The following is a 123,600-nucleotide window of genomic DNA, read 5'->3' as shown; positions in this document are numbered from 1 at the left end:
AAATTCTGATACTTACACCAGAAGAACAATAGGGTGGAATGGGATGGTGGTACACAAAGTTTTAGGAAGAACTTCCTGGCACTGCTATTGTACTATTGTACAGTCTTTTTTTTTTTTTTTTTTTTTTTGCATTTTTCTGAAGTTGGAAACGGGGAGGCAGTCAGACAGACTCCTGCATGCGCCAGACCGGGATCCACCCGGCATGCCCACCAGGGGGCAATGCTCTGCCCCTCTGGGGCGTTGCTCTGTTGCAACCAGAGCCATTCTAGTGCCTGAGGCGGAGGCCACAGAGCCATCCTCAGCACCCGGGCCAACTTTGTTCCAGTGGAGCCTTGGCTGCAGGAGGGGAAGAGAGAGACAGAGAGGAAGGAGGGGGGTGGAGAAGCAAGTGGGCACTTCTCCTGTGTGCCCCGGCCAGGAATCGAACCCGGGACTCCTGCACGCCAGGCCGACGCTCTACCACTAAACCAACCGGCCAGGGCCACAGTATTTTTGGAATGAGAAAAGCATTGGGGTAGAGGAAGCAAACTTCTATAAAAAAAGTAAATAGTAGCCTGACCAGACGGTGGCGCAGTGGATAGAGCATCAGACTGGGATGCTGAGGACCCAGGTTCGAGACCCTGAGGTCACCAGCTTGAGCGCGGGCTCATCTGGTTTGAGCAAAGCTCACTAGCTTGGACCCAAGGTCGTTGACTCCAGCAAGGGGTCACTCGGTCTGCTGAAGGCCCCTGGTCAAGGCACATGAGAAACCAATCAATGAACAACTAAGGTGCCACAACAAAAAAACTGATGATTGATGCTTCTCATCTCTCTCCGTTCCTGTCTGTCTGTCCCTATCTCTCTCTCTCTCTGTCCCTGTAAAAAAAAAAAAAAAGAAAGAAAAAGAAAGAAAAAAATGTAATAAAACGGTGATGGGGCTTAAGGGGCAGCAGCTATGGAAATGGGAAAGGACAGAGAGATATAAGCATTGCTTTGAAGGAACTGGTACAGGTTTGATGATTCTATGCTGGGGAGAGTTAGCCAATGTGTGGACTGAATGTTTATGTCTTCTCAAAACTCACACTGGAACCCCAGTGTGAGGGAGGTGGGGTCTTTGGGAGGTATTTAGGATTTATGCAGTTAGAGCTCACATGAATGGGTTTAGTGCCTTTGTTAGAGTCTCAGAAGGGCTTGCTATTTTGTTTTCCACCATGTGGAGGATTCAGAGAAGAGAGCCATCCATCTTCAAAAAGGAAGCAAACCCTCACCAGACATGATCTTGGACTTCTGAGCCTCCAAAACTGTGAGAACTAGAATATTGTTTCATCTAGGGTAATTTGTTATATAGCACCCTGAATTGTTTAAGGTCAAGAATCCCTCAACGTTTAGGACTAAGCAGGGGCGAACCCCAGGGGAGTCGGTAGCTGATTCTAGGGAGAGAAAGAAGCTGGTTCCAAACATGTTTCCTTTTATGAGAACAGTGAGTAATTCTGGCAGGAATTGGGACTAGGGGCGGACACTCAGGAGAGAGGACAGGTAGAGAGGCAGATCTGAGGTTATCCTGCCTGTGATGGCAGCTTGTCATGAATGAGAGTAGATACCAGGTCTCTGGGGATTGGAGCACGGGAAAGGGTTGTACTTGTAGATGGAGGACAAAGGACACAAGAAGGTGATTTGTTTGCTGAGCCCGTCTTTGTGAGGGACCAGGCTGCTGTGGAGGCCCTAGCCCCAGGGCAGAGGAGTGAGCACCTGGCTGTTCTCATTAGGGCTCTTTGGTCATGGCCATGATAATGAAAAAACAGGTAAGAAGACAGGGATATGCCCTGTGTGACTGACCAACTACCTGGAGGAGGTGGGTGGGAAAAGGTGCTTCCTTCCACTCAGCCTTGTCTAATAAGCAGGCTCAGTTTAACCCTTTCATAAATACCCTCCCTCATGACTTCACTTTCGCCTTCTTCCTCACAAATCCTTCCCCTAACACCCTGCCAGACTCTTCTCTAAGGAGTTACACAGGCCATGTGCAGTGTACTGCTTCTCTGTCCCCTACATCAGAAGTTTCTGCACTGTGACACTCACCCTAGGTGACCAGGAGGGGCTCAAGGGCAAGGCATGCTCACTCAGACACGCTCTACAGGCCAGACTGCACTGCGGTCTCATCACCTGTGCTCCGAGGATGCATGCGGCACCACTGCTCTCTTTGTCTCCTCCACAAAGTCTAGCTCGTTTCTTTTTCCTTGAATTTACTAACAACTCATTTAATTCTAATGAAACTTGATGCCTCTTTTCCTCCTGTGGAATAGACTTCCTGATTGATACTGCTCTTTTGCTTACAACAATCCTAAAAAACAGGTGTAGGTGGGAAAGAAAACCTGTCCTGTTCATTCTATTTAGGTGGCTATGAAGTTTTCAGCAAACCCAGAGAGGAAAGTGGACCTGCTACGGTTTACCCTGGTGGGGAGGAAATCGGGTAACAGTGCTAGGAACCCCCTTGACCACGCTGGACAGGCACTGAGAAAAAACACATGCGCTTTTTATTAAAGACTTCTATAGAAACTGAGGAAAGGCTATAAATGGTTCAGATGCTAAAACAAACTTAGTCCAGTAACTTAAAAGGACTAGAAAACATTCAAATCTCACTCCTCTCCCTTAAAGAGTTCTCTGAAGCAGGGCGGCTGTTGTAACTTACAAAGTATCTTATTTTATTCTGAGTAGGAATACCTCTTATTTAATGTGCCTGCATATCTTGGATTTACCTAATTAGATTAGTAGGGATGGGTGGGAAAGAGGAGTGTTTTTATCTTCTAGACATGTCATAAAGATTTTTGCAACATGGTATGGGGCCCTCATACGGAAGCCTGGACTACCCAGGGTTATGGGTAGATATTAGTTATAGAATACTACGGGCTCACAGTGTGGATCTGATTAGAAATCTCTGCACAAAAGCGGTGTGTCAGGAGCAAGTCATATATTCTGGTAAGTTTCCTGAAGGGAAGGCCTGTGGATGTAGGTGCCTTATTACATTGTGAGGAGCTCAAATCTTCAGAAAAGCCCTCTTACTCCAGAGTCTAACTGTGTCTATGTTCCTTGTTACCATCCTGGGCCCTCAGTGCAGTGACTAAGGAATGGAGTATGGTTTTTGCTGTTTTTAGTTGTAACTAAAAGTTCTGGCAGTACTCTTGGATCTTTAATCTGTAAACAGAATCAAAGACCTGCCATGTGCATAGCTTATCCCAAAACAGAATATAAAATCCTCATCAAAATAGGATGCACTTTTGCTGTAAGTAATCATCTATGCAATGCCTGCAACTTTCTTGTGTTTCAGAATTAGTGATGTCTGTGCCTGGAACAAAGTCCACATGAATAGCTGGTCAGAAACAGGGAGGAATGGCTGTAGCTATAAATTAATAGGTTTGCAGATAAAACACACACAAAGCAAATAATAACCAAAATAGTCTATATTAATATATAACTTAAAATAAGATTCTTTCCCATAAAAATGTAGCAAATAATTAATGCTTTTTCTACCCTCTTAGGACAAGGACATTAAAAAATACGGGACATTAAGCAGTCACTGTATTTCTTTTTTTTTTTTTGTATTTTTCCGAAGCTGGAAACGGGGAGAGACAGTCAGACTCCCGCATGCGCCCGACCGGGATCCCCCCGGCACGCCCACCAGAGGGCGATACTCTGCCCCTCTGGGGCGTCGCTCTGTTGTGACCAGAGCCACTCTAGCGCCTGGGGCAGAGGCCAAGGAGCCATCCCTAGTGCCCAGGCCATCTTTGCTCCAATGGAGCCTCACTGCGGGAGGGGAAGAGAGAGACAGAGAGGAAGGAGAGGGGAGGGGTGGAGAAGCAGATGGGCACTTCTCCTGTGTGCCCTGGCCGGGAATCGAACCCGGGGCCCCTTGCACGCCAGGCCGACGCTCTACCACTGAGCCAACTGGCCAGGGCCGTCACTGTATTTCTTATATTTAATTTCTGCATTTCATGTTTGCTATTCACAATTTCACCAAGATCTATTTTACCTGTCCTTTATACAGTATTTCACATTGTAATTATTCTAGGATTACATTTATTAGCCTATGGTTATTGAGCAAGTGGAAAGTGGCCAAAGTTGAGATGTGTTTATAAATATTTACTATACCAGAATTTAGATAGTATGAAAAAAAGAATGTAAAAACTCAACTTTTATATTCACATTTTGAATATATTAGATGATATAAACTTCTCAAATTAACTTCATTTTAAAATATTCTGAAATGTAGCTATAATGAGATGAAGAATTTATGTGGCTATCATTAATTATGCTTCTGTTAGACAGTGCTCAGCTATAACATTTGAAAACAAAGGGGCTATAGCTTTAACTCACCAGTATCTTTTAATCTTACAATACTATCTGCTTTTGGAAATGGGAATTGTAAAATAATAATCTGGCTACTTTTGTACATGTTTTGAGTTTTTTCTAAAGAACATATATTACTTTTTAAATAGAGAAAGTAAAAATGTTGCATTTTGTCTATAATCTTAAGAGATAAAAAATGGACTGGTATTTAAGACATGTAGATAAAACAATAAATCAAATCCCCCTACTACTTGTGAAATATATTTTGTATCTCCATCAGGTGAAAAAAGAGGCATTTAGAGGTAGCAGTGGAAATCTGGGAGAGCTCAAGATAGTTCATTGTCTACTTGTACAGACGTTAACAATTCTCGCCCAAATTACTGCAAAGTTCAGCTAGTCAGGTGCCTGTCAATGTGGTTGTGCAAGCCGCTGTGCTCACATTCCTCTGTTTCCATGAGAAAGAGGAGCTTTTTTTCTAGCACTGAAAACTAAGAATACACATTTAGTCAACAATGACAGAGTATGTGCAACTTTCTTTTCCTATTTAGAATATAAGTGAGAACTTTTACTATAAAATTCACCAATTCTAATCATCTGACATAAAGAGACTTGTCCATAAATTATTTAAAATATAACTGGTTAATGACTTTCAGTAAAATATACCATAATGCTTTTTCCTTACTGGTTAAGGGCAATTTATTCTGAAGGGTAGTTTTGTGCTGTTCTCTGGCAATATACTGGACCACTTGTTTTCAAAAGCCTTCCTCTGACAGTGGCACAACCCCAGCCACCAGGCATCTTCAGGACTGTCCAGCAGGTCCTGTGGAATCTGAACTCCTAGTAATAATCTGGCGCAGTCACTTTGTCTGCAAAAGCAACTGGCACGACCACGCCCTGCCGATGCAGCTCTCGGAGAACATCTAATATTGCGTCCAACTCCTTGCGGAACTTGTCCAGCTCGCGGTTCTTCAGCTGTGTGAGTCTTTTCCATTTCTCAATTTCTTTGTTTTGTTCAGTTTCTACTACTTGGTGTGTCTGCTGTATTATCTGAAAGTAAAAGAAATTCCATATTACTGTGAGTTCATGGGGGTGGGTGAAGAACATTTAACAATCTCAAAGAGCTGAAGTGGGATGGTGCTGGGGGCAGTAAACCAGTGACCTGGAAGGAGGAGGAGCCCTACCTAATGGAGCTCACTGTGCCAATAAACAGGCTTGCAGGTAAAGATGGAAATTACTATCTAATTCTGATAGGAAGTTTTATTTTATTTTATTTTATTTTATTTTAAGCTGTGAATAAGAGTACCATTTAAAGCATCAGGAATTTCTAGAACCTTGGAAAACATCCCCCAAACACTATTCCTCTTCAGAACACCACTTGTGATACAATCAAGACAGCTTTAATACACAACACATCACCACATTCATTATAGAAAGAGAAATAATGATAAAAGCACACACAGGTAGCATCTGCCGTGCGCCAGGCTTGGTTTTAAACATTTTATGCATGTTAACTCATTTAACCCTGCCATACACCCAGGAGGTAGAATTTATATATTTATCCGCATTTAACGGGTGGGGAAATGGAAGCACGGATAAGATAAAAATGATAATAATTTGGTCAAGGTTCACTCACAGCCCATTGGAGGCAGAATCGGGTTTCACACCCAGGCAGCCTGGGAGAGTCCTGCTATTACCCACCATGCCAGACTGCCTTGCTTATGTGGGTCAGTTTTTTCAATAGTGAAGTGAGGGCACCCTGGCAAATACCGTAAGGGAATCATTAGTCATAAGCAGTACAAGTCACAGAAAGTTAGACATATAAAAACTAGGTTGGGCAACAAAATCAATATTTTTAAACATGCTTGAACATCTCCAGTATAATTTTTATCTATAGTCCTGCCTTGCTCTAGAATCACTTCATAATTCTAAAATAAAAGCACTTTAAAAATATTATGTAAACAGGTATTTATGGGGAACATAAAATGCTGTATAAAATTTCAATTCTAAGGTAACATCACTACAGTTTCAAAATTATTTCCTTCTGATGAAAATTTAAGATCTTCCTAGCAATTTTCGAGTACCCTATACAGTATTGTTAACATAGTCATCATGCTATAAGTTACGTCCCTAGAACTTATACTGGCTGTTTGCACCCTTTGACCATGTTTACCCAGTTTCCCCACCTGGCAACCACTAATTTCCTCTCTTTTTATGAGTTTGGTATTTTTTAGATTCTACACGTGAGAGCACCCAATATTATCTTTCTCTGACTTGCTCCACTTAGCATAATGCCCTCAAGGTCCATCCATGTTGTCACAAATGGCAGAATTTAATTTTTAATGGCTGAGTATTATTGCACTGTATGTATATACACCACATTATTCATTCTTCTGCCAGTGGACATTTACATTTTTCCATATATTGGCTGTCACAATAATGCTGCAGTGAACATCGGGGTGCAGATATCTCTTTGGTATAGTGATTTTGTTTCCTTCAGACATATAAAGTGGGAATGTTGGATCACATGATAGTTCCATTTTTAATGTTTTGAGAAACTACCATACTGTTTTCTTTAGTGACTGCACTAATTTACACTCCCACCAACAGGGCACAAGCGTTCTTTTTTCTCCACATCCTCACCAGTACTTATTTTTGTCTTTTTCATGATAGCTATTCCAATTGGTGTGAGGTGTTATCTCATTGTGGGTCTGTCTTGCATTTCCCTAATAATTAGTGATCTTGAGTACTTTTTCATGTAACAGTTGGCCATTTAAATATATATATTCTTTGGAAAAATATCCAGGCCCTCTGCCCATTTTTAATTATTATTATTTTTGCTATTGAGTTATGAGTTCCTTGTATAATTTGGATATTAAACCTTTACAGATGTGTGGTTTCCAAAGACTTTCTCCCACTTTACAGGTTGCCTTTTCACTTTATTTCTTTAGCTATGCAGACACTTTATGGTTTGATATACTAGTCCCACTTAACTATATTTTGTTGCTGTTCTGTATCATATCCAAAACCTCATTATCAAGACTTGTCAAGGAGCTCTTTCCCTATGTTTTCTTCTAGGAGCTTTATGGTTTCATGTATTATATTTAAGTGTTTAGTTTCATTCTTTTGTGTGCTAATATTCAGTTTACCAGAATCATTTATCGATGGGACTGTCATTTCTCCATGGAGTATTCTTTACTCCCTGGTCAATATTAGTTGACTGTATGTATATGCATGGACTTATTTCTGAGCTCTTGATTCTGTTCCATTGTTTTAATGTGTGTTTTTAATGCCAGTAACATACTATTTCGATTACTGTAGCTGTGTAATGTAGTTTAAAATTAGAATGTGTGATGCCTCTAGCTTTGTTGCCAGGATTGATTGTGCTACTTGGGGGCCTTTATGGTTCTGTAAATTTTAAAGTTGTTCCTTAATGAGTGGAGACACATTCTTTGAAACTTGTTAGGCAGTTTTGTCACTGTATAAACATTATCGAGTGCACTTAAACCTAGATGGTATCTCCTAGTATATACACTTAGGCTATGTATGTAATCTTATGGAACCACCATAAATATATATATATATATGCCATCCATCATTGACTGTATGCAGAACATGATTATACTATTAAAAATGTCAATGAAATATTGATACAGAGTGCACTAACTTTATACATTGACTTTGGACATTTTAACAATAAAATTATTCCCTGCTTTTCAAAAATTACCTTAATGCCACTTCTATGATAAACCTATATACTAGTATCTGGTTTTGCTAAGCAAAAGAAATGCCAAGATTTTTGCATTTGTGAGTAAAGGCAAAAGTGAACATAGCATTCATTGTTTGTTTTGCAAGCAAGCTGTTGATAGAGGCAGCATGCACCCCAATCAGCAAGGGTGGCACTGCTTTTACTCTGTTAATGTTATCTTAGGTTTTATGGGGCATTTGGTATGACTGGGGGTCTGAGAAGGCTAAAAATTTTACACATGAATTCATGGAACTGCTTCTATTTACACCATTTCTGCTTAAGGTTTCATAGGACTGACTACTTTTGGAGAGTGTGGGAAACCTGCATTAATTCTTCCAATCTATGAATATGGAATACCTGTCCATTACTTTTTTGTCTTATTAAATTTCTTCCATCAGCATCTTATAGTTCTCAGTGTACAGATCCTTTACTTTGTTGGCTAGATTACCAAGTATTTTATTGCTGTTGGTGTTGCTGTACACAGGAGTGCTTTCTTTTTCAGATAATTTGCTGTTAATATGTAAAAACACCATTGATTTTTGTAGATAGATATTTGTACTCTGCACCCTGAATTCATTGACTAACCAAGTTTTTAGGTGTAGTCTTCAGGGTTTTCTCTATATAAGATCATGTCATCTGCAAATAGAGACAATTTTATTTCTTCCTTTCCTTTTGATGCTTTTTCTTTCGTTTTCTTGCCTGATTGATCTGGCTAGGAATTCCAGTACTGTGTTGCAGATGAGTGGGGAGAGAGAGTACTCTTGTCCGGTTACAGACATTAGAGAAAAAAAGTTTCAACCTTTGACTGCTGAGTATAATGTTAGCTATGGGCTTGTCATATATGACCTTTATGAGGCACTTTCCTTCTATAGCTAATTTGTTGAGAGTTTTTGTCATGAATGGAAGTTGAATTTTGTCAAATGCTCTCTGTGCATCTATTGAGATATGATTTTTATTTTTCATTCTATTAATGTGATGTACCACATTTATTCATTCATATATATCGATCCATGCTTATATCCCAGGGATTAATCCCATTTGATCCTGGTATGTGACAATTTTAATGTTACAATTTGGTTTGTATTTTTTTTGAGAGTTTCTGCATCTATATTCATCAGGGATAGTGGGATATAGTTTTCTTGTCCTGCAGTATTCTTATCTGGCTTTACTATCAGGATAATGCTGGACTTGTAAAATGAGTTTGGGGGAGTGTTTCCTCATCTACTCTTTGGAGAAGTTTGAGAAGGAATGGCATTTATTTGTCTTCATTGGTAGAATTCACCAGTGAAGCCATCTGGTTCTGGGCTTTTCTTTGTTGGAATATTTTTGATTACTGATTCAATCTCCATACTAGTATTGTATGTGTTAGTGATTTCAATCTTGGTAAATTATATTTCTAGGAATTTATCAATTACTTCTAGGTTATCCAATTTGTTTAGGTATAAAGGCATAGCTCTTTTTATGGTGCTTCATAAGTGTAGCAATTTTTACAAACTTAAGGCCAGACACCTTACCAGCAAAAAGATTATAGTTAGCTTGACTGAAATACCCACTTTCTTGTGGCGCTGTGAAATATCCACGGTAGTTGTTCATTGGTCTCCTAGGATCCTTTGTATAGTGCTCACAAAAATTAGGGGATATTTAATTGCTTCATATTCATTTTGAAATGCTCCTTGATTTTTTGTGAGCAGTATATTTTTGCGGTATCAGTTGTAATATCTCCTCTTCTTTGAATTTTTAATCTTAAATCTTTTTTGCTGGTTAGTCTAAAGTTTTGTCAGGTTTATCATTTCAAAAATCAATGCTTAGTTTTGTTAAACTTTCCTATTGCTTTTCTATTCTATATTTCATTTATTTATGTTCTAATCTTCATTTCCTCTCTTGCTAAATTTTTTTCTAGTTCCTTGGCATGTACAGTCAGGTTGTTTGAGGTCTTTTTTTCTTGATGTATGGACTTTATCCCTATAACCTCCCCTCTTACAATAGCTTTTACTGAATCCCATAATTATAGGTATGTTGCGCTTTCATTTGTCTCAAGAGACATTTTTATTTTCCTTTTGGTTTCATCTTTGATACATTGACTATTTAGGAATGTTGTTGAATTTCCATGTAAATTTGAGATTTTTTTTTTTTCAGTTTCCTTCCTATTGATTTCTAGTTTCATATCATTGTGGTCAGAAATGATACTGGCTATGACTTTACTCTTCTTAAATTTGCTAATCGTTTTGTGGTCTAACATGATCTGTCCTAGAAAATACGCCTCATGTGACTGAAAAGGATGTACATTCTGATACTGTCAGAGGAAATGCATTGTATATGTCTGCCAGGTCTATTTTGCCTACAGTTCATTCCAAGCCTGCCATTTCCTCATTGATTTTTCTGCTGGATGATATATCCATTGTTTAGAGAAAGGTATTAAAGTCCCCTACCATTACTATATTGCTATTTTATTTTCCCTTTTAGTTCTGATATAGTGTTTTATATATTTTGGTGTGCTGGTATTGGGTTCATAAATATTTACAATAGTTATATTTTGATGGATTGACCCCTTTATCATATTTTTGTGTCTTCTGGTATTTGTAGCTTAAAATCTATTTTGTTTGATATAAATATAGCTAGCTAGTCCTGCTTTCTTTTGGTTAACATTTGCTTGAAATATTTTTTTCTACCCCTTCGCTCTTAGTTTATCTGTATCTTTAAAGCTAAACTGAATCTCTTATATGTAGTATATTGTTTGGATCTTGTTTTTTCATCCATTCAGCAATCCCATGGTTTTGAATGGAGAATTTAATCCATTTATATTTAAAGTAATTATTGATTGATAAGAACGTATGATTGAGATTTTGTTTTCTGATTTATATATCCTATGTTCCTTATTTCTTACATCTTGTACTCATTTATTATTTGATGACATTTATAGCACTTTTTTTTTTTTAACGAGACAGAGATAGAGAGACAGGAAAGAAGAGAGATGAGAAACATCAACTCATAGTTGCATCACTTTATGCCTTGACCAGGGAGCTCCAGCTGAGCCAGTGACACTTTGCTCAAGCCAGCAACCTTGGGCTTCAAGCCAGTGAACTCTGGACTCAAGCTAGCGACCACGGGATCATGTCTGTAATCCCACACTCAAGCCAGCAACCCTGTCCTCAAGCTGGTGACCTCACGGTTTCGAACCTGGGTCCTCAGCATGTACCACCACCTGGTCAGGCAATATAGCACCATGTTTTGACTCCTTTATCATAATTCTTTGTGTAATTACTACAGAATTTTCCTTTGTGATTACCTTAAGGCTTATATAAACTGTGATGTATTTACAATGTCCTATTTTAAACTGATAAAAACTTAAATTTGATAGCATACCTTACATTTCTACTTCTTCCACCCTCACTTTCAGGTTATTGATACTATAGTTTACATATTTTTATACTGTGCATCCAATAATAAACTAATGCATTTATGGTTTTTAAAATAAGTTTGGTTTTTAATTTTTAATCTAGAGTTCTAAGTAAATTATGCACTATTACATTAGAGAATCTGACTTTGACTATATATCATATTTACCATTATTAGTGAGTTTACACCTACAATCATATGTTCTTATGATGTTAATTATCATTCTCTTATTTCTACTTGAATTCTTTTTAGAACTTTTGTATGGCAGGGCTAGGGATGATGAACTCCATTAGGTTTTTTCTGAAAGTCTTTATTCTAATTTCTAAAGGACAGTTTGCCAGGTATAGTATTATTTTATTTATTTATTTATTTATTTATTTATTTTTATTTGTATTTTTTCTGAAGTTGGAAATAGGAAGGCAGTCAGAGAGACTCCCGCATGTGCCCGACCAGAATCCACCCGGCATGCCCACCAGGGGGCGATGTTCTGCCCATCTAGGGCGTTGCTCTGTTGTGACCAGAGCCATTCTAGCGCCTGAGGCAGAGGCCACAGAGCCATCCTCAGCGCCCGGGCCAACTTTGCTCCAATGGAGCCTTGGCTGTGGGAGGGGAAGGTAGAGCCAGAGAGGAAGGAGAGGGGGAGGGGTGGAGAAGCAGATGGGCTTCTCCTGTGTGCCCTGGCCAGGAATTGAACCCAGGACTCCTGCACGCCAGGCCAATGCTCTACCACTGAGTCAACTGGCCAGGGCCAGGTATAGTATTATTGATTGACAGTTTTTCTTTCAATATTTTTTAATATATTATCTCACTGTCGCATGGCCAGCAAAATTTCTGTTGAGAAATACTGTAGTCTATGGAAATTCCAACATATGTAACATGTTGCTTTTCTCTTGCTGTTTACAAAATTCTATTTGTCTTTGACTTCTTAAAACTTTTTAAAGAGATATGACTGACATATAACACTATATTCACTTGAAGTGTTCAACATAATTTGATATTGATATATACTGCAAAATTATCACCAAATAACTCTTATTAACATCCATAGTCATTTAGTTTACAAAAATTTTCTTTTTACTAGAAATTAAAATGTTTAAGAAACTTTTCAATTACAGTTGACATACATCAGGTGTACAACACAGTGATTAGACACTTATATCACTTACAAATTAATCACCCTAATAAGTCCAATACCCATCTGACACCACACATAGTTAGTACCTGTAGGCCCTAGACTGTACTTTACATCCCTGTGAATGGTTCTTATAACTGGCATTCGGTCTACTTTAATACCTTCAACCCTTTTCACTCATTTCCCCCACCCTCTTTCCATCTAGCAACCAGCAATTTGTTCTCTGTACCCATGAGTTTGTTTCTATTTTGGTGACTCCTTTATTTTTTTAATTCCATGTATAAGTGAAATGATATGGTTATCTGTCTTTCTCTGTTTCACTTATTTGACTTAACATAGTACCCTCTAGGTCTATCCATGTTGTCACAAAGGGCAAGATTTCATTCTTTTTTATGGCTCAGTAATTGATTATTCCATTAAACTCACACACACACACACACACCCTCTTTATCCATTCATCTACTGATGGACACTGGGTCCCTTCCATATCTTGGCTATTATAATCTGCAATGAACACAAGGATGCACACATCTTTTTAAATTAGTGTTTTGGATTTGTTTTCATAAATACCCAGAAGTGAAGTTAGTGGGTCATATAGTGGTTCTGTTTTTAATTTTTTTGAGGAACCTTCATACTGTTTTCCATAGTGGCTGCATCAATATACAATCCTATCAACAGAGCATGAGGGTTCCGTTTTTTTCACATCTTTGATAACTTACTGTTTGTTGATTCATTGCTCATAAAATAGCCATTCTGACAGGTGTGAGTTAATACCTCATTGTGGTTTTAATTTGTATTTCTCTGATGAATAGTGATGTTGAACATCTTTTTATATGTCTATTGAGCCATGTGTATGTCCTCTTTGGTGATATCTCTTCAGGTCCTCTGCCCATTCTTAATCTGATACTTTCTTAGGGGGGTGGTGGTAAGTTGTACGAGTTCCTTACATACTTTGGAGACTAATCCCTTCTTGGATGTCTCATTGGTGAACAACTTCTCCCATTCAGTAGGTTGTGCTTTCATTTTGTTGATGATTTCCTTTGCTATGCAAAGACATTTTAGTTTAATGTAGTCCCATTTGCTTATTTCTTTTCTTTTTTTTTTTTTGTATTTTTCTGAAGCTGGAAATGGGAAGAGACAGTCAAACAGACTCCCGCATGCGCCCGACCGGGATCCACCCAGCACGCCCACCAGGGGCTACGCTCTGCCCACCAGGGGGCGATGCTCTGCCCCTCCGGGGCGTCACTCTGCCGTGACCAGAGCCACTCTAGTGCCTGGGGCAGAGGCCAAGGAGCCATCCCCAGCGCCCGGGCCATCTTTGCTCCAATGGAGCCTTGGCTGCGGGAAGGGAAGAGAGAGACAGAGAGGAAGGAGGGGGGGGTGGAGAAGCAGATGGGCGCTTCTCCTATGTGCCCTGGCCGGGAATCGAACCCGGGTGCCCCGCATGCCAGGTTGACGCTCTACCGCTGAGCCAACCAGCCAGGGCAAGGGTGATGTCTATTTAACATAATCAGCAGTTCTAATGCTATAGAAATGTTTACCTGAAACCTATGTGCTCTTATTGATCAATGTCACCCTGTTAAAATTTAATTTTCTAAATAAAATTTTAAAAAAGAAAAATCATGATAGTTTTATAGGAATTTCTTGGTATATAACTTGTTTTGCTACTTTTAAAATTCTTTGTCTTAATTTTGGCATTTGAATTATGATTTGTCTTAGCGTGGGCTTCTTTGGGTCCATCTTGTTTGGAATTCTCTGTGCTTCCTGAATTTGTATGTCTATTTCCTTTGCCTGATTAGCCTTTTATGAGCTGTTTCTCAGTACACTATAGTCTTGTGGGTTTCATGGACACAAGACCCACTGCCTTTCAAAGCTGTATGTTTTGGGGGCTCATCTCTCTGGTGCAGGTCTTAAAGTACCTGGTTCAAATTCTTTGCTCCTCAGGGAAAAGATCCGTGTTTTGAGTTCCCTCTTGATTGTGAGTCGCTAAGCTGGAGGTGGAGACTTTTGATGAGGTTGTGTCTCAGCTTCCCTTACCTGTTTTGATGTGGGTTTTTATTTGCATGATATATAAGTTGTTCACCTAGTTTCTGGGTTGCTTTCAGAGACTATTCTATATGTAGCTAAAGATTTGGTATGTCCATGGCAGGAGGTGAGTTCTTGAACTTTTCTGTCACAATCTGACCTCCACTGGTTGAGCCCTATAGATTCTGACCCAAAATCCCCATGAGGTGAGACCTAAGTGGGCCTCCTGGGAAGCAAACTGCTGTGGTGCCAAGCTGGATGCTTATTGTGGGCTCTCTTTTCCCCACTGGAGAAAAAGTAGGTCCCAGGGAGCCTTTTGATGCAGCACTATGCTGGCCTGTGGGAGGGCCAGTACTTCAGTCAGAGTTGGCTGTTCCCTACCCTTCTTAATGTAGTCCTTCTTGGTCTCTGTGGGACAAATGGGTAGGTCAGTCCTATCTCTGTGCTCTGAAATTTCCCCAATTGCCTTGTTTATGAATGCATGCTAGCTGTTCTTCCTGTGAGGGAAACTGAAGTCAGAACAGCCAATGTTGCCATCTAGATGACATCCCAATTTAGCATTTTACTATGAAACTGAAATCCATCACCTTCTCTATAAATCAAGGATATCTTTAAAACTCTACTACCTTTATACAATGTGTTTTTAAGAGAAATCCACAAATAAGAGTAAGAATGAGAAATTTTATTAATCTCTTTGCTCTCCATTTCACACTCTGTAGTTCCTATAATAATAATAAATAAAAACTAGGGAAAAGATCCGTGTTTTGAGCTCCCTCTTGATTGTGAGTCGCTAAGCTGGAGGTGGAGACTTTTAATGAGATTGTGCCTAGGGTTTCTCTGTGGAACTTAGGTCAATCATAAAGCTTTGAACGTATGTGAAATTTCTGTTTGCAAAGAATGTATAAATTTACACTGTTTTAGACTAAATGTTTGTGTGCCACCCCTAACCCTTTTATATGTTTAAGCCCTAACTAACTGTGTGGCTGTATTTAGAGTTAGGAACTAATAGAGGTCTCAAGGGCAGGGCCCCTGAGCACAACTGGATTACGATTGGACTAGTGTCCTTATAGGAAGAGGTATCAGAGAGCTCTGTCTCTACATCCCCTCTGCCACACCACAGTGTACACACTGAGGAAAGGCCAGGTACGTGCCAGGATGAGGGCTCTCACCAGAAGATCAATTTAGCTGGAACCTTGATCTTGAAATTCTAGCCTCCAGAACTGTGAAAAAATTAATTTGTTTTTTTAAGTTTCCCAGTTAATAATATTTTGCTGTACCAGACCAAGCTGAATATATACCGTTGAAGCAAAGTCAAATATCAGCACCAAGGCTAATGCTTTAAACACATATGACCTTATTTCTGCCAGTTTTTTTAAAATTTATTTATTCATTTTAGAGAAGAAAGAGAGAGAGAGAGAGAGAGAGAGAGAGAGAGAGAGAGAAAGAGAAAGGAGGGAGGAGCAGGAAGCATCAACTTCCATATGTGCTTTGACCAGGTAAACCCAGGGTTTTGAACCAGTGACCTCAGTGTTCCAGGTTGACACTTTATCCACTGCGCCACCACAGGTCAGGTATGCCAGTTTTACTATTAAGTCATCTGTTTATGATTAAGTATATAGTAATATTACTAGTGTTGGCACATAATTTAAATAATCACATTTTAATGTAGAGCTAGTTCTTACAAATATTTATTGAAATTACTTGAACTTCTTAGATACCTACCAATAATTAAGAACATGATAAAGTTGTTTCTCTATTTCTTCACATAAGGCAAACCAATCTTCAGGTATCTGAGATTTAAAGTCATTTTTCTCTTAAAAGCTATGTACATATTGTTAATAAAATCAATATATAATGGAAACACTTTAAAAAAAGTCAGTTTTGCTAGCGATGACAAAACTATAGCAAACTGGAAGTATTTAAGGAGAACTATACAATTATGTAAATGTGATTTACTACTTTACCTGTTGAAGTTCTTGCTCTCTTTGTTTATGTCTTATTTCCATGTGCTGAATTTTCTTTTCTAAGCCCATGAAATGTTTCATTTCTGGCGTATGGTTTTCTTTGGCCTCTCTCAATTCTTCTAAGAGTTTTGTAATCTAAAATTGAGGTATGAAGTAAATGAAAAACTATGATAAGAAAATAATTTATTTTAAAGGTAGATTTAAAAAGAACATTAATCACATTTTCTTTGTTTAAAGTTTCTCCAGATAAGAGGCTTCTTGTTAAAGGTATCTTCAGTTGTTAGGGTAATTAATACCTTTTGTTCTCTATGTCAGGAAGTAAAAGCTCATCCTAGATCTCATAATTTCAGATAATTAGACCACCTTTACCTCCCACGTATGTCCTGGCTTATGGCATTCACAATTAAGCTGCGCATTTTTCTTTGGTACATTCAGCTTTGCTACAAAGTATTTGTTAATAGAGTGATTCCTTTTAAAATTAATACAGAAAGAGTCTAATAAATATGGATCCTTCTTTTATCAACTCCCTATAACACTATTTTTAATTCTCTTTTGGCTCTTATCATATTAAAATTTATGATTCATCCCACAAATAAATGCATGCATACAGAGATAATGAAATAATAATCTTTCTGTGCTGGCTGCTCTCTTAGGTCTAGAGATTGCAGAGATGAAAGACACAGAGGAAGTTACAATCTGGGGCAGACCCTTCTTTTATACACCATGGCCCACAGAGAAAATGGTATTTTATGTCACCAGAGAGTTAAATGGAGAGGATGTGTGGATCTTTATTCTGGGCTTGATGAAACAATCAGTTGCTTTTTCTTTATGCCATATAATTATAATTTACTAACATCAAAATAATTAACAAGCAAATGAAAATAGATAAAATTAACAAATTCAATCATGTTTTACATGGAAACATCCAGTACCTAATGACACTGATAATACTAACACACACACACACACACACACACACACACACACACACACACAACCTCTCTTCCTAAATTAGCTTTAAAAATGTAAAAATGCAAGCAAATTAAGTCAGAGGCACATCTCAAATTTTTTTTTTTGTTTTGTATTTTTCTGAAGTTGGAAACGGGGAGGCAGTCAGACAGACTCCCACATGCGCCCGACCGGGATCCACCCAGCATGCCCGCAAGGGGGCGATGCTCTGCCCACCTGGGGCATTGCTCTATTGCAACCAGGGCCATTCTAGCGCCTGAGGCAGAGGCCATGGAGCCATCCTCAGTGCCCAGGCCAACTTTGTTCCAATGGAGTCTTGGCTGTGGGAGGGGAAGAGAGAGACAAAGAGGAAGGAGAGGGGGAGGGGTGGAGAAGCAGATGGGCGCCTCTCCTGTGTGCCCTGTCCGGGAATAGAGCCCAGGACTCCTGCATGCCAGTCCGACGCTCTACCACTGAGCCAACCAGCCAGGGCACATCTCAAATTTTAAGTGAACTATTTCTAACAACAACCAAAAAAAAGCAGACTTTAACTGGATTAATTGCAGAAAGGTCAGAGGCTTTCTAGAACATGCTGTGGTGATGGGTGCCAGGCATCACATTACAGTGTGTCCATAAAGTCATGGTGCACTTTTGACCAGTCACAGGAAAGCAACAAAAGATGATAGAAATGTGAAATCTGCACCAAATAAAAGGAAAACTCTCCCAGTTTCATACCTATTCAGTGTAGTTCGATGTGGGCCCACGCACAGATTTTTTAGGGCTCCTTAGGTAGCTATCGCGTAGAGCCTCTACAGACTCGTCACTGACTGATGGCCTACCAGAACGGGGTTTCTCCACCAAACTGCCGGTCTCCTTCAACTGCTTATCCCACCGAGTAATGTTATTCCTATGTGGTGGCGCTTCGTTATAAACGCACCGATATTCACGTTGCACTTTGGTCACGGATTCAAATTTAGCAAGCCACAGAACACACTAAACTTTCCTCTGTACTGTCCACATCTTGACTGGCATGGCTGTGGGCTGCTCCACTGTATACACGGTGTTACGTCATCATCTGTGCATGTGCACATGCTGCCACATCATCCTACAGAAACTGGGAGGGTTTTCCTTTTATTTGGTGCAGATTTCACATTTCTATTGTCTTTTGTTGCTTTCCTGTGACCGGTCTAAAGTGCACCGTGACTTTACAGACACACTGTATGTCAAAACAACGAAAGATTCCAAACTGCAAAGGCTGTCAGAGGCGTTGTCATACACGTAATGGTTAAATGTCACTTTAACTTCTGTACACTCTTTAATGATTGAAAAATAATTGTGAGTCTGTCATTAGACAACATTTCCAGCCATCGCTATTTTATGATCTACAGATAATTCATCTCCTGACATACAGCTGGGGAGTTTTTGGTCAACTGATAACAGAGCTGAGTGAATGAGAGTTCCTGTACGGCGTGCTACGATGGAGAGATGTCCAAGGAACAGTGAGGGACACCTACTTGAAAGGGAGCTGGGCCGCAGGATTCTTGAGACAACTGTGTTTGAATCAATCTTCAATTACAAGTAGTAATGAGCCATGGCATTATGTGCTAAGCACTATTTTAAGTACTTTAAAGATGATGTCTTAGTTTAGTTTATCAAACATATTTATTTATTGTCTGATTCCCCAAATAAAATAAGCTCCATGAAAGCAGGGATTTCTACTTTATTCTAAAGCTGTGCTCAGCAGAGAGAAGGTGTTTAACAATTATTCATCAACTAATTAATGAATTAGTTTCCATGATTAAACATTCATTTGTAAATTACATAAATTCAAAAACTTGCTTCTAGACAAGACTAGAGAAAATATCCTTTCATTTGTATCTAATGAAATGCACCTTTAAGAGAATTATTAAAGTCAAATAACTTATTTTTTAAAAATTCTTGTATTTTAGTGAACTTATCCCATGAAGGTGACTGGACACATATGCAAAGATGCACGATCAAAAATGCTTCCTGTTTCTATAAAAGGGGCATAACAGTACCTACGCTCTGGGGTTATAGTGAGAACCACACAGAGCACATGTCACAGTGCCTAGTACATACTAAACACTTAAAAATCGATAACTATGAATGGTATGAGAGTTTCCAAAAAGGTCTATTTCCTGTAATTATATTATTATTGGTGATCCAGCATCACTGTCATGATTACCAATTTTTCTAACCAAATAGTCTTAGTCCAAAAATGGCTTTAACCATTCAAAAGAACTGAACATCACATATCTCCACTGCACAGAAAATAACTGACTTTCCATGAACAAGTTATTAATATTTTCTTGACATGTGGTATTTTTAGGCTATGTCTAATTGCACATTTAAGTTAAAAAATTTATGCATAAATATGAGTATGATTGAAATGGCTAAGAGAAGCTTAAGTTAGCCCAATATTTTTGTTATTTCTTACCTCTTTCTGTAGGATTTCTTCTCGAACTTGAGAAACTACGAGAGACTCTTGTCTACTCTGCAGCTCATTAACTTGATCTTGGGAATGCTTTATAAGTACCTTGGAAATTGTTAGAAGTACTGAGTTAAGAAAGCTCTTCCTTGAACATTATTTGAAAAATATAAGAAAGCTAACTAATGACTTTTGTTTGTACTAAAAAGTAAAGATCCTAATATTTTAAAATTACCATATTCTAACATAGAAATCAACTGCCATTGGAATTAAGTTCATTGAATTAAATTTACTGAATAAATTCATTGTTTCATTTCTTTCAACATTTAACATAATGTTTATTTGTAACATAAAGCCTTATATATTACAAATTAATGACTATGTAACTACTTGACTTCTTTGTCTCTAGTACTTTTCTTCTGAAGGCCTGAAAAATACATGTTAGAATAAACTTCTATAAAGTCTAAACATTTTGAAGAAAATGGCCAATATAATCTTTATACTTCGTGATTAAGAAGAATAACAGCTTTGCATTAAAGAGCTATTAAGACAACTAAATAAAGATGACACAAGCCTAATAATATCTGTGATATAAATGTTAGTCTCATATTTTGAGACAAAGAAACAATACAAGTACTTCCATCAGGAATTGAAAAAATTTGGAAGAATTCATCTCTTTAATGTTTTTATGATCAGACTATGCTGACTTCGTTTAAATCAGTTTGCAATATTATATATGCAATTCTGGGAAAATAATGTATTTATGGCATTATGGCACAATGATACTACTTTTCCCACCTCTCCTAGACTGCTCTCACTATATAATCACTTAATATATATAATGTCTATACTGCACACTGACACCCGATTCTTATGAGGAAAAAGGCTACAGTTATCTGCAAGGCTATATAATGGTTCCTTTTTTTTTTTTTTTTTTTTTTTTTTTTTACAGAGAGAGGGACAGACAGGAAGGGAGAGAGATGAGAAGCATCAATTCTTTGTTGCAGCATCTTAGTTGTTCACTGATTGTTTTTTTCATATGTGCCTTGACCAGGGGGCTACAGCAGAGCAAGTGACCCCTGGCTCAAGCCAGCAACCTTGGGCTTCAAGTCATTGACCTTTGGGCTCAAGCCAGTGACCATGGGGTCATGTCTATGATCTCACACTCAAGCCAGCGACCTTACACTCAGCTGATGATCCCGTGCTCAAGTGAGATGAGCCCGTGGCTCAAGCTGGCAACCTTGGGGTTTTGAACCTGGGGCCTCCGTGTACCAGTCCAATGCTCTATCTACTGCATCACCATCTGGTCAAACTATAATGGTTACTTTTGAAAAGTACTTTAAGTCTTTTTCATTGAAGTATTAAATACAGCCATAGTCATTTCTTAGCTATCTGAGATTAAATTACAAGCCTCATTACATTTCACTGTTAAGTACCCCAAACACCTCAATATGCATCTCCTTACAGGGTATTTTCTCACAAAACCACAGTAACATTTTTACACCTAAGAAAATCTACAATAATTTCATAGTATCTAATATCTAGTCCATATTTAAATTTCCCCAACTGGCAGATTTATTTTTAATTAAGATGCTCTTAAATAATATAGGTGGGAGAGGTGGTGGTGAGATAATTATTTCTTGAAGTTTTCCCCCTCGGCTTGTTTTTTAATAATAAAACCTACAGAAAAGATGAGCAAAATTAACATTCATATATTTTTCAACTTGAATTACCAACTGCTAACATTTTGCCATATTTTTTTTTCTTGGATACACTATTTGAAAGTAATTTGCATATTCTATTTTAAGGCTGTTTTTTCAACTTACTGCCACCATAGAAGAGGCCACATGGCCTCTGAAAGACGTCTGAAAAGACATCCAAGAAGGATCCAAAGGATCCAAGAAGGAAGATGCTTTTGAGGAAATACAGATGAGCTTTTGGCATGCCTCGTCATCATTTTTAAAAGACTGTGCTTCATAATAGCTAGAGCTGTCTCTCTCTCTCTCTCTCTTCATTATTTTATCTCCAGTGCCTGACTGTCTAGAGACCTAGAATCATTATTTGTTTAATGAACAAAAGGTTACAGGGCAAAAGTGACTACAGCAATTGTCAGTTGGGACTTAGGGTAGAGGAAGATGGTTTAATATTTAAGTTCAAGTACTAAAGTCTCCATCATGTTAGAGCCCTCAACGTTCCAGTAACACCTACTTAGAAAAAGATCTATTTGAGGGATATAGGGACAAAAGTGCAAAACAGAGTTATAACTTTAGAATAAATTTACGGTAATGGTTTCCTCACATAAAAAGAAAATCAAGCCAAAAATACCATTTCTATCACCAACATAACAGTGAATTTAAAGTATTTCCAAATAATGTTCTATTAACAATAGTACTGAAAATAAATCACATTAAAGTCAAAATCTGTTAAGGTTACCTACCTCTTGAGTTGCTATTTTATGATTTAGTTCAGCTACTTTGGAAGAATAATTTTCTATTGCATTTTGGCAAAGGAGTTTTTCTATTTCTCTCTGATGAGACGCTTTGAGAGATGTGATGTATGTAGCAGTATCTTCCTTGACCCTTTAGAGCAAACAAATGAAAACAACACATAAAAGCAACTTTTCAACCTCTAACCTCAAGGTCAGCACAAAAATAGAGTAAGAAGCTTCGAAGTTCAAGAAGCAATGGGAGGGAGGGCAACACTATCTACTGCACAGCGTTAGGTGCTTACATATTGTTTATTGCCTAAGATTTCTTACAGCTGCTCCATGAGCTCACATTATTTACTGCATTTTATAAAGGCAAACTTCAATATAGGAAAAAGTGATATATCTAGGGTCCCAGATCAGTAAACTACAGAGCTGTGGTTTGAGCCCAACAGAGCGGAACCTCAGAGTCCAGGCCAGGCCTCCCACTTTCCCTCCCGCCTGTGGCTGCACTTTCTGAGGGAGTCAAAGGTTCTAAATGTTCTGTTTGGATTTAAAGAATAGGGCCTGTCATTTTATCTTTTAAGAAAAAGTCAGATTTCTTGCCCAGATTCTTATTTGGATTATCACAATTGTTCCTTTTAAAATCTCTAATGCTTTTCTAGGCAACAATCTCCAGTTTTGTCCCATGCATATGGCTCAGCTAGGTGCATGTTATAAGAAGAAAATTTTACAGTAATTCTCAGGACACAGGGTAACTGAACCTAATTAATTTGGACCATTAAGTGTGACTTTTCATTTGTCTCAGACAAAATTTATGCATTCAGAGGCAGTTTTGTAAATGTTAAAGTTATAACTAAAGAGCTGATATATTTCTTATAGATAAGCATGTCTTCTCTTATTAAAAAAATGTTTTTTAGAAGGACAATATTTTAATCAAAGTAGATATTTAGTAAATTACGGTTGGTATCTGTTAATGACAATTCCAAACAAACGTATCTGTTGCTTATTTGATTATATGAATATTTCATCATGAGAACAGTGTGATTAGGGTCCTAAGAAAAACATAAAGATCTAAAGCACCCATGATATAACTGTTCATAATAAAAAACAGCCTATATCTGGGACTAGGAAAGGTTATTTCTCACATCTCAGACCCAGAGCTAACAATACTAAAAAATTATAAATATGTATAGAAAAAATTATAGGAAAAACCTGAATTTTAAATCATTTTTAGGAAAGAATGTGATTCTTTCCAAATAGCTTCACAGCTACTATCACATTCGGTTCTATAGGAAAAGTTTAAACTTGGAAGCAATATGGTTACCATGATGACACAATGAGACGCTGCCAATTAATAATAAGTATTTGTTAGCATTCCTATACTCATTCTTCCTGCATTCTACCAGGACGTATCTATTCCTTCATGCAGGCTCTCATTACTCATCATGATGCCTCCAACTCGGTGTTCCTTCAGTCAGACAGATGTGCTGAAGTCCTAAGCTTTGAAGGGCATATGTTATATATTCTCAATATATAATACAAGTAATGATATTAATTAATGTAGCTCTCAAGGAGCTACAAGGAAGAGTTATGATTAGTGCTTTCTTGGTACACAAATTATATAAGAGTTGGGAGGTAGAAGCAGGAAATTTCTTGGGAAGCTCTAGGAAATACTTTGTTGAAGAGGGAGGACTTGAAACATGAAAGAGCAAAAGGCAGTGAAGAAATTCAGCAAGTGAAGCTTAGAAAGTCAGATTTTTGAGGAGGGAGAATGAAGAAGAGTCACGAGTCAGTTAAAAGGACCAGAAACAGGAAAAAAAAAGTGTCAGAGCTGCCATGTCATGGAGGTTAAAAGGGGAAACCATTCAGAAAAGACAGTGTAGTCAACAACGTCAAGGAGAATGGGGATGGAGAAAACACCGCCGGGCAGAGAAAAGTCACTATTGAGGCCAGGCTTAAAAGAATAATGAGGAGGAGAGCCACATTTAAGAGGAAGTGAGATGGAAATAAAAGAAGAGGCTACTTAAAAACTGGTACAGAAAGATGGAGAAAGATGACCAGAATTTGGTTTGATCAGGTGAAAAAAATCTGAGCATGTGAGAAACTTCCAAGGAAACAGACAGGAGATAGTACTTGGAGATTCTGAGAAGGAAAGGGATGACTACAAGTTCTTTAAGGCATGAATGGAAGTGATCACAAGATTTAATTTGAAAAGATCATTTTGGAAAAGAGGACCCTGACCTCTTAGAACAGCGGTTCTCAACCTGTGGGTCGTGACCCCGGCGGGGGTCGAACGACCAAAACACAGGGGTCGCCTAAAAATATGTATTTCCGATGGCTTTAGGCGACCCCTGTGTTTTGGTCGTTCGACCCCCGCTGGGGTCGCGACCCACAGGTTGAGAACCGCTGTCTTAGAATGTCAATTCGTTTCCATAATAACATTTTGACAGTGCTCTGCCTATGGCAATCATAAATAATGATCTTCCGTCAAAAGAAGGCCCAATGGGTCATGTACAAAGAAGACAAGACTGATCAGCCCAAAGACATGGCTTGGGCTGACATGGAGATTCAGGTTCAGGCTGACAGGAGATTCTGGCTTCCAAAAGCTAGAGGATCCTACTCTGAAACATCTATGCTTAGCGATATAATACAACTTCTTAAAACTTGACTATAAATTCAGTTTAGAGTATACAGTAACTATCCAAAAGAAATGAATCTTATAATTTAAAAAAATTTTATGTTTTTGTGCCCATGTATTTACAAATTCACATTTTACCTTTTTATGGCATTCTCAAACTGGTTCATAGCTACTTCAGATTTCATCTTCAGCTCATTCATCTCTACAATTAATCTCTCCAGTTCACCTTTCAATCTGCTGTTTTCTTGTAAAACCTCTGAAATATGGGAATCAGTAAAGGTGTGTGGTTGGTAAAGTTTGTCATCCAGGGCTCCAGGGAGGGAGTCAGCATTTCCCTTACTTGGGTGCAAAACCTCTTTCTTCACCCTTTTTGTAGTCATTTCCTCCCTGCCCCTGGAGTTCTGATGAGAAAGCATCATTCTTCTTTCCTTCTGAAGCCTCTCCACAGTTTTCGAAAGGTCTTTTATTTCTCTCTCCTTTGAGGCCAGCTCCTCATTGAGTCTTACCAGTTTAGCTTTAGCATGAGCCTGTTCCACCTGGAATTCTATACACTGGAAATCTTTATCATCTTTGCCATTTTTCTTGAGTTCTATTTCAGCATTCTGATGTTTAAGCATGTCTATTTCTGCTTCAAGGTTTCTTACAGTGATCTGATGGGCCTCCTTAATGTCATCAAGCTCCTTCTCTAGTGCTTTAACCCTGGAGGCATGGTCATGTTGGTTCTGGGGTGCTTCCTTCAATTTGTGGGCAAGTAGCTGCTCCTGCTCCTCCAGTCTCTGTTCATACTGAATCTGAAGGAAAGATTCCATGTAATGCCAAACCACTGCTAACCATTTCATTAGTCACTGAAGCCCTGCATCCTACCAGAACCTACCATGTTGTTAGTTTAGAAATCATTACACATTCTGATGCCTCCTACTCTCTGCTCTCTGAGTTAGTCAAATGAACTGAAGTCCTAATCTTTGGAGAGAAGAACATTATATATAGTGGTACCTTGAGATATGAACAGACCAACATACAATTTATTTTTAAGATACAAGCTGAGACTCGGTCTGTATTTTTGTTTAAGATCCGAGTGAAATTCTGAGATATGAGTCGTGATTCGGAAAGCTGCTGCTAGATGGCACTGGCGCATGGGTCCAGTATCGGCAGTTTGATATATGGGCTGACTGACTTACGAGCTCGGTTACAGAACGAATTAAATTTGTATCTCAACGTACCACTGTATTCTCAATATGTTATATAATTTTGGAATTAATGCTGCTTAATAAACATTAACTTACACATGTTCTTGCATACCCCAAAACTTATTTTAAACCCCCTATTTAAAGCTTATTTTAAACAGTCAAACCTATTATTGTATACTCTTTCCTATGCAAATCAACAAACTAGATACTCTTTGAGGATAAACAGGGAAAGCAACTGGGGGTACTCAAGTCTTTAAGATACAGCACATTTTCAGCTTTCCCTGAATATCAATTGAGAAATCTCACAGGGAATAAGTCAACTTGAAATTTATATCCTGGAGATTTTATTATAAATAAAGTAACCTCAATTGTGTAGTCTGTGAACAAGGCACTGACAGTGTTTGCTCATTCATTCAATGACTATTTAGCTATGACTGAGTGCCAGGCACTGGGTCAGATTCTGGGGATAAAGAAACTCAATTTTTACCTTCAAAAAGTTCACAGCCTAGTGAGGAGAGTGACATGGCAACAGTTTCAACATCCCATAACTGTGATAACGGGCCTCTGAACATGTAAATTTCAATAAAAATATTTTCAACCATGATAATTCAAAAAGTTTTACACTGAATATATATCAGCTATGCTTTACTCTGCCTTTCATGACATGACTTAATTTATATTAATTCTAATATCATTGAGAACTTGATTATTTCATGTTTAAAATAAGTTACTGAAGGAGGACTAAAAAATAAAGGTTTCTTATGCATCTGACACTCATGGTGAAGATTTTGAAGGAAAAGATGTTTACAGCTATTTGCTAAAATGAGATCTAAGAAGTCCCAGCCCATGGTCCATCTCCGAGCCCTATCGCTATGGCTACCTGGTACTTACTTTCATTTTCTGGAACTCCTGTTCCATGGTACGAAGGCTTCTCTTGGCTTCTTCATCCTTGCCCTCCAGATCGGCTTCTAGATTTTTTATCCTTTTTTCCATAAATTCCATTGTATTTCTATCCACTGTATTTCTACCCACTGTATCACCAGCTGCTGATGCAGCCAATATTAAAGCAGGCAAAGAATTAGGATATCTTCTCTTTAAAATTCCTTCCATTTCCTTAACCTAATAAAATATTTTTGTATATATGTATGTTCATAAATATATTATAATTAAGCAATTTAATACAGATAACACTTATATTAGTTATGTCTAGATTTCGAAGAGATGCTTATATCACATCTCAGGACTGAAATGAATGCACAAACACAAATTAATTTTAAATTTTATACTTAGAGTAGCTGAAAAAAAACCTTATAGTATGATGTCTAATTAAGTACTGATGAATTTACAGAAATCTTTTTACATTCATTTGAAATAGATATTGGGACTATTCTACTACAATACCTTTAACAAAAGAAAGCATACAAACATATGCATATATAAAACCAAAGACAGACAGAGACATGAACATCAACCTATTCCTGTATGTGCCCTGACCAGGGATCAAATCAGCAATCTCTGTGCTTCAGGATGATGCTCTGACCAACTGGGCTATCCAGCCAGGGCTATAACCAGTTTTTTTGAGGACAAAACTCTTTTCCCTCCTTTTTTTTCTACAGACCCCCTCAAATGATAGTGCTTATGCTATCTACTATTACTTATTTGCACACGAATGTGCAAACTTATTGCAGGTAAACATACAGCTTCCTAAGCACCTGCCTCTTCCTGTAACAATCTCCATCCTACCCTCACCAGCCCCACCTCCTAAATGAAGTTTAATCTATTTTAAAATAACTTCAATTAAGGAGGAAGGAGGACTAGATGACAAAGACTAATGTTCATTCAGTCTACTATAAAACACTAACATATTTAGTCTCTCTATATGAGAGAATGGCACAAGGGTCCACAGAAATTAGTTTGATTTTATATATGCATATGTGTGTATGCCTTCTTTTGTTAAAGGTACTGGGGGTTAAGGTATCTTTGAAAAACATATTTAAACATTAAATTCTTCTTAGTTTTCTAGCCTCTGAATATGCAATCAAATAAAATAGCACCTAAGAGGCAGTCTGTGCAGCGGTTAGAGCACATTTGTTGTTAAACTGTATCACTAGCTTCATGACCTGTGTCAACTCCTCAATCAAAATCTCTTTTGCCTCACTGGTAAAATGGGGATGATAACAATATCAATGTCATGCCATTTTATACAATTAAGTGAGGAACAAATGACATTTATTTCGGTAAAGTGCTTGGCAGACTGCCCAGCATATAGGGAGAACTTGATAATGTTAGGTATAATTATATTTTTTGTTTGTTTGTTTTTTGTTTTATTTATTCATTTTTAGAGAGGAGAGAGAGAGGGAGAGAGAGGAGAGAGAGACTGAGAGAGAGAAGGGGGGAGGAGCTGGAAGCATCAACTCCCATATGTGCCTTGACCAAGCAAGCCCAGGGTTTCGAACCGGCGACCTCAGCATTTCCAGGTCGACGCTTTATCCACTGCACCACCACAAGTCAGGCTGTTAGATATAATTATAATGTGGTCTCAAAAGCTACCTTTCTTAAGACAAGATAGGTTGCTTGTACTCAAAATCCCATTGATAAATTATTCATACAGTATTATTTATTAAAGGGTCACATCATTTGCAAAGTTAACAGCAAACATTTCCATTCATAAAAACCACTTGAACATTCACAGATGTACCATAAACTGGGATATATCCAGATAGAAATATCAATAACATTTCATCTGTAAAATTTTCAAAGCTTTGCTTCCTCTGGTATTTAAAACCAAATAATTTGCATTAGATGTAAGCATATAAAGGTATATATATACACACCGCATGTATAAAAATATCTAAATTTTAAAAATGAATTTAACATAGTCATAATGCATTCATTTAAAATTTTAAGAAATTGCCCTGGCTGGCTAGCTCGGATGGTTAGAGCACTGTCCCCATGTGCAGAGGCTGCCAGTCTGATCCCCCATCAGGGCACATACAGGAACAGATCAGTGTTTCTCTCTCTCTCAAATCAATAAATAAAAAGATAAAATTCTAAGAAATATTTTCAACCTAATTTTGATATCTTGAAATGTATATTATATTTTTTGGGGGAAAATAAGATTTTATTTGTATCTTCTTTAATTCTGCTTTTCCTATTATTATTTAATTACTGACACTAGTGTGGCTGCCATACCAAGTAATTTTCTTCTTTTAAATTTTCACTGGAAATTAAACTATGGGATATTCCATTAAATAAGAGTATGAACAAATGCATACAATCTAAAAATTTAATTATAATATGCATCTATAATTAGCCTCATTTTTACTTGTGTGCTATTTAGAAAAGGAGGTATTTATTCTGTAATTAATCTATTTCATAATATATGGCTCCAAAATGACTCTGAATATACTATGATATAATAATAAAACATATATTAAGGTTTAAAATAATTAGGAAAGAAATGTCCATGGGAATAGAATTAATAAAATCTAAATGTAGCAAACTATACAAACTACTATTTTTTTTAAGCGAGAGAAAGACAGGCAGGGACAGACAGACAGGAAAGGAGAGGAATGAGAAGTCTCAGCTCATAGTTGTGGCACCTTCTTTGTTCACTGATTGCTTTCTCATATGTGCCTTGACCAGGGGGCTCCAGCTGAGCCAGTGACCCCTTGCTCAAGCCAGCAACCACAGGGTCATGTCTGTGATCCCACGCTCAAGCCTGAGACCCGTGCTCAAGCTTGTGAACCTGCTCTCAAGCTGGCTGAGCCCGCGCTCAAGCCAGCGACCTCGGATTTTCGAACCTGGGACCTCAGCATCCCAAGCTGAAGCTCTGTCCACTGTGCCACCGCCTGCTCAGGCCAAACTACTATTAATGATAATATTTTAGAAATATATAATGTAAGATGATAAACCAATACATTTAATGAAAGTGTTAATAAAAGAGGGAAGTTACTTTTATAAGGCATTGTATCTGGTCAGCATTTATCACCATTTCATATCTTAATCTTGCTAATAAGCATGCTTAATTATTTTCCTCACTTATTCAGTTCCACATTACTTCTCTTAAAATATGTTTATCTATTAGAGAAGTATTTCCCTTGCTCTTTTTCTCTCTCACAATTCTGGGTGGTTAATCTAAATCTTATGCACTGAGAAAAAGCCAAACAATCCTGGACTATAGTCACTTGAGAATACTTCTAGCTTTCCAAATCACCTTTGTGGCTCCTTTCCCGTGGACCACTGAGTCACAATGCCAAGTCATACCTTTTACTAGAAGAACAAGTCCTGTTAATTTTTTGCTTCTTCTCATGTAACTAACTGGGATGATATTGAGCTCAGTGCTGACCTCACAGTTTTGGGTTTGTGATGGAAGAACAGCCATACATTTAAAGTGTCAGGTCTTGACTGAAGAATCAGGCTCTCCTGTGTACAAGGCTGGAAAGCCTTATTTTGTTTTACTATTTAGTTAATGGACAGAAATACTGTATTATAGAATTTTTAAAAACAGAAGGAAAAAGTTAACTAATATTCTACCTCACAAAATGAAACTTTATCCTAATAAATGTTGCCGTAACGATTGTTAAAAAAAAATATCTCCCAGCCACACTGACTATAAAATGAGTATTTTTAAGCCTGAATATAAGAGTTCAAAATTATGTCCAGCTCTTTGGGCTCTGACCTTGTTTCCCAGGTGTTTTGCAATACCTCCCAGTATTACTAACATGTTCCCAACTCAAGGACTTCCTTTCATCAGGAGAAAGAGTCCTAAACTCTATACCCAGAGTTTCTAAATCCTGCTTCCTTTTTTTTTTTTTTTAAATTTCAGCAAGAGAGGAAGGGAAAGAGAGGAACAGAGGAACATCAATCTGTTCCTGTATGTGCCCTGATCAGGGACCAAACCAGCAACCTCTGTGCTTCAGGATGGTGCTCTTAACTGACCTATCTGACCATGGCCTGCTTTTTCTTCTTAGGTAGCTAATAGAGTGGTGATGCAAACTCACCTACCATCAATACACCTAGCATGTAATGAGGCACATAAAGTCTAAAATTTTTTTATGCATAGGTTATATAAAATGTTTACTACTTTTATTAATGTTACTTTAAATATAGTATATCAAATATATTTAAAGACGAGGCAGTTTTATATGAAAATATATGAATAAAAACAAGAATTTCTAGGTTGACTACATCTTATAACAGAAACTCCTAAAATAAGAAAAAACACAATAGTATATAGAAATACCTTAATAAAAGTTTACCCTGAACACATACTTGTCTTTCTAGGTCCTGAATTTTTTTGGCATCTGCTGCTTTATCTTTTAAACGCATCTTCTGCTGAATAGATGGATTTCCAGATTCAGCTTTCAGTTTCTCAACCTATCAGTAAGTGAAAACATGTTAAGGCGCATATTTTATTTTATTTAAAGATTTTATTTATTCATTTTAGAGAGAGGAGACAGAGAGAGAGAGACAGACAGAGAAGGGAGGGAGGAGCAGAAAGCATCAACTCCCATATGTGCCTTGACCAGGGAAGCCCAGGGTTTCGAACCAGCATATTTTAAACACACCAGAGAAACAGCTGGAGGGAAGCCCAATGATAGTGCCTTCATCCACTGATTAATTCCCAGCTATGGTGCTGTGCTGGAGGGGTGGAGGGCAACCAGCTGAGCCAGGCCCCTGCTGTCACGGTGTTGATGCTCTAGGGTGGTGGTTTTCAACCATCAGTCCACAGACCGCTCTGCCAGGAATTTTGTGCCGGTCTGTGAAAGAGTCAACCACCCTGATGTTGTATGAAGATTAAAAACCACTGCTCTACTTGAAAGAGACAGTTGATAAGCTAATAAAGTAAATTAATAACAAAACCTTAGAAAGCAATAATGTTGTGAAGAAAATAAAAAATAAAGGAATGGGAAAAAAGGGTCCGAGAGGGTGAGGTTGGCAGCAACATTTAATAAGGAGATCAGGAAAGAACCAAGGCTAGAGAAGGCTGGGCCAAGGCAACAAGCGGTTTGAGCTTGACATGTTTGAGAATCCATGGAGGTGTGGCTGCAAGACAGGGATACGTAGCCTGGCTTGGATGAGGCTGGAGAGGCAGGCAGGGTTCAGACCACGAGGGCACCCGACAGGTTGTAATACGGAGTTTGGATTTATTTGCAGTTTAATCTAAAATAGACTACACATCTAAAAGCAAACCAAAACCCATACCAGCTATTTTAATTCACAGAATTTAGAGTATTGGTTCAATGACACAAGGCTAAGAACTGATTGTTGAATTTCATAGGGTTGACCTACAGAAATATGATACATTCTGAAATGATCTATTACCTCAAGTTTGAGCCTCTCAATTTCTTCATTTGCTTCTTTAAGTCGAATTGCATCTTTATCCAGAAGTTCCTGATTTTCCGCATACCACTGTAATCTTTTTTGCAGACGACTGATTTCTTGTTTATGCGTTTCTTCTAAAATTTTTATTTCATATAATTTTTCACCTATAGGATAAAGTAATTCAACTTTATAATTTTTCAAAATATATAAATTAAAAGATTTTAAATGAAAAACAACACCTATCTAATGAAAGCATTATAAAAAGATGAGGTAAAACAACTGATGTATGCAAGAAAGGGTCCAGTTTAACTTACTAGTAAAGGGAGATGAAGAGAATGTTCATAATTAAATCCTCACACTCACAGCAAAGTGGACTATGTAGAAATTTTTGATACATTAGTTGCTTTCTCACTGACTTCCATTATAAATGTAAACTTGTGTCCATAGAAAAATAAATATTGGATTTAAGATCATAAAAATAAAGTATTTTTTAATTATATTAAAAAGTAACAATAGTAAATAAACATTAGTAGGTGCTTACCACACATGACTTTAAACAACTTATATGATGGTACTATTCTTACTATTCTATTTTTACAGAAAATAAATGTAATTTTCTTACAAACAGGTAAGTGAATTTTATTGTTCATTATCTTACACTGAAGATCATACTATCACAGAGGAAAAATCTTAACTTTCACAAAGAACTTCTGGCCCACCTTTCTGGCCTGGTGCTCTGCTACCCAGTGCACAGGTGCAGTCAATGCCATGCCCATTAAACTCACCAGAACAGGGTCCCCCCATGCCTTCACTTCTGAACCTTCCCATCTGCCAAGTGTCACTCCTCCTGAGACCCTTATTCAGCACACTTTCATGTTTGTAATATTTTTTATATTAAACTTCTGCATTCTTCTCTTACTCCTTTTTGCTTTCTCTGGTGGAGAATGCTATATTCATCCTTGTGTTTTCTACAAACCTAGAGCATAGTATCATTTGTTCACCTGGCAAACACTTGAGAGTTTACGTTTTAGGTCCAGGGATAAAAAGACAGACCACGCCCTCCAGAAGGTCACAGTCTAGCTGGGGTGACAAACATGTAAGCAACTAAACATCAAGGCTACATATTCAAAATCTTGATTATCTTTAATCTGATAATCCTGATAAAACCAATGAAATGCACATACCTATTACTAATTTAAAAATGTTTCCAACATTACAATATATTTCAAGGAACAGCAGTTTGATTATACTGTCCAATTGCTATTACTTAAATTCAAGAGTGAACAGTTATGAACATAAAGATAAACTGTTTTAGCTTGGTGGTTTACCTGTGGCAAAAGCAACCTGATCTTTGGCTTGGTCTCTCTCTTTCTTCATTTTTTCCAAGTCTACTTCAAGAGCCTGTTTGTCTTGCTTCAGTCTTTTGATGTCTTCTAATAAACTATTTTTTTCTTTCTTGATATTCATAGAAATACAAAAGCAAACTATTTTTAACCACATAAATTACAGCAGCTTCTCCTTCACACACTCCATCATAAATACTCTTTTTCCTAAATTAGCTCTGATTTTATTACTGCCCCCCCCCCATTATTAATAGCTCTCCACAGCACACGAGAATCGGTTCTAATCATCTAACTCAGCACAGCTTAAAAGACCTTCTAATCTACTGTTCTAACTTCTGGACATTGTAATAACCTCCTAACTAGTCTGACTCTTCTACCTTCAGCATCTACAATCTGTTCTCCTCACAGTAGCCAGAGGAATTGCTTTAAAGGGTCAGTTTATAGCACTCCTCTGTCTGAAACTCTGGTGGCTCCGATCCTTTAAGGATCCAAAGTCCTTACCATGACCTTCAGTATCACATAAGCCAGCTTGCCCAGGCCTCTGACCACATCTACTACAAACCTTCCCCCTCCACTCCAGCCACAGAGAACTAGTTCTCTGAACACAACCAGCACACTTCTACCCTGACGTGTTTGCCCTTACTACTTTCTTTACCCACAGCACTCTGCCTCAGACAGCAGGTGGCTCGCTCCTTTACTCCATCAGTATTTCTGCTCAAATGAAACTCTTTCTAGAACAGCAACCCACAGCCTGGCCCCTGTGTATGTTGCTTCATTTTCTTCTCACAACACTTACCACCACCTGATATACTATATATCATATTTACTTAAAAGCAGGACTTTATTGTGCTAACCCTTCCATCTATCACAAATGCATAAAAAATGCTTGGCATATAAAAAAAAAGTGAATTCTCAGTATGCTCCACTTTCCACTCTCAATGGTCCTCATTCTGCTTGACAAAATCTTACCTACCCTTCAAAGCTTAGTTCAAATGAGGCTATTCCTGATTTGAACTAAGCTTTCCCAAAAACTTTCTCTCTAGGATAGCATTTATTACCTGTTTCATATGATAGTGATTTGTGTACATGCCTCCTCTTTTATTAGGCTGAAAGCTCTATGGGGATCAAGGCTGAATTATTTGTTTACTTTATGGGACTGTAAGTACATGGCAGACATTCAATAAATGTACACTTAGCTCAACTCTTGCTGCAGTTTATGGTGGCACACTTGGTATAGCTGAGTTCCAAAATAAAATTTCTTACCAATTCTGTATTATATTGCCTTACAGTCTAAAATCCCATCTTACTAAGAAAATAATCCATTCATAAAGTATTAAATAATCTTGGTTTCTAACTGCATCACTGATTTAACTGCATCATTTCACTGTTTCATCTTCTGTCGAAGTCTTTTTTAGGAGAACAGTGAGTTTCTTCAAGTTTTTGAATGCTCAGGTATTTTTCTACAAATAGTTTTTTTAAGTTCAGCCAATTTAGAAATGTTCTCCAGCACTGCCCACTTCATGGCATTACAGAATTTTAGAATTCAAAGGAACTTGAAACATCTTGAGTTCAAACATGCAATCACTGCTTATTGCTTCTGTCCACTTTATTCTTGCATCTGTCCAGGGACTGAGACTTCCCACCGTTAGGAAGGCCAGTATGGCCCATGTCAACCCTGTGGGCTGGCAAGTACCTTCCCTACCTTGTAAGTTACTGCGCAGATATGCAGAGAGAGTCTTTGCTGGCCTCGCTGACCTTACCTTCCACCACTCTTGTCCTTACTCACTCACTTTTGCCTCAGTGGCCTCCGCTTCTGGAAGGTAACCAACCCATTTCTGATTCAGGGCTTGTGCTGTCCCGTAGGCTAGGTGGATTAATCTTTGCACAATTAGCTGCTGCTCTCTTATCTCTCAACTCAGACATCACTATCTCAGACAGTGCCTCCTTGGCCACACTATTAAATGCTGTCTTCCCTACCCTGCCCACCCTTATTCTCTGTATTTATTTTCTTTAAAGAACTTATGACTGTGTTAATTATTCACTGGTTTACTTACTGTCTGTTTTTCCCACTAGAATATATGTCCCTAGTGAGCAAGGTCCATGCCTGTCCTGTTTAGCTACTGTTTTCCAATGCCAAGACAAGTGCCTGGCACCTGGCTGGTGTCTGATCAAGGCTGACTGAAAGAATGCCTGAGGTCAGCCTCGTTCTCCTCCCCATCCTGGGACATGAAAGGAAAAACTCAGGACTTTTGCTTTTCGTATGTATCCATCCCCAAGTTATAAAGACCAACTAACATTTTAAGACTAAACCAATTAGTACTTTTTTTTTTTTTTTTACAGAAACAGAGAGAGTCAGAGAGAGGGGTAGACAGGGACAGACAGGAACGGAGAGAGATGAGAAGCATCAATCATCAGCTTTTCATTGCAACAGCTTAGTTGTTCATTGATTGCTTTTTCATATGTGCCTTGACCATGGGTCAGCAGACCGAGTAACCCCTTGCTCGAACCCCTTGCTCGAACCAGCGACCTTGGGTCCAAGCTGGTGAGCTTTGCTCAAACCAGATGAGCCCGTGCTCAAGCTGGCAACCTTGAGGTCTCGAACCTGGGTCCTCCACATCCCAGTCTACACTTGATCTTAGCCAAAAGGCCGAGAAGCGATACACATCCCAGTCTGATGCTCTATCCACTGCACCACCGCCTGGTCAGGCTTAGTACTACTTTTTAAGGTACAAATTAGACTTAATATATAGTTGATATGAAAATTATATATTACAGATTTACTCTAGGATAAATAATCTTTCTTTTAAAACTAAACACAGAATACCAAGGTAAATACAAATAAAGGTATATTTACATTCCATCTTTCAGTATTTGAATGAAGAAACAAATCCCTAAAGAGAATTTTTACCTTAAATAATACGTTTTCTTTTTTAAATTTATTTTAAGGTTTTCTCTGCCTTTGTCAATTTCACTATAATGAGGCTAGATATAGAATTTTACTTATTTATTCTAAGTGGGACTCACTGCATTCTCTAAATCTGAGAATCCGTCTCTTTTATAATTTCTAGAAAATTTTCAGCCATTCCCATATAAAAAGATTTACACACACACACACACACACACACACACACACACACTATAACATCTCATATTTCTTATAGTCTCCATTTTTCTATTTTTCTGTGTTTTGTTCTAAGGTTCCTAGATATATTATTTACTATTTTTTCTTGTGTTTGATTATCTAACTTTTACTTATTTTTTAGTGTCCAGGAATATATTTTATTTTATTTTATTTCCAGAGTTGTTCTACTCTGAATTTGCCTAGTCTGTTCTCCTTTTCTCATTTATTTTGTATATTTAATCGTTTTAAGATTATTTATTTTATAGTCTATTAATAATTCTACTAGGGTGCTACCCATGCCTGCTCATGGTGGTTTATTCCTCTGGGTTTTGTAGTTTTGTGCTGTGAGAATATTGTCCACAGAATTTTATCTGTCGGAGTATCATGTGAGCTCGGTCGGTTAAGGATTTATACCTCTAAAAGCTGTTTCGCATTTGTTACTTCTAGATGCACTAGAGGTCATCACTGACTCAGGACCAGAGTTTACATTTTATTTTTTTGCTGTTTGAGCATGACCATCCCCTGTACATAATGTCAACTCAAATACTAAATCACAAAGGTAAAAGAAATTATATTTATATTGAACAACCAGTCAAACATGGGCATCAAGCAGTTGAGATTTTTCCCCCTTCCCTATCTAGAGATCAAGTTAAGACAGAAAAGCTTAGCTGACACCTCAGCCCCTTACGAAGGTGGGTGGGTTTTCTCCCAGCACTGTTTTCCTGAAGGATGTGGCCCTCTGAAGTCCTGCCATCTTGTCTCCACTCTGCTGTCAAAGCTCAAGCCCTCTGGTTACTGAACTAGTAGCACAGAAGCAGATGCTTCCTGCTAGGTTTTTATCCCTGTTCATTTCTGATCCCTAGAGATCTTCCCTACTTTCTTGAGAGCTTGGTGTAATGCATTTACAGGACGCTTATTAAATTTATTCAACATTTTCCTGTGATTTCAGTGACAGTTTTAGTGTCTTATTTATCAGAAAAATATGTTCAAAACAGTACTTTTAAAAGATCCCTCATAACAGCCTTCAAATGAAGCTAATAGTATGCTTAAAACCTGACCAGGTGTTTCCAAGCCCTCACAGAATACGGCAATATTAACTCTGTCAACTTGCCAACTCCGAAGCCCACTGATAAAGGTGGGTGGGGGGGGGCGAAATTTAAAAAAAAAAAGTATTACATAAAGTTATTGAACTCAAGTTTTTATTTTTTTGTTTTTTGGGGTTTTTTTCTTTACAGGGACAGAGAAAGAGAGAGTCAGAGAGAGGGATAGATAGGGACAGACAGACAGGAATGGAGAGAGTTGAGAAGCATCAATCATCAGTTTTTTGTTGCGACATCTTAGTTGTTCATTGATTGCTTTCTCATATGTGCCTTGACTGCAGGCCTTCAGCAGACCGAGTAACCCCTTGCTCGAGCCAGCAACCTTGGGTCCAAGCTGGTGAGCTTTTTGCTCAAGCCAGATGAGCCCGCGCTCAAGTTGGCGACCTCGGGGATCTCGAACCTGGGTCCTCAGCATCCCAGTCGGACGCTCTATTCACTGCGCCACCGCCTGGTCAGGCTGAACTCAAGTTTTATTCATCATAAAATTCATACAATTCCTCATCAAAACTCCCATCCATTAGCTTGTCCTTGTCCGTGTCTGATGACGAATCACTGTCTTCATATTATTGCCTTGTCCTCAGTTCCATCTATGGCATTTGGAATGCCACAACCACTGTATAAGATGCATCCAATTTTTAGATCCCAGATTTTTCAAAAAAGGGTGTGTCTTATACATGGGGAACTACAGTATTTATCTATCTAATAATCTGTACATACATTCATCCAAAGAAAGTTCTTTAATGGATTCACATTTTAAGCTGCATTTTATATACTATAAAAACCTGTTAAACATCAATTATGTTTGTGTTTCAATTTCCATGTGACCATAACTTCACTTTAATAAATTTCTAATTAAAAAGTGGTATGTAATTGGAATTTTTCTAGTTTACATAATCATTCAAATAAATTGGAGGGGCTTCTAGTTTAATGCCATGGTTCTTAAGGAGAAGGAGTGGGGAGAACTAACTGCCCTCCCACGAAAATGTGGCAATGGTGAGTGCACTGGGGACAGTGTTTATAAAAATTATGCAATACATGACACTGTTCTGCTTAAAACAGAATTAATCTGTCCAAAATTCCAAAATGTCTCCATTGATAAATACTGTTCTAGAATATTTTTGGCCATATTCTTTTAAATACAGTACATATAAAGAAAAATTAGAAAGCAACTACTGCCTTTTACCTTTCTGTTAAATATGAAAGATACAAATATTTGTAGGTATAGTTTCTGCCCCCTGGAAGTGTGTAGTCCACTTAGGAAGACAGTCAAAAGCCAACTAAGTTTTTAAGGTGAACAATCACTTAAAATTGTTTTTCTATTTTAGCTGTATATTTTCCATGGGGAATTTACTTAAAATAATATAAACAGGCCCTATATAAGGTTGTGCCTCCCTTACAGCTTCATACAGTAACTGCCCGAAGGCAGGGTCTATTCCAAGGCAGATGCCATCTAAACCCAGTAGTACACTGTTTCTTCTACGTTAAGGTCACATGTATGCTAAATGCTAATCTTTGATATTTAATTTTTAAGTGGTATAAAATTGATAAAAGGACCTTATTTTCCATAAATTACAAAAATGTACTTTTCACACGTGGAAATTTTTATATAGTCTTTACTATTGCTAATAGTTAAAACCCATATGCGACTCACCTGTGCCCCCCGCAGTTCCGCTAACAGATCTGTAAAGTTCTGGTTTCCGGTGGGCGCTGAATCTTCAACTACTTGAGACAGGAAACGACTTTTTTGCACTTGTTCTCTGATTTATTTGAAAAATAAATATTTTTTTACAAGGCACTCTTTTTCAATACAAAATATTTAATTTTTAAAAATTAAAAACTCTAATGGATACTGGAACTATGTGAGTCATTGAAGATAAATTTAATCTAAAAAATAAAATATCACTTAAAGGGAAATATGCTTTAAGGGAATTATTTATGTTTAACTAAGGGAAGTGTTTGTTTAATCTAAAGGAATTGAAAACCCTATGATTATTTTATTGATTTAATATATGATTAAATAATGTAACTATAAAATGTTTCCTCCCACTTCTCAAAAGAAAAAAATCAGTGTCCCAGAAAGAAATGCTGCATTTTTCCTGTGGTCTTGAGCACTTCTTGTTTCATCATTCCAGACTCCATTCTGAGAAACACATATTATCAGTCATACATCTGGAAACTAACAAAACCAAACACAGGCTATTATTTTTACCTTAGATTCAATTTTTCTGTTTTTCCAGAGAAATTATATAAGGAGTTTAAGAATTTATATACTGTATGATCATTTAATCCTAATGTACTAAAGAAACCATTTATTTCATTATGAAAGTTAATTTCAAGTTTCAATTTTGGAGGCTGGAATAGCTCTCTTTTAAAAGCCAGGTAGTATGTATATAAGAATATTTTAAAATCCTTTATTGAAACATCTAGGAAGAAAGCAGATGTAAATGCTTCCTTGCGTCAGACCTGTGCACATTACTACTCTTGCACTGGGGCTACATTTACCAGGGGAAATGAACTTTTTTCTTTTCTTTTATAAATTTACAAAAGAAAATGCTTTTGCTTGCCAACCTGTGCACCTTCTAGCTTTGTCTGTTATAAGGTGTACCTTTTTCTATTTTGCATGAAAGATTAGTATGAGCTAAGCAGTCTTGCTTTTTACATCCTAGGTTTTCTAACAACAAAAAGAAGCATGAATTAATACAGCATCATGACATTTACAGCCAAAGAACCTTCTGATAGCAGTCCTGACTAACTAGGTGTCAATGTGGATGATGGACAACTGGCAGTCATTCCTAAAGGCAGATAAGTATTCTAGCATGCCCATGTTTACGGGTTCAGCATTTTCACTTAACGTATTAAAGTTGGGTGTAGTAACATCCTGAAGACCTGAAATATGATGCCTAAGTAGGTGCTGGTGCTCCATCAGTCACCATGGTTGAGTGTTGGTGATAATTCAAGGTCTTCCTTCTCTTGAGAAATGCCTCACACAGGCAGCAACTCCTCTCCTTGGCACAGAGAATATCTCTCAACTACTTCTTGGGAAGCATCCCAGAAAGTGATACACTGGCTTGGGGGTACAAGAGGTTGCTCCCCAGAGGATATTCCCCACCTGCTTCCTGGGACAACTCCTGGCCAGTGACTGACTGGTTTATGGGTACAAAAAGCTACCTTTTCTTTCTCTTTTTTTTTTTTGTAATTTTCTGAAGCTGGAAATGGGGAGAGACAGTCAGACTCCCGCATGCGCCCGACCGGGATCCACCCGGCACGCCCACCAGGGGGCGACGCTCTGCCCACCAGGGGGCAATGCTCTGCCCCTCCGGGGCGTCGCTCTGTTGGGACCAGAGCCACTCTAGCGCCTGGGGCATAGGCCAAGGAGCCATCCCCAGTGCCCGGGCCATCTTTGCTCCAATGGAGCCTTGGCTGCGGGAGGGGAAGAGAGAGACAGAGAGGAAGGAGAGGGGGAGGGGTGGAGAAGCAGATGGGCGCTTCTCCTGTGTGCCCTGGCCGGGAATCGAACCCGGGACTTCTGCACGCCAGGCCGACGCTCTACCACTGAGCCAACCAGCCAGGGCTACCTTTCCTTGCTTCAAGGCGGGACCAACCACATGATGCAACCTGTTCTCGTGAGCTTCCAGGTGAGAGCAGAATAAAGCTGATCTCAGCTGAGAGCACATTTTTATTACCTTCCCTCCCCTTGCCCACCCTCATCTTGCTTCTCTTTCTCCCTTTCTCATCAGTTATCCTCTAGAAAATCACCTCCACAAAGATTTCCATCTGAGACTCTACATGTATGGAACCTGACTTAGGGCAGTATGATTCATTTTTTAAAGTATTATTACTAATATGCCTTACATAAGCATCTCAGGCTTAATGACCAACCAAGAGGAGTGTTGTTATGTTCAGTTTCAGTTGCTGAAAATACTGTAGCATGTATTACTCATCTAATACCAAAAGAAAAATCCATTGACTATGAAATATATTACAAAATTGAAAATCAGTGTACAATTTTTTTCATTTCTAAGTATACCTGAACGTATTATTAATATAGCAGTAAAATAATTAGAAACCGTATAAGTAGAACTGATTTTAAGAATCTGAAAAGGACTTACTTTAATGAAGCTAACTCACTGAATAAACTCTGGTTTTCTTTGAACATTCGCTCCTCGTTTTTCTTGTTTTGTTCTTGAAGATCTTTCACTTGATTATACAATCTTTCATTTTCCTTATTATAAGTAGAAAATCACATTTTAGTTAAAATACCTAAATATATATATATATGCTTATAACAGATACAGACTTTACATATTTTTAAAGTTTTTAAAATTTCTTCAGTTTTTGAGTAAGCAAAATCCTTTTAAAATTCTTTATATCATCACAGAAGAAAACTATGAAAACAATTCTTTCCAAAATGCTTATTAAAAAAAAAAAAAGTTGCAAAAAGTCCCAAAGCCAAGGAGCCTAATGTCAGTGCGAGGTACCTCATTTCACAAGAGTAAATGGGTGAGTGCCTCCAAGAGGAACCACATTCCAACTCTGGGCTCCGAGACAGAGAGGCCAGAGGGACTGTCTGAACCCTTTTTTTCTATTTTTCACCTGTCTTCCCATGGTGGGATAATTCAGTGTAGCCACAATGAGTGTCCATGCTTGTTTCTATAACTTTCTGTGGTTGGGAAGTTAGAGACTTGGGTGTTCCTAAAGATCAGGACAAAGCAGGTCAGACACTAGACCCAGCTTACCCCTAGGCTTGAGCTCAAAAGTGACACAGTGAGATCAGAGAGAGAAAGTACCAAACCATGCTTAGGTGCTCTGGCTTATCAACCTCTTTAAAACAAGGACTCTGATGAATACCAAGGACCTTTGAGGACTAATGAAAACTAGGAATCATCTCACCATGTCTGGCCTAGTGCCTGGCAGACCATCTGTGCTTAAATATCTGCAGAATTAATGAAACCCAGAAAAATATATATATTGATTCATAGTTTGTGTTATCTTTGTGGGAGGAGGTGGCTGGCAAACTTCTAGGGCTATGAAATCCTCCTTAAAACCCATATTTTGTATAGCAACATTAGAATGGCAGGCCAAGGGCTCAGAAAGGGGCTAACTCAGGGGCAATGTGTCCTGTAAAATCAGTACTATTTCATTTACAGTGAACATTGTAATCTCTGATATGGTAGCACTTTCTTTGGGATGTCCCTGGATGACAATGCTTATTATTGGTAGGCTCAGTGTTTAGGCTATGACAGTCAAAAGAGGAAAAGGGTAGAAAGACAGAAGAAGAAAGGGAAGGAAGTAAAAAGAAGGGGGGGGCTTGGGGGATGGGGAAGGGAAGAAATGAAGATGAAATCTCATGCTGGAGATTACTAAACCTATCCTGGTTGATTGATTTGCTCAAGGCTGCAGAGCAGGTGGTAGAACTAAGTCTAAAACCAGAATCCTTGAATCCAGAACACATGCTCTTAACCATTTTAATTCTAACTATGAGAACTACGTAGACCAGCCAAATGATCACTACCTCATACTTGCCAAAATTCCAGTTAAATGAGCACATATTCAAACACAGGAAAGGATAGAGATGAGAAGCATCAATTTGAATTGAATCACTTTAGTTGTTCATTGATTGCTTCTATACGTGCCTTGACCATGGGTGGGGGCTCAAGCCAAGCCAGTGATCCCTTGCTCAAGCCAGAGACCCTGGGCTTGAGCCAGCAACCCTGGGTTTTAAGCCAGCGACCCCGGGATCATGTTGATGACCTGAGCTGGCAATCCTGTGCTCTAGCCGGCGACCTTGGGGTTTGACTCTGGGACCTCAGCATCCCAGGCAGACTCTCTATCCACTGTGCCACCACCGATCAGATAGCACATAAAATATTTTAATATGCCTTTTTTTTAATAATCAGAGAATCTCAAGAATGACCTCACTATGTGTTGAAGAGTCAACATACCTGCTGATATCCCTGAAGAAGTGTCTCTTGTTCCTGTATTTCTTTTTGGATTTGCTTCAATTTTTCTTCAGTGACAGGATCAGCTGGTTCTCCAAAATGTAACCACCTTTGTTTTTTGTTTGTTTCTCCCAAGCTGTTTAACTTGAGAAAAATGCAGAAATTGTTTTATTTGGAGAAAGACTGATGTTAAAAGTGAGGCAGAATGAGTCTTATAACCATACTGGAATTAACATAACACTAACTACAATTAAATCATTATAGTGTTGTTTGGTGGTAATGGTTTTGAAATGGCAGTAACTCAGAAATACTACAGTGTTTTTCTGGTAATCTAGACCTTTTATAGCAGTTCTTTCTATACTTTCTTTTTGAAGGTCACAGTCAACTACATGATTGATCTTAAAAAGGACTGCTGATAGAAGAAAAGTATCAAAATGAGCCTATATAAATTTTGATTTTTCCTCGCATGGGGTTGGATTTAGGCTCTTATGTAAGGAGGCACTCTCAGGAACTATGCTCATGTTTTATAAGCAAATACATCAAGCCAAACAGCTCCAGGAACAAAGGATGACAACTCATTTAGCAGGGAATACAAGTTCTTTTTTAATCAATAAAAAGAAAAATAGAACAATGTGTCTAGTACCTTGGCTTGAAGAATGTAATTGTCCTGACTCAATTTGAAGAGTTCCTTTTCTTGTTGTCTTTTTAGTTCTTCCATCTTATTTTCCAGCTCTCTTTCTTTTTCCGAGAATGTGACTTTAATTTGCTCAATTAGGGCTTGTGCACCTCTCCACTTTTCCTCTGCTTCCTGAACTCTCTTAAACATAATTAATTCTGTGTCCATGTTCTCAGCATAGTATCCTGAAGGATCCTTTTAAGGAAAAGCATCACTTCATTATAGATTTATACATGAGTCAAACACGGGTGGCTTGGGGGAAAAACCCCACAAAAAAGAAAATGACAAGGTTAATAATGTTCTGCTAAATAAGTAAATCAGTATGTATTCAATAAGACTGAACACTTGAAGCAAAAGAAATTTCACATATTTCATTATTTATAATTTGGTTTTAATATAAATTTAAAACATGAAAACATTGTTAATGTTGTTTTGAAATTTAATACCTACATTCTGAAACTGAACACAGGAAACAGTTTCTGTAGTGTTTTCAGACTTCTTAGGAGTAAGCAGGCACCTTTCAGTTTTGGAAGCTGGTTTACCCAATGCTGCAGTCTTGATGAGTTTTGTTTCAGGTAAGATTTCTAAATATTATAGAGAGTAGATAAAAACACCACAAATGCAAATTTGAACATTTACTCAGCAATTATGTAACAATAAGATAAGTGAAGATCTCAAAAAGCCTGAGGTATAACACTGAACTCTAAACTGTTGCCCGTAACCAACATTCCACTCAATTTGACATAGAAGGCCGAAGATTCTTGTCAAATCATCACAAATGGAATTAAATAAATGTGAGAATGTGGATTGGAATAATTTTAGGCTTTACTACTTTTAAATAAATTATTATTTTAAAAGTTCACATTAACAAGAATATCTAAACAATATATTAAAGAGCAACTAATAACTTTATGAAGCACTTTAGTTAAAATAAAAGGCGCTTTCAAAGCATACTTTTTATAGTACGTAGTGTGTATCAATATACTACAGTATCAGTGGGATAATATAAGTTGCATGGAAACTTTCTAACAGCTAAACTGATTTAAAAAGAGAAAATTATAATACTGCTCTAATACCCTGATAATATATATATTTCATTAGAAAAAATGTGATTACTGTATATATTCTGGTTGAATTTTCAGCTTTTAATTCTAAAGCCAATAAATTCAGTTAATAATAAAAAAATTAAGGTAACTACATACAAGAGCTTTCCCCCCGCCCCCCAGAGACAGTGTCAGAGAGAGGAGTAGATAGAGACAGACAGACATGAATGGAGAGAGATGAGAAACATCAATCATCAGTTTTTCATTGAGATACCATAGTTGTTCATTGATTGCTTTCTCATATGTGCCTTGACCACAGGCCTTCAGCAGACCAAGTGACCCCTTGCTCGAGCCAGAGACCTGGGGTCCAAGCTGATGAGCCTTGCTCAAACCAGATGAGCCTGTGCTCAAGCTGGCGACCTTGAGGTCTCGCACCTGGGTCCTCCACATCCCAGTCCAATGCTCTATCCACTGTGCCACCGCCTGGTCAGGCCACAAGAGCTCTTGAAGTCCATATTCAAATACTGCAGGACCTGAGCTCACCACTCAGTATACATTACAACTGTCTTAGAGGTAAACAAAGAATCTGAAATTTATATTTTTAATTTCTTCAAGATGCTAAATTTTTAAGTCTAAAATTTATTTTTTCATTAGAAGTGAAATACGTGGTTACTAAAGATTTGGAAAATAAAAAGTCTCAAGAAGAAACAAGCCACCACCCAAAGATTTTAATTTTTTTCCCCCAAGCATACAGACATTTTCTTACAGAGTAGTAATAATGTTTAACTGAACTGGTAGATTTGGAAGGTTTTCTGGAGAAATTTCTTAAAACAGTCACTAAAAATTATTTGAGTCATTGAAAAAGCAGGCATTAATCCTTCCAGATTGTTGGAGGCCCATTAATATGGCCCGTGAGTGAGCTGGATCTGCTGGCACTGAGATCCTCCCTGGACAGGGTGCTCAGGAGTGTGGCAGGTGGATCTTGTTCAAGCTATAGTCAGTCATTGCTTTTATACCAGAATTTTCCCTTCCCAGGTTCCGAACTTTGATTTCACTAAGTAATTATTTTCAGTAATGATAGGTGGGACCAATGATCTCTTCTTGAAAAAACAATGGATTAAGAAAACTCAGTCAAATGAGAAACCAATCAAAATAATGCCCAAATGGAGAAGATATGGCTAACGGACTAGTGAAAAGCATTCACTCTCTTTATTAAAGCCAAGATCTAAATTCAAAAGCCGAGGGAAACTACAGATGTAGGGGAGAATAAAATAAATATATCTTCAACAAGTAAAAGTTAAACCAACAAAATTGGGTAAAAGTGGGGAATGGAAGAGATTTACTACCATATATTTCATTAAAGGGAAAACTGATGCCCTGGCCAGTTGGCTCAGCGGTAGCATGCTGGCCTGGCCTGTGAAAGTCCTGGGTTCAATTCCTGGTCAGGGCACACAGGAGAAGCACCCATCTGCTTTTCCATTCCTCTCCCTCTAGCTTCTCTCTCTCTCTCTCTTCTCTCCTCCTGCTGCCATGGCTAACTGGAGGGAGTTGGCCCCAGGCACTGAGGATGGCTCCATGGCCTCTGGCTCAGGTGCTAAGAAATGGCTCCTGTTGCAAAGGAGCAAGGGCCCCAGAAGGGCAGAGCATCACCCCCTAGTGGGCTTGCTGAGTGGATCCTGGTTGGGAAGCATGTGGAAGTCTGTGCCTCCCCTCCTCTCACTAAAAAATTAAAAAAAAACTGATAATGTAGAAAATTGAAAAACACAGTTAAAAAGGGTAACATAGTTTAGACAACCTTTGAGGGGTTTTCACCATCTATTTTCTTAAAGGGATCTTTTGGGATATAATATTTCTTAAGATAAAGTTTCTTTTATACAGACTTAAGTAAAACCAAGTCTAAAATCTTATTTTAAAAAAACTTCTAAAGTGTGATCTTATTCTTATAAAATGTTTGTTCATTATCCACATGTCTGCCTCTCTCCTGCCTTCTATCTATTTGTGCTTCCTTCTATCTCTGTAAGTACCTATATAGTAAGAAGCATGGCTAAATTATTGCATTCTTCTAACTTTCTGTATTTTCTTTTCTTTTCTTTTCTTTTTTTTTTTTACAGAGAGAGAGAGAGAGAGAGTCAGAGACAGGGATAGATAGGGACAGACAGACAGGAACGGAGAAAGATGAGAAGCATCAATCATCAGTTTTTTGTTGCAAAACCTTAGTTGTTCATTGATTGCTTTCTCATATGTGTCTTGACCATGGGCCTTCAGCAGACCAAGTAACCCCTTGCTCAAGCCAGCGACCTTGGGTCCAAGCTGGTGAGCTTTTGCTCAAACCAGATAAGCCCGTGCTCAAGCTGGCAATCTTGGGGTCTCGAACCTGGGTCCTCCGCATCCCAGTCTGGCGCTCTATTCACTGTGCTACCGCCTGGTCAGGCTTCTGTATTTTCGATTTAAAAAATGACCAACTATTCCTTTCATAAAATAAAATTATCAGTCTCAAAATAAAAACACAAGAGTTAACAGTAACCTAATTTTGTCCTGGACAGTCATCACCCTGGACTCCATGCAAGTGGGGCTGGCCACACAAAGTTCTGGCCAGTAAGATGAAAGCATAATTTTCCTACATGGGACTTTCAGGAAAGTGATTACTTTCCTGATTAAGAAGTTGAGTTAACATTCACCTTTTATCTTTCACCTTTCCTCAAGACAGGAGCTGGAGGATGAATAACCATCTTATGACAATGAAGACAAAGTCACAGACGAAGGATTTTGCAACAACAAAGAAGGGATCTGGTTCCTTGCACCGCTGCACCAACCCAAACTGCTTATCCGTGGCCTCTTAGTTACATGAAAAAGAGAAGCCTTTTATTTAGGTAAATCCCAATAATTAGGCTTCTTTTTCATTTTAACCAATGTTGATCCCAAGTGTGTTCTTTAGACTTTCTATACACAAATCATCTCAGAGCCTGTTTCTCCGAGAACCCAATCTGTGACATATAACAATTGCCCTAGTGATGGGATTCAAATAATTTAACTGGTTCTCTGCCCTAACAACTGTTTTAAGTATAAAAAAAGATATACCAAAAGGTAGTTTATTATTTCATGCATTTAATACTTAAATAACAATAAATGAGGTACACAAAACTAGATTATAAGAAAGTTTTAAAATATTAATGAAGAAATATTAAATAATACCTGACAAAAACTGTTATTTAAGATATTTTCATTCTGCTTCTTGACTGATGTCCTCTCTTGCAATTTTTTTTCACCTAGAGACGGTACTTAGAATACGCTGTTGAGCAGATGAATGTTAAAAAGATGGCCTGGCTGGTTGCCTCAATGGTAGAGCATCGGCCTGGTGTGTGGATATCCCAGGTTTGATTCCTGGTCAAGGCACACAGAAGAAGCTCTTTTCTGCTTCTCCACCCATCCCTCTCTCACTTCTCTCTTCTCCCCTCCTGTAGCCATGTCTCAATTGGAGCGAGTTGGCCCTGGGTGCTGAGGATAGCTCCATGGCTCCGTCTCAGGCGCTAAGAAATGGCTCTGGTTGCAACAGAGCAATGCCCCAGATGGGCAGAGCATCGCCCCCTAGTGGGCTTACTGGGTGGATTGCAGTTGGGGCGCATGCGAGAGTCTGTCTCTTTCTCCACTCCTCTCATTAAAAAAAAAAAAAGTAAGGAATGTAAATTTGTGGTTTCCACACTGGGCGGCTGCCCAGGCACCCACCTTAGAGAGAACCCTGATTATAAGTGCCATTTTAACAACCAGTTCACAGAACTCAACAAAAAATTAGGTTTCATCAGTTCTACCACCCTGGTATGAACCTGCTGAAAACCACCATCGAACTGCCCAAAGGAATTACAGTTCTAAATAAAAGTAAAGTGGCTTTGGGCAATTTTTTCAATAAAAAGAGGTAAAACAAAATTATACCTAACAAATAATCTAGTGAAAAAAAAGTAGCTTAGTATAAAAATAGACAGCAAGTTTATTATTGTATTTTAATATACATTTTAGTGGTTTTATTTTTATCTTGGTATTCATAAATACTATAAAATTTTGAAATATGGGAAAGTACTCATAAAAATATTGCTGTCTTCATCTATCAAACGCTATACCATCCCTCTCACTCCCCCCCCCCCCCCCCCATCTACTGTGACATTACTTCTGTCTTCACTCTTAGTAACTTCAACATACTCATAAGTAATGCTTTCAGCCCTCTGGCTTTTGGTTCCTTATATTTCATTCCACCTCAGCTACTCATACTAGGTCTTTTTCTATTACTAGTAATGCAGTCACTCCCAAATCTCAGTTTTTCGGCATTTTATTCTGTCAATTCCTACTCCTACGTCCTGCCCCACTGGGACTCAGTTTGTTAATTCCACCTATTCCAGACTATCATATCCCTTGATATCCTTTTTTCCTTCATGCAGCTAAATGTGGCCTTTCACCCATAGGCATGCCTTGTCTCAATTTCAATTCATGATCACTAACTTCAAGTAGGCTCTTTCTTCTGCTGTCAGTCTAACTAATCCTCTGGGATAATTATTTCATGTCTCCTCTCTTCCAACACCCTTACCCCATTCTCACTGCCAGTTAATGGCACTGCATTTTATTTATCAGAGAAAACTAAAGCAATCAGAAGAAATCATCCCCATTCTCTCAGCACTACTACCTAACTACCAGTATTGGTACCTACAGCCTCCCCCTTCCTATGTGCCGCCACAGATGAATGGTTCATGTTCCTATCTAAAGCCAACCCTTCCAATGTACATGAGATACCATTACAGTTCCTCCACTCAAGATCACTGCTCTAGCAATTCTTCTCTCTCTCTCCATCATGTATTTTTCCTGTCTACTGAATCTTTCCAAAAAGCATAAATATACTACAATTTATACTATTATTTTTCCTATTTAAAAATAATAGAAAAGAAAAAAGAAAAGAAAAACTAAAGGCTTCTCTTGCCTGACCTGTGGTGGTGCAGGAGATCAAGTGTCAACCTGGAATGCTAAGATTGCTGGTTCAAAACCCTAGCTTGCCTAGTCAAGACACTACAAGAAGCAACTATTACGAGTTGATATACCCCTTTCTCCTCTAAAAAAAAAAATCAATAAATAAAAGCTTTAAAAAACAAACAAAATGAAAGGCTTGTCTTGACTCCACTGACCAGTTCTTTCCCCTGCCTTTTACAATCTTTTCTCCAGGATGGTCTATAACTTAAAGTATTCAATTCTACTATTCCCACTTATTTGCCTTTTAGGGCCACATAGCCATGATAACTGCTTGCCCAACTTACTGATAATCTCTTCTTCCTAAACCCAAAGGTTAGTTGTCACTCCTCATCTTTATCTCCTGCAGCAAATGATAGAGCAGCTCAATTCTCCTTTATACACATTCTTCACTTGGGTCCCACATACTCATATTTGTCCCAATAATACTGTCTTCTGTGTAGTTACTCCTCTTCTCCCTCACCTCTTAAGGTTACCATGCCCACGGCTGGCTCAGGCCTTGGTTGGCTTTTTTCTCTAGCTATACTCATTCTCTTGATCATTTTCATCAGTCTCATGGCTTACAACCCATAGCTTACAAATAACAGTTCTTAACCTCTCCCAAATGATATCTACAGTCCACACCTACCTCTTGAACTCGACTTTTATATCTACCTCCTTGTCATCTCCACTTGCATGTAAAAGAGACATCTCCAAATGATCAACAACTAGATTTCTGATCTCTCCACCTGAGATCTACTCTACTTTTTCCTTCCTCATCTAGTGGGAGAGTGCCTCTGTTCTTCCAGTTTGTTAGGCCAAAAACACTTGCATCACCCATGACTCCTCTTTCATAACTCTAAACCAAGCTTTTAGAGTTCTGGTTCCATCTTCTAGATGTATTCTTATCCAACCAACTCTCTTTACCTCCAGTGCCACCACCTTGGTTCAACCTCATTACTTCTAGCCTGGGTTCCTAAAACCTTCTTACTGGGCTCTGTTTTTACCTATGTCGCTATGGTATGTGTATATATCTATATGGTTTTAACACAGAAGCCAGAGAAATCCGTTTAAAGGGTAAGTCAGATAGGTTGCTCCCATGCTCAAAACTTTTCAGTGGCTCACTCAGAGTATAAGCCTGTCTTTAAAATGCCCTAGGAAAACCTCATGTACCTTCCTCTTTGACTCTGATCTCATCTCTACTGCCCTCTTGGCTCACTTTGCCCTAGCCATATGGGGCTTCTATAATGTTCCTTGAACATGCCAGGCATTCTTCCCTACTATAAGACTCTTTCTTCTTTCTGGAATGTGCTACTCCCAAATATCCACATGACCAATTCCCTTACCTCCTACAAGTCTTTGTTCAAGTAGCTCTTTCTCAAGGCTTACTCTATCCTGCTTAAAATTGTGACCTGCTGCACTCCACCAACACTCTTGCTCTATTTTTTCTTTTCCTTAGCATGTAACATCCTTTCCTTAATTATCATGCTTATTGTTAACCGTTTGAGTAGTACAAACGTTCATGTATGTCCTCACTCCAAGGGTTAACAAAAAAACCCTCATTACTCAAAGGGTTAAATGTCTATCTCTCCTCATCAGATGAAAAGCTCCACAGAATAGGGGAAGTTTCTCTGCCTATTTTGTTTACTGATGTTATCTACCATTGCCTGGACCAAGTTAGGTGCTGAAAAAATATTTTTTAAATGAGTAGATGTGAATAAAGTAAACTTCAAAAATGTTGGGGTTAATTTACCTAAAATAAACATACTAGAGTAATATTAAAAACACAGAGTTATTTTCTTGCTCCCCAAAGTACAATATGAATACTCCTAAAATATTAATGGAATGTTTTTATCCGCTCCTTGATGATTCTAAAATTTGATAAACGTTCCAAGTGTCTTTTTTTAATATTAAGTACTAGATTCAATGAAAAGTTAATTATTAATAGATGAGTAGATAACATCACAAGCAAGTGTTCCACACCAAAGTGAGACAAAGGAGAACACAAAAAACTTTTTTTTTTTTTTTCATTTTTCTGAAGCTGGAAACGGGGAGAGACAGTCAGACAGACTCCCGCATGCGCCCGACCGGGATCCACCCGGCACGCCCACCAGGGGCGAAGCTCTGCCCACCAGGGGGCGATGCTCTGCCCATCCTGGGCGTCGCCATGTTGCGACCAGAGCCACTCTAGTGCCTGAGGCAGAGGCCACAGAGCCATCCCCAGCGCCCGGGCCATCCCCGCTCCAATGGAGCCTTGGCTGCGGGAGGGGAAGAGAGAGACAGAGAGGAAAGCGCGGCGGAGGGGTGGAGAAGCAAATGGGCGCTTCTCCTGTGTGCCCTGGCCGGGAATCAAACCCGGGTCCTCCACACGCTAGGCCGACGCTCTACCGCTGAGCCAACTGGCCAGGGCAAAAAACTTTTTTTTAAGAGGCAGGGAGAGAGACAGGAACATCGAGCTGCTCCTGTATGTGCCCTGACCAGGGAATTGAACCGGCAACCTCTACCAGGGTCTTCAAACTTTTTATAAAAACCGCCCACTTTTGCAGTGCTGGTCAACCTGGTCCCTACCTGCAACCAAACAGCGCTGCGATTGGCCCACCATGAAAGCTGGACCACCCACTAGTGGGTGGTAGGGACCAGGTTGACCAGCACTGCAAAAGTGGGTGGTTTTTATAAAAAGTTTGACGACCCCTGCTAGGACAGGGGTCAGGAACCTTTTTGGCTGAGAGAGCCATGAACGACACATATTTTAAAATGTAATTCCGTGAGAGCCATACGACCCGTGTACGTTACGCATTATCGAATAAAAATTTGGTGTTGTCCAAGAGGACAGCTGTGATTGGCTCCAGCCACCCACAACCATGAACATGAGCGGTAGGAAATGAGTGGATTGTAATACATGAGAATGTTTTATATTTTTAACGTTATTTTTTTTATTAAAGATTTGTCTGTGAGCCAGATGCAGCCATCAAAAGAGCCACATCTGGTTCGCAAGCCATAGGTTCCTGACCCCTACTCTAGTACAATGCTCCAACCAACTGAGCTAACCAGCCAGAGTTTAATATATATATATTATATATATATCTAGCAATATAGCAACAGAGGGAGGAAGGGAGAGAGAGAGGAAGGGGAAGGAAAGCATTCATTTGTTGTTCCATTCAGTCATGCATCCTTTGATTGCTTCCCCTGTGTGCCCTGATTGGGGATCAAACCAGCAACCTTGTTTCCAGATGATACAAAAAAGACTTTTTAAGGGAGAGGATTAGAGGTCCCTAGATTAAGAACAGGAGGAAAAGGATGCTTGTATTAATCGAACAGAATTTTATTCCGGTTTCTCCTGAATAACCAACCCCTCCTGCTGCTCTCCTTCCCTCTGACACAGATTAGCCCTGGCCTTTCCATCTCATATACACAGGTTGCTGCAGCGAAATACACTCATGTAGAAGAAGAGAGTGTTTAATGCCTCAAGTATTTTAAAGGCAGGCATTCCTCAGAGATACTGTAGGTTCCAAACCACCGTAATAAAGTATTACAATAAAGTGAGTTGTGATCTTTTTTCTGGTGGAGGGTCTTGCTTTCCATTTTTAAAAGACATAACCTCTGTGAAGTGCAGAGCAAAAGCACAATAAAATGAGGTACGCCTGTATAGTCAACGTGGCCCTGAAATGGATAATTGTAAGGAATGGCAAGGGAAGAAACTAAGTTAGAAGTGAATTTTCCAGGAAGACTAGCTCTCCTCTGACAACGACAAACATATAACAATGATATTGGTCCCCTATTAAATTTAATCACAAAGAAGAGGACAAAATGCTTCTGGCTCTATTATTGCTCTCCCTTTCCCACTGGAGTCTAAGGCAGCAGAAAAGTTGATCTGACCTAAACATTTCTATTTCTCTTATAGCTGCATGGGCTCCAAGCTGGAAATTAGCCTTTCTAACTGTCACTATAAATGACTACATTAGGACATAACAGAGGCACTGTGAGGTGTAAAAATATGCAATAGGTGATAAATAAAACATCCTGCCTCTCCAAGTCTGTACTGAACTAATATCTCTCTATCGACCTTTATTTGTACATTGCCATTTGCATTCTGAATATATAGATCTTCTCTGGTAAGCTAAGCACTGGCTATTACAGAGCCAACTAGGTAAGGAGAGGCTTGATCTCCTATCTTATATTCACTTATTCAGGAAAACCTAGAAGTAATGATGAAAAACCTTCTATAAATTGACTCTTTCAGAAATGGATTGTGTACCTTAAGGTTAATTCTTTTCTATGAATAAGTAAAGTTCATAGAAGGAGAGAAGGAAACAGGGAAAGTAGAGGACAAGGAAAGTAAAATAATATAATATAGGTGTCCCTTGAAAAAAATGTGTTAGAGGTGCCAACTTCCCATGCAGTCAAAATTCCACATAAAATCCGACTCTCCAAAAACTTAAGTATTAATAGCTTACTGTTGACCAGATGCCTTACCAATACCATAAACAGTCAACACGTATTTTGTATGTTACATGTATAATGTACTGTATTCTGACAATGGTAAGCTACAGAGGAAATGTTTCTAAAAACATCATCAAGGAGGGAAAATACATTAACAGTATTTACTGACAAAAATCTGCGTGTAAGTGGATCCATGCAGTTCATACCCTTGTTCAAAGGTCAACTACATATACACAGAATTCTATTATGAAAAGAGTATATGATGATTACCTTTTTTCTTAACTTGATTTGAGGTGGGAATGGACCTCAAGGTTTTGCTTTTCATCGTGTCCTTTGAAGTTTTCTTTTCCAGAGCAGAAAATGTCTTGAATGGTGAACTGGGTTTTCCATAGCCTGAGCTCCTAACTGATGCATATAATCCACTCTGAGGTTTTCTTTTAGGTAAAGGAGGAGCACTTTTGGCCTTCTTGTATGGTACCTGTTTATCAGTTACAGATTCTTCTCCAGAACTGAGCTGAGAGCTAAAACCCTGCACATAAAAAGTACAAACTCTTCAATACTTCAGTGAATTTTAACTATGGGCGTAAATGAAGATTTAACAGATGGCAAAATCATAGCGATTACTAAGTAAGATAGTTTGCTAAAGGCAAACCACTACATTAAAGTTCTCGACAACTAATCATTAGAATTTTAGTATTTGGAAGCACATCTTTAGTCAGGAGTAAAACAAAGCAAAATAATATAACAAAGTAAGCCTGCCAGAAAGCAGTATGTGTAATTATGAGAATGAACATGTAAGAGAATATGAAAGAACATTATTTTGAAATGACATAAAATCTTTTTTTTTTTTTACAGGGACAGAGAGAGAGTCAGAGAGAGGGATAGATATGGACAGACAGGAACGGAGAGAGATGAGAAGCAACAATCATCAGTTTTCGTTGCTCCACCTTAGTTGTTCATTGATTGCTTTCTCACAGGTGCCTCGACCGCGGGCCTTCAGTAGATGGAGTAACCCCTTGCTCGAGCCAGAGACCTTGGGTCCAAGCTGGTGAGTTTTTTTTTTTGTTTTTTTTTTTTTTAATTTACATCATTTTTAGAGAGGAGGAGAGACAGAGAGAGAGAGAGAGAGAGAGAGAGAGAGAGAGAGAGGAGAGACAGAGAGAGAAGGGGGGAGGAGCTGGAAGCATCAACTCCCAGCCTTGGGAGTTGTGCCTTGACCAGGCAAGTCCAAGGTTTCGAACTGGCGACCTCAGCATTTCCAGGTCGACGCTTTATCCACTGCACCACCACAGGTCAGGCCCAAGCTGGTGAGTTTTATGTTCAAACCAGATGAGCCTGCACTCAAGCTGGCGACCTTGGGGTCTAGAACCTGGGTCCTCCACATCCCAGTCCAACACTCTATCCACTGCGACACCGCCTGGTCTGGCAAAATGACATAAAATCTTATTTTCTTTTTCCTCAGATTTCTTAAGATAAAAAATATTTTAATACCCTGTATTATTCCACAAGGAACTGGAGATGGTTTATAATACACAGATACCAAAATTATAAACTTGAAATCATGAAACTGTAAATCAGAATAGATGAAGAGCAGAGGAAAAAGGAATAGTGAAATACAAGTTTCTCAGCAGTTTCTAACAGTACTTATATGAAATGCCAACTTAACCTACTTTTGCAGAACATGAATTACTAGAAAGATTGAACAAAAATCACTAGAATGATGAATAAACTTTATTTTCTTACGCTACTCAAAAATTCTGGACTACGCTTACTAAAAAAATTTTACATGTAAAGGATGGTTTCTAAAAGGAAGCTAATACCACAGAGGTTTTTTTGACTTTGGGGACTGCAGGGTGCTGTAATAAATACTGCTCACATATATCCCGGGTCTATTTGGAGGCTGGTAAGTAATCAATCCCACAAGCTTAAGAAGTACTTAGGTATCAAGAGTACTTATAGAACTTTATCAATATGTCAAATTAATTTAAATTATAAATACTTACTTTCTTTATTTTGTCATCCTGAGGTAATATTGAGGGACCACAAGATACTTTTTTCCTCAAAATATCGAGGTACATTTTATCTACATATTCTTCTACAGTATTTACTCTTGGACAGCTATTTTCTATAATTTCATTTGTTGTCTTTTGTAAAACCACATTCTCTTCATTTTTGTCAAAATATTGGTTCACATTTTGTGGCTCTTGAAACTCAACATCTGGCTTCATCTTAAAGGGTAAAGGACCTACAATTTCAGTTTCTTTATCATCAGCCAGTATCTTATAGCTATAAAACAAAAGAGAATGCAAAGAATAAACCCTACATGACTCATCAAATATCAGTTTTATTAACATATATACACAGACTCACATTATATATATAAATTTAATATTTGTAACTTTAAATTAGGATTTTAATGTTAAATACATTATTTACAATTTTGGTTAATAGAGTATACTCACATAGTGTCATATATGAATTTCAAATAATTTTAATGCTGTATCAGAGATTACATGAATGACTCTGGGACCTACTTTAAACATTGGTTTAAAGCCAAACCAAACAAGACTAAGATACTTTCGTTTAAGAAAAAATAAAATATTAATTTCTAAGTAAACTTTATATATCTTTTATCCATATAAGGTCAATGTACATTTATGGCAAAAAAACCCCACTTTATACATTTCTGGAAAAAACTAAATCATAATTTATGCCAATGAAACATAAAATATAAATATTAAGCATAAATTTCATCACAGTAGAAGAAAAATTTTTAAGTAAAACAAGATTACAAAGATTTTAAAATAAAATCATATTTATGGTTTTAAAACACTTAAATACAATCTAATATTTCAGATCATTAGATTTTAAAAATACAGAAATTGTCCCTTGAAATGCTCTAAATATAGTTAAACAGGAGAATATGAGGGGCACCAACAGTACGGCTATTGTTATTTTCAAACTACTTAATCATGGTCGATGTGGTCATTGAGATTTGTAATGTATAAAATGAGATTAAAGGAAAGTTTAAGAGGCTACCATTTTTGCATAAGGTAAATTAATTTCTCAGTAACTGTTCGAAGCGTCTTCTAAAGTAGATGAAATCACCTGAAAATATGTAATAGTTCTTTCATTGTTCATGGTAGCAGAACCTGGCTAGATGTTCATCAAAACTGTTTTCTACTTTTGCTGTGCACAAACTAAACCACATTTGCTTTCCAGCTTGCACTGAGATGGGCTCATTTACTAGTTCCTGTCTTTAGAATGTGAATGCTAGTGATCAGAACATAAAATATGTCATTAGTTTAGTGTTTCAGTTTTAGGTGGCAAGGAAGCAGACAGTAGAGGCTAGAGGGGTGGCCACCCATGTTTTATAGCGGCAAAACGTTGCTAAATTGTCACCTGCAATAGTGTATAAAGCCAACCTTGTGCCTATCGAGTCAGGGTAATAAAACAAAGAGCCAGAGAAAACAGGAAGTTTTTTTTGTTTTGTTTTTTAAACAGGAAGTTTTTTTTTTTTTAATTTTTAATAATTTTATTTTTTTAATGGGGCGAACATCAATAAATCAGGATACATATATTCAAAGATCAACAAGTCCAGGTTATCTTGTCTTTCAATTATGTTGCATACCCATCACCCAAAGTCAGATTGTCCTCTGTCACCTTCTATCTAGTTTTCTTTGTGCCCCTCCCCCTCCCCCTTTCCCTCTCCCTTTCCCCCCTCCCCCCATAACCACCACACTCTTATCAATGTCTCTTAGTTTCACTTTTATGTCCCACCTATGTATGGAATAATGCAGTTCCTTAAACAGGAAGTTTTAAAGTGCCAGCTACTATTGGCTACTTTGACAAGATATTAATAAGAAAGAGACAAGCTCAAGACAGAATAGGTAGGCTTGTAAGAAGAAATCAACAGGAAGAGAGAGTCTTGAAACTCAGGCCTCTTGGGTTTACTCTCTGTGTCTAGACTCAAACAGTAAGATTTGGCATTGAAAAATGCTATGAGAAAGTAAGATTTCATGAGACTTCTCAGGTGAGAAAATGACTCAGTTCCTTGGCAAAGAGCATATTAAATGTGTTGTCTTGACACGTAAGGTTATTATTCCAATATCCAAGCAAATGCAATAAAATAGAGAAAAAAGGAGAGGGACAAGGAGCAAAGATTTAAAACTTTTGTCTAGCAGGGAACGTTGTGTAGTTACTGGCACATGGAACTGACTGGAACCAAAAAGATCAGAAGTCTATTAAACTTTCTGAAGGAACTCAAGAAACCACAACCTTATTTTAAAAAAAAAAGCCAGTGACTGTTTGGGAGCCTTAAAAACCACCTGCAGGCAAGAAGTGAAGTGAGAAAGGAGTACACATCCTCCAAGATGGGCACACCCTCCCTGTAAACCCACTTCAGTGTGCCCAAGGGTGATAAAAGACATGAACAGTTCTCCCAGGAGTGGAACCAGGAGCTATGTGAACACAGACTTACACAGTAGTTTCTCCTTAAGAAAGAATGGCCTAATTAAGGAAAATCCCCATTTCCAAGGTGTGTGCGGGGGTGGGGGGTGGGGTGTTAAATGTCTCCAGTGGAATTCAAGTTGCGTTAATGATTATTAGTGCATTTTCCTTTCTGAGTGAGAGGGGAGTACTTGCGCAGTTCCACCATTTCACACTGCAATGGCAGGACTGAAGCAATGTATAACTGCTTTTTTAATTCATTATCAGACCATCAGGAGCACATTCGAACCTAATGGATAGAAGAACCGTACTTCACTTGGAAATCCTGGCTTTTTAGAGGGATTGAGTCCTTAAGGAGACTTTGAGCTGTTTGCTTTGAGAATAGATAAGTCGGTCTGTGTATGAAGAAGAGTAAGGTGGAAATCTGGTTTTTGGAAGGGTATATCCTGGTTGAGAGTGGCTAGATGCTTACTGAACTCATTTATTTTTCTTTCTAGGTATATAAGCAAATCACATTTCCAGCCCTCTCGGGTTTTGTTAGCTAGATGTGCTGGTTCTTATCAACAGTATGTGAGCTAAAGTGATGTAATACTTTTGTGTTGAGGCAGTTAAAAGAAAGTATATGAAACCATCCTTTTTCTTTCCCTATTAACTGGTTAGATGCGGCCTCAACAACCTTAAAATCTTGTGTTTATGACAGAAGAAGCCTGAGTCCCTAAATGATTGTGTATAGCAGTGTCCTACCCTAACTTCACTGAACCACATGAGAGTATGATGTCAGCAAGAAATAAATTCTGATGAAGTCAAGCTATGAAAACTTCAAGGATTATGTTACAGCAGCTAGGATTATCTACCTCACAGTTTACTAAAGAATTTTTGGATATATGTACTCAAGTTTATACTACTGACATTTCTATAATTATTATACCTTTTAATGTAAGTGTACTTGTTTTTGGCTTTTAACCACAAGTGTAATAAGCTATGTTCTAATTTAGAATTCACATTACTAAAATGGTTCCACCTATATCAACAAAGACACAAGATGTAGAAAATCTCTTCAGGAACACTAATATATCCTCAAAGAGTAATGATAAGCATAATATGCCCTTTAAAAATAGTAACTAGCACTGCAGACCATTGGAAGAACATGCAACTTAGCATGCAAGCAGATGGTTTTAGTGTAAACTTCACAGTATCATTTTTGCTCAACTAATACAAATGTAGAATCAAGGTCAAGACATCACTTGTTTATACTTGGAAAATAGTGGGTTTCCATGACAAGCATAGTATACAAGAGGCTCAAAATGTGTCTGTTGAAAACATGAATGAATGAATGACTAGCACATGAAGGGATGATAGCCTTTTCACAGACATATTTCATGGACATCAAATATCTGACAATGTAAGTGGTTAAGTATTTAAGTACATGGACTTCCTGTGTACCCTGGTCATATTCATATGACCTTGGAAAATTTATTTAACCTCTGTAAGGATCAGTTTTCTTAACCATCAAATGAATTAATAATGGAATATACTTCATGGAGTTGCTGTAATATTAAATAAATAGCGCACATAAAGAACTTTGCATAGGACTTGGCCTACCGTAAGCATATGATAAAAATGCTAGCTGCTATTATCATCATCAATATTATCATCTGGTTCTTGTGAGAGCTTCACCACTAAAGTGAGTTTATTGTAGTTTCAGCATTTGAATGATGAGGATCAAGGAGGCCTGTACCACTTACTATAAAAACCACATAATAGATGTGATACTCTAAGTGATACACAAATGCAAAGTTGTTTTATGACAAGGTTATTGTGACGTGCTGTATTTATTCTGTGTGGTGGAAAATGACAGCGAGGTCCCACAAGCTTCCACTAAAATGCATCAGAGCTGGAGCATTTTTACGAAGCCCATTTTTCTTAAGCCCAAAAAACTCACCTGTGAGATGACAGCCAGTCTATGAATAAATACAAAACTAACTGGCTTATAAACAAGCAAACTATGACTCATACAGAATAAAATTTATGTCCCATCTCTTCATACAAATCAACTATCCCTGAGCTATTTAAAGCTACAGAGATTATATTTTTCAGTAAAAACCTTTAAGATTTCTTAATAGCATTAACTTTTTTAGTAGCATCTACTTTATTTTAGCACTAGAAGACTTTGATGAATGAATTGAGTAAAAACTAATTTAAAAAGAAGTGAGCAGTGACTCATAGAAGGACGTATATAAGTTATATATTAATTATTCACTAGGAATGATTATGCTGAGCAAATGATTCTACAAGTTTCCAGTGACAAAACAATAAACAGACAAATAACTTGTATGATCCATTTCAAAAAATTCATACCTGACAGGCTGTAAATCCAAACCACTGTTCCCAAAAGACTCTATTCTGATAGGCTTCATCAGCTCCTCTACTGTGGGCAAATCTAGGAGGAGGAAAAAATTAAAACAGCATCCAAAAGTGTTACGAAACTTGCTTAATTTCACGTCTCATATCAACAAAATCACATTTTGACAAATGATACATACAATAAACCCAATTTCTAAAATTAAACTTGCTTGTACCAAAGCAATCTCCTTTGATATTTACATTAGATATATACACATATATATTTAATGCAGAAATACATTATCAAATATATGTGTATAGGTATATCCAAACACACATTTGTCTAATAAGTATATATTTAGTTGATCCCGAAATACTGTTCACTATAAAATAACTTCACTTATTTTCATTATACTAAAATATTTTCAATACATGGAAAAGATTTAAAAATATGAAAACACAGGTAATTTCTTAATTTGGTCAAGGTATATGAGAAAAGAAACTGGGCCCTGGCCAGTGGCTCAGTAGATAGAGCACCGGCCCAGCGTATGAACGTCCTGGGTTTGATTCCCGGTAAAAGCACACAAGAGAAGTGACCATCTCCTTCTCTTCCTTCTCTCTCTCTTCCCCTCCCAGAAGCAGTGGCTCAACTGGTTCAAGTGTTGGCCCCCTGTGCTGAAGATAGCTCAGTTGGTAGAGCACATCAGCCTCAGGCACTAAAAATAGCTCAATTGATTCATGCATTGGCCCCAGAAGGGGGTTGCCAGGTAAATCCTGGAAGGTGCGTATATGGGAGTCTATTTCCCCTTCTTTCATTTAAAAAAAAAAAAAAAAAAAGAGAGAGAGAGAAGTGAAATTTTATCCCATGATGAGCTCTAATTTTATAATTAAACCACCAATTTACAGAGTTCATTTGAACAAACCCTTTATATAAATTCAGAGACTAAGAAATAATCACTGAAGCAAATTGTATCTAAATTACAAAAACTGGAAATTGTTTAGAGAGGTTCTCAGATGAGCCTTTACCAGATTCCGTAGTAGAGATGTTTTTGGAGGACTCTTCATTTTCTTGAGGATGACCTTTCTCTGAGCTCTTGATATTTTCCACGGCAGTATTCTCAATTCTTTGTTCATCAGCATCCAAGGAATGGACTATATGACAGTAAGCCTGATGTAGAGCTTCAATGTCACTATTGCTTTGTCCATAAGAAAAACCTGGTAAAATAAATGTAATCTACAGCAGCGGTCCCCAACCCCCGGGCCGCGGACCAGTACCAGACTGTGGGCCATTTGGTACCGCTCAGCAGAGAAAGAATATTTATAACTTACATTATTTCCGTTTTATTTATATTTAAGTCTGAACAATGTTTTATTTTTAAAAAATGACCAGATTCCCTCTGTTACATCTGTCTAAGACTCACTCTTGACACTTGTCTCGGTCACGTGATACATTTATCCATCCCACCCTAAAGGCCGGTCCGTGAAAATATTTTCTGACATTAAACCGGTCCGTGGCCCAAAAAAAGTTGGGGCCACTGATCTACAGTATACTCACAGAAATAGATGAGAAATATAAAACCCTCCTATCACCCCTTAATCTGTCAGGAATGGTTAACAAAGCTGTAGGACAATGATGACATTATAAAAACGGGGCTAAATACAAAACTAGGTAATACGTAGGAATGGCCTACCAGTGTGAAATCACAGCAGGCTCGGGTAACTCTTTCTAGCAAGTACAAATGTGTCCTTATGTGGTAACTATAAAATCTGATGCCACTAGTTATTGTCCTCTCTTCCTACTCTTCATCAAACCCTCTGTAGTGGATAAAACTATTCCTAAATTTCCCAAACGAACATAATCATCTCAAGGATTCTGTCTCTCCCTTACCACTCACTACCCTCTCTTTCAGCTTTCTGTGCCACCAAGCAGTAGTCTGTATTTCCTCTACTGACATTCACTGCTCTAACTTGGAATTTCAGTGTGTTCCAGCATCCTGCAAAAGCTGCTATAATAAAAAACAATTGCTAATGGCCAAATCCAGGCATCTTTAGTCTCGCATCAACACTGAGAGACATCCAACACTGTCCTTTCCTGGAAACGGCTCTGCACCCCTTCTTGTTCTTCCGACCACTCTTATGGCTACTTCTCCATCTCTTACAGTAAAATGGCTTCTTCTCAGGGCTCCATCTTTAGCCTTCTTTTTTAAACCTCTCAGTTATTTACTTATGCCTTACTTCATTAAAACCTTTAGCCTCATCTATTACATGTTTTTGTCCTTATTTTTTCCTGAATAAAGACATTTAGATTATTCCGAAAGAAAATCACAACTAACATATCCCCAACTGAATTATTACATTTTCTAACAAATCTTGTTTGACTACCATTATTTCCTACGGCATGACTACAGTGTGTCCGTAAAGTCATGGTGCACTTTAGACTGATCACAGGAAAGCAACAAAAGATGATAGAAATGTGAAATCTGCACCAAGTAAAAGGAAAACCCTCCCAGTTTCTGTAGGATGATGTGGCAGCATGTGCGAATGCGCAGATGATGATGTTAACACCGCGTATACAGCGGAGCAGCCCACAGCCATGTCAGTAGAGATGTGGACAGTACAGAGGAAAGTTCAGTGTGTTCTGTGGCTCGCTAAATTCAAATCCATGACCAAAGTGCAACGTGAATATCAGCGTGTTTATAACGAAGCGCCACCACATAGGAATAACATTACTCAGTGGGATAAACAGTTGAAGGAAACCAGCAGTTTGGTGGAGAAACCCCGTTCTGGTAGGCCATCAGTCAGTGACGAGTCTGTAGAGGCTCTACGGGATAGCTACCTAAGGAGCCCTATAAAATCTGTGCGTGAGCCCACATCGAACTGCACTTAATAGGTATGAAACTGGGAGAGTTTTCCTTTTATTTGGTGCAGATTTCACATTTCTATTGTCTTTTGTTGCTTTCCTGTGACCGGTCAAAAGTGCACCATGACTTTACGGACACACTGTATTTCTCCCTCGTCATCCAAAACAGAACACTCAATGGCACTGCTCACTCTTCCTTCTATAGTAACTTTCTCCTCCTCCCACCAACTGATAAATTCTGGAAAAAAGAATTCAAGGACACTAATAACAATGTAAGGTTTTTATGAATATTTTCTTACTGATTTTTTCACTTTCATTACTAATAGTGAAATTTTAAAAAGTAGAGAAAAGAGAGTTGCAGAAAGTAGAAAAAGAGGAAAGAAATGGGATGACCAGTCTCCTTTTCTTTTGATAGCTATGATTAATTAATGCTTAAAAATACAGTAGTATATACTGCCTCATCTTCCTCTATATAAACTATAAGCTGTATAGCATACAATTCTAAGGGGCTATTTTAAACTCTAAATGTAAAGGCAGCCAAATACCACACAAAAGATCGTGTAAGAATACTTTACAATGGGATATTTTCTATATAATGTGTCACGTCACCACTGCTAGTTGGAGCACAGTCAATAAATATTTACTTAAATTAAAAACAAAAAAGAGGGATACATTAGAGCAGAATTGTTAACACTTAAGTGGCAGGGATTTTTTTAACAGGAAAAGTTAAGGTAAGCTTAACTTTTCCCCTAACGATCTGTCAGAGTGAGTAGCATGACTGAAGAAGAGAAGTAATTTTTATGAAAGAAAAAGGCACAAGTGTTTTTCTCCTCTACAGCAATACTTAAGTATCTACTGAGTACATATAAAAGAAACTACCCCATGTTAAGTAGCATAACTGTACTGAATGCTCCTAATTTATCAGGTGTGAGGTGTCAGAGAGAAGAGGTTCCAAAGCAACAGTAGACCAACTGTGCAGGAAAACAAATGACCTAAAAGTTAGAAATTAGAAATAGAGGATAGAGAGGTATTAAGGGTTGCTCGAAAGGCACTTTTCTCCTAACTTGAGTCATTAACCCAAGTGTTATTAAAATATTTCAGTCATAAATGTTATTTTTTCATATATAATATTTTATGAAAAGGCATAACCTGTCTGCCTTCAACATTAAAAAGAGAGTACCTCTAGCCTGACCAGGTGGTAGCGCAGTGGGTAGAGCATCGGACTGGGACACAGAGGACCCGGGTTTGAGACCCTGAGGTCTCCAGCTTGAGTACGGGCTCATTGGGTTCGAGCAAGGCTCACCAGCTTGAGCCCAAGGTCGCTGGCTCGAGCAAGGGGTCACTCGGTCTGCTGTACCCCCCCCCCCCATCAAGGCACATATGAGAAAGCAATCAATGGACAACTAGGGAACAGCAACAAAGAATTGATGCTTCTCATCTCTCTCCCTTCCTGCCTGTCTGTCTCTATCTGTCCCTCTCTCTGACACTCTCTGTCTCTGCCACACACAAAAAAGAGTACCTCTATGTAGCTATTTTATATATAACAAGTCAAAAGCTCCCTGTATTTTTCCACTTAAGAAAGTTGAGACGGGTCAAATCCTGTTTTGTGGAGGCCAGGGCCAGGCTGTGGAGCAATACTGGCACCTTGTGACTGCTCCAGGCATGCAGCCTTAGCACAAAACAGGACTTGCCCGGGAGACAAATGAAAACAAGTGACAAGCTAAATCTGGCCCAGTGTTAAGAAAACTTCACTTCTATAGCTACCAACCTTTGTAATACAATAATGCACAAATAATTTCATAACTATTATTTTTAAAAGATGGTCTTTGACAATGCGAAACCTAATCTGAGCCTACTTAATCTTAGAAGAAACATGGTTAAACAGAATGAAACAAAATAAAAAAAAACACACTGATTTTATCAGTTCTTAAAACAAGTTCAGATGCTGATTTGAAGACTTTCAAGTGTATATCTAAAGTACCACGTAAATTCAGTACCCCACAACCAGATTTTTACTATTATGCCTTCAGCTTCTTTAGAACTTATGCTATTAACAGACAGCTGATATAAATTATAATAATGGTAACAATCACAGAGTTGCTATTGTTTGTTGAATCTTAACAATGTACTGCACACATACGTTACTTCAGTTGACCATCACAAGGGCTCATTTTTTTAAAAAAATTGTTTTAGATTCCCTTCACTGATCTTAGAAAGAGGAGAGAGGAGAAAGAGAGAAGGTGGGGGGAGCAGGAAGCATCAACTCCCATATGTGCCTTGACTGGGCAAGCCCAGGGCCCCAAACCAGCGACCTCAGCACTCCAGGTTAATGCCCCATTCACTGTGCCACCACTCGTCAGGCACAAAATCTCATTTTAAAGAGGAAATAGGCTTAGAAGCATTAATTGTCCAATGTCACCCAGTGATAACTGGCAAGGATGAGAATATGAATCAAAGTCCACATGACAGTAAGTTTACTCTCTACTATCCTCCAATAACTGACTCATCAAAATATTTCAAAGAACACTTAAGGAATAACAACAAAAAACTTATATAGCTTTATATAACTGTTTGGATCATCTCAAAAAAACTTACTTTCCACAATACATTTTTTATTTTTGAATTTTTCTTACAACCTACAGCAGTAGTTTTCATACTGTATTTTACAAAATTATAGTGTTTCAGAGAAAATCATGAGTTCCTCAGATGTTTGGTTAAAATTTCATTTTTAAACATACTTTCAAGTTTAAAACTTAAAAACTGTAATAGAAGTGATTCTGAACACTCAAATGTGCCATTTACGTAATTAATATTTTGAAGACCTTCAGAGTGATAACTTTGCCTCCTGCTTTGTTTTCATCCATATTTTCAAGTTTCTCAGCCTTAGCAGGTTGGCTCAGTAGTAGAGCATCGATCTGGCGTGTGGATGTCCCGGGTGTGATTCCCAGTTAGGGCACACAGGAGAAGTGCTCATCTGCGTCTCTACCCCTTCCCTTCTCGCTTCTCTCTCATATTTCTCTCTCTCTCTCTCTCTCTCTCTCTCTCTCTCTCTCTCTCTCTCTCTCTCTCCCCACCTCCTGCAGCCATGGCTCGATTGGAGGGAGTTGGCCTGAGATGTTGTGGATGGCTCCATGGCCTCGGCAGCAGGCACTAAGAAGAGCTCAGTTGCTGAGCAACAGAGCAACACCCCAGATAGGCAGAGCATCACCCTTAGTGGTCTTGCTGGGTGGATCTGGGACACATGCGGGAGTCTATCTCTACCTCCCCTCCACTCACTGAATTTTAAAAAAAAGTTTCTCTAGCCATACTGTACATATATGAACTTCCTATAATGCATCACTGATAAGAAAAGCTACAGCTCCACACTGCTCTTTTAAAAGGATTTTCATGTCTGCTTACTGAAAACTGTGCAAGTGGATTGACTACCACAGCACATAAGTGACAGGAACTTAAGTAAGCAGCAGTAAGACGAACGTGTTCAGTGCACGCTTTCGTCATTGCAGAGTACTCAGCTGAGCAATATCAATAGGTAACATGTTTTGGTGGGAAAATTCTGTATTTTTACTTTTATATATTTATATTTTAAAATGGAAATGGATGAAACAAGATAGTGGTGACTCTCAGAATGGCAGTGACTAGCAAAAAGAGATCTGAGTAGACATTGTGGTTTGGGTTATGTTTTTTGATCTGAATGCTGGTTAAATGGGTATGTTCAGTGTTGAAATTTTATCAAGTTGCACTACTATTATACATGATATAGGTATATTATACTTCTCTATAGGTATATTATATCTACTTCAATAAAAAAGTAAAAAGAGAAAAATTTTAAAAGTCAAACAGACAGATGTTTAGAATTGCTAAGTGATTTATCAATTCTATAGCTTTTTTTTCCCAACTGTTTGGATTGGTTTAGTTGATGACCATACTGGTCAACTGAGACTTGCAAAGCAAGCTAATTAAAAAGTTCCCAATTTCAACTATTTACATGGTAAACCAAGAATATTTTTGTATTAAAAACAAAAACAAAGTATACAAACATATCAGAAGTCTGATTATAATATGAGAATATAACAACTTCTGATTTCAAATACTTCAAAAGACCATTACTGCTCTAACTTTACTTGTAAATATTACAAATGTAAAACATTTATGTTTATACCAACAAAATACCATTTTTATCTATATAAAGTGTACATAAGATTTCACTTGAAGATAAGGATTCAACTTTTTAAAAAAAGTTTAAAATGACATTGTCCTAAAGACCTTTACAACCTTAATAATGTCTAGATAGATTATCACGGGTATTTCAAAATTTTGGTATGTGATCCAGTTTTTTCCTACACAAAGGGAACTATGAAAAATCATAATAAGACCAAAGTTTTACTTCTCCAATACATGGCAAATTTAATTGATACTCTGGAGTGGGGCAAGAAATTAGTTAATGTTCACCTACAGCGCTACATTTTGCATCAACAGCATTCATTCATTCATTAATAAGTATTTACTTAAAAATACAATTTACTTGGCTAACATTAGGTGTTACCATTAACAAGTTCCAAATATTTAAGTTTTTAGATATGATAGAAATAAGAGGTTTAAAATTTTATTGTCAACATAGTTATTACTTTTTTATATTGTTTATATTATATATAAATAGTCAATTAGTCATAAAATATTACACATGTAGAAAATACTGAGTTTTTTGAACATTCTTACCTGTTCCTGCCATTTCATTATCAGTTGTTTCGGGCAGGAGCTGTGGCATAACTGTTGCTCCATCGTGTTCGTCAAGGTTGGCCTCCGCAACTGAGTCTAAGGAATCAAGCAGCACCACTGGAACGATACGTAACAAGAATATTAGGAATGCAGAGAAATTTGTATGGTTCCTTTAAGAAAGTATTTTAATCACATTCAATCCATATAAAAACAAAGAAATACATGTTTATAAATAAAGCATATATAATCATATCTATAATAAGTATCATTTTCTTCTTATGTATAGCAACATTGTAACAATGCTTACATATAGGCTAATGTATGTGTCTATGTGAAAGAAAAAGGCCATAAGAAAAATAAGATATTTTTCCCCAACTTTATTGAGGTATAAATGACAATTAAAAATTGTAATATATTTAAGGAGTACTACTTGGTAATTAGATATACAGAGTGTCCGTAAAGTCATGGTGCACTTTTGACCGGTCACAGGAAAGCAACAAAAGACGATAGAAATGTGAAATCTGCACCAAATAAAAGGTAAACTCTCCCAGTTTCATATCTATTCAGTGCAGTTTGACGTGGGCTCACGCACAGAATTTTTAGGGCTCCTTAGGTAGCTATCCCGTAGAGCCTCTACAGACTTGTCACTGACTGATGGCCTACCAGAACGGGGTTTCTCCACCAAACTGCTGGTTTCCTTCAACTGTTTATCCCACTGAGTAATGTTATTCCTATGTGGTGGCGCTTCGTTATAAACACTCCGATATTTACGTTGCACTTTGGTCATGGATTTGAATTTAGCGAGCCACAGAACACACTGAACTTTCCTCTGTACCGTCCACATCTCGACTAGCATGGCCGTGGGCTGCTCCGCTGTATACACAGTGTTATGTCATCATCTGCGCATGTGTACATGCTGCCACATCATCCTACAGAAACTGGGAGGGTTTTCCTTTTATTTGGTGCAGATTTCACATTTCTATCATCTTTTGTTGCTTTCCTGTGACCGGTCAAAAGTGCACCATGACTTTACGGACACATTGTATTTGTACATTCTGAAATATTTACCACCATGAAGCAAATTAACATCCATCACCTTACATAGTTATTTACTTTTGTGTGTGGAGAACACTTGAGATCTCCCTTCTTAGCAAATTTTAAGTACACAATACATTATTGTGAACTACGGTCACATTGCTGAACACCAGATCTCCAGCACTTCTCTTGCACTAAAACTTCATCCCTCTTAGCCCACATCTTCCCACCTCCTGCTCTGCCAGCCCATGGTCACTATAATGCTACTGTTTCTATGATTTTGACATTTTTATTTTTGTTTTATTTATTTATTTATTTTGTATTTTTCTGAAGCTGGAAATGGGGAGAGACAGTCAGACAGACTCCCACATGCGCCCGACCGGGGTCCACCCGGCACGCCCACCAGGAGGCGACGCTCTGCCCACCAGGGGGCGATGCTCTGCCCCTCCGGGGCGTCGCTCTGTTGTGACCAGAGCCACTCTAGCGCCTGGGGCAGAGGCCAAGGAGCCATCCCCAGCGCCCGGGCCATCTTTGCTCCAATGGAGCCTTGCTGCGGGAGGGGAAGAGAGAGACAGAGAGGAAGGAGAGGGGGAGGGGTGGAGAAGCAGATGGGCGCTTCTCCTGTGTGCCCTGGCCGGGAATCAAACCTGGGACTTCTGCACGCCAGGCCGACGCTCTACCACTGAGCCAACCGGCCAGGGCCTGATTTTGACATTTTTAGATTCCACATATGAGATCATGTAGTATTTGGCTTTTTGTGTCTGCCTTAATTTCACTTAACTAAATGCCCTCCATGTTCATCCATGTTGTTGCAAATGGCAGGATTTTTTTAAGGCTGAATAATATATATATATGTTTATGTCTTTAATCCATTTTGAATTGACTTTTGTGTCTATTGTTGTAAGATAGGGGTCCAGTTTCATCTTCTACATGTGGCTCTTTTCTAAATGCCATTTATTGGGGAGACTATCCCTTTCTACGAATTCTTGGTGCCCTTGTCAAAACTAATTGACCACATGTGCATAGGTCTATTTGTGGACTCTATTCTGTTCCAATGATTATGTGCTTTTAATGCCAATAGCATACTGTTCCGATTACTACCGCTTTTTAACACTGTTTGACATCAGGACATGTGATGCCGCCAGGTTTATTGTTATTTCGCAAGATTGTGCTGGTTATTTGGATCTTTTGTGGTTTCATGTGAATTAAATTTCTTTTTTCTGTGAAAAATGCCACTGGCATTTTAATAGGGACTGCACTGGCTCTCTAGTTTACTTTGGGTAGTATGGACATTAAAACAGTATTAATTTTTCTAATTCATGAACATGTAATAACTTTCCATTTACTTGTATCAGCTTCAATTTCTTTCATAGATATTTTGTAGTTTTCAGTATACATATCTATTACTTCCTTGGTTAAACTTAATCTTAAGTATTTTATTCTTTTGGATGTTATTTTAAATGGGTTTGTTTTCTTTTCATGATGTTTCTCTGGTTTTGGTATCAGGGTGATCCTGGACACAAAGAATGAGTTTGGAAGAATTCTTTCTTGTTCTCTGAGTTTAAAAAATTGGTATTAATTCTTCTTAGAATGTTTGGTAGTACACACCCATAAAGCTATCCAGTTCTGGGTTTTTAAAAAAGAATGTTCTTAAATAGAAAGGATTCAAGATGGGCAGAGGGGACATATTATTGAGATAAGCTGTGAATTTTAATTCTTTAGAGATATTAAGAATATTAAAAAACAAATACAGATAGTGATTTATTCAGAATTATTTAGATGCAATTCTGAACAATTTTTTCCTAAGTAAAATATATGAATATATATAATATTTACCATTGGCCAGCATGCCAGCTTTCTCTTCTTCCTAAAGGTAGAAAAGAATCATGTAATTTCAAACCAAAGTTATATAAAATGACCACAATGGACATAGTAACAATATTTTTAAAACAGTGCTTTACTCCATTATGAAAAGACCAAGAAATGTTCTTTCTAGATTTATATCATTATATCACTCACTGATAATTCTACAAGACTAGAGATTATAGCTGTAAAGAGAACTTCGAGAAGTAATTACTTGGCAATTACTAGTAATTAATATAGGCCTTTACAAAAGCCTTGTTTAAAGCATCCAGATACCATCTGATCATCTACATTGCTCAGAAATTCTGTTTTCTGAACTCCAAGATTACATGTATACCTCATATAGGATTCCTTCTATTATAACATTGCTATTTCCCCCTTATTGTTAAAAATTAATGAATAAATATAACTAGTACTCATTGTTTCATCTACATTTTGAGAGAAAATTTTCAAAAAAGTGGGTCACCAAATGGTAACATAGTTGAAATTCATCAATATTACAAGTTCCCTTAGAATAAGTTTTCTAATTAGTGTCACCAATGTTCTCCATGTGGCTTGGCAGTCTACAGGATGATCTTGTTACAACCAAGTTTTATCTCCTTCCTGTTCTGATCCTTACCCAGACAACTCTCTTCTAGGTTTCCACATTTACGTTGATACATTTTTTATGCAGGCTACCCTTTCTTAATATAACACACTGTTGTGCCTGCTACTGCTCTATTTATTTTTCAGAAAATATTATAACTGCCATATCCCAAGTATAAATCCCACTAAATTTCTAAGGATACTCATCATATCTCATTAAATCTTTGTGTAGTGTTTTTCTACCCAAACTACATGATATAGACACCCATTGCCAAAGTACTAGGTAAAAATAAGGTTAAGTCAGTCTATGGTTTCACACATGTTCAAAACATCTAGTCCTAACATGTAGTCTCCAAAAGAGACAGTCCAGTTCAAGACCAATGTAACAATTGTCCTACCGGTTACTATTAGACAGCTCAAGGATAAGTTATATCAGACAGGCAATACTACCCTTAATCTTGGTAAGAACTGAGGAGACCAAGCATAGCAACAGCAACACTGAATGTGAAGAGAATGATGTAATTCATGATCCCAGCTGAGAAAATCTCAAACACTAATGTTACTGCCAGCATAAATATTAGGGAGGCATATTTATTGTATTCACAAAGGACAAGACCTACCAAAGAAAGGTGTAATTTATTATACCTGCCTAAATTGAGATTTTAATTAGGTTTTCAACTTCTAAAACTTAACCTAAGGAAATTACTTGCCAAAAGATATCCTTGAGAATATCAACTGCTATGATGTTTCATTAATATTTATATCAAACTGACACCCCGTTATGAAAATGTCTGCATGTTAAGAGACCTGTAACTTGACAACAATGAGCAGGACAATAAAGAACAGCATTATTTCCAGTTCTTCAAACAGTGACAGCTAAAGTGATAAAGTTTCAAAGCTGTCAAATATATAATTGATGTATACCTCTTTGGGTGCATTTATTTTTTCTGCTTTGGGACTTTCTTTGGAATTAGTTTCTTCATCCTTGGTAGTCAAAGGTGCATGAATATTCTCATCTTCAAAATCATCACTGTAATTTTCTGAAAAAATAATTTTTAAAAATATAAAGATCAAGTCAAATTCCAGGAAAAGACTGATTTCCAAAAGAAGAATTCTACATATTTATTGAAATAGTAACATAAATATAACTTTAGAAAACAGATATTTTGTCCAAAATTTAGTAATTCAATTCATAAGACTGATTTAGTTTTCTTTCATTCTTTGTACTTTCAAGTGTTTATAAAAGTTTTATATTTTTTAATCTTTTCTATTGTTTACTGACTAAAAAATTTCTAGAGCTTCCCAAAAGATTTTATATTATCTTTAAAACAAACTTTAATATTTATTTTTAAAGACAAAAATCTCAAATTGCTGACTTATAAAAGGCAAACTCCTGACCCTCATAAAAGGATGAATTTTGCTTTTTATTTTATTTTTTTTTCTGAAGCTGGAAACAGGGAGGCAGTTTGACAGACTCCCGCATGTGCCCGACCGGGATCTACCTGGCATGCCCACCAGGGGGCGATGCTCTGCCCATCTGGGGCGCTGCTCTGTTGCATCCAGAGCCATTCTAGTGCCTGAGGCAGAGGCATAGAGCCATCCTCAGCGCCAGGGCAAACTTTGCTCCAGTGGAGCCTTGGCTGTGGGAGGGGAAGAGAGAGACAGAGAGGAAGGAGAGGGGAAGGGGTGAAGAAGCAGATGGGCGCTTATCCTGTGTGCCCTGGCCGGGAATTGAACCCAGAACTCCTGCACGCCAGGCCGACGCTCTACCACTGAGCCAACCGGCCAGGGCCTGCTTATTTTTTTAAGTTGATTTTTTGGTCTGTGTAGGTATCTCGACTATAAGCTTTAAATGGTACACTTATGAAAGGTTTATCTCTGATACTTCCCTTAGGAAATACTGGCCCTATATGATCTTCAATGTTTCCCAATCCTGGGACCTGAGAAATTAAAGACCCAAATTATATCTCAATAGTTTTGCAGCAGAAGAAAAAGGTGTGTTCATGTTAACATGATGCCATGAGACTATGCAGAAGATAGGGCAGAGATGATTTGGTCAGGATCTATTCATCAATTTTTAACTTGTTTACAGACCATACAAAGAACTGACTGAGATCTGCAGACTTTAAAAGGAGAACGACTTTCACAGGGTAGAATCAATAATTCTAGACAGAAACACAGTCTTACCTGTAGTTCAAAAACTAGATCACATTCAGAAACTGGATGGCCTGATAGGAAAAAGACTGCATGTTCAGCCTTCTCTAAGAACAGATGAGACAACTTGACTGTAATTATTAATGAAAGTTTGGGAATAAATTTGAGAAGGCTTGGAAGTTAAATAGTGATGCTCCCAGTGAGATCTGCCTACAGAAACATCTCCATTTTAGTTCATAAGGAAAATGAGGCTGGAACAGAAAAGGTACTGTGACTTTGGCAAATAAGCTAGGTTACTTGGTTAACATCTATACTTGGAGGCCGAGGAGCTCATCTTTGTTTCTCCTCCAAATGGGAAAGAACATTAGCATTTCCAATATCAGTAGACAAAATTAAATTCACAGTTATTGAGAAATTACTTTGTATTAGACATTGTCCTTCTCAGTTCTAGGAGCAATATAAAAATGCTTAAGATGCTACTACTCTAGGAGGTAAGAAGAGATGATGAATAAGGAGAAAGAGATATGGAATGGCATAGCAATGAACTTAGACACGACTTGGGATTTGGGAGCTACCTGAACTCAATGGAAGGGAATGTAGTGTTTGTGTGACTGCAAACAGGTAGTATAAGAAACAGTGCAGGTAGTATAATTAGTGCTTAAGAGTATGACCAGGAGCCAGGAGGCTTGGATTCACTATTTAGTTCCACTACTTTCAGCTTTAGAACCGTCAGCAATGGTAAAATGTTACTTGAAAGTAGACTCTAATAAAATAAAGGGCAACTAAGGAAAAGAAAATACAGCAAAGAGATAAAAGAAGGGACAATGGAATGCTATAAATACTCAATCCAACAGAATGCAGGACAAAAAATCAGTAACAACAAAAAAGATGGAAAGATACAAAACAAATGTCAAAACAGTAAATAACCATTACAATAAATATATTTTTGTGAAGTAAAGAAACACATGAATTGAAAGACAAAGATTGTCAGATTGAATAAGAAAGCAAAAGCCGGGGATGGCTCTGTGGCCTCTGCCCCAGGCGCTAGAGTGGCTCTGGTCACAACATGGCTACGCCCAGGATGGGCAGAGCATCGCCCCCTGGTGGGCAGAGCGTCGCCCCTGGTGGGCGTGCCGGGTGGATCCCGGTTGGGCGCATGCGGGAGTCTGTCTGACTGTCTCTCCCTGTTTCCAGCTTCAGAAAAATGCAAAAAAAAAAAAAAAAGAAAGCAAAAGCCAACTATATGCTATCTATAAGAAAGTTGTTTTAATAGTAATATAAAAAAACACAGACACACTAAAAGTCAAAAGATGAAAAAAAGATATACCACCTCAATCAAGCATTAAGGGTGTTTGTCTTGGCTCCACAGATTTCCCTGGTCCTAACACAAAAATCCTTTTTTCTGTCTTCCCAACTGGTCCACTGCTCACTGCCAACAAATACGGTGGCAGTGCACTTGAACAATTTCTTGGTAGCCCAAATTGCAACACAGATAATTCACTCTATCTGTTCAAAGCTCTTTCCAAGACAATATGATTTTCCTTTAAATTATTTTTCTCTTATTGATGTCTTTTTTTTTTTACAGATTCAGAGAAAGAGTCAGAGAGAGGGACAAATAGGGACAGACAGACAGGAATGAAGAGAGATGAGAAACATCAATCATCAGTTTTTCATTGTGACAGCTTAGTTGTTCATTGATTGCTTTCTCATATGTGCCTTGAACCGTGGGCCTTCAGTAGACAAAGTAACCCCTTGCTGAAGCCAGTGACTTTGGGTCCAAGCTGGTGAGCTTTTGCACAAACCAGATGAGCCCGTGCTCAAGCTGGTGACCTCGGGGTCTTGAACCTGGGTCCTCTGCATCCCAGTCCGACGCTCTATCCACTGCGCCACCGCCTGGTCAGGCTTTTATTGAGGTCTTTTTAAAAGCTGTATTATCTTTTAAAATAGTGTAAATCTTAAAACCAATGAAATTACCTGCCAGTTCTTCATGTTTCAATTCATTCTCATGCTTATCTTCAGTTAGTTCTAGGTTAGCTTGATTACTGGAAAAATATTACTTAATTTAGTATAACATAATACATTTGTATGCAATCCTTTGTGCATATTTTTAAAAATCCCTAACATTAAGTATTACTTCTCAAGTATCCTTGTTCTATAGAAAGCAAAAATTTAGTAACTACACGATAACGTTTTGAAAATAAAGGTTTCTAAAAGCTTAATTACAAAGGAATAATGCCACATTTTTAAACTTTATACACATGCATAGTTTTTTACAAAAATGTGTGCATTCACAAGTCTCAGGATCCAGATATCCTTTCTACATGAAAGATCAGGAATTGACCACAGGAGCTATGAGAACCAGTGACATCTACAGGGAGGCCAGGTTATCATTTACATGCCAGTAAGCAATGTACCGTATTTCCCCATGTATAAGACGTTCTCTTTTCCAAAGAAATCTGGAGAATAAAAACTGGGTGTGTCTTATACAGTGGTTGTAGATTTTTTTTACTCGCATTTTCCACTTTTTCGTGCTTGTTTTTGTGCTCTTTGTTGAAGACAGTGATTCGTCATCAGACACAGATGAGGACAAGCTAACGGTTTTGACAGTCATGAGGAGTTTGTATGAATTTTATGAGGAATAAAACTTGAGTTCAATAACTTTATGTAATATACTTTTTTTCAAATTTTGGGCCCCAAAATTAAGGTACATCTTATACACGGGCGCATCTTATACAGAGGGAAATACATTAATCCTGAAATGGGAGCTGAATAGGAACCTTAAACCAAGAAAAACTCAGCAAAGGAACAATGAAGCCCGAGCAAGTTTCAAATGCACAGATATGTTAGTTCAGATCTGCTCTTTCAAACCCAGGAATCAGTTCCACCTTTCTCAGTCCATCAACCCTATCTTTAGTGAGATTAGACGGTCCAAAAAATTGTACAACTATAAAAATAATAGCAGAAAACAATATTGTATACTCAATACTATGCTGTACTCTGACTAGTCTTGTTTTGGAGCAAAAATATCAGTAGTTAAGAAATTGTTAGGAAATACTGCAAAGGGGCAAAAACTTGTCACTAACAAACCTGTGCAAGCTTAATCTATGTTGTCACTGTTGGGAGAGGCAGTCACCAGAGGCCACGTTCTTGCTGGGTTTGCCAAGAATGTAAGGCATGGACCCTCTTTCCCAGGTCATTTCTCAGGGTGTCTTTGTAGTGAGCAACCTTGAAAAATGAAGCAATGTTTCTGTCCAAAGAGAAGGCTTGTTTTCACTTTACTAGACAAGCAGTCGATTCCCCAAGCTTAGTTATCCTCTCCTGTAAAGCAACTCACCACATGTCCTGACAGCCATCATGGACCCTTTGTGTTGCCCCTGTGAGCTGTGGGGGGCATAGGGAATTGAGGCAAAGAAACTTGCATTCAGGTACTAACTGCTTTTGCTGTGAGAAATAAAGGCCTTTGTTTCTGACCAAGAAATCTTGTGTCTACTTTTAGCATCCATAAAACTGGCAGGCTAATTTCCAGTACTCTTCCCAGTAGGGTAAAAACTCTGAGCCTACACAGTCCATGCGAGTCACTGTTTTGTCCACCATCTATGAGAAGCTAAGCATCAAAAGAACAGGTACTCTAATAACAAGAGAGATTATGATTCTCCCGACCATTAATATAATTACAGTTTGGTGTTCTTAAAAATCTTAAAATTATAAGTTGACTTTTATTTAAAGAAATTAAATGCTATACGAAATTGAGGAAATTAAAAATACCAGATCTTTTACAAAGGTCTTGAAAATGTCAAAGATCTACTACTACACTACAGAGGACAGATCAGTCCATTCCTAGATTTCCAGAATAAATGAGGTTTTCAGATAAACGTTAGGGTCAAATACTTACGTATAAAGGTAGGACACAGACCAAACCTCTTGCTCCCTGGCTCCCCAACCCCTTTCTGTTCCTTCTTCCCCTGAATTTATAACAGCTACCTGGATTTTTATTTACCTCGTCTGTGGAAAATCACTTGATAAATTATTTTCCTAATAAGGTCTTTCTGGCAATGTGCTGTTAGTCTTGATTGTATCTTGGGCATGAAATTTCAGATATCTGGAGGCAGAGTGGGCTCTCCAATACAAATCAATGTATTTTGTTCATATAAAGAAAAACTCACCCTCCCACAGCCAGGGGCTCGATTGGTTTGAGCATTGGCCCCGGTTGCTGAGGACAGCTCGGCTGGTCCGAGCATCAGTCCCAGATGGGGTTGCCAGATGAATCCCAGTCGGGGCGCATACGGGAGTTTGTCTCATAACTTCCCTCCTCTCTTTTCATTTTTTTTTCTTAACTGAAAGAAAAGAAAAACCACCCTGGCTGGATAGCTTAGACCACTGTCCCAAAGCACAGAGGTTGCCAGTTAAATCCCTGGTCAGGGCACATACAGAAACAGAACAACGTTCCTGTCTTTCTCTCTCTTTTCCTCTATTACTAAAATCAATAAATAAAAAATGCTTTAAATATAAAAAAAATAAAACACACTACCAAAATTAATTGTGCCTATTTCTTTAAAAAAAGAAAAAGAAAAACTCTGACCAACATAATGAACTGAGATTATGGTTAAAAGTAAGATTTTACTTTTGCCTGTTATAATTTTTCCATTTTAGCCTATGTACATACCAGCCTTCAAAAAAAATAACAGAAGAACACAAAATTATTTAACAATTAGTTTATCTTGTATTTACATTACCTATATAAAGCTTTAAAATGTGTGGAGTCATTAGAATCCAATTCCTTATTTAATCTTGAATAATCAATCGAAGAAGTTAAGTCTTTCTCCAGTCTGGCAAAAAATTGCTCTTTTTCCTCTTGTTCTTCTAATGTGTCTAATCCCAATCCGAGAACACTAGGATTGAGCTCAGAAACTATTATCTCTAAATTGAAAGCACAAATACATTTTATTAACAAACAGTATTTTGATAAAGCTAATTTCAATGAATCATTCGTTGACATTATATAGTAAAATTTTTTAAAACTTGAAACATACTTTATTTACTCTTTTACCCAATATAGATTTATATTCACATATATTATACATGGTTATAAGGCTTCTCTAGGAGTGTAATTGTAAACCTCCTATTTGAGTGTTTCGTAAAGGAAGTTCCAAGACAGCTGTGAATTAATTTTTTTGTAAAAATTCTGATTATAAGCATTTTTCCATTTTAGCCTATGTACATACCAGCCTGTCAACTCATATGTCCCACATTTCTTACCATTTGTTTCTAAGCTGTCAATACTTAAGACAGAGGTTCCACTGCTCTTGAGAAACTGAATCCTCTCAGCAGACTCCTCTTCTATTTCCGTAATAGGCTGAGAAGTCGTCTTTGTTTTCAAATAGCTTACATTTGTTCCAAGCAGTCCTAGGGATGAGGTTATAGAGTTGGATATTTATATTCAGAACACTGTTTGACAACTATGCCAACACCATAATACTATTATAATTTTGTGTATAGTAGCTATAAAATAAATCTAGTGTATTAAATAAAAGTCCATCAGACCTAAAATTCACAAAGGAAAAGTTTTAACTCTATTTGTTTGCAGTGTACCTTATTAAGACTATATTAAAATTCTGTACAGTGAAGATGATGAAACATTTTTAAAAATTATTTTGAAGCACAGGACTTTATACAGTATACCATATCACTTTAACAATATTTATCCTCTACCCTGTGTGAAGAAGAGTAGTCAATAACTAGCTGAACTGGAAAAGGGAGATAATTCCAGGCACAGGGAAGAAGAGGGTCAAGGGGTCAACAATGGGAGGGGCAGGCCACATCTGAGGATGCAAAACAGCCAGTAAAGGTGGGTCTAGAGCAGCGGTTCTCAACCTGTGGGTTAGGCGACCCCTGTGTTTTGGTTGTTCGACCCCCGCCGGGGTTGTGACCCACAGGTTGAGAACCTCTCTGGTCTAGAGGGAGGTAAGCCCAGGTAAAAATAAGCCCAAAGCAAGCTGATGACTAGATCATGCTCATCTTCACAGGCCAGGAACTAGAAAACACTGAAAAAGTTACGTAATATCAAAATTTCTTTATCCTAATAGTACTTACTTGTAGTAAAAAACTGATTCAGGAAAAGTAATAAATTATGTTTTATGTGATAGAAATATTAAGATTAGAAAAATATCACTTTGCTTAGAAGGAAGCCTTAATCAAGAGATACAAATTCTGACTACAATTTCCTAATTAGTGTCCTCTTGAAAAAGGTTCAGAATCTATTTATCTTTTGGCTTTGTGTAAATAATGGTTTTCTAGCACAAATAACTTCCACAGCTGCAGAAAATCAAGAGCTATATCTAATAATAGACACTTCAAAAGAAAAAGTGCACTATAAGGTTTGGGCTATGGCAGTGTGTCTGCGGTCTTACCCTGGCTCCAAAGCTGGACACAGGGATGTGACCCACACTACTGAGCTCATGAGAGGCTCCTATAACCCAGACCTAGATCTAGGTTAGTTATTTGTAATGAGGAGTACAGCCAGTAAGAGGATCTGATAGTTCTACCCTCTCAGCAAAACATTGTATCCTTATGGTAACTGAAAGAGAAAGTGAAATGAAAAGACTCGAGTTACTCAGTGCTAATGTTTAATGGCATCTATACTAAGATGGGTAATGCATTCCTCATCTCATGAGGGTGTTCTCAGAAGCCTCTACATTCTGGATGGTAGGGATCAGCCAGTACTAGGACTACCTAGTACTCAGAACATAACATAAACTCGATAAAAGTCTGTGATTGAACCAAATTACGCCCTCGGGTGGTGAAACCCTCTCCCTTGTGTTAAAAAAGACATTGTCAAAATTTGTTTCTTAAGTATCCTTCCTTGCATCCTTCACTAATCAAATCCACTTCTGATGGATAAATTCTTTTTTTTTTTTTTTTTTTTTTTACAATTTTATTCATTTTAGAGAGAGGAGAGAGAGAGAGAAGGGGGGGGGGGAGCAGGAAGCATCAACTCCCAAATGTGCTTTGACCAGGCAAGCCTGGTTTTGAACTGGCGACCTCAGCATTCTAGGTTGAAACTTTATCCACTGTGCCACCACAAGTCAGGTACAATAAACTCTTTTAAAAATTATTAATACATTGTAGGTCAAGTAAGTTTGTAAATATATGTATGTTTGCTTGCTTATAGTTTGCATGGGGTGTGGGGGACAGGCTGTAAGCTGGCAAAGTCATTATAGCCTAAGGCTTAGTTTTAAGACTAAGCATTTCCCACCCTTTTAATATTAAGATATTTTCAACATCCTTCTAATACTAAGATTTTCTACAAACTAAGCTTTTCCCCACACCCTTGACTATTGCATGATGTGGGGTAGTGCACTCTTATGAGGAATCCCATTTATGCCTCAGATAAGTGGCTTTTATATCAGAGACTTCCTTATTTGTAAATTGGCTTAAAAGCTTTAATTTCTACACTATGAAATAAGGCAGACCGGGGGCTCTCTCACTCAAATCCTGTCATCAGCACTGCAAAGGAGAGGCAGCCAAGATGGCAGAGTGCTGAAGGAGAAGCCAGTTTGTGCAGAGAGGAGATGGAGAACAGAGGTGAATAAGGCCGGTGAGGTAGAAACCTTTGATTCTAGGAATACTTGGATGAGTCAGTGGCTTTGGGAGCCCTGAAAGGAAAGGGAAGTGTTTTCCGACTGTGTGTATTTCTCACCAGCCCGGTGCCAGCTAGGAGTAAAGCTAATGGCCTGCCAGTTCTTGGCTTCATTGTTCCATTATCATCTGTCCGAATCAAATGAGAACCTCCACGGGCCAGGTGGCTGTGATGGTGGCCGTGGCTACTGGCTTTACATACATTTAGTCAGATTGTTAGAGGGGGTGTAAGAAGACCTCTATTCTTGTCTTCTTGAGAGAAAGAATTCAATCAAGAGACAAAGTGCAGCAAGTGAAGGAAGAAATTATTGGCTGTACAAGAAGAAGTCAGAGAAAAGGGGACCTTGGAGAGAGGTTCAAGGGATTCGACTGCCACTGCCCACTGCTCCTCTGGTTGCAAGTCTCCTGGGATCGTTTGGAGCTTAGGAGAAAGAGGAGGCAAGAAAAATTATGCCTGGGGAGAAAAGGAAAAGGAGGAGTGGGGAAGAGAAAGGCACAGGCATACTACTGAAAGAGAGCGCGCCCTGGGACTTCAGTCCTGAGGGATTTTAAGGGTCAGGATTTCCGGGGAGGTCCCAGGGAGGATGTCAATAGAATATTTATTGGCTTTCCAGTGTGTTCTTTTAGGATTGTGTTCTCCACAGACTGGTCGGCACCAAGGCAGGGGTCATCAGTCAATGCAGCTGGTCCTGAGGTTAGTCGTGACTTTGCTTTATCTGGTTTTGCTGCTTTTCTAGGCCTAAAAGTTACCTCTAGGAGTTAATGCTTAAAGGCTATTATTCTCTGGCTTTCTTGTTTGTTCCTCTTTTAATAGGGTCTAAATCCACATGGCTAGCAATATGCAGGGGAAGAAAGGTTAGGGGAGGGTCCAAATGCCATGACCAGTGATATGAAATCAGGGGGTTTAAACCACATGACTAGATAAGGGAGCAAAGGTCACCCTAGAGGTGAGGTCCCTTTTTTCCCAATTTTGCCCATTGCTAGGCACCTGGGGCTTTCCACCCTGGTGGGCTTCTGTGCCTGGTCTATAGTCCCTGCTCTGCTCATGTTTGTCTAACTGCCTACCACAAGATTATATTCAAGTGTTTATCTAGAACCTATTCTTTTCCTTTGGGGTGAGTTTACATATCATTCCACCTTTGATTATTTTCTAGAAAAGAGACTGTAATGCTAATTAAGTCTCCAATCTTTGTCAACAATTCCTATAGTACTTTATATAACATCCTTTTCAAGCACCAACAGGGGAAGAAATTCTAAAAAGCATTCTTCACATGCAAACTTGAGCACTGTTGCATGGCTTCGGGATTTATTTTAAAAATGCACTGAATTTTTCAATAAGGCTATTCCTCATTGAACACTATTAAGAACAAAGTACTGACTATCAAATTCACTCTTTCATTCATTTGTTAAACACACTAATTATTTACTATTGGGGGTCAGGGGATACAAGGAAAAGAAGCACTTCCTGCCCTCACAAAGTGCCCAACCTCAGAAGCTTTGTGTTGACAGGTTACAACTATCAATACAATGTGTAAATGCTACTGTGGTGTTCTGACATTGAAACAAAAAAGAAAATAATTGTGTTGATAAGCGGGCTAGAAGAGTTGGGGGGGGGGGGATTGCAAAAGGAGGCAATAATACCAAACTTCCAGACAAGAGGAAGAGGAAAGACATTCTAGCAGCAGGAAAGCAGGACTGATGCACACGGGCATGGAGCCGACGGTGTTTCCAGGAGATGAGGGCTCACTGAGCACAGCTGAAGCACAGGAGGCTACAGAGCAGGCTTCCAGTCAGAGTATGTAGAGCCTTAACTGTCACATTAAGGCATTCAGGCTCAATTTTATGGGAAAAACAAAAGCCCTGGGTAAATTTTTCCCCTACAGAAGAAATATCAAATCTTATCAGTATATAAAGTGGTGCTTAATGATCCAGAGTGTGAACATAGGCATTTTATAGAGGTAGTCGGGAGTTGCTTACAGGTACAGTAGTTACTATATAGCACACTGAAAAAAACAATTCAGAGAGTCATTTTCCATTTCTAACAATGTAATGAGGAGTAGTTCTAAGAAAGGTATACACATGTTGCAGACATAATCAATAATGAATTCTCTACCACTAAGCCAGTAAGTTATTTCTTCTACTATTATTAAGACTGTGACACTGCATGACCAGGTGGTGGCGTAGTGGATAGAGCATCGACCTGGGACATTGAGAACCTAGGTTCAAAACCACGAGGTTGCTGGCCTGAGCTGGGGCTCAACAGCTTGCGCACGGGGTTACCAGCTCAAGCGTGGGATCACAGACATGACCCTATGGTCACTGGCTTGAGCCAAAGGTCACTGGCTTGACTGGAGTCCCAGGTCAAGGCACATATGAGAAGCAATCAGTGAACAACTAAAGTGCTGCAACTATGAGTTGATGTTTTTCATCTCTCCCCATCTGTCTGTCTCTCTCCTTTGCTGGAAAAAAAAAAAGAGACTGACAGCAAATCTATAATTTCTTAAAATTTGCCCCATGCAATGACATTAATGTGTTGTCAGAATAATTTGCTAAATCATCTTACTATTAAATGTGATAATATATAAGTATACCTATATTATTCATCATTTTGAGTAAATTTAAATCATCTCAATGTAAAATAACCTAATTATGCAGATTCTCAATTATATAGTACATAATAAAAGTGAAGATGAAAATCAATTCAAACCTCAAAACTTCACACTACTAGAATTATTTTCTTTATATATTTATAGTATAGTAACAAAATCCAAAATTAAGTCTTGACTGACCCCTAGTGGTCAAATAATCTGAAATGAAAAACCAGCAATATTTACCATCATCTTCAAAATCATCTTCCGTTATCCACCATGGCAGCGTATCTTTCTTTTTCACTTCTCTTGGCTGTCTATGTGTTTTGTTTGAATTTTCAAAAGAATCATCTGAAAGCTGAATCAGACACAGGCTACTGAATTTTAAATTTGAGAATTCCAGATTCATCACTAAAAATGTTTCTTTGTTCTCTCACAGTGCAGCTATCACATATATAAGCAATATTCTTAGCAATAATATATAAATTCATTTTTGTAAACATGTGACCAAAGTAACCTAAAAATCAAGCAAATATCTCTAAACACCAATTTCATACACAAAATTAAGCAAGTAAACTACCTAGGGAAGACCAAAAACAACAAAGAAAGAAATATGAAGAAAATCAGGAAAGAAAAAAAAATACAACCTCTTCTAGACATTCTTGAAGATCTAAGAATAAATAATAATTGAGCAAAATTACTTAGCATCACTTAGAAGAACACAGAATTCTAAGATCTGGGAATGAACATTTCGTCACAATAATTAATACTTTTAATAAACATTTGTCCTTTTCAACTCTTTAGATCCAAACTTTTGCTATAATCCTAAATTCCCTACTCTAACTTTAATCTAGCCCCCTCATTCTTAGCTAATAACTTGGTGTCTCTCTTCACTGACAAAATAAAACACCTTCAGTGAAAAACCACCCTCCTTCCCCTCACTCCATCATTAAACTCACCTGTTTAGACATTTTTTCCTCTCCCAGAAAAGAAACTCATTCTTCTGCTTCAAGAAGAACCTACAGAGGGGTTACTTCCCACCTCTCCGGGTTCTTACTTCCTTGGTTATCCCACTTTATCTATCTTCAATCCCTCCTCTCTCTCCTCGCCATCCTTCCCCTTCATTCTATAATCCTTCTCATCACTGCATCCCCAGGACATGGTACAACTGTGGACTGGAAGAACAAACACTCAAGTCTACTTAAAAAAAAAAAAATGAAAAGTTTCACATTCCTGCCTCCCTTTTACTCAAGGTATCATTTTTCCTTTCTTCACCAACTTCTTGAGTTCACTGCTCAATCCCTTACAACCTGTTTTCATCCAAAAGAGCTCTCCCTCAGGCACCAAAGGCCCCCTAAACACTAACAAAGGACCCCTGTCAGTCATTCTCCCGATCACATCATGGAGCCTGACACTGGTGACCAACTCTTAAACTGCTTGAAACTCACTACCTTGAAACTCACTACCTTTGACTTCACAGCATCACTTAACTCCATGTTTGGTGGAAAACTTGGTGGTCTGGTGGAAAAGCTCGGTGACCTTCCCCTCCCATCTACTTTAATAGCCCTTGGCAATTTCATCCATTCCTTTAACACTAGACTTCCCCAGGACTCTGCTGTTGGTCCTTCTTATCCTCATTCTACACACTTTCTGGAAAAGCAACCAGCATTTATCCCACACCTGCTCTATGTCAGGATCTATTCCCAGGTTATCTTAATAGTTAAGTAATCTAGGCGAGACTTACAGATAGGAAAACAGCTCAAAGAGGCTAACAACTTGCCGAAGATGCTACTGTTAGTATTACAGAGGTGGGATTCAAACTGAGAGCTCTGTGACTAATACCTGTCCACCTTCCACTATACTGTACAGTCCCCCAACTAGGACACTGCTACCAGACTGAACTTTTAAACCTCCAAGATCCCAAACAAATTTCCACTTCCCAACCAAGCAACACTACCTCAACAATATGTAAGAATGTCGATTTTTAAATGTTCAAAAAAAAGTTATTGTCTTCTCTGACAACCAGTCAGGAAGAAGGGAGAAGGGAAGAAAATATATTCTTTATCCATCTAAATTTTAGCTGCATCATACTCAGTCTACTCCTATATACCATGGCCACATAAGAATACAGAAGGAGTACAGGTTTTGGGGCCTGACAGCTCTGAGTTCAAATTTAAACTCCAAAATATGCTAGCTCATTTACATAGTCATAGTAGCACTGACCTTGTAGGATTGTGGCAAAAATCAGAAAAACAAAACAAAACAAAACAATGGAGAATGCCCACCCTACTAACAAACAGTAGGTATTCCCACTTGTGACAACATTATACCCTGCTCTCCCGATTACTATCATTAAAACAAAAGAAAAAAGCTGGTTCCAATATAACAATAGTGCTAGTAAGGATATGAAGAAATTGGAACCCTAATAATACACTGCTGGTGGGAATGTAAAACAACAGTGCTGGTGAGGATATGAAGAAATTAGAACGCTAATAATACACTGCTGGTGGGAATGTAAAATAACACGCCACTTAGAAAACAGTCTGGCAGTTCCTCTAAAGGTTAAACGGAGTTATAATAGGACTCAGCATTTCCACTACTAGCTAGATACACAAGAGACAAGAAAGCATACATCCACACAAAAACAGGTACATGATTGTTCATACCAGAATTATTGATAATTGCCAAAAAGTGGAAAGAACTCAAATGTCTAGCAGCTGATTAAGTGGGTAAACAAATGTGGTAAACCCATACAATGGAATATTATTCAGCTATAAAAAGGAACAAAGTACTGATACATGCTACAACATGAATGAACCTTGACACCATTATGTTAAGAAGAAGCCAAATACAGATACTGTATGACCGTTTCTATAAAATGTTTAAAACAGGAATATCTTCAGAGACAGAAAGTAAATTAATGGTCCCTAAGGCTGGGGAAGGGGGTAACTGCTAATAGGTACAGGGTTTCTTTTGGGAATAATGAAATATTCTAAAAGTGATAGTGGTGATAGTTGCATAACTCAGTGAATATAATAAAAACCACTGAATTATGCACTTTAAATGGGTGAACTGTTAGTTGTATATAAAAAAGCTGGTATCACTAATCTCCTTAAAAAGCAAAGCAATGTAAACCATTATCTCTGAATAAACTGTTTGAACAATAATTTATCAAAATAGTTTTAGCATGACTCTACAATCATTAAAAAAGAGACACTAGCTAACCCAAATACTTAACATGACGTAAGAACTTGAGTGAGTAGAGGCTGAATATGAGAGTGGAAGAGGGAGTGTGTTACAGGGGTGATAAGGGGTAGAAGAAAAAAGAAATTGACCTGTATCACTTATCTTTTATAATGAAAATACTTCCCATAAATTTAATTTTCTAAATATGCCCATATTTGACATAAAAAAGAGTTTTTTTAAATGGGAAGTGAGACTCATATCCTATCTACTACACAACAATTCTACAAAGTAGGCATTATTTTTCCTGTTAGATAATGAAAGTGAGGTTCCTTCTATTGCATCGTATATCAAACTCCCTTTATGAACCAAAATGTTAGTATAATAGTTTAAAATGTGACTCTTCTTAATGCTCCACAAGGCCTCTCTGTGCAGTGGTGGGCTTCCGCCGGTTTGCACCAGTTCAGCAGAACCGATACCTTAATTTTTTGTTGAGTTCAGCGAACTGGTTGTTAAAATGGCACTTGTAATCAGGGTTCTTTCTCAGATTGGTGCCTGGGCAGCTGCCCATTGTGAAAATCACAAATTTACATTCCTTACTCCTTTTTAACGTTCATCTGCACAACAGTGTATTCTAAGTGCCCGTAGTAATGTTCATTCCATCCATCAGTGAAAAAAATTGCAAATGAAGAGACCAATCAAGAAGTAATATGGAAATGTCTTAAATAATCGTTTTATTGTTGTCAGGTATTATTTAATGATTTTCATTAATATTTTAAAACTCTTTCTTATAACAATCGAGTTTTGTGTACCTCTTTTATTGTTTTTATTTAAGTATTAAATGCATGAAATAATAAACTACCTTTCAGTATATTGGGTTTTTTATATAATTAAAATGGTCTTTAGGGCAGAGCACGGGTTGTTAAATTTTTGAATCCCATCACTGTCTCCATGTACTTATCAATAATACATGTGAATGGTGTTAACCCTGTAATTTGTACATTCAGCAATCATTAAGCACCTATTAGGTATATAGCAGGCATGGCCAACATACGGCCCATGGGCCGGACCAGGCCCGTGTAATGAGTTTATGTGGCCCACGATTAAATTTTTAATATTCTCCGCTACTTTAAAATCTCAGCTACTCAGAAGCAGAAGCGTCTTTGATTATTGGAAAGTAAGATATTTAAAAAGATAGTGATACGCGGAAAAGAATTCTGCGTGTGACTAATCTAGGGTTAACTTCCAATAATTGTTCGAATGGATTCGCGATACCTCTTTATTTTTTAAAAAAATTCCATTATAAAGATTTACAACTTTTGTACTCATCTGTACTCGATATGAACTGTTTGATGTTTAGCAGCAACGTGAAACCCACATTCTTTTAGGCGGAGTTTGCCAGTGCGCACCCAAGGTCAAACAATTTGTTATTTTTGTGATCAAGTGTACCAAATCAAGTGGCATTGTAGCATAAACCAGTGGTCCCCAACCTTTTTTGGGCCACAGACCGGTTTAATGTCAGAAAATAGTTTCACGGACCGGCCTTTAGGGTGGGATGGATAAATGTATCACATGACTGAGACAAGCGTCAAGAGTGAGTCTTAGATGAATGTAACAGAGGGAATCTGGTCATTTTTTAAAAATAAAACACCGTTCAGACTTAAATATAAATAAAACGGAAATAATGTAAGTTATTTATTCTTTCTCTGCGGATCGGTGCCAAATGGCCCACGGACCAGTATCGGTCCGCAGCCCGGGGGTTGGGGACCACTGGCATAGACAATAGCTGCAGTTGACAACTGAAAACATGTTCAGGCTGTTTGTAAAACGAAGTAATTGTTTCATTTGCGATATAACCCCTTCAAGCTCATTCTATTAATTAAATATTGTTTTGCTTGATTGTGATAGTTTGGATATTTATACAGCATGTAATTATATTTTTATTAAAATAATATAGTATATTAAAAAATTTTTTACTCACATTTATTCACAAATTACATAATAAAATTTTGTTTACTTAAACGAATCATTTTTGTATATAATATTTTTTATTTTTATTTTTTTAATTTTTTTTAAAATTTATTCATTTTTTTAGAGAGGAGAGGAGAGACAGAGAGAGAAGGGGGGAGGAGCTGGAAGCATCAACTCCCATATGTGCCTTGACCAGGCAAGCCCAGGGTTTCGAACCGGCGACCTCAGCATTTCCAGGTCGACGCTTTATCCACTGCGCCACCACAGGTCAGGCTGTATTTAACATTTTTTAACTTTAATGTTTGTCCGGCCCGTGAAAAAAGTTTTCTTTCTAATCTGGCCCGGGGGCAAAAACTGTTGGCCACGCCTGTACTATAGGTACAGCAAGGAACACCTAATTATCACATTACAGATTACACATTTTATACTCGGAGACAAAAAAATAGACCATTGTGAATAAAATAATGAAGGGTGCTAAGTGTTACACAGAAAATTAAATACATGGTATGGCGAGAAGTGACTTGGTGGTTACTTTTTTTTTTACTGGATAAACAGAGAAAACCCTCTCTGAGGTCATATTTTAGATGAGCGCTTCAGCAACCAGGTGAAGACTAGGGTAACAGCGCTGTCGGCAGAGGGAACAGCTAGTGCAAAGCTCCTAACGTGAATTGAGCTTGGCATGTGTCGGGAAAAAAGGCCATTGCAGCCTAAGTGGATAATGAGGAAGGGTGATATAAAGTCAGTGAGAAAGACATGAGCAAAATCATCCAGAGCTTTGTAAACCACAAGAAAGAGTTTGGACTTTTATTCTATATGACAGGAGGCCAACAGAGGATGTTTTACATAAGGAGGAACAGAGTCTGATTTACGTAACATTATGGAGCCTGCCGAGTGGTAAGATAGTACTTGGGAACTGCTGCAGTAGCCAGCTGAGCTACTGGTGTCCCAGCCTAGGATGGCGGCAGAGAAAAGGAAGGGACTGAGAGGACAGGCATACTCTGGAGAGAGTTGACAGAGCTTGATGACAGACTGTATCTGAAAGGTGAAACATAAAATGAACGATGAGGTTTCTGAGACAAATTTACAATATAGATTTAAAAAATAAAAAACTTTACCTCTTTCATGAATTGTTCAAACTCTTCATCCAGTTCTTCTTTGGAATAGTGAGCCATATTTAATAATTTTCACTTGGAAACACTAAATAACAAGAAATAATAAATATCTTTTGAGGAAACCCATATCACATCATGAAAACAACTCTCTCTTATGGTTTAGTACATATGCACAGTTATGCATCAGTAAGCTGGACAAGGGATTCCTAATTTATTCATAAAACTTATCTGGCAAAACAGCTTTTGCTTGACCAGGCAGTGGTGCACCGGCCTCGGACACATGGGAACCAGGTTCGAAACTTGAGCGTGGAAACATTGATGTGAACCCATGGCCACCCGCTTGAAGCCCAAGGTTGCTGGCTTGAGCAAGGGGTCACTTGCTCTGCTGTGCCCCTCCACAAGGCACATGTGAGAAAGCAATCACTGAATAAGGTGCCGCAAGGAAGAATGGATACTTCTCATCTCTCTCCCTTCCTGTCTTTCTGTACCTATCTGTCCATCTCTCTGTCAAAAAAAACCCCCAAAACAAAAAACAAAAACCAGCTTTCATAGTCTGCCTGTACTTGGGGTTCAGAAATACATTTTTTATTATTTATATCCAATTATTAAATGACCTCCATAATATTTCCTAACTCTATACATGTTTAGGTGTGCGTGTTAAAATTTAATAGCCCTTAAACCTCTCAAGGAATCTTTTATAAATTCAAAATGAGCAAAACTAAAAGGTCATTTCTTTTTTGCAAAGCACAGGAAAGTTTGTGCTGCCTGATTATCCAGCTAGTTATTTATTGATAATTAATAGCTTTGCAAAACAGACTTTCCAGACAAGGGTATGCTAACAAATACAAATAAATGGAATCAAGTGGAATTTACGAAGACTCAAAATCTACCTAAAATAAAATCAATGGAGTATACACATCCATCAGAATCCATTATCATTCTCCTGGAGCGAGGAAAAGCCAACAAACACAGTGCAATAGGGATGTGCAATGCAAAGCTCCCCCCACTCCCCGCACCCCTGAGAGCTCAACTCCAGGCCTGATGCGCCCGCAGCTTCAGTTCCCGGAGGCGGGGCGAGGGAGGGAGGTGGAGATCAGACCACACTTCGCGGGACGCACAGAACAACCCCTCCTCGCCCGCGTTATCGTTTCTGATCAGTCCAGGGTGTGTGAGGTTAAGGTCTTGGCCCCAAATTCTAGGTGAGAGGCGGATCCCACCGAGAGGGTCCTCAGCTCGGCCAGTCCCGGCTCCAGGAAGCGCGGGTTCAAGAGCCGGCGGGAGACAAAGACGCGCCAGCAGCTGGAGTCCTGGCGGGGGCGGGAGCACCCGGGCACCAAAGCTCTGAGGACAGTCTCGGCCACCGTGAACCAAGGGGAAGCAAGTGTCCACGCCTTACCTACCTTGGCTCGAATTCCGCGCTTCGCCAAAGGTCAGCGGGGGGCCCAGCAGTTGTCAGGGTAACGGACTCAAGCGGCCGGGCTCTGGAGTCACATGACCCGGGCTGGTCACGTGGCTCGTGGGCCCGTTGGAAGGGCGTTACTGTCTGTTGGCCTCAAAGAGTGATGGTTAAAATAGCCTTGGCTCAGGATAATAGATTGCGTAAGAGCGGTCGCTGCTGCACCGGGAGAAACGCCGCGGCTTTCTCTGCGCTCCCTGGAAACGCGGAAGCGCCACCCGGTCACGAGATCAGGAACACGTGCACGATGGATGTTGTAGGCCCCACCCGTGGCTTCCTGGGAAGTGTAGTTTAGCTCCCCTAGTACGTGTTTTCTGCGCTTGTCTTTCTTCCTAACCTGCCACGTACTTGTCGTTTCTGCTCTCTACTTTCCGAACAAAACTTTTGGAAACATTTAATTTATTGTATTTCTTCTGCATGCAAAGTCCTGTGTGGACGCCGTGAGAGAGACTCAGACCTGTGAGAAAGATCACTTGTCAGAATGGGGACTCTGTTCTACCCTGGAGTAGGCAAGAAATTGAAAATACACCGTATACACCCCTACCTGATATACCTACCTGCTTTTCCTCCCTTCTATGGGTATAATTACTTACTTGGATTTTTATTTTATTTTTGCTATTACAATAAAAACAAAAGCATTTAGGGTCGTGAAAGTAAAATCAACAACGTTGAAAGGATCGCTGCTGGCAGACATAGGTTAAGGACCTCATCTTCAGCCTGAATTTTTAATTCAGCACGTGTTTATTGTGATACAAGTGTGTGCATGCTGTGCCCTATGATACAGATTTGAATAATACAGATTTTCTTAAAGCTATTGTTTATGGCCCATTTAAGTTGAATGGAGCCTCACCTGCATTATTTCACATAGTCATTGCAATCTACCAGTCGTTTTAACTCTGTTTATATTTTGTTCTGTGTAGGTACAAGATAATGATAAGTACCAATTCTCTGGCCCACTAGATTGCTTTCCCACCCATCCCTACTAGTAACCTTCTCGCAAATCAGACTTCTTTCCCATTAGTTTGTACTATGCATCAGCCTCGGATTTTCTTGGCCTCGTCTTTTACTCCAGCCACAGCTGCTTAGGACCATTTCCACTCAGGCTTTGATGAGCTTCACACAGGTGTGACTTGAACTGTGTGCTGGCTGTAAGCCTGCAAAGCAGATCTCTTAACTTTCTGATCCGTGGGGCATCCATTCAGCACTCAACGCTTACAACTTGAGAATGTGAGGTCATAACCTTTGTGGGCCCATCATTGATCAAAGGGGGGTTGCATCTGCTGAATAAATGATGCTCCCCTTCAATTCTGGGATGGACAGTATTGATACACATTTCATAAGACTTCTCAGAATGTACTGTGTGATCCAGAACCAGTTCGCAGCAGAGGCCAATTTGATAATTATGGAGAAAACAGCTGAGTTAGGCTTGCTCACTGTTTTCCTGCCTGTAAGCACTTTGCACAATTAGTGCATGAGCATGTAGCAAAAAGCTACGTGTCTGTGTCTATGAAAAGCTGTAGGTGCTTTCCCTTGGTGGCAGTTCTCCCAGATTGCTCCTCTGACACTGGGAAGTATGGTTCCTCGATTCCCTCAGCCGTCACCCTGAGGGGCGGTGTTCCTGATCTCTTGCCCTCCACTACGAAAAGCAGGTTTTCATTTGTTTATTTGCCTGTGCTCCTGTCTCCGTGAGCCTCCAATAAATGGGAATGGCCCAACACTTTACAGCTCTGCAGTTCCTCTACCATCTGCCTGAATCCAATGCAAGCCTGCTTGGCCTCCACCATCATTACAATAATACATTCTTGCATTGCCTTTCCATCCTTCTCTATGTCATTCTCCGTTCATCACTCCTGCTACTTGGCAACACATTCCCAAATAAATTACTCTTATGCAGGCTATGTTCTGCTTTAAGGGGATAGCTAGTATCTGGATTAGCCCTAGAAAGTAGACCATTAGGATGAGATTTGAAAACTGGATAACCTACCACTCAGGTGACAATGAAGACCCCACTGCTAATGGGATATGGGGTGGGAATAACCAGAGACATGCAGCTCTTAAGATTCTTATATGAAGTTGGTCAGGCAGAAATATAGGTGGTAGGTGAAGGGTTGACTCATATACACTCACTGTTATATGAGATCATCATTTCCTACACCTGCAGGAGACGTAACTCGCAAATGATGCTTGTCCTTCTCAGGATCCAGCCCTTCCACCACTCCTCAGCTCCATGCCAGTGGTGAAAATCAGGCCCCAGATCACATTATCAGGACAAAATAACTGCAGAGGAGACTAAAGGCACAACTTCCTCAGGTGTACTGAGTTAGGGCCCTGGGAGAAAACCAGGAAACTTGGAATATGACATTTGGATAGATGACTGGTGTGGGGAAAACAGTTGTATTAGGCTTGCTCGCTGGTTTCTTGGCAGCAAGTACTTTGCACAATTAGTGTGTGAGCATATGGCAGAAAGCCACGTGTGTCTATGAAAAGCTATGGGTGCTTTCTGTCAGCGATTCTCCCAGATTGCTCTCCTGCCACTGTCACTGTGAGTGATTCCCTCAGCTGCCACCGTGAGGGGCAGTGTTTCTGATCCCATGCCCTCCACTGTGAAAAGCCATTTTCCTTTGTTGATTCAGTTGCCCATCTTTGTGAGCCTCCAATAAATGGTTAATGGTCTGATGCTTTCCGCCTCTGCAGTTTCTCTCCCGTATACCTGAATTCAGTGTGAGCCTGCCTGGCCTCAACCACCAGCGTTACAAGTGGTAATAACTCTCAGATTTCCCTGAACTCTCAACACTGGCAGGAGCAGTCTCATTCTTTTTCCTCAAGGAGAGCATCCTCCTATTGCCTGGAGACCCTGCAAAGATTCAGAGGCTCTCATATGAGAAAGGTAACTCACAAATGATGCTTGTCCTTCTCAGGATCCAGCCCTTCCACCACTCCTCAACTCCATGCCAGTAACTGGGATCAGCTCTCAGACACCTGAGCAGGGAAATACAATCCTTGCTCCAGGAGGAAATGATTTACAGTAATTGCAGTTCCCACATTATATACTAAAAGGAACCAGGAAAAGCATGTAGGTGTTGAACTAGTAGGGTGAATAAAACAAGGCTGTATGGGGAAGAATTTATTGGCATGGGAACACTCGATCATGATTTAATGTTCACTATCTTAGCATGAACAGCTGGAGCCGGTCCTAATATGCTGCTGGGATGCTTCCTTGAAGGCTGGATGTGATAATGGCCAGTAGGAAAATGAGGTAGAGATGCTGAAGTTGCTTTGGCATAAAGGGTGAAGATGTCAGAAGGCTCATGGGGATGTAAATGTTAGACTGGATTTGTTATGTGATATCTAGAATCTAGCACCTTGACTTTGGTCCCCGGGAGGATTCATAAGACATTCCCTTTAGTAAGGCAATAAGGAGTTCACTGGTAAGTGGGACATCAACATTTTTGAACAAATTTGATGATGTCTGTCCTCCACAGGTCAGAGTAATTAAAAGGAGATGCTGCTATGGAACTAGTTTCCCTAGTGTCAGTGGGATTAGGGGATTTCTGAATGTCAGAACCCATGTAACATTACTTTATCCGAGGCAAGATGGTTGTAATTACTGACATGGTCAGAAGTCTGTAGTAGCAATCAGGTTTCCTTGACTTGTAGGAATCTGTGGCGAGGGCTAATAAATCACAGTGTTTTCAGAGGTGAGACAAACAAACGCTGACTAGATGATTACTTGTTTGTGTGTGTAACAAAAAGAGATCTGGAGAGCAGAATTCTACCATCAGCTATCATAGTGGAAAATCCAGTCCTTTGCCCAACTTTTAGAGATATATAACTTCACTGATCCTAGTTTCATTGGTTAAAAGGGAGGCTGAGGGCTCTTGAGGAAGACCTGTGTATCACAAGAATAGTTATAAACATTCTCCCTATCCTTCCACAAAGGGAGAGCCTATGGCCATTTACCACAGGAACACTAGATTTAAGAAAAAAGAATAGTTAGACTTTTTGGGTACTTTGGATAACGGTTATGAGCTGACACTAATACCAGAGGACCAGAAAAGCTGCCATGGTCCTCTGGTTAGAATATGGGCATATAGAGGCCAAGTGAAAATTGGAAAGAAGGATACTTAGACTTTTCAAGAACTATTGGATAAAGGGTATGAGCTGACACTGAGGCCAGGAGACCTGAAATGCCATCGTGGTTTTTGAGTTAGAGTAGAGGCATATGGAGGCCAGGTGAAATGTAAAGTTCTAGTTCAAGATTGTGTCACAGAGGGTACAATGGTTCTGTGGCCTTTCAACCTTGAAGATGGCAACAATTAAATCCTACGACAGCAATGAGTTTGCATTCTCTGCCAGCAGATTCTCCACCACCAGTACCACTAACTGAGGGCTTATGGAATACCTTATCTATTGGCATGGCATCCCCTACGCATTGCCTTTGCTCAAGGGATTAATCTGTGACAAAGATGGTACAACAATAGGTGCACAACCACAGGATCCACTGGGATTACAATGTATCTCATCATGCAGAAGCAGATGACCTAATACAATGTTGGATTGGCCTGTTGAAGGCTCAGCTAAAGTTCCAGATTGGAGAAAAGATGAGATATGTGCTATATCAATGGCTGACATATGGTGCTATGTCCCCTCAGGAACCAAGGGGTGGAATGCAATCAGTTCTTTTCACTGTCACTCCTAATAACCCATTTTCACAGTTTATGCTTTCTGTTCCTGACAGCTTAAGCTCTGCTCAATTAGAGGTCCTGGATGTCAGGTAAGAGAACATCTCCACCAAAGGACAAAGTAAAAGAGTTCCACAGAACGTGACTATCACCTGATCACTTCCGGCTCCTCATTCCCAAAACATCAAGTAAAGGGGAATACTATATTAATACATTTGCAAGATTAATCTACCCTTACCAACATGAAGAGCCTAGGTGGCTGCTCTAACAATGGAGACAAGGAGAATATTCAGGAAATTAATGGGCACATCTCCTGGTGTTTTGTGCCAGGTGATAATGGTGAAACCTAAGGGAAGGAAGTCTGGATCACTCTCAGACAAGCTGTCTTAGACCAGCTGAGATGCTGACCAAGGGTGAGAGAAATTTAGAATGGGTAGAGCAGGAGAAAGATGATGACTATCAATAAGGCTTTAGGACTGGCTACAGCAGCAGGGGCTGCAGCTAGTTCCATAAACATCTTGTAGACTATAGAGGTTGCAGCTGGCCAGCACCTTAAAGGAGAATTGGTGACAGACTGGAGTTAATGAAGAGAAAGGATGAATCGAAGTAGTGCAAATGTTCTGTTGTATCAGATACCACTTGTGCATTACTTTAAATCCTCTTCTCTGGTTCTTACTGAAGTCACTGTTTCTATAACCGGTTCCCATAGACTTTGACAGGCTCTTGCAGATGCAACTGGAGAGCGCCTCACCTCCGATCGGGGTGTGAGCCTCTTATTTCCTTCCCTGGAACTTTTCTGAAATAGAAATGTGAAATGCCCTTTGAATTGCCACACATGCGCAACCTACGATTATTTATGCTGTCAAGTCCAGGGAGCTACCCTCACCCACTGGGGATGGAAGACCATGGAAAAAGCCTCCTCTTTTTAATTTTGTGGACTTTATTAAGGCTTCTCAGAAGATTTACGGTATCCAGTATAAGTTGGCCATAGCCATAGTCATTTTGATAATGCATCACTATTTCAGCTTTTCTTTTCTCTCTTCCTTGTTTTTACCCACCTGTTCATGATTACTGCTCTGTGAGGTCGGACTTTTTGGGAGGAACTGAGGCCAAGACAGCAATCTTACTATCTAACTTGAAATAAGAAATACATACAAATACAAATAATCAGGTCTTCATATACAGTTATGCTTCATTATTCACATGTATAGAGATCTAGGGAGAGTGATGGTTTTGTAAATTAAAATACTTGTTTCAGCTTTTTCAAACGTTATTCTTTGTTCATTTTATATTTGAGAGTGAGTAGTCACAGAAGTAAGTTGCTATATCACTGAAATGTTCATTCTGCTATATAAAGTAAACCTATATGTTTAGAGATTTAAAGATTATGAATAAGAGGATTTTTTTTTGTGCTTTAGAGTGGGATGAAATTTTCCAGCATTTTTTTCTGTAGTGTTGAATAATTGGAAATATTACATTCTCACAGTAAATAAATATGAAAAGAAGGGGAAAGTTCTTCAATAACAAGGCCAATGGAATTTTAGGCATTATTTCTGTTAGTATTTGTAATGTCAGTTTATACTTTCACCATCAGAGGTCATGAAAGGACAATGTTGAACAGAAATTTTGAGCTTGTTGAAAATTACGTTTGAAATTTAAGCTGTCACTTTCTGAGAAGGTGTTTTAAAAGAGAAAAATCATAATCTACTTAATGTCATTTGTAATTGAAGGAAAATAATTTTTAAGAGTAAAATTATCTGGTGGGTTACAATTATATCAGGTATCATTTGACTTTAGTGCTCTCAATTTTTACTTAAAGAATAAAAATTTAAATGCAAAGTGTGATGACTACTTGTCTTGAAAATATATATTTAATTTTAGCTGGGTTTGTGGGGGTCTATAATTGACAAAAATAAGGGAAGTAATAAAATTAAACTTGGAGGTGTCTAAGAATACATTTTCTTCTTTTTTTGGATGAGAGGAGGGGAGATATCGAGGCAGACTCTCACAAGTGAGTGCCCCAATTGGGATCCACCAGGCAAATCTGTCTGGGGCTGATACTTGAGTACTGAGCTATTTTTAGCACCTGTGTCTGAGGCACTTGTACCAACTAATCTATCCTCAGCGCCAGGGCCAATGCTGAAACAAATCAAGCCACTGACTGCAGGAGAGGAAGAAAGGAAGAGATGGGGGAGGAGGAGAGAAGCAGGTGGTCACTTCTCCTATGTGCCCTGACCGGGAATTGAACCCAGAGCTTCCATATATCAGGCAGACACTCTTCACTGACCCACTCGCCAGGACCAAAAATATTTATTACTGGAAAAAGCATATATTTCACAAGGCATATTGAAGTGTCTCATAAACTTTGCATCTAAAAAACTGGCAATGAAAAATGTATTAAATACTGTATTGATGATAATACATTTTAATTGAAATATCTACTACTGACACGTATTTTGGTTGTCATAGGTAGCACATATTGACTTAAAACTTTCACTGCTCTAGATGAAGTATTATAAATGCAAAAAAAACCTATTAAGTAAAATACTTGGCATTTGGATTTTGAAACACATGTTATCATTGCCCTTTTTTAGTAATAATAAAAAACCTCTTTATAAAACTGTTAATATTTTTTGCATGAGCATAATTTTTTGTTTTTAAATATTTTTTGTTTTAAATATTTGTACCACATGAAATAAGCCACAAAAAGACAAATAGAATGTGAATTCCCATTATATAAGGTATCTAAGTCATCAAATTCATAGATAAAACATAAAATACAGAGTTTTAGTTTCCAAGATTTAAAAAAAAAGTTCTGTAGATTGTATTTTTTTTTTTTTTTTTGTATTTTTCTGAAGCTGGAAACGGGGAGAGACAGTCAGACAGACTCCTGCATGCGCCCAACCGGGATCCACCCGGCATGCCCACCAGGGGCGACGCTCTGCCCCTCCAGCGTGTCGCTCTGCCGTGACCAGAGCCACTCTAGTGCCTGAGGCAGAGGCCAAGGAGCCATCCCCAGCACCCGGGCCATCTTTGCTCCAATGGAGCCTTGGCTGCGGGAGGGGAAGAGAGAGACAGAGAGGAAGGCGGGGGGTTGGAAAAACAAATGGGCGCTTCTCCTATGTGCCCTGGCCGGGAATCGAACCCGGGTCCCCCCGCACGCCAGACCGACGCTCTACTGCTGAGCCAACTGGCCAGGGCCTAGATTGTTTGTATTTTAACACACACACACACACACACACACACACACACACACACACACACAATAAGGATGAAAAAATACAGTAGCACATAAGTTGACTCTAGACAATCAAAATTCTTTCTATTGAAGCTGGAGTCCAATGTTACTAGCACCTATGGTCACCTGTGGAGCCTCTAAACAACTTTGGGTCTAGCTAGCCAAAGGAGCCACCAGTGGCTAAAGGAACCCCTGCAGGACGAGGTTACGATTAGAATGTGACGCTATCCATCCCAACTTCCTCATTGATTCAGTAGCTACAACAATAGCATCTATACCATAGTGTACAGCGACTTGTACATCATAACGCTCACTATGTGTTAACTATTGTGTCGTTATTTGTGAAACACATGTATGGTAAATAATTTGGTAACAGTTATTATCACCATTATTATTTGTTCAATTTTTTTAAATCCAGTGTATTAAAAGATATTTTTTTGTTTCTTTGAGCCCCAGAGGCATCACAGCTGTCAAAAAGTTTTTTGTTTTTTTTTTGAAGCTGGAAACGGGGAGAGACAGTCAGACAGACTCCCGCATGCACCCGACCGGGATCCACCCGGCACGCCCACCAGGGCTCTGCCCACCAGGGGGCGATGCTCTGCCCCTCTGGGGCATCGCTCTGTCGCAACCAGAGCCACTCTAGCGCCTGGGGCAGAGGCCAAGGAGCCATCCCCAGCGCCCGGGCCATCTCTGCTCCAATGGAGCCTTGGCTGAGGGAGGGGAAGAGAGAGACAGAGAGGAAGGAGGGGGGTGGTGGAGAAGCAAATGGGCGCTTCTCCTATGTGCCCTGGCCGGGAATCGAACCCGGGTCCCCCGCACGCCAGGCCGACGCTCTACCGCTGAGCCAACCGGCCAGGGCCTCAAAAAGTTTTATAAATAATAAGAACACACTCTGTGACTGAGCAGAGGTGTCCATTTTTGTGAGCTATTTAAACAGCCAGCCCTTAGTCTTCACTAATATCTATATAGTTGTCCCTCCCCTCACTTCTAGCCTCTCTTTGTAGCCAATTCTATGTTACTGGATATACTCTCTCATCTTTCAGCAATTCTCAAGTTCTGGAAGCCTCCAAACTGGTCATCTGTGCAGTCTGCTCCTATCTGAAATCCCTCCCTCTACATGCAATGACCACGTGTGGTTGTTGGCAGGAGGCTGACAGCACAGATCAAATTCTGGAGCCTCACTACCAGTTTTATTGTTTTAATTCCTATTCCTCTTATAATAATAACTATTTTAAAGTTATTCTTTGGGTTTTTTAGAACTTATGATAATAATAACTATTTTAAAGTTATTCTTTGGGATTTTTAGAACTTAGAACTTTGGGGTTTTGTAAACTTTTAGTTGCTCTTACATGCTTAATAAATTACTAAATTTAGGGTTCATCAACTTTAATAGGAAAACATGGCATTTAGACATAAAAATAGATCTGCTACCTGTGCAAATATTGATGTGTGCTATTAAGAAATATTTTACGCATTTTTTGTTTTTTGTTGTGTAATCAGTTTTAAAAGGAAAAATATTAATATTTGATATGAAATGGGAGAAATTTTTCATTTTTTTCTTGAAGTTTTTCTTTGAAGAGCTTTTTTTTTATTTAGAAAGTTAAAGCACACGTACCGTTTTCTAGTCACCATATAAATCTCATAGATGGAAAACAAGCTTTCTTTGAAAGGAAAAGAAAATATAGAAAGACTCTTTCTACAATTCCACCAAACCTTTCACCAATGCTTCTAACAAGTTCCAAAATGAATTTCATCTCCATCCCCTCACTTGTTGGCCCTCTGCAGGAGGTTTTAATGAGCAATAAACTGGCTCTTATGGTGAAAGCCAAAGGAAGGAAAAGCCTGAATAATCCACCATCTGGGTTATTCCACATTCAATACCCAATGATATTGAAAATAACATTAGTTCTATAGCACCACTGCCTTATTAAAGGAATCCATTTCTCTGAGTAAAGTACATATGGAGCCAAAGAACACCGAATTCAGATTTATTGCATGCTCACATCCGAGCCTTCAGTGTCTTCCTGATACTTCAGTTGAAAAAGACAATTTTTCTTTTCTTCTATCTCTAGTGGAAAAGTCCTCTTATTTATTGCTTTTAAATATTAATAGATTGAGACTGCCTGCTTTTTCTCTTTTTCTCCTACCAGATCATAAACTCTGGGGATTGTTGTTGTGTTACTAATTTTTATATTATATCAATATTTTGCACAAAATAGATGTTCAATAAGTATTTGTTGAAGCTATTGGCCTAATTGTCTCTTGGTTCAATTTTATTATCTAATGGTTTAAGTTAAAATTTAACAGTTTTCTAAGAGTGTAAATATTTCCTGGATAGTTGTCAAAGGGATGGGGGTAATGCTCAAGAACTCCCACCACCACCCTCTAGCCCACCCCTGTGCATTGACAGATTATCCTTTGGTATGGGCATTGGCAAACACATTATTTCTAGACAGAGCTAATTACAATTACAATAGAACTGTGGTGAGCCCTTATTTCTTTCTCTAATTTTAATGATAGCAATGATAACTAAATGGCTAGGGGCAGTACAATTGCAGGTGTGGGAGTTGTAGAATCTCCTCCATCAGCTCAGCCATTGCTCAGAGTCAACCCTCTACTCTCTCAGAGTCTAGCAAATGGAGGGATGTTGGCTGGGAGGCAGGGCTGGCTGAAACCCAATTCCAGACAGGCAACTAGATAGTATCACCGGAATATTAGAAGAGAATTACATACTTTTGACTCACATCAACAGCCTTTTAAGGTCTGGGTTATACAACCAGAATTTACTGCTAATATGAGTTTGTTTTACATTTTTAAATCTAACAATCCTTCAAGAACAAAAAACTTTTTTTTTTTTTTTTTTTTTTTTTTTTTTACTTTTGAAAAGTTGCCTAGTCTTTAAAGAATAAAATCTTAGGATATGATAACATTTCAAATATCAAATTTAGAATTGTAATTCAAATTTTGTTAAATGCATATATACAACCTCACAGAAAAAATACATATAGGCCATATGTGCAAATTATTGTGGTTGGGGACCACATTTATTTTGTTTTTAACTTATTATATTTTTCTAATTATTAGCATTAGAAGCATAGTGTTTTATGAAATTTGGGAGAATAAAAAGAAAGCACATAGTAATATATGAAACATGTAAATATGTACTACTTTATAAACATTTTAAATTTTTTGATTGAGATTATTTGGGGAAGAAATAAATTAGAAATAAAATTAAATTTCTGTTTCATTTCAATTTCCACATACATTTATAATCAGGAAAAAGCAAGAAGCTTTTAATTTTCTGAGAAGTTATTGTAAATATGATTGCATTTTACATGTTTATGCCTATTTCATCTGCAGTTCCTAATGTGAGAGCTTTATATTTTATAAATCCACAGAATATAGAAAAATCAGTAAACTTTTAAGGATATTTATAGCCTAAATCAGTGGTTCTCAAAGTGTGTGCCAGGGTGCACTGGTGTGCCCTAGAAGATTTCCAGGTGTGCCCTATGGTATTCCAGAGAAATATGTGCCTGTTGGGGACCAAAAAACCAACAGAATTTTTGGAGTTTAGATTTTGGGGGTCAGAGGTGTGGGGACTTGGCTGTAAACTGACAGTCTGCCCAACCCCCCCCACCTCACTTGCCAGATTAGGTTGCAAAAGGCTGTTAAGATGTGGTGCTGGATTGTTTACACTACCCCCCATGTTCCCCGGAAAGACTGGAGGCAAGTTTCTTCTATCCTTTGTTTGATATAAAGTTAAGATAATATGTATGGCGGGGGTTTTGGATTGATGATATACATAAAGAATTGTCTCTTGAAGCCTTTTGAATTTCTATAAAAAAAGAATATGTGGGAATATCTAAAAAAACTTTGAACATTTTACTACAGTTTTCAACATCCTATTTATATGATTTAGGATTTTCTACCCTCAACACAATTAAGAGTAAAAAGAGAGGAATTATTCAACATATTGACAAGGAAATGAGAGTTTGCCTTTCAAATATATGCCCAAACATTGAAAAAATTTCTAGGACACATCAGGCTCATGTTTCTCATAAACACAAGAATGAAAAAACTTAACACATTTGCGCCAGGACCTGTTGAATCTACTAAATCTTACTAAGAATGTATCTATACATATAAAAAGATAACTTTTTAAATTTTTTAACCTCTCTTTTTTTATGAATTCTAAAAAGCATAACAAAAAATGTAACATAAAAATGTTTTTTAATGTCAGAATAAATTTAATTTTGTCTTATTTATTTCATTTAATTACCATAAAAGCATGCTTGGACGTTATATTTTTTTCTTTAATATCTGACTTATTATAACATATTTTTCAGAAATTTGTATATAGTGTGCCTAGAATTATTTGTAGGATTTTAAATGTGCCCTGACTTCAAAAAGTTTGAGAACCACTGGTCTAAATGAAGATTAAGTTATTGTATATCTGTAATAAAGATTTCATACTGTAAAAGGGGTCCAAAGTAATAATTCTCTAATAGTATAATAAATAAATGTTAAAATAGGAATAGCAGATGTGCAAGCTGAAACTTGCAATAAAACTCCCTTTTTGCATTGTAGTTTCTTTATCTAGGTCATGGTGAATCAAAATATTTTGACCTAAGAAGGAAAACTCGCTTTATTTGATTTCTTGGCATACTGGACCACATGTAGTCCAGGGTAAAGATAAGAATTAGAGTTAGAGACAAAAGGAGGGAAAGAACAAATAGTAAACTTTAATAGTTTCATAAAAATACTGTACACATTTACACTGGCGGAGCATGTAATGACAAACCCAAGCAAGACTATATGGAATGAATGGTTTCCCAAAACCCAGATTAAAATTTTTATCAGAATAAATTTCTGAGGATTGTTGAGGTGCCCAAATCTCCCAGGTACTCTGATGGAAGCTGTAACTTGTGCAATGAATAGTAAGTTTACATATGTGTAAAAACAATAGATCACTTTCTCTTACAACAATGATTACACTCCCCCTGAATTTATGCATATTTATTCCTCACACATTTTTTCATTTCAAATATCATATCATTTTTCTTTCCAAAGTTAGCTTTTTCAGTTTAATTTGGTGCATTTTGTTGGAAGAATTATCATGTTTTTTACCACTATCTTTCAAATACCTGAGGAACAGTAGCTCTCTGTGACTCCAACAGACACCCAGCTGACAACTAACAATGGTGTTTGTTGAAGAATCATTGCTTTTTTGCTAGCATCCAAATGAATACCAAGTAAAAGAAATCTCAACCCTAAAATAAATAAACATTATTCACCAATACTTTCTGTTACTTTTCAGTTAATATTAATAGTATAAAGAATATTATTTTCTATTATGTTATTGATAAAAATTTAACATTTAGCATGAAATTTATTCTTTATAAACTTAATAACTATAATACAGCCTGAGAATTATCAAATTTTATATTGTTATATTGATATATTTCGTAATATGAAAGTGTTTAAAGAATTCTGTCTCACTTGGAATCTGAAATCCAGTTAAGAGACAATGTGCTCTCCACTGTCTTCACAGCATAGGGGGCCCATATAAATCATAGTGTGTATGAGTATTACCCATCAGAATTTGAATACTTTTGAAATTTCATTAGCTTTTATCTATAAATAATGAAAACTATTCAAAAGATTGCTATACTACCCACCTTATCACTAGTTTAAACAATATAACAAGCACACGTGAGTTTTGCTATAGATGCAATTGTAGCAGTATGCCAAAGACCACAACATGATCAATGTTAGAACTAATAATGGCATTGAGAGGTGCCCATCATGAGGCTGATGGCTAGTATTTCCCTGTGAGGAAATGGCATGATGAGGTTCATGACAGGAGTACTTTCCAGCTCTTAATTGCTCTTTGAAGTTCTGGGAATAGTCAGCTCCTGCCACTGGACAAGAGGAAGACGATGCCTTTACCATGGACAGTAGAGGCCAGTGTCTTCTAGGGGCCATCTATAGAATTCAAAACAATCTCCCTAGGAGAACCGCAAAACTTATTCAACAAACTTTACTGAGGCCATATTTTGTCCCAGGCATGACACCCTGGCTCTGAAGACACAGAGATAAATGCCAGTCCTTGCCAAGAAGAACTCACTGTTGAAATGGGAAATTAATTGTGAAATGACATCATAATTACAACACCCTGTAAGAAGTACTACAATAAATTGTAGTGACCACAACAAAGGAAGTATCAGCCAATGCTTCATAGAGGAGATAAGTTTAGATCAAGGGTAGATAGATGCTCCTTCATTAGAATATAAGAAGTGTTGCCTGAGCAGGTGGTGGTGCAATGGATAGAGTGTTGGCCTGGGACACTGAGGACCCAGGTTTGAAACCCCAAGGTCACCAGCTTGAGTGCAGACTCATCTGGCTTGAGCACAAGTTGCTAGCTTGAGCGTGGAATCATAGCTTGAGCCCAAAAGTCGCTGGCTTGAAGCCCATGGTCCCCGGCTTGAACCCAAGGTCACTGGCTTGAGCAAGAGGTCACTGGCTTGGCTGGAGCCTCCCAGTCAGGGCATGTATGAGAAAACAAACAATGAACAACTGAGGTGCTGCAACTATGAGTTGATGCTTCTCATCACTCTCCCTTTCTATCTGTCTGTCTATATGTCTTTCTCCCTCCCTCTCACTAAATATATATATGAAGTGTCGAGAACAGCATTTTTTAAGAGGCACGTGGAGCAGGTCTCCTTTTGAAAATGTTGAATAGCCTGATAACTGAAGTACAGATGGTACCTCTGTTGATTTTTTTTGCATCTGATTTTGTTTTTTTTATGGCCATGCTCTCCATCTAAAGTTGAAAGGTCAGCCTGCTGTATTTGCAGCCCTCACCACTTCCTTCTCTCTTGGCAAGGAATGGATATCTCACAAGTCTGCCAGTCAGATGGAGCAAGGGAAGCAGAAAAACACACTGAGTAGAGAATCGTTCTAGTGTTAACGGCATTGTTGGTCTTACTGCTTCCAGGAGCAGTGGCTGTGGGGCCAGTGTCACACACAGCGTCCAGAAACAGTGTCTAGAGAGAGTGGCATCAGTGGTACAAAGCACAGGACCATTGTTCTGTGGTGACAGAAGTGGTGGTCTCAACTATCTTGGTTCTACAGACTTCTTTTGGCTGTGGTTTTTCTGCTTAGCCTCCCTTTCTTCCTGTCTTTTCTGTTTTTGTTTTTTCAATCTTCCTAAGATTTCTATGAGCTACTCAAGATATGCTCTCATAAATTCCTTGCCTGTTTTATTGGACATAATTCTTGCAACTAATGACCCTTTTAGGTCAATAGTGTTCACATCTGAGTTGGGAAGGTGAGGGTGGAGTGTTAATGGTCTCATATGCCATGCTAGGTGTTTGTTTTCACATCAAAGTATTTCAAATAGGGGAATGATATGATCATATTTGAATTTTTAAAAGATAATTCTGTTGTCTATCTTGAGATTGGTAAGGAGGAGAATAGAGACAAAGAGTCTGGGTAGGAGATTATTGTGATGGTCAGGCAAGAGATAATGATGGCTTTAAAAGAGAGGGGCAGTTGGGGAGAGAAAGAGAAAGGATTTGAAATATTTTTCCAGAAGCTAAGTATATTGGTTTGGGTGACTTATAAAGTGGGTTAGAGGGAGAAGTGTTGATGGTAGTTTTGAAGTTTCTAGCTTGGATGAATGGATAGGTGGACACATGGGTAACGGGGCCATTGACTAAGTAAGCTAAAGATGTTGTGAATGTATTGAATCATTGAATTTAAGGTGCAGTTGGAAATACCCAGTAGGCAGGTACATATGCAGAGATGAATTTGAGCAGAGAAGTGAGGAATAAAAAAATATGGATGACCCCGGTGGTCAGACTGGATGAAGCACCTTTGAGAGTTACAGACAGGTATACAACTGGCTGAAGAAAATGTCCTCTGGAATATCAAGAGCAACCACTCTCAAAGATACTTTAAGGATTTTTCATCCACTACCAGTTATTTTGTTGTATAATTTGTAAAAGGCTATTCATATTCAATTTTAATTGGAAAAAGAGAGGTATTATGGGTTAGTTTGATACTCTGTTCTTAAAGCAGCAGAATTTTTTTAAAACTGCTTACTGCATGGAACACCAATTTAAGAGATGTTTGCAAATAGAGGCTCTGGTTGAAACAGGCACAGAGGCCAAGAATCCCACCAATTTCCAAAATGACCCTTGAGGCACCGCCTCAGACTCCTAAGGCTATATACACATTGCTATATACACACGTGTGGATCTTTAACAGTAAATCCACCGTCTCCCTTCAAAGTGCCCCTTAATTCCCAACCTGTGATGCTTTGGCTCCTGTTTGTGTCTGGTTGGTGCTGGCATTGCCACATGGAGGAGCTATAAACTTCACTGCTACCATGAAAACACCGGTACCACAACAAGGGCACTGTCTCAGGCTACTCTCAAAGCTCTCTAACCGGGATGCCAGATCCATGGGTGTAAGGGCCTCTTCTCCCATGCTCTAACACACCTTTCTTGATAGCCTAAAGCACATATGAACATTTTCATCTGCCTTTAGGCATTACCTTTTAAATAAATCCAGTCTGCCAGTCCAGATGGGAACAGACATCATACTACCCTTCCATCTATACCTTATTTGGCTGTCCCTCACCTTGATCAAAAACAAAAGCAGACAAATGAAGCCAAACGGATATGTTTGTAAAGGAGTTGCTTGTGGGTGTATGCATATGTGTGACTGAATGTGTACCGGGAGAGAGTGGGAGGTGTCTGAACCATCAACATCCAGTCAAAAATGCCCTGCTACACATGGAGCACAGCTTAAAACTCAATGGACTGCTTTGAAAAGAACAATGGCTTTTTATCGCCAGAACACAGCCAAAATCTTATTTATGCTATTTAGTACTGTGTGGCTTGGGTTTTAAGTTACCTCACCTCTTTGAGCATTAATTTCTTTATTAGTAAGATGAGAATAAAAATAACACTTATCTCTCAGGATGGTTAAGATTCAAGATAGTATTGGTAATGAATTTTTGGCACTGGTAGGTGCTCGGCAAATAATTAAGAAAATGGGTCTGATCTATTTCCTTAGATATTTAAAATTGATATACTTAGCATGTGTCTTTTGAAGTGGGCTTCCACTTTGTTCTTATTGTGTTTTTTCATTCAAAACTGACATCTCCTGTATGTGTGCACATATGTATTACAGAAGAGATATGTACTTATTCACCGAAGAAAGAGACATTGAATATGTGAAATCATTTAAGAGGTATGAGGAACCATATCTTCTCTTTATGAGGGAGATAAACTATTTTTAAAAACTGTATGTGTGTGCAAGATCCCATTTCAAAGTGAGTTGAACTGTATAAATATTTTAGATATTCCTAATTAACGATCTGTGAGCAAGCGTGACTTACGGAAATATTGTGCAAAAGCATTTGTGCCTTTGCTTCCAAACACCTAGCATAGCTGGAACAAACTTGTATGCTCTAAAAGCATTTTTCAGAAAAAACAAGCTTTTGAAATGAAAATAAACACAAGGGCTTTGAACAAGGCAAATGAAGCAGATGCTGACCATTTTTGTTTTGGTGAAATAGTATTTTGTCAATTGCTTGTGGTCTTTTTGTACCATATACTCTTCCTTTATCCTCTTTTACATCAGACACAGATTTCCTACTCCTTGCTAATCTATTCATCTTCCTTTTTTTCTCTTAAAACTTCACATGGACTAACTAGTAACAGAGGTTTCAAGTTTACAGATAGTGGCTTAAATTTTCAATTGCATTGTTTGTAAAGTTTTCGATTGGGAAAATAGCTTAGAATGAGAGGGAAGATAAAATGTTGTCATCAATGCTAACAAAAAGTTTTTGTGTTTGTCATTTAAAATATTATCACTGGAAATGAGATCATCTCTATCAAGCTATTGATTCATTCATTAATTCAATAAATAGTTTGTGAACACCAGTAACTGATAGCTCTGGAGAGGAGCTGTGAATAGGGGAAGAGATGATCCTTACCTTGAATAAAGTTTAAAAATAGTTAGAATTGGAAAATTTTGGGCAAGATTCACAGAGAATCCAGAATGTCCACCAATCATTTTTGTGATGCAGTATGGAAAACTCAAGACATTGGGAACAATACACTTCCTGTTCTCATGTGCTGACGGTCTTACTCATCACTCCTTTATCTGCCACTTAAGTCAGTTTTATTATTCTGACTCATCAATTGGGGTTTAACTCAGAAAACATGAAACCATTCATCTGGCAAACCTGATGATTGAACTCAGCTATTTATATATGTTATATTTAAGATGAATTACTTATTAAAATTTTCATGTTGCATGTAAATGCTTTCCAATAACAATACTCTTTCTTAGTGTTATCTTGAAGAGTCTTTAACCTTTTTATTGCTTAGTTTTGTGAGGGGGTATTATCACTGTGAACATGACAAAGAAAGCAGTTTGAACAAAGTTCTTAATTCACCACTGTTTGTTTGCTTTTAATTCAGTATGAAACTGTTAACCTTTACAAAAAGACAACTAGGAATATGGCTAAATATTTATTTTCATAATCTCTAGTTTCACATATTTTTAAGTTCAGAACTGAAATCCTATATCTCCTCTGATGCCCTACCAGAGTTAATGGTACAAATTCCTTTTTTGAACTTTCTCCCCTGACTTAGTCCTCTTAATTTTTTATGGCTCTAAAAAATAAAACATGAAAAGGCAAAGCCAGATATATTTTATCTTTCATGTATGACAGATGTTCCCTCACCCATATTTCATGGGCATAATCCGTCCTTGGAAAACATAGAAATGGATGTTTCTGCCTGCAAAGCCTCATGAAAAAAAGGCTGATTGTCTTAACAAATCCTTCATAATGAGTCTTAGGGCCACACACTCTGGGATTCTGGAGGAAATTCTGCATTGAGTGATAAAAGAATTAGCATGAGACTAAAATCTAGAAAGTGGCTACAACTTTATAAACGACGATAGTAGCTATTCAGATAGAACACGTTCTATTGGTGCCATTTTAAAGTTATTTAACTGTCTTTTTAAAATATTTGATGCACGAAGGGGAAGGCCAAGCATGACTTATGGGTGGGTTTCGTTTTTAAGATGGTCATGGAGGCTCATATGGTCAGGTGTTCATATGGATATTTTGAATGGCCAAATAAGAAAAGAAAGAAGTTTATTAACTTCAGACATAAAACAAACCAGAGGCTCTAGATACAAAACTGCTCAGATACACATTTGCTTTAATCATTACAGAAGGACATAGATAACGCTTTCTTTGGGTTAAGCCCAATCCTATCTCCTTATAAAATGCTGGCAGATAGAGCAGCTTTGCCTTTCAGATTTTCACCCAGTTATTTTTAGTTCTTCTGAAGCCTGGGAAATAAGAAATATAACCTCCTTGAAGAATCCAAGTGAGCCAACCATAGCAGAGTCTCTGAATCTGATTAGATAAAACAACAAAGAGGTTCTGTCGGGGCAGAGGCAGGAAGAGCCAAGGTGGGTGGCAATCTCTGCTTAACTCAGGGGAAATGTAGCCTCAAAGAATTCAAAAGTGGGTGAAAAAAATAACATAAGCAATAGACAACTTTCCCACATCTCAGGTCACTCTCTAAATACAGCTAGAAAAAATTTCCCCACACTACACTTTTTTTTTTAATTTTTGAAGTATAATAAACAGTATGTGAATGTATGTTTATCCTAAGCACCACACTGAGAGATTCGCTCTCTAGTAATGTTTGTGCTCTGTATGAATCAGTTCTCATCCCTCTTATTAGTTTAGAAGCTAAATCAGAATCCAGCTTATGTGATCAAAGTGGAAATAATTTAATGAAGTAATTTAATGAAGCCTGTCCTCTCAGTTATTAAAATGGGAGAGGAACATGGGAATAAGGGTAGATAGAAATTCTCCCCCTGGATTCCTGGTGAATAGGAGACAGAGTTCAGCCAGGGTTGGGGTGGTTGATGTGCTGACAGTTGTCATCAGTAGCTTTGACAGACCCTACTGAATAAGCAATGTTCTGTGTGCCTGTCCCCAGCATCCTCACTTTGTAAAAGAAAACAAATAAAAGGAGGCCGGGTACTGAAATACAAGAGAGTGGACATCTGGCATCTTCTGGAAGTCATTGAAGTGCCCTGCATTTCAGTTTTACTGTTTGAGATGGGACAATTGTCTTACATGTCACATTCATTTCATAATTTGACAATCACTGCAAATGTGAACACATTTCCTCCTACATTGCTGATGTCCATGGTTAAAACTGGAGAAGCTAAAAAGAGTCAAATTATAGTACAGCCCTGGCTGCTTGGCTCAGTTTTAGAGTGTTGGCTTGGCATGTGGATGTCCCGGGTTTGATTCCCAGTCAGGGCACATAGGAGAAGTGACCATTGCTTTTTCTACCCCTCCATCTCCTTCTTCTTCTTCTTCTCTCTCTCTCTCTCTCTCCTCCCACAGCCATTGCTTCCTTAGATTGGTCTGAGCACGTTGGTGCCCAGCTGCTGAAGATGGCTTTGTGGAGCCTCCCCCTCAGGCACTAAAAAATAGCTCAGTTGGGAGCATGCCCCCAGATGGGCAGAACATCGGCCCCAGATGGGGATTACTGGGTGGATCCTGGTGTGGGTGCATGCAGGAGTCTGTCTCTGTATCTCCCCTCCTCTCACTTGGAAAAAGAAGAAAACAAAATTATAGGAAGGCATTTAATTTGTTTCTTAGGTATGAGCAAAATCAAACTTGCTATCATCCCTTCCTTTTTCTCTCCAAGTTTCTCAACTTCTGTCTTCATTTATCAATACACTGGTTCTTTTGCTTGTATGAGCAGCTGAGAAGCACCATGGCAGATGTGAGAGAAAGTGTTAGTGAAGGAATAGGAGCATGCTTCATGCAGGGGATTCCACAGTCTGTGCAGGTGCTGGGAGGCACTCAGGGCATACATATATGAGCATGAATGAACAGGATGGTGGGTCAGCTGGGATTCCAGAAGGGATCGTGACTCTCTCAGATTCCACCGTTAGTCATTCTGAGCTATTTTCTGTACATACACAGGTTTTTTGTGTATAGTCTCAGTTCCATGACAGTTGTAGATGCTATGGGGTATCCAGAAGTAAATGAAAAATTATTCACCTCCACTTCTTCAAACTTGAGAGCACCGCTGATAGGACCAAAGTGCAGCAGTATAGGTGCTCCAGGCTTCCTGCCACCATGGCGTTGAGCACGTGGTCTGTTTGGTCTGGGCCCATTCAGAAATTCTGCCTCTTTCCTGTGCCTCCTTGTACAGTGCCTTTGGGAATGGGACCTGGAACTTGCTTTTCTGTACTACTGTGGCTCTGCTAGTTCCTTGATTTCCAGACTTGGAAATCTGAAGACCCCACCTTGGGCAGCCAGCCTCACCTTATTGCTCTCTGTATTGCAAACACTCCTAGACAAAGGCATTAGGAGATCTCTGGTTTTAAAATATCACACAGCATTTTATATCATACTCTCATTTTTATCTAAAGACAACACCTGGACAAAGACTATCTATCTGTCCTCTGAATTATACAGTATTGGCTCCTCACTTGCACTGCCGTTAGGTCAGACTCTGTGGTCGTCTATACAAGTGTTCTGGCTATAACTGAAATCTTCTTTGTTTGAAGTTTTACGTATTGCTTGTGAGATGGACTATTTCTACTGAAACGTCTTGAATTTCACATTCAAAATAGAAGTCACAAAACTCATGATCTAATTTTAAACTTTATAATGAAACGCTTTGTATATAAATGTTAAAATTGATTATGATGTTATCTATCCAGCCTCGGGTATAATAAGTAAGTCATAACTTTCTAGTCATTGGTTTCCCAATCTTCAAAATAAAATACCTTACTCTTAGGGAAAAATTTTCAGTTTACAAAGTGTTTTCATACACGCTACCTTTTCGATCCCTAAAGAAGTTTGGGCTAGATGGTTTATAAGTCAGTCTCCCTTGGCTTTAAACCTCTATTTGTTTGTGACTATGTTTCTACAAAGGATAGAGGCTAGAATGTGTTTTTTAACAGGAGAAATAGTAGAATAAACTGGCCCCATGCAGCAGAGTGACTTATGAATGCTCTTCATAAAGTCCTTGTATCTCCAGATAGCACGTTTTAAAAGTCGCCATATGGTGCTCAGCGTTTCTGTTTAAAGGGTCAGAGACTCATCATCTGGGGGTTCTGAAATGGAGGAGACAGTCTGTCAGTGCCTTGGGAGCCACAGCAGCTGAGTATTTGAAGTTGGGGCAGCCACCCACATCGTGCCAAATTTGCCACCATGGAACTGGCTGTGCAGGCTCCGAAAGGGAGCACAAAGAATATGACACCTGTCCTCCCATTGATTCCCTTTCTTTCAGCATCTTTCTCACTAATCACCTCTGAACCGCATCAGCACAATAAACACTGGCAGAGACAAGCCTCCAGCAGAGCACGCAGAGTCTTCATACAAAGTGTGTCTTGAAAATAATACCCAGATTAAGATTCTTTGTTGTTGCAGGCTTTTTGAAAGTGGTCATTTCCTTAATGTGATAAGAACATGAAACATTTTCAAAGAAATAAGATTTGGTTATGTGTTTGTCAGGATCAATGGGGTCTTAACCAGCACTTTAGGAAATATTGCCACGGCAAGAATTTCTCTTAATCTTCTCGTTGTAATTCGGAAAATAATTTAATCAGTGTTGTGGAATGTTCCCATATTTGAGGTGGTATAAAGCAAGCATATGGAGTTTATGGACTAAAGAAAGTCTTTTGCGATCTAAAACATTGCCTGTAATTCTAGCAGGATGCACACAGAATTTAAAAACATTTTTTTCCTCCTTGCACAGTCATAGAGGAAGATTGAGATCTTTTAAAGTTTGGGATCATTCCTTAACGAGTGTGTATGTTACTAATTCTGTATTCTGTGGGGCTATGTGAGGAGTTCTCTCAAGTACCGGAGCAAAAGCACAATGGCTGACTCATCTTTGGGTTTGGATTACATGTGTGGGGTTGTGTTTTGGATGGAGCTTTCTGGAATAGCAACACTCCATCAAAAACACAGTGGCACACCTGTACTCCAAATGCTTGAATAAGGCAAAACATATGACATCAAAATGCTGGGAATCATATTAAAAAGAAAAAAAGAAAAGAATGCAGGCTGCAGCAAAAGATAAAGACAGCACTGAGGCACTAATATACATGAAGAGTAGAAAGTTTTATATATGCTGCTCATGAAATGATTTATCTGTCATTTAACCTCAGCTCGTAAGCCATGTTTGTTCTGCCTGATGTTGACATAGACACCGCATACACAGCCTGTGAAAAGTTGCTCAGATGGATGTTTCATCCTCAAAAGTCAATTATCATCACAAGTTGCACAATGAGAAATGACTGCAGCTTATATTTCCAAAGGTTCTAAAATACTGCAAAGGTAACAAAATGGCTTCTTTGGGAATTTTTAATAGCAACAAGTGGTGCAGAATAGATTTCACTATTTGAAGAGGGAATGTTATACATTAATGTTTAATTTTTTTAAAGAAATTTTGTGTTATTGTTTTTCATCTAATACTTATACAAATTACCTTTCTAATCTAATGAACTCTTACTCAGACCTCTTAGAGGAAAGTATTCGTAGTGTCAATCTGATTGAACTTTTAATTTTACCTAGTTCACTTTTTTATGTATACAATTAAAAACAAATGTAGTAGAAATTGTTCTATCTGTTTGTATAATCATTTTAACTGGCTGCAAGAAATTGTTCTTGTATGCAAAGAGGCAGTTGTGAAAATAGAACTTCTGATAAATAAAAGTTTATTTCTGTGTCAAAAGATTGATTTTGATTTTTAATAACTGAGTTTGAACTTTTGTTGACTAAAACTTGTTTTATTATAGCCCTTCTTCTCCTTACCATTGCCACTGGCTACAAGATTGATAGATAATAAGAGCATCTTGTTTGTTGGGTGATGTTTCTGTAATTTTTTTCAAAGAATGCTTCTATATTGAAATTGCAGTGGATTGTGATTTTAAGTAGCTACCTTCTCTCCATACTTGGTGCATCGCACCCATGAGAGAGCTGCTTAGCAGTTCAAGCCTGCTCCTTGCTGGAGTCTGAAACACAGGGGGTAAGATTAACACCAGAGTTTGAACACTCAGCTTTCTAGTGATTGGTTCTATGTGGAAGACCAAGGTTTGGCATTAAACACAAATTTTTCCTCTGAAAGCATCCCAAGAAATGATTATTAAAAATCATTAACTACTTTTTATAATGGACACTCAGGAAAACACATCTAACTTGGAAGTTTGGTGCCACCTTGGTCTTTATTGAGAAACATGTGGCTGACAATTGAGAAGCTGGGAAATATTGTGTGGATTAAAGGAAATAAATTAAGAGCTGAGTTGTATAAATCTTGAGGGCTCGTTGCACCTGGAATCATTTTTGTGGCATTGCATACAATTGGGTTTTCTCCTCTTTAAAATATCCTGGCTGCAGAATGAAAATTGCTTTTTTGAGTAAAATGCTATACCAATCTTTCATTTGGTCAATAGAAAAATATTTTTTTAACTTTATTTTTCTTTTCTTGTTGAGATTTTTAGAAAGTACCAGAGTGTTTTTGTAGAGAGTAACAAATTCTTCTGTCACGCATCTCTAATCCCAGACCAACATTCTTTCTTTGTGCATTTTCTTTATTTTTTATTGAATCCATTAAATTCAGTTTATGCTTTATATTCTCAGAAAATTTGGGGAATTCACATAGATTGAGTTTGGTAGAGACATTCTGGATATGGTATACGAAGTTTTAGGGCATTTCTAAGAATTGGTTTTGAGGACACTGAACATACTGAATTTGCCTGTAGAACAACAGTGATAAACATTAGAGTTTCCCTTCATACTATGTCGAGGGAGAAAATAAGAGAGGAATAATTATGCCATTCTGAGCTCTTGCTTTTTCACAACATTCTGCTAAATATTATTTGTGCATTATCCAGTAATATGAACATTTATTGACAAGCATTTCATGTGTCAAACTCTAGCTGAAGCCCTTTAAGTGTATGAACTCATGAATCCTTACTGGAAACCCTTCAGGCATTATTTGCACTTGGCAGATGAGGAAACTGAAACTGACAGAGCTCTTGACCATTTTTGCTAGCTTGCTTCTTTATACTGCTCTATTCTCTTAGTCAATATTTGAAATAACCTGAAAATAGGCTTAATGGTCTCATGTATGAGATATATTATAAAAATTATAGAAATATATATATAGGAAGCTCAGTGTTTAGGTCACTTGTCCCAAATTAAAGCACCTGGAAATTGGTAGAGTCAGAATTCAACCCAGAACAGAGTGATGCCCAAGCTTGTGTTTTATTGACAAGAGATATACTTTCTCTAGAAGACTAAGTCAACACCTATAGAGAGCTTGTTCTACCAGGTTGTGTCTGGGATCACGACTATAGGCAATGTGAAGAGCTCTGTAGTCTGCCCAGAACTGTAGCCTGTACAGATGGTTCCAATTGGCCTCTTTACCAAGCTGCAGGGTCAGTGCTGAGAATGAATTGGGAATTTCAGAGTGGTTTGCTTCCCAGAGTGGACATGCGCCTTCAGACAGGCTCTCTGAGGAAATCCCGCTGGGATTTCCACATAGCACACATATTTGTAATGTCTTCCCCTGCCTCAGGCTACAAGGGTGCTTTGTAGTTAGAACCTAGTTCATGTTAGTATCCCATCTGGTCTTTGGTGGAGCACATTGCAGAAAGTGAACTATAGATTAACCTCCAAGCCAGAAAATATTTTCATGGTTCCCATTTCCATAGAGTCACAAGGGTGTATGAGAATAGAATGCTTGGCAGGAAGTAAAACTCTATACTCTCAGGAATATTCTTTTCTTTAGTTCTAATTATATCTGTTCAGACCTATCTACTTATAAGAGGCTGCAACTAGGGACCAGTGCAGAAAGCATCACTCTGTTCCAATGGCATGGGTTAAAGAGAAAAGGCAGCATGTTCCAGGCCCTGCACGTTCAGGTCTAATAGAAATAAAATTTCAGCAATTGCCTTTATAGATGTCCTATAGATATACTATTTTTATATTATGGTGCTTCTTATCAATTTGGGGGATAAATATAATAAACAATAATTCATATTGTTTTGTGACAACAAATGTACACATTGTCAATGTGGTTCCTTCTCGGTTATATATATTATATTATCTTCCAAATTCATGAGCACCAGAAGGTTTATGTTTCCAATGGTCTTTCTCAGCTCATGTATTGTGTACCTCGCCAAGCTCTTTTACAAGGTAGAGATTAATGTAATTTAATTTATAAATGAATCCAGTAAATCAGGGGTCCCCAAACTACGGCCTGCGGGCCGCATGTGGCCCCCTGAGGCCATTTATCCGGCCCCACCGCACTTCCAGAAGGAGCACCTCTTTCATTGGTGGTCAGTGAGAGGAGCATAGTTCCCATTGAAATACTGGTCAGTTTGTTGATTTAAATTTACTTGTTCTTTATTTTAAATATTGTATTTGTTCCTGTTTTGTTTTATTTTACTTTAAAATAAGATATGTGTAGTGTGCATAGGGATTTGTTCATAGTTTATTTTTTATAGTCCAGCCCTCCAATGGTCTGAGGGACAGTGAACTGGCCCCCTGTGTAAAAAGTTTGGGGACCCCTGCAGTAAATGCAAACAAATTGAGTCATATGATTCTAGCTCCACTCTGATAGGGACCATGAGCCCACCATGGCCAGATTCTGAAGTCTTTTAGAGCAGACCTTAACCTTGGGTCTGTAGGACAGAAATAGACCCTAACAGGTCCACAAACCTTAAAAACTGAATAGAGAATTTTGTGTCTGTTAATTGTGGGAGAAAGAGGCCATAGCATTTATCAGAGACTGTAAAGGGCTATGACCCACAAAAGGGATGACTGACCCATAAGAATTCCAGTAGCATTAGTTTCTTTCTTACAACCAGAATCAAAGATGATGAAAGCAAAAGAACAACAATAAAAAATATACATATAGACAATTTCTTTTTTTAAATGTTTCTTATGGATAGTGTTATTTCTTTTGCATACAGGAGGTATTATGTATCAATATGGAGATATCCACGTTCTTTTTACATCTGAAGGTTAACATAAAATTCTGTGAATAATACATAAAATAAGTATGCTACATGCATAGAATCTTTCAGTTATTTTTTAACTGAAATGAAACATATTCAATAACATTTCTAGAAAAATATTTTGAATGATTCATACATTATTCGCAAACAGCTACTGAAGGTCACAAAAGGAAATAAAATTCTGTGAGTGATTTTCCATATTGGAATAAGAAAATGCTGTTTGTTTCCTTCAGAACAGAGATGTAAAAAAAAATACACCAAGACAGAATTAAGGATTAATTTCTAAGAGCTTTCCTTCTGCACTTAGGAGAGAATTCTCCTTTCTCTCTGTGACAGTCAGTGGGCACGTCCTTCCTTTCGTTGTCTCCCTGTCCTTCCTGCCTGAGCTTGAGCTCACTGTCACCACTCTCCTGACATTCCAAGTTTGACATCTCAGGACTATCATCCACTGGTCTCTGCAACAGGGCTGACATTGATGTAAGAAAAGACATTAGGAAAGATGAAAGGGAAGACACATTAAGTAAAACCTTGTTACTTTGCCCCATGTGAATCTCTTTCCCAACTAAGGCTGCAACCCCAGAGTCAACACATGGTGTCATCAGTCATAGCCTCAGCCCCTGTGTTCCTTTGCTAGCATCTCAGTCTTTCTGCTCTCTTCTAGAGGGCCCTACTGCCACTAAGTGCTCAAGATGCTATCACTTTTTCTCTTGAATACAGTTAAGCCTGCCTCAGTCTTGCCAAAGAATGATCCTTAGTTAAAAGAATGCTGACGCCCCTCCCCTTGCCGCCCCAGGGCATTGACACTTGTCTTTCCTTTGTCCCATTATCTAGCTGCATTATCTGCTTGGCTCCCTCTCTCACTTCTTCCAGGTCTCTATCAGATGCCCACATTACTCGGCCTTCCCAATTCATTTCTCTATATCCTCTTTCACTTGCTTCACTTTTCTTCACAGCACTTTCAGCATCATACTACAGTGAACTATTTTTTTGTTTGTATTTCTTTCTTCCCATCAGATTGAGGGTAAGAGCTCCATTTCATTTACTGGTCCATGCCTAGAGCAGTGCCTGACATGTAGTAACAGCCAATAAATATTCTAAATTAATTGAATAAACAACACCTAACACTATTTTGCAGTTTACAAAGTACTTTCATACTTATTGTTTTATTTAATCCACCCCAAACCCTTATTTGTTATCCTTATTTTATTAGTGAGAAACCTGAGGAACTATCCTCTGCAACTTCAGTTTCCTATTTGAGAGTTTAACTCCTAAAAGATATTTGTTTCTTATTCTTAGGTTAACTTACGTTGCCTCTTGTGCTTTTTGATTCTGATCATATTTCAGAAATTCTCCACCCTGGCTGTCTAGTGGAAGCATTTTAGAAGCTTAAAAAATTACTTTCATGAGGCTTAATGACCAAATAAATGAGAATGCAAAAGAAAGATTACATGTACTATTACACAAATACCTACCTGGGTGGTATTTTTAAGAAAGAGAGAGAAGGAGAAAGAGAGGGAGAGAGACAAATAGGAAAGGAAATAGATAGAAGTATCAAGTCATAGTTGAATCATTTTATTTGTTTATTAATTGCTTTTCATATACGCCTTGGCCCGAAGGCTCAAGCCAAGCTAGTGACACCTTGCTCAAGCCAACGACATTGGGCTCAGGTCAATGACCTGGGGCTTTAAATCAGAGATCTTTGGGCTCAGGCTAGTGACCATGGGATCATTTTGTTGGTCCCACACTCAAGCCAGTGACCTCGAGGTTTCGAATCTGGGACGTCAGCATTCTGGGCTGACACTCTATAACCACTGTAATGCAGGTGATTAAGAACCACAGGTGATTTTTAAAAATTCAGTTTCTTTACGTTCTTATTTTAGTTAATATAGTAGTAATAGTATGCTCAGAATATATACTTAAATTACCTTTACTTGTGAGGTCAGATTTTCTTCTTAGTACTTTTAATATCAATGATTCCTGTGCCTTTGCGCAACTGAGATTGAGAACTATTGGGTCTTTGAATGCTCAGGCCCACTTTTCTGTACACCAATTTTACTCAAATATTTGGGAAAAATATTATTTTTAGTAGAATAAATTTGGTTATATCATAGATTTCCATTCAAAATATTCATAAATTTAAAAAAGTAATTCCTTAGACTGCAAAGAAATTTCTTGCGTGACCAGGTAGTGGTGCAGTGGATAGAGTGTTGGACTGGGATGCAGAGGACCCAGGTTCGAAACCCTGAGGTTGCCAACTTGAGCATGGGCTCACCAGCTTGAGCAAGGGGGTTACTTGCTCTGTTGTAGGCCCCCAGTCCAGGCACATATGAGACAGCAATCAATGAACAACTAAGGTGCCGCAATGATGAACTGATGCTTCTCATCTCTCTCCTTTCCTGTTTTTTGTCCTCCTCTCTCTCTCTCTCTCTATCTCTCTTTTTCTCTCTCTCTCTCTCACACACACACACACACAAATAAATAAAGAAAAAGAAAGAAATTTCTTGTTTGTGGTGGCCTTAGTTATGGTACTGGCTCTTCTTGGCCAAACGGACAATTTCACAGAAAAGTAACAGTAGAGGAAGGTTTAGGAGGCAGAACAAAAATTAACATTATTCTGTGTGCTGAGGCAAAGACAAGCATTTTAGGCTTTAATGATAAAAAGGAAAATGAAAAATGAATTAACGAAAAATTGGGGAGCTCTATGTACATATTCATTTAGCAAAGAAATTTCAACAGACATTTACCAAGACTGTCCTAGGCACCAGAACTAGGAAGATGAATCGAAGGAGTTGCAGGCTATCAGGAGGAACAATGACAATATTATTACAGCTCAGTGTGGTCAATGCTGGGAGAGAAGGGTGCACAAAGTGCAAATGGAGTACAGAGTGCCAACCTGATAATTTTTTTTTTAGAGACAGAGGAAGAAATAAAGAGATGTAGGGAGGAATAGGAAGCATAAACTCATAATATACAGCTCACAAAAATTAGAGGATATTTCAAAATGAATATGAAGCAATAAAAAAAGCATTTGATTTTTTTAATTAAACAAGAACATCAGAAAAGCAAACAAGTCAAAGAAAGTTGTTCAATTATGCAAATGAGATGCAAAACCTACTTTTATTTTATTGGTGAAAATGCACTATACAAAAGGCTGAAAGTACTGGAGTATCTGCACATTCCCTGATCCCCTAATTTTCGTAAGCAGTTGCTTCCCATATGTGTCTTGACCGGGCAAGCTCAGGGTTTCAAACAAACAGCCTTAGGATTCTAGGTTGATATTTTATCCACTGTGCCACCACAGGCCAGGCCAATCTGATAATTTTATAAATTAAGAGTGAGGACTAAAAATGGGCAGAGATGATACTATGTATTTGTTGAGTACTTTATAGTTTCAAAGCACTTCTGTATAAATTATTTGTTTG

General features: G+C 38.3%; 1 protein-coding gene across 2 annotated transcripts; it reads right to left on the bottom strand.

Moving 5' to 3' along the window:
• Positions 1-3,419: 3,419 nt before the first annotated feature.
• CEP162 (centrosomal protein 162) lies at positions 3,420-93,997 on the bottom strand. 2 transcript variants are annotated; one of them, XM_066358932.1, is made up of 27 exons: positions 93,095-93,997; positions 91,702-91,783; positions 85,679-85,790; positions 80,466-80,612; positions 79,943-80,126; positions 77,184-77,251; positions 73,980-74,095; positions 72,444-72,474; positions 69,573-69,689; positions 63,023-63,211; positions 62,012-62,093; positions 57,208-57,490; positions 55,475-55,733; positions 45,189-45,322; positions 44,706-44,933; positions 44,066-44,206; positions 42,233-42,345; positions 39,775-39,880; positions 33,888-34,014; positions 32,560-32,723; positions 31,507-31,611; positions 27,124-27,351; positions 25,184-25,836; positions 22,417-22,558; positions 19,989-20,087; positions 16,583-16,717; positions 3,420-5,367 (listed from the first exon to the last, which is right to left on the bottom strand). In XM_066358932.1, the coding sequence occupies exons 2-27, from the start codon at positions 91,756-91,758 to the stop codon at positions 5,158-5,160; spliced, it is 4,230 nt and encodes a 1,409-aa protein (XP_066215029.1). In that variant the 5' UTR covers positions 91,759-91,783; positions 93,095-93,997; the 3' UTR covers positions 3,420-5,157. The 2 variants fall into 2 exon arrangements, with proteins under 2 accessions (XP_066215029.1, XP_066215028.1); XM_066358931.1 differs by having other exon boundaries at positions 93,099-93,997.
• Positions 93,998-123,600: the final 29,603 nt, after the last annotated feature.

The sequence above is a fragment of the Saccopteryx leptura genome, chromosome 1, assembly GCF_036850995.1.
Source record: "Saccopteryx leptura isolate mSacLep1 chromosome 1, mSacLep1_pri_phased_curated, whole genome shotgun sequence".
In the NCBI taxonomy this organism is placed as follows: domain Eukaryota; kingdom Metazoa; phylum Chordata; class Mammalia; order Chiroptera; family Emballonuridae; genus Saccopteryx; species Saccopteryx leptura.
The sequence above is the reverse complement of the archived record's forward strand: the minus strand, read 5'-3'. Positions and strand labels throughout refer to the sequence as shown.

Coding starts and splice junctions, on each gene's coding strand:
- CEP162 (XM_066358932.1), bottom strand. CDS start 91,758: ATGGCTCACTATTCCAAAGAAGAACTGGATGAAGAGTTTGAACAATTC. Junction 85,791..91,701: donor TTGAACAATTCATGAAAGAG/GTAAAGTTTTTT, acceptor TGTCTGATTCAG/CTTTCAGATGATTCTTTTGA. Junction 39,881..42,232: donor AGTGAGTTAGCTTCATTAAA/GTAAGTCCTTTT, acceptor CAAATAAATCAG/AGAACAAGTGCAAAAAAGTC.